The sequence below is a fragment of the Mytilus californianus genome, unplaced genomic scaffold, assembly GCF_021869535.1.
Source record: "Mytilus californianus isolate M0D057914Y unplaced genomic scaffold, xbMytCali1.0.p SCAF_19, whole genome shotgun sequence".
Taxonomy (NCBI): Eukaryota; Metazoa; Mollusca; class Bivalvia; order Mytilida; family Mytilidae; genus Mytilus; species Mytilus californianus.
Window position 1 is genome coordinate 7,271,886 of NW_026262667.1, and position 144,179 is coordinate 7,416,064.

The 144,179-nt window shown below is 32.0% G+C and overlaps 4 protein-coding genes, 1 long non-coding RNA gene and 1 pseudogene across 7 annotated transcripts; 4 read left to right on the forward strand and 2 right to left on the reverse strand.

Annotated features, from left to right (window-relative positions):
* The first annotated feature begins 33,310 nt into the window (after positions 1-33,310).
* LOC127727190 (F-box only protein 7-like) lies at positions 33,311-47,251 on the forward strand. Its single transcript, XM_052234637.1, has 10 exons — positions 33,311-33,458; positions 36,981-37,527; positions 39,258-39,423; positions 40,120-40,191; positions 41,491-41,580; positions 42,556-42,608; positions 43,297-43,420; positions 44,483-44,520; positions 45,173-45,359; positions 46,977-47,251. The coding sequence occupies exons 1-10, from the start codon at positions 33,340-33,342 to the stop codon at positions 47,156-47,158; spliced, it is 1,578 nt and encodes a 525-aa protein (XP_052090597.1). The 5' UTR covers positions 33,311-33,339; the 3' UTR covers positions 47,159-47,251.
* Positions 47,252-49,904: 2,653 nt separating this feature from the next.
* On the reverse strand, positions 49,905-59,825 carry LOC127727191 (pre-rRNA-processing protein TSR2 homolog). The gene is made up of 6 exons (XM_052234638.1): positions 59,726-59,825; positions 55,747-55,837; positions 55,216-55,307; positions 54,261-54,395; positions 51,057-51,171; positions 49,905-50,624 (listed from the first exon to the last, which is right to left on the reverse strand). The coding sequence occupies exons 1-6, from the start codon at positions 59,798-59,800 to the stop codon at positions 50,563-50,565; spliced, it is 570 nt and encodes a 189-aa protein (XP_052090598.1). The 5' UTR covers positions 59,801-59,825; the 3' UTR covers positions 49,905-50,562.
* A 27-nt stretch (positions 59,826-59,852) lies between these two features.
* LOC127727192 (kelch-like protein 28) lies at positions 59,853-82,188 on the forward strand. Of its 3 annotated transcripts, none has more exons than XM_052234639.1 (10): positions 59,853-59,912; positions 61,333-61,459; positions 62,070-62,253; positions 63,219-63,335; positions 63,756-63,917; positions 65,051-65,221; positions 70,150-70,258; positions 74,097-74,713; positions 80,252-80,413; positions 80,599-82,188. In XM_052234639.1, the coding sequence occupies exons 1-10, from the start codon at positions 59,896-59,898 to the stop codon at positions 80,736-80,738; spliced, it is 1,806 nt and encodes a 601-aa protein (XP_052090599.1). In that variant the 5' UTR covers positions 59,853-59,895; the 3' UTR covers positions 80,739-82,188. The 3 variants fall into 3 exon arrangements, with proteins under 3 accessions (XP_052090599.1, XP_052090601.1, XP_052090600.1); XM_052234641.1 differs by having other exon boundaries at positions 80,252-80,309; positions 80,599-80,735; XM_052234640.1 differs by lacking the exon at positions 59,853-59,912 and adding an exon at positions 59,939-60,072.
* Positions 82,189-87,789: 5,601 nt separating this feature from the next.
* LOC127727193 (eukaryotic translation initiation factor 4E type 3-like) lies at positions 87,790-113,421 on the reverse strand. The gene is made up of 7 exons (XM_052234642.1): positions 113,244-113,421; positions 105,969-106,041; positions 104,871-104,965; positions 102,586-102,646; positions 99,462-99,528; positions 89,658-89,813; positions 87,790-88,317 (listed from the first exon to the last, which is right to left on the reverse strand). The coding sequence occupies exons 1-7, from the start codon at positions 113,399-113,401 to the stop codon at positions 88,259-88,261; spliced, it is 669 nt and encodes a 222-aa protein (XP_052090602.1). The 5' UTR covers positions 113,402-113,421; the 3' UTR covers positions 87,790-88,258.
* A 7,749-nt stretch (positions 113,422-121,170) lies between these two features.
* On the forward strand, positions 121,171-123,725 carry LOC127727194 (uncharacterized). Its single transcript, XR_007993823.1, has 3 exons — positions 121,171-121,500; positions 122,492-122,599; positions 122,830-123,725. It is a non-coding gene; the product is annotated as an uncharacterized LOC127727194 (long non-coding RNA).
* A 10,425-nt stretch (positions 123,726-134,150) lies between these two features.
* LOC127726998 (neuroblast differentiation-associated protein AHNAK-like) lies at positions 134,151-141,669 on the forward strand (annotated as a pseudogene).
* The last annotated feature ends 2,510 nt before the right edge of the window (positions 141,670-144,179 follow it).

Here is a 144,179-nt window from a genome sequence, read left to right on the forward strand (position 1 = left end):
TTCAGGTTAACAGCTGTTAGAAAATTTCCCATTCTGATTTTCTAATTTTTTTTATTTCTAATTTTTGCGAATAGCAAGCGTTGTGTCCTCTTTGTTTGTTATATGTGGTTGTGAACTTTCAAGACAGTGTAAAGAAACACAAAATGCAGAGATATGCTGAATGAATGATAAAATGGTTGCGGAACATTCGTAGTATGTCTGGCCTCTTCTGATCGTAGTGATGTCCAAATACATTTTTTACAAATCTAAACTCATTGTTTAAATATTAAAAAAGGTCTAAGTTTATTTTCATTTTGTTTGGATTTTTTTCACAGCTAAAACATTTGGACAAATATTTATTTTGCGCTCGATAAAATAGCCGTTGATGTCATAACACCTTGAGTTTGAATCCCGCTGAGGAAACGATATGAATTTCATGTGAAAAATTCAGTTCTATCATTGTTAAGCTAAGTCAAAACACAATATGTATACATTCATTTATGCTATTAAAATTAGGTTAATTTCATGAATAGATAAATATGGTGTTATAACCTACCAGTTGTGTTGCATGAAATATTTTCTACTGGACGTTACACAAACAGCGATCACCATTATATGGCCATTTTACACATAATGTTTTTAAGAAAATTGGATATGAATCACGGTCTCATATACCCATGGCGATATTTTACAAAAAGTTACATTCTTGTGAAAGACATCAAGTAGCAAAAGATATGTCGTTCGTATCTGGATATTAATGAAAAGGTCTCATTCTTAGACTGCCAGTGTTTGCAACTTTGCTTTAAATGATTGAAGTTGAAGCCGTAAATCAAATATATAAAGACAAAATTAAAAATGATATATACTAATACACCTTATCGCTATTTGTCCGCCATTACTGGACATCACACAAGTTCCCGTAAAATTTTGACGTCATAATAGAAAATATCTGACGCCACAATGGAAAAGTGATTGTTGTATGACGTCAAAAGTTCGAGCGGGACTGATTCTCGGGTCAAGCGGGATTAGCGATAAGGTGTATAATCGACACACAAATGTCTTGCGTGTGAACATCTGAAGGATGTTCTTTGATAGATCTATTATAGTTTTCGAAATTCAGTTAGTATGAATTTTGGCCTTATCATGCGTTTTGCTTAGTCCGGGTTAACACAACATTAACTAAAAACATCAATTGTTTTTCGAGGTGAATATTTTTGTATAGAACGATTTTTGTTCTCGCGCAATCACTTTCAAGCCTTTTTTAAATTAAGCAATAGCCCAGCAAAAGAAAAAAAAATCTCTTGAAAATGCATCTTTAAAGGCTTAAAGTAAAAAGTATAAATGAGACAAAATTTTTCCACTTTACGGCTGGCAAATTTTTATTCCATGACAGCATGTGAACTTTGTTGGAAAAATCGCAACCCCCTTCACCTATACAAAGGGTGGTTCTAAAGGATATTTTCTGCCGCCACAATTTTAAGTTAGGACTTTCTGACATTTCATAAGACAAGAAAGGTTTGCGAAATAGCACTAAATCTTACAAGACACTAAATACGCGTTCAAAAGTCGTTAAGTGTAATTTTGTTGAAGAATTATTTAAAATATTTGACAATGAATGAATACTTCAGACAAATCGGCGCAAAACATTTTGAATCATTTTGGATTTAAAATACATTTTGTAAAAATACAAAAGAAATTACAACAAAATATGGTTAAAGTTGTGAGTTCAAACAGTAAAATGTCATTTCTAGTATTATTATCAAGAACAGACAATTTTATGCTCAATGGTAATAACGTATACGTATGAGATAAAGATATCGGTTACATCTCTCAAAGACGTATCAATTCAAAGGTTAAAGGTCATCAGAACACTTTTGTTATCGTTTCTGTGCCGTCATTTTACATACTTATCTGTAAATAAAACGTCAAGATATTTCAGTCTTTGTTTGAAGGGTGTCAAAATATGAAATTGCTGATATCGTTACTCAATGGTAAGGTTAAAGGTGATAATTTCCCGATCAGTGATAGGAAAACTCATATTTTAGACACTACGATTTACGACCACCCGTATAAAACGTGTCTTTCTTTATTAATCACGGTCCTTTTGTTTTCAGTTTTGGTAAAGGAGTAGTTTTTCAAGCGAGAATCCAGACACTTCTTAAACATGCATAACATACTATAATGTCACCTTGTTTTGAATTCAATTAAATATAAGCATGTGAATTAACAGAGAGGTTAATTAGGTTGAAGTCATTCCAATTCTTTATGTCTTTGTTTATTCATTATACGTCATAAATTTGATCGTAGTTGGTACTATTTAGAGTTATACACCGTTTTAACCTTTATGTTATATTAGGAAACATGCATTATTGGTTTTTCTGTACTTGTTTATAACCGCTTCTAAATATATGCAAGAACGTGAATATGTTTTGACAAACAATTCGTAAACATTGTTGTTACCGACAAAGGGAAACCTTATTTCTTTAAAGTGCAACTAAACAATATAGGAATGTAAATAAGAGAATGGCGAATTAAAAAGTCGAAAGTACATGTAACAACATAACATACAAAGCGGCACGTCAAGTTATTAAGACATGCACACACTTTAACAATTGAGAATATCACTTTATATATTTAGTTTGTCCGAATCACTTTTCTATATTTTCCCTCATCAGGAACGCTCAAATCAAAAAATAAAAGTCAAGGATGTATAAATATACTTAGATACTTGAGTAGCTATGTGACCAAAAGTGGAACCAAAAAGAATAGCTAAATACACCTTAGGTAAATTTTGCATGAGGAACCTTAGTTTCTTACTAATTATTCAATATCAACGGAGCATTTAAGAAAGGTATGTTGCAAATTATGACAGTAACGAAACTACTGAGCTGTTGAAACTCTCGGCGTCTATAGCAGTCCACCAGCAGCGATATCGACTGAGGCCTAAAAAATAAAAAATAATGTAAAAGATGTTAAAATCCTATTTATAGATTACAAATTTAGTAACAAACAAAAAGTGAGGGAATCGCATGAACTCCAAAGGAAGTCAGTCGGGGTGCAACGACAGGGTAGGGGTCTCCTATCGCATGAACTCCAAAGGAAGTCAGTCGGAGGGCAACGACAGGGTAGGGGTCTCCTATCGCATGAACTCCAAAGGAAGTTAGTCGGGGTGCAACGACAGGGTAGGGGTCTCCTATCGCATGAACTCCAAAGGAAGTCAGTCGGGGTGCAACGACAGGGTAGGGGTCTCCTACTATGAATGCACCATTCGCTATGTGAATCCACACTCAGTCTTCATATTACAATCAGGAATATGACACAATTGGTAGATAATAATGGAATACTTGAATAATGGCGACTATGAGAAATGGAATATAAAAATACTTCAAGAGGGAGTCAACACAAAACTGACAGCAACAAACAAACAACACTGTAATGATCCATCATGCAGCCATGCCTTGATTATAAAACATTTATTAAGATTTAAAATCTTGAAGCGTGGTATAGCTTTTGCTTATGTTGTCTGCCTGTAAATAAATCAATTCAAATCAAACAAACTGTAATACTATTTTAATTAACACCTACTGGTCAGTTAACTCGACATCAAATACACCTCGGTGCCAATGTTTGCAAATAATATGTGATCACAGAACTGACCAACACAAACTTTAATGTCAAACAGCGTGTTATTTATGAGAGGCATATTATCATTTCTGAGTTCATCAAATTTGTGAAACTTTCCAATGACTTTAGCCATGCTAATTGTGTGGTCCTGCAAGGCCCAATTTACTCATTACAAATGTAGAGAAAACGTATTTTTGTATTAGAATAACAATCAAGAACAAGGCCGAAAGCGCGAGACAAAGCGGCGGCATATGATTTCATAAAATAAATTATTGTGAAGCTATTGGGGAAAAAAACCGTATTCTATCACTGTTTTCTTAATGTTCATTAGAAAGGTAACAGTTAAACATATCAAATCACGAAAGTAAAGGTCATAGTTCAAAATCTTTATCTGAAGGAATCAGTGCCTACTGACAAAGCTATATCTGTGCCATTCGATGGGTGTAGTCATTTCGATTTTCCGAAACTTAATTTTTATTTTGGAAGTAGAAATACATTTACATTCTATGATGTTTGCATTGTGTAAACATAATCATATATGTATGGTATATATTGAATTTACTGACTACGTAAGTACTCTGTAACGGGTATATTAACGCAAGGTGTGTATCTTCATTAAAGTTTAATGGTTCCCATCAAGAGTATTATGACTATACAAAGGTGAACGACTTTAAGGTTAATGGAGACATGTTTTCCTAATAATTATCTCTGTTTCACAGATGACGACGGATATGTTCCAATTGTCGTAACCACAATCCCGTCCTCTTTTGCCTCCTTGGAACTGTCGAATTACATTCAATAACCAGGACACACAAATAACGAATACGACAAAACCAATATTACAGTAAAACAAAAAGGCTAAGAATGACAGACAACACAATCGCCAAAAGAAAAACTAGACTGTGAGAAGATATAACAAATGGATACCCCTCCCGCTCTCCACATGATACGGACAAAAATAAAATAGATATAGTACATGGCATTTATTTTTAAAGTTTCAATAAGGGGTTTAGCCGGAGAAGCCGATACAAATTTGAACCACAGTGTGTGGGTATGACAATGTCCATGTCCAAATTATGTGGGGCTGTTCAGCGGTTACAAAAATTGGACAAAAAGACGAACGAGTAAACCAAAACTCATCAAATATACTATCTTATTAGAAGCTCTTAATTCGATACGCTAGACTCACGTTTCGTCTACATAAGACTCATTCATGCCGCTCGAATCAAAACAGTTGAAAACCATTATTATATCCATGGCATCGACCCTTGGTTATGAAACTCATTAAAAAAAAAAAATACAAAGCGTATTATTTCGCTACCAGACGCGCATTTCGTATACATAAGACTCATCAGTGGCTCTCGAATTAAAACAGTTATATAATCCAATTCAAAATTAAACAGCATTTTTGAAAATACGGCTAATGATATAAATGTCTGGGGTAGAAAAACCTTAATGTTTTGAATAATTCAACATTAAATAAACAGTAAATTGTAAGAAGATAAACGTATTAATGATATGTCTATACAAAAGTGTTGACTATATTGGACTGTTGATACCCTCGGAGACGAAACATCAACCAGCAGTGGCATTGACCTTGTAGTTATAAACTCATAAAAAATACCATGCTTATAATTCGGTATGCCATACGTGCGTTTTGTCTGCATAAGACTCATCATTGGCGCTCGAATCTAACCAGTTATATTCCCAAATCAATTGAGAAGTTGAAGAGCTTGAAAACCAAAATTTCCGAAAATTTGTGCACAATTAGCCATACATGAGACTTCCCAGTGGCGCTCAATTCAAAACAGTTTTAGGGCAAAACCAATTACAAGTATGAAGAGCCTTCAAAAGTTGTGCCAAATACGGCCAAGACTATATAGGCCTAAGTTATGAAATATGAAAACCTTAATATTTCGAAGAGCACTAGTTTAACTATTGAATAAACAGTACATTTTCAGTATAAATGGGATAAATATAAAAGAAAACAAATTACATGGCTATAATTCCCCTATTGAAGCAAAAACTGTAATTACCGTTCCTATATGAACCAAAGTTCAAACCGGTTTTCATTGAAGTTGGTGTTACATTATGTATAATCTTTTGTAAATTATTGGTTTGCATTTTATGGTAATGAATGGCCTGTTTATTGCAATTTTTTTAATGCGTCTTTAGTGTATTTTTACTTTTCGGAATTTTCTTAAATATTCGACTGTAGTCAATTCAGATGAGTTCAGTCACTTGTTTTCGCTTATTTTAAAGCAAGGATTAATGACAATATTAAAACTTACATAAAAATGACCACAAGCATAGTATAATTTACCGCAGTGTAAATATAAATTTAAAAAAAGTTTTTTTCAGTTCAGAATTTATTATATATAGTGATGAAGCAATATTGTAATTTTATATAGTTATTCCTTAAAATTCTGGAAGCCCAAGAATATACTTTATACTACTATAGCATATGTTCCAAGTCACAAACTGTTTACTTTAAGCAGTTGTAGAAATGCTGATTTTGTTTAATGCATTCTCCATAAAATGTTTTGCTTGTAATGTTTCTTCTTTTTAAGGTTTAAACAAACAATACATTAGACATTGCTATAAAATAATATCAACAGTGGCTTTGATATTCAGTGGGAATCATTGCTTGGGATCATCAGTATAAAATATTAAGACATTTTATTGTTACAAATGGTGATTTGGATTCTTGTGATGTTTGATGGAAAAAGAAATTGTACAAAATTGCCAACAAATGTCGATTTACTTTATGACATAATTTAATTGTCTAAAACGACTGGAAATAAAAGCAAATTTCTATACTACAAAATCTGTTAAGATCTGGAAAACAAAACCCCCAAACCCATATCATGATTGCATTATACATCAGTTAATAGAGAAAGTGATCTAGTATTTTGCGGATAGGATGAGTTAAAAGATTACTGGCTTATCAGAAATCTATATCAAATATATTACTTTAATATGAATGGCTGAAATTGTGGGTTGGACAAATTATGTTCGATGAAATATTGTTTTCTTATTTTATGGGAGACACATCATGCAGTGGCTATAAGCATTTAGGGGATAGAAAACATTTGGATATCTTTGTAAAAATCTCAAATACGTTAATCGTCCAACGTCCTGCCAGAACTTATTATAGTGCGACGACGCAGACAAGATGGCCGCCCGAACGGCATGATGTACAAATATGGTGACTTTGATCTTACATTCAATATCATGAAACTTGTCTAATTAAATTTTCTCTCCCTCTCTCATAACTAAGTATCACGAAGTTGGGCAGTAAATGTGATCATTTGTAATTGAGTTAATGCAATAGCCTCCTTTGGGACTTCAAATTTGTTTGCTTTCTCTTTTGTATAAACTAGATACAGTTAAATGATGATCCTGGGAATCCCTATCAGGTCGGCTATTCATCTTAGTTGTCGCGCTTATGTACCATACAGTTTTATTGTTTTTAAACAAATATGGACTTATGTGCATTAGAAATCATGATAAAGTGATGGATGGAATAACTAAGTATAAAGCTACTGTTTTACGTCCTCCGTTGGGATACTGACAACAGCTTCTTATGAACTAAGCTCTGATAGCTCTCTGATAAATTTCTAACTCTTTGATCTTTTAAGTAAAGCTAATTACAGTCAGTCATAAATTTAAAACGAATAGATTGTGAAGCTATTTACTCGTTTTTGTTTTTTCTAAGGAAAGATAAATATTGGTGGCGACATAAAAATAAAAAAATATAGAAGTTAACAAGATTGTGTTTCTGTAAAAAAGCAATTGAAGTAAAGAGATCACGGGAGTATCTCGTTTAGAATATCGACGCCAACTAAATAATACACAGGGGCATTGTTTGATTTTATTAATATTTTCTAGAAATTTTATTACATATTTCTTAATGGAATAAAAGTGCCATTTTCTTAAAATCGTTTTTTTCAAAAGTGTAGAATATTTCTGCATTTGTCGCTTTTATGGTCCATACCAAAGTAGCCGTGACAAACAAACATATATCGATGCAATATCGATAGTCCTTTCACTCAGGGGACTGGGAACAATTATCGACATGCTTACCTGAGCTTATATTCCATATAAAAGTAACCGTGACATAAAACAAACATATATCGATGCAATATCGATAGTCCTTTCACCCAGGGGACTGGGAACAATTATCGACATGCTTACCTGCGCATTCCATGCAAAAGTAACCGCGACATAAAACAAACATATATCGATGCAATATCGATAGTCCTTTCACCCAGGGGACTGGGAACAATTATCGACATGCTAACCTGTGCTTATATTCCATACCAAAAGTAGCCGTGACATAAAACAAATATATATATATATAGATGAAATATTGATAGTCCTTTCACCCAGGGGACAAAGAACAATTATCGACATGCTTATCTTAAAACTTCTAAAGCAGATATGCAGCTATGAAGTAGAATTTTGGTTTTACCCTTTTCAGTTCTTATTTTGTGGCTATCATTATTTCAATTTTTGTCATGAACAAAAGAAAGAACATCTTGTAGTGCAATTTACATATACTTAGAAATGCAAGCTGTAACATGGACTTTAACAGTTGTTTCTATATTGTAGATCTTTTTTATGTTTAGCATAAATTTTTGTTATAAAACGTAAAATCAAAATCACAAAACACAATTTTGATACATTTTAAAATTATTATTTTTAATGATGTTTTTTTATCTCCAGAGCCAAAAGTGTTTCTTAGTTGGTTGTTAGCGTACTTTTTGGAGGTAATTTTATGTTAATTGCTCATAACATTTGATACTTATGTAATTAGGGATAACAATTTATCTCATGGATAAATATTTGCAATAGCATTCTATCCAAACTATACTTATTGAATTAATTGCGATCCCTTTGAAAACCCAGTATGAAAATTGCCATATTTTATAGTTAATAGGTTCATTCCATGATTATTTTTTCTGTTAATAAGTCAGTATTTACATGTCCTGCTTCAAATATATATTAACTAAGCCATAAACCATAGTCTTGTCCTTCCACACGCGAAATGCACATTTGTGAAATAAAGGACTAAAAGTTCCTATACTAATATAAGCTACATGTTAATGTGTCTGTCCAAAGCCAAGAGCCTCGTCAGTGATTTTCTTTAGTTATGTTTTAACCTATTGGTCTTCTTAAACATTTGGTGTTGATGACAGATTTTTATAGGCTCTGGTGAATTTATTCACAATCAATCTAGACTAACGACATTTTTTTATCAGTCTAACATTTTAAAATACACACCTAAATGTTGTAATTATATGACTGCTTCAACGACAATCGAACATTTCACAAAACTGATAAAAGATAACTATAAAAGAGACAGAGACAGTTATACAACTGCTGGTTGACTGTAAAACGCGAAATTACTATCCCCATATTATTATCTGTTTAAGTTTCGCGCAATTGTGTTATTCAAAAAAGTATAGTCTTGTGTTAAACTTCTGCTTATAAACCCTTTTGTATCAATAATGGTACCGATTTCACTGTACCAGATACGCATTTAGAACTATCCTGCAGCTTCTCATTATATATACATATAGATATCATACAACCCAACACTCGTATACATCAGCAGTTGTACTAGGGAGTAGATGTATACATCAGCAGTTGTACTAGGGAGTAGATGTATACATCAGCAGTTGTACTAGGGAGTAGATGTATACATCAGCAGGTGTACTATGGAGTAGATGTATACAGCAGCAGGTTTACTAGGGATTAGATGTATACATCAGCAGGTGTACTAGGGAGTAGATGTATACATCAGCAGGTGTACTAGGGAGTAGATGTATACATCAGCAGGTGTACTAGGGAGTAGATGTATACAGCAGCAGGTGTACTAGGGAGTAGATGTATACAGCAGCAGGTGTACTAGGGAGTAGATGTATACATCAGCAGGTGTACTAGGGAGTAGATGTATACATCAGCAGGTGTACTAGGGAGTAGATGTATACAGCAACAGGTGTACTAGGGAGTAGATGTATATGTACTCGGGAGTAGATGTATACATCAGCAGGTGTACTCGGGAGTAGATGTATACATCAGCAGGTGTACTAGGGAGTAGATGTATACAGCAGCAGGTGTACTCGGGAGTAGATGTATACATCAGCAGGTGTACTAGGGAGTAGATGTATATGTACTCGGGAGTAGATGTATACATCAGCAGGTGTACTAGGGAGTAGATGTATATGTACTCGGGAATAGATGTATACATCAGCAGGTGTACTAGGGAGTAGATGTATACATCAGCAGTTGTACTAGGGAGTAGATGTATACATCAGCAGGTGTACTCGGGAGTAGATGTATACATCAGCAGATGTATACATCAGCAGGTGTACTAGGGAGTAGATGTATACATCAGCAGGTGTACTAGGGAGTAGATGTATACATCAGCAGGTGTACTAGGGAGTAGATGTATACAGCAGCAGGTGTACTAGGGAGTAGATGTATACAGCAGCAGGTGTACTAGGGAGTAGATGTATACATCAGCAGGTGTACTCGGGAGTAGATGTATACAGCAGCAGGTGTACTCGGGAGTAGATGTATACAGCAGCAGGTGTACTCGGGAGTAGATGTATACAGCAGCAGGTGTACTAGGGAATAGATGTATACAGCAGCAGGTGTACTCGGGAGTAGATGTATACATCAGCAGGTGTACTCGGGAGTAGATATATACATCAGCAGGTGTACTAGGGAGTAGATGTATACATCAGCAGGTGTACTAGGGAGTAGATGTATACATCAGCAGGTGTACTAGGGAGTAGATGTATACAGCAGCAGGTGTACTAGGAAGTAGATGTATACATCAGCAGGTGTACTCGGGAGTAGATGACTACAGCAACAGGTGTACTAGGGAGTAGATGTATACATCAGCAGGTGTACTCGGGAGTAGATGTATACAACAGCAGGTGTACTCGGGAGTAGATGTATACAGCAGCAGGTGTACTCGGGAGTAGATGTATACAGCAGCAGGTGTACTAGGGAGTAGATGTATATGTAGCAACAGGTGTACTAGGGAGTAGATGTATATGTAGCAACAGGTGTACTAGGGAGTAGATGTATACATCAGCAGGTGTACTAGGGAGTAGATGTATACATCAGCAGGTGTACTAGGAAGTAGATGTATACATCAGCAGTTGTACTAGAGAGTAGATGTATACATCAGCAGTTGTACTAGGAAGTAGATGTATACATCAGCAGTTGTACTAGGAAGTAGATATATACATCAGCAGTTGTACTAGGGAGTAGATTTATACAGCAGCACCACTGATAATGCAAGAAAAAATATTATGCAATGCCTCAATTCGATGAGTCAGTTGTTAACGAAAAAATATATGTCTTGTTTCAAACTATAAATCAGCGAATTGAAATTAATCCAAAAACAAACTTGCAACATAAGTATATAGTTATAAGCTTTAGTTATAGGTTTATTAAATCTGGGAAAAAGACATTTCTTAAACTTGTTTCCTTTGTATATAATATTACCACTTTAGAGCTTTAGATATCATAGTAAGCCAATTAATACGTCTACAATAAAGAGAAGCTTTCTTTTGGTTTGATATTTATTTTTGATCTAAATATAGCAAACACTTTAAGAATATTGTCGCTTCAGTTAATTTGTAGTCTCTATTTTGTTATCTTGTGTTAATTTGTTGTTTAATCAGAAAGGATAAAGTAGATATTGCGTTAAAGAAAAATATAAAGGGTTACAAAATCCTTTGTTAGTTAATGTAGTGATTAATTTGGACCTACCACAGCAATAAATGCAACTTTCCTTTGCTGCATATTAAACACCCACTTCGTCTGAAAACTTATCTGATTTTAAATACCAATCCAAATTTAAGATTATGTACAATAGAATGCAATACTTTCCATTGTAAATTATTTAATCATACAGACGTTCCAAATATATTTGAAATTAAAGGCCGATTCTTCTAACTGAATAATTTGGTGCAGTCACGAACATTCTATATGAAAAGTATAATATTAAATATAAAAAGCCTGAGTAATTATGTATTATTTCTCAACAACTTAAGATAGATTGCCTTTTTGCATGCTTAACAGTGACAGAACTATCTTCTTATTAAAAGTCGTTGGATATTACTCGTACCTAATCACGATACTAGAAAACCTCGGTCGAATGCTTCCATTCGCTGATTAGATTTTATCACACAACTTGTACAAATTAGTTTGATCCCATATTTCTCCTTTTATCATTGGATTTTCATCCACTTAGCAACACCTTCGATCACCTTCATCAAAATAAGCGTAATTACAAACCCGTTTATTTACCCGGGGTAGATGAAATCACGCGAGATTTGCAGTTGCAACATGGCGAACAAAGCTATTGATGTCGTATGTGTAACAATTTGACATTGTAAATCTTTCAGATTTCTATCTCATTATTTCATTTGTTTGAACAACACACGTAATCAGATGATCGTCTCACCAGAACATCCGAGTAAATCTAGATAGTGAGCAAGTTAAATGTTTTCTTATATGATCATTTGTATAAAATTAGACTTGACAATTTAGATAATAATTTGATAAAATATCTTGAAATTCGATACATGTGGATGAAGAAGATCTGACATCTTTGTAGATGATTTTTATTATAATTGTGACCAATACGTCCTTTCGAGTCAAAGTAAAAGGCAAAATGTTTTCAACTGAAATCGTGCAAAAAGCATGATTTCCTCACCTGGCGTGAAATTTGAAATAGTCTGAAAGATGATTTTATATTAAATCGATAATACAAAAGTAAAGTCAGTTGTAAATGTTTAAATGCATGACAAGTCTGCCGATGTTTAAAAACGCCGGGTAGCAATCCATTTATGTGTATAACCATTGACATGACAAACTACTCAACGGGTGAAGTCAACGTTAGTGCAAACACGACATCCTTTCAATAATTATTTGGGGCCTTTTTTTCTTCTTTTGGCCTCGGTGCTTAATATTTTTGTGAGTTTTTTTTAATTATTTCTTGGTGTCGTCAAACAGTTTTGCTGCGTCTTTTTATCAAAACATAACATTTAGCATTTGATAATAAGTTTACTATATAATTTGACTGATGATAACCAATAATGGATTCCATTCTAACCCATCTGCGCATTCATATGTTTCCCAATGCTGCCCACGTCCGATTTCTGTGGCTTTAAAACGACAATATTTAGTAATTATTCATATATTATACAAATAAATATATTGAACTTCAGAAGACTAGAAATCTGTAAAATAGTTGTATAAATATAAATTTATATTTCCTGAACTAAGAATAACAATTATTTTCTTTGACAATTTATTTTAAACTGATGTGAAATAACTATTTCACTGCGATTCATAGTGCTTCCATTATTTCTTTATAGTTGGAAATTAACTGCTTAAAAAAGAATTATTTTTTGTGAAGTGTGGTCATTGTATAGAAAATGTAAGTGACATAATGACAAACTTGACCTCATACAAAATAAAACGTTTTATAAAGATATTTTAGCATGTAGCCGATTAAAAATGAATTCAGAATTTATCAAAATTATATGGGCGTATTAAGAAATAGTTAAAGCGTGAAATTTTATGGTAATCTATTTGCAACAACAAAACCGATTCCTTTATAGAATAGTAAAAATTTCCGCAAGTTGCAATACATATCGAATAAATTGTTATATGATTAAAGAAAATTGAGAGCGCTCTCATTGAAGTCCAATCGACTGGAAAAGCCAGGTTCTGTCCGAACCGTTACTTTTCTAGAAATACAGTATTGGTGACAAAACGTTGATGCCGATTTTCCGGATGGACACACTAACACTGATAAGTCATGATGGTGGATTTTCACCACTTTTGGAAAAGATTCCCGACAGGATTGTAGAACTATTATTTAGATTCCGGGTATTACAGTATTATAAACACCGATGCCTATCGATAATACCGCCATCTGTACACCCTCGGAACCTATTCAAATGGACATGTAAATCGCATAATTATACATTTTATATTCGATAATAATTGTTTTCGAAAATAAGATTTTTATCACAATAAATGTTCATCCTTGTGATTTATGGAAGCAGGGTAATTAAATACGCAAATAATTAGCACACGTAATGACCTTGAGTGGTGTGGGAAAAATATTCATTTCAAACTGAGACAAAAAGGTATTGTTTCGAAATTAAAGTTTAAAAATATAAAGAATCATTCTCTTTTGTTTAAAATGACTCCGCCTAATCAAATTTTAAACGTTTTGAAAAATATATTTTTTATCTTTAAGCAAATCTTTCAAAAGAAAATACGTGTATATTTGTTTAACTGTTTTACACTTTATCGCTATCTATTGAATGAAACAATACCAAAATATTTGCTTAACAAATATATCTTTTGATAAAAGCAAATGATACCAAAAGATAAGATCAGCTTCAAAATCTGACATTCATGCGGAAAACCTAAGCTTGTATTTTATTTCTGCTACAAGTTTCAAGTTCCACAAGGGATTTTAAAGGAGCTCACTAAAATACCTCTCATTGTTACTGAAACGCCACCCAAGTAATCAAATTGCAGTTTGGAAATGAGTTGTGTTATGATTACACATGATAAAATCGCTTTGATATTTATAAAAAGTTTTAAAAAATTAAAATGATTCTTTCTATGCAATGCAAAAAAATCGTTATGAATTTTTAATCGTAAAATCAAAGTCTGTCCGTCTCAAAATTTATATTAATTTACTCGTATTTAAAAACAAATATTACACTGTTTTATTCACAAGAAATAGTTTGCAAATCTGTATATTTTAAAAAAGAAAAGTAAAATTATGTCTTCATCGATTTGAAATGAACCCTTTAAACACCCCCTAGTGTGTATATGGTAATACAACAATGTGTACAATCTAATAAACAGATGGATGTACATACAATATTTCATTAGCTAAAAGCATCCATTTCAAATATGTTCTTACAACATTTACAGAGAGTGGAGAATCATCATCAATTTAATTTAATTTACAAATTATTACATTGATTACCGGGTCAACATCATTTATCTTTGGCGACACAGTATTCTGAACATTTTGTTACTTTGATTAGAGATAAAATTGGATCTTTTATAGAACAATGAAATGATGATAATCAAAGTCATTAGCTTCCATAAAGGTCACTATCACTACCCTGTCTCTGAATTAATTGTCGGCCGTGCAATGTACCCGTTATGAACAGTCTCATAGCCAACAAAAGGAGTATCAATTTTCTAGAAGAACATTAACACATCGTTATGCTAAGATTTAATTAACGTTGGCTGCAGGTGTAATAAAATCATTACTGTATAACATAATTATGAATTTCTGTGTTTTGTTATTTACATTTTTATATCGTTAAAGTCAATTTTAAACAAGACTGGCACCATATAATTTAGAAAATAATCATTGTTCCGTTCCGGACAAATAGTTAAAGTTTGAAAATACTATATGTAATGTTTGCATGGTTGAAAAGTGATTGTATTAATAATTAATCAATTAATGAAATGCAGATTAAAAAAAGTAAAGCTTTGTATTTTGAAAACGAACAAAATATAGCGTAAGAATCACTGCAATGAAGTCTGGTTATATAGTTTAGCAGTACTTCTTCTTGGTATATTAAAATTCCATTTTGTTTTAAATATAAGACAAAAATAATAATAGCAAAAAATTATTCAAAACTATTTAGAGCAGATTTATGTATTTATATGTATGCTAATAAAATGTGAAACAAGTTTAGTTTTTCGCATTAAAATAGCTGATTTTTATTTCTTGCTGTCAGAGAAACGTGTTAGGGGGATTTAATTGTCTGGTCTGTACGGTATAGGCGACGATTGCTCATTTATCAGTACAGACCCCAAAGGGAAGTCAGCTAATAACCATTTAACAGTGTTGTTTAACGTACCATTCTGGGCTTATTTTACCGATGTTATAATTATGATGCTGTTGTGTTGATGACAGAACGTGTAATTAACATTGACTATTACAGTGTAGGAGTCAACAGGAAGAATACGACGCCACACTGCTTCCATCCCGCCCCGACCATTAACTCGTTACACTTTTCTTTTATGTTCTGTTACGACTGACGACGTTAGGGGAGGACTGCTCTTTTACGGGAATGTCTTAACTAAAGTTTGCTGTAATAGTAACACGATACATTGAACAAGAAAAAAAGAAAGTGTGGTCCGTCACCTCTAGGTACAACAAACAGCCCCAAGACTTTAATATGTTGTAATTTTATCGAAGAGTCTGTTTGTTTTTCATTTTGTTACTTCACTGCGTTGTTAGCCCATATGTCACTGTTACGCACGAAGGAAATTATAATTTGCAAAACTGTTTTTTTTTTTTTTTTAATCAAAAATATTGTTTACTCATAGTATATACAATAGGGCAATCGGAGTGCAAAATTATAAAAGTTTTTCTATTTTCATGGATATTAAAAGTTAGAGGAGAAGAATTAGAATTTGACATGAAAGTCCTTTCCTCTGATAACCATGATAACGTAAGAATTATCGTCAATCTCGTCATGGCAGAGAAAGCATCATGGCTCTACGCTTAAGTTTGCATTTCCTTCATCCTTTTATCTTTTTCGTGATATTCAAAACGTAAAGCAATTTTATTATGGATATAGTGCATGTTTATGTAATAGTCCGACTATTAATCCTTTACGTCCACGTTTTTAATAAGACTAAATTGCATTGTACATACGTCGCTATAAAAATCTGTTTTGGTGATAGAATTTCTGTTAACACGCTTTGAAACCGTTAATTGGTGTAACAATAACGAGCTTAAAGTTGTCAGTTTTAAATTCATCCATGAAAACAGAAACCTATGGAGCAAGCTTTTATTTGGTCTGATGATGGCGCTATGGTTCTTGATCTCTGTCAATATTTCAACCTATAGTCCGTTTACACAGTCTGAAACTTGATGATAACGTCTTAATGTTCCCTCTAATATGCTTTAAATCGCCATCAGATTGTATAACCAGAAGCTATTCTATAAAATTACTTTACATAACGTACATTTACACGTAAATTCGTAATTTGTAGAAACATTAAGACACAAAAGACTTTACAATAGTGTAAAATCAGTTCATTGTTAACATTTGAAATCTGAGTAAAGATGTCTCATTAGAATCATTCCAATATTCGAATAAACATTCTTAAATCATACTTTTTACATTTTACAATTCCTAAAATATTTAAACCGTGAACATTATTTCATATAACAATTAAAAAGAAGTATATGACCTACATTTTCTAAATTAAAAACTATTTATAATTTTTTTAAGAAGGGTAGCATAAATAACAGAATCACATGCATGTACTTGTTTGTAAATATATTGGTTCATTTCCTTTAGATCAGGTGTATGGAACACCAGTCCGGAATAAACATGAACGTTATAATGTACAAAACCAGGAAAAGAAATGAAAAAAGAGTAAAAATCATAACGTCTTGGATTTTTCTCCAGGACATTTTCGCTTTTTTTCATACAGGACAATATGCGCTTTTTTTACAAGACTTTTTCGCTTTTTATACAGTACATTTTATTTTTTTTTTCTGTTTTTTATCACTCCTCCTCCATACGGAGTCCTACTGTGCATATTCAAACCACATCACATTTTTGCATTTCTATATACATTATGCTGCTAAAAAACTAAAAATCTAAAGACACATAGGACCAGTCTTCACAAGTCAGTTTTTGCTTGATACCTATAGACCAAGATAATGAACAAATTTTGCTCGCGTCATCGGTTCTAACAGTTCTTTATCCTAAATCTCAAATTAATATTCAAACTCCTCTCTTATAATTCTAGACTGAAGTGCCAGATTGTCGATATATATCTTTATTTGATGTATTTAACGCGGATTGCTGTTCAAGGACACTTTAAAAAAGACAGGACATTGCAGGTTAATATGAGCTGGTCATTATAGTGGATAAGATATGATTCTGGACCATTTGTTGTTCATTGTTTTTGTGGAAATCGAGAGTCAATAGTTATGTTATTTCTGTCAGATAATCTGTAAATTTGGAACAACTAAGTTCTTCTCTCAAATCCACTGTGACATATGCACTTTTTTCTCTACTTGACTCTTTAACTTTAAGATCCATACTTCATGACTATGTTAAAGTGAACTAACTCACAACAAAGGGTATTCAATTAGCTAATGAATACAGCTTCATACGACTGTTACTGGTAAAAAGAACAAACGTGTGGTCAATTTAGTACATGTGTATTTAAATCTAAAGCGCAAGTGTCCATCGTGTTTGGAGCGCAAAAGTCTTTTCGTGTTACATGTAAACAAGGGCAAACGTCCTCTGTCCCTAAGGAATACATTTATGGATTTTTTTCAATGCTGTTAAAATTCAAACGAAATGTGCAGAATTGTTAAGCCAGTGTACTATTTTCGGTTTTTCGGTAGACCTAATTGTCCAATACCTAGTCATCCTAATGAATGAAGTGCATCAGTATATCTTTCCATTCATGATTCAAGATAAAAAAAATTGATGACATAATAATGAAAAGACAAGATTCAGAAAAAAGAACGAAATATATACTTGCATACATATATAAATATATGAAGAATGCAATATCTATACTATAAGTCATAGTTTTCGTCGGTTTAAATTCATAAAACAGTATTTAATTTCTTTAAGAATATTAATATTTTCTAATATAACTTAACATTATATGTCATAGGTCAACAGAGATACATCATTTTCTTGATCTGATCTTCATTAGGGCGGTTTGTTTAACACATTCAGATGTACGTATTTTTCTGTAACATCTTTGACATGAAGTTTAAAAATCGTTACAATGTAAACCGCAATATTCATCCACAATCATTCTATGCTTACATACTTATTCACATTTCACATGTAATTTCGTGTGGCGTATCTATGTGTTGCTCTAATTTTTAAACCTTTTTTTAATGTTTAAAAGGATGGTATATTAGCACTGAACATTGTAGCATATATTTCTGAATGAATATGAAATTAGACATCACGTGTGTTGATTTAACACGATCTTACAGAATTCTCTTACCAAATGCAACGTAAATTATCAGGCATAACATGCAGACATGAAATTGGCATGACCAACTCTCCTACAAGTAATGATTTTATCTTGTTCATTTATTATCTGATTGCAGTATTGATATTTAATTTACTTTTAGCTCCAAATTCACAGAAGCACTAATACATATAAATTATATAAAATGTGTCAAAAATTACCCGAGAAAAGCCTTATTACATTTTGACAGCGCACATGGTATAATTTGAACATTACAAAGATTTATAGAGAAGCAACAGAACATTACGTAATTATAGCGTTCTGGTATACAAAAACGAACACTTGTTCAACAATCACAATTAATTTAACTTGATTAATTAATTTAATTATTTCAAGTTAATTGTGCATTATGACGGATTGTTTTGAACAATTTGTAAAGGACACTGAGTAATTTATTACCATCTCCTTGACTATTAATTTAAAGTTCAAAAATCAAATTCAGTTGTAATGCGAAATTGATTGGTTCCTAACAATTACAGAAAAATACGACTTTTAATAACCTCTTTTACAATGTTTCCATTATGAAAAATTATAAAGCAATTGAAATATGATTTTGTTGTATTGTTCTAATGGACAATATTTAATAGGGTAGAATGTTTACACTATGACTAACAAGGTGTGGTCTTTTGGCCTTACATGCGATGTGTACCAGGTACTTATGGTGTGTCTGCCTGATTCACTGTTGTTTTGATATAAGCTCTATGTATTGAGTAATCTTGCTTGTCTTTATTATAAAGTTTGTTTTGTATCTTTAAACGACCTTTCTTTTATAATTTCATATCTATAAGTGAACGGTATTATTCTTCAAATCTAAATATTATTTTTAGGTGCATATTTTTTAAAGAACGACACGGTACCACGGCCTTTTTTAAGAGCTGTCAATATGTATTTTTTCTAATAGTTTTTTTGCACTTCCTCACACGAGCCCGAGATCTCTGTACTAGGAAGGAAAAAAATAAACCTGTTGATACTCATTGTACATCTGCATTCATTGGTAGGTTGCAAGTCTACATTCGACAAAATTGTTAAATATGATTTCACTTTTGGCACGTATATGTTCTTGCTTTAATACAAAGAAAACAAAGTCTTTTTTTCATTGTCATTTATAAATTATTTATAGCATATTTAAATATTCCACTATTTGCATGAAGATAGTCAAAGGCAAAGTTAAACTTATATAACATTGAACTAAATTGTTTTTTTTTTATGATTAAGATTTTCAAACAAAATAAAACAGATCATTGTAAATCTCATTTGTTTTTTGTGATACCTATTGATCTAACAATGGACTAATGCATTTAGTATAAGTAATTGATAAACGTTTTCGAGGTTGGCATGTTCTATGCAGTATAACAGTATTCAGGAATATCGGGGGTGTACAATAATATATCAAAGTACATGTATATAAACAACCGACATAATAGCAAACCAAAGCACATAACAAACTACCAACATACTAGTATACATATATCTTTATCTTTATTCTCACAAACCAAATTACAAAGGTATAGAGATAATTATACATATTTCAATACAATTACATAAATAAATAATGTACGAAAGTAGATAGAGGCATTCACAATTCTTCACCCAGAAAAGTTCAATTTGTTATTAATCTCCTTAATAAGTTTACATAGTTCGTTCAGTTCTGTACATTTTTTAGAATTCATTAAGTCATAAAACTTCAATGTGTTTGGTCTATTTCTATAGTAAAATGCAATACATTGTTTTCTACAGTTATCAAAAGCTGAACAATTAAAAATGTAATGGTATTCATCACCAATGGCATCTGAATTACACAATACACATTTTCTGTTTTCTCTTTCTATGTTTTGCCATCTTCCAGTTTCTATTGGAAAGTACATAATAAACTACCGACATAATAGAACACCAAAGCACATTATAAACTACCAACATAATAGCACACCAGAACACATAATAAACTACCGACATAATAGAACACCAAAGCACATTATAAACTACCGACATAATAGAACACCAAAGCACATAATAAACTACCGACATAATAGAACACCAAAGCACATTATAAACTACCGACATAATAGAACACCAAAGCACATTATAAACTACCGACATAATAGAACACCAAAGCACATAATAAACTACCGACATAATAGAACACCAAAGCACATTATAAACTACCGACATAATAGAACACCAAAGCACATTATAAACTACCAACATAATAGCACACCAAAGCACATTATAAAGTACAAACATGCTTGCCCACCAAAGCACATTCAACTCCAACATACTAGCAAACCAAATCACATTATAAACTACCAACATACTAGCATACGAAAGTATATAATAAACTACCGACACAATTGCACACCAAAGCATATTATAAACTACTAACATACTAGCACACCACATCCCATTCAATTCTAACATACTAGCAACCCAAAGAACATTATAAACAGCCAACATAATAGCACACCAAAGTACACCATTATCAGCCAACATAATAGCACACTAAAGCACAATATAAACAGCCAACATAATAGCACATTAAAGTACACCATTATCAGCCAATATAAGAGCACACCAAAGTACACCATTATCAGCCAACATACTAGCACACTAAAGCACATTATAAACAGCCAACATAATAACACACCAAAGAAAACCATTAGCAGCCAACATAATAATACACCAAAGTACACCATTATCAGCCAACATAATAGCACACCAAAGTACACCATTATCAGCCAAAATAATAGCACACTAAAGCAAATTATAAACAACCATCATAATAACACACTAAGGTACACCATTATCAGCCAACATAATAGCACACTAAAGCACATTATAAACAGCCAACATAATAGCACACCACAGTACACCATTATCAGCCAACATAATAGCACACTAAAGTACACCATTATCAGCCAACATAATAGCACACTAAAGCACATTATAAACAGCCAACATAATAACACACTGAGGTACACCATTATCAGCCAATATAATAGCACACTAAAGCACATTATAAACAGCCAACATAATAGCACACCACAGTACACCATTATCAGCCAACATAATAGCACACTAAAGTACACCATTATCAGCCAACATAATAGCACGCCAAAGTACACCATTATCAGCCAAAATAATAGCACACTAAAGCAAATTATAAACAACCATCATAAAAGCACACTAAAGTACACCATTATCAGCCAACATAACAGCGCACTAAAGCACATTATAAACAGACAACATAATAGCACACTAAAGTACACCATTATCAGCCAACATTATAGCACACTAAAGCACATTATAAATAGCCAACATAATAGCACACTAAAGTACACCACTATCAGCCAACATAATAGCACACTAAAGTACACCATTATCAGCCAACATAATAGCACACTAAAGTACACCATTATCAGTCAACATAATAGCACACTAAAGCACATTATAAACAACCATCATAATAGCACACCAAAATTCACCATTATCAGCCCACTAAGCACATTATAAACAACCATCATAGTAGCACACTAAAGTACACCATTATCAGTCAACATAATAGCACACTAAAGTACACCACTATCAGCCAACATAATAGCACACTAAAGCACATATAAACAGCCAAAATAATAGCACACTACAGTACACCATTATCAGCCAACATAATAGCACACTAAAGCACATTATAAACAACCAAAATAATAGCACACTAAAGTACACCACTATCAGCCAACATAATAGCACACTTAATTACACCATTATCAGCCAACATAAAAGCACACTAAAGTACACCATTATCAGCCAACATAACAGCACACTAAAGCACATTATAAACAACCAAAATAATAGCACACTAAAGTACACCACTATCAGCCAACATAATAGCACACTTAAGTACACCATTATCAGCCAACATAATAACACACTAAAGTATACCATTATCAGCCAACATAATAGCACACTTAAGTACACCACTATCAGCCAACATAATAGCACACTAAAGTACACCCATAATAGCACCCTAAAGTACACCATCATCAGCCAACATAATAGCACCCTAAAGTACACCACTATCAGCCAACATAATAGCACACTAAAGTACACCACTATCAGCCAACATAATAGCACACTAAAGTACACCACTATCAGCCAACATTATAGCACACTAAAGTACACAACTATCAGCCAACATAATAACACACTAAAGTACACCATTATCAGCCAACATAATAGCACACTAAAGTACACCATTATCAGCCAACATAATAGCACACTAAAGTACACCATTATCAGCCAACATAATAACACACTAAAGTACACCATTATCAGCCAACATAATAGCACACTAAAGTACACCACTATCAGCCAACATAATAACACACTAAAGTACACCATTATCAGGCAACATAATATCACACCAAAGTATATTATAAACAACCAACATAATACCATACATAAGTAGATTATAAACTGCCAGCATCATCATAGCGCAGAAAAGTACATTATAATCCTCCTCCTCCTCCTCCTCCTCCTCCTCCTCCTCATCATCATCATCCTCATCATCATCATCATCATCATCATCATCATCATCATCATCATCATCATCATCATCATCATCATCATCATCATCATCATCATCATCATCATCATCATCATCATCATCATCATCATCAACGTCGTCGTCGTCGTTGTCGTCATCATCGTCATCATCGTCGTCTTCGTCGTCGTCATTGTTAAAGGTAGCAGCAGCAGTAGCAGAAGAGGAATAAGAAGAAGAGATGTAAAGGATATGCCAGAACACTTTTTCCTCATCTAAAGAAACTATATTGTATTATGAATTATAATCAATATTTGTTTCATTATTTTATTTGTTTGCAGATTTTTCAATATTTTATTTCTGACTTGTTATATTATTCAAACATAAATAGCAGTAAACGATTGTTTTAAAAGGGCGTTATTTGCACTGAACTTATGTCGTGTATGATTATCTAGTTCGCTAACTTGATTCTTGGAAGGAACTATAAAAGCATGCATTGACATGCTCGATTGTCGTGATAATGTGTTCTTGTGGTGATTAAATGCCAGGCAATATTCGATTTTCTTTTTGTTCACCGAATGAACCTCGGGTTACATTGCAAATTTCGATTTAGAATATCTTGTTCTTGAAGTTAATACTAGCGACATTGAAATTCATTAAGTTTCAAGCTTTAAAATGAAAAATATGATAACAAGAAAAACGGCAAATGTATATATTCTCAGGAACAAAGTTTGACCATTCCATATCCCGAAAGAAATGTTTTATGCAGCACAGAGTAATCGAATGCATAAGAGATTAAGTTCATTTCTTATCTGTAGTGTTGACATTTTGCATTCATGGTAGGAGCTATACATTCAAAGTAAAAGTTATAAATGTTACGTCCGAGTGAACTTTTAAAGATAACAAATGTACAGCTTATGTGTGAAAAGAAAGATAACTCTAATCACTTATTGTCTATCGCTATATGATAATAACCTTTAAACTATTCTTCAGAAATCCCAAATATGAATTAAAAATGCCTATTGTTTTTTTATTCTTGTTTATAGAGTAATATTATACATGCGCCATATAATTTAGTACTATTTCAAATTTCAAATGCTCTCATCATTTAATGCTAATCTGATAACCCAGAAAGTTTTACTTCAAACTTGATTCCAATGAAACTTGTCATATCAAGTTATAGTTCGAATTGCTTATTCTTTTCATGTGATTAATACGTAACTGGAAGTTAACTTTAACTATTACTTGTAAAAAATATAAAATTCACAAGAGTCAAACATAACTGTACCTTCTTTCATGTTTGGCAGCCTTGAGATTTAGTAATTTGTTCTTGTAAAAAAAAAATAAGAATGATAAGTTTTGGTTTGTAATGCTGTGTGTATTTGGTTGTTTGTTTGTTTCGTATAACTTTCTCATGTCTTGTTTCGTTGAATAGGTAGGTCACAACCCCGAATATTAGGTGTAGCCTGAAATAAAAATTTAAATTGTATTTTAAAGATTTTTTGAATGCTGATTTCAATATTTAAGCAATAACATTTGAAATCTTTATAAAAAGAATGCTTGAATCCTGCTTAACGTCCAATGACAATTATTTATTAAAGCAAAGAAACAATTAGATTGATAGTAGAACATTGTAGATAGCAAAACCTATCATTATTAAACAAAATTATGTGGACAAGTTCTTAAGAAATAGCAATTTATGTCGTATTTACGTACATTCTATACATTTTAGAGATCTCTTTCACAAATTGTTTTATTGATTTTATATCTGGGAGTAAAAATGATACATATGTATCATCCTTTCATATTCAGATGCAGGAAGTTCATCGAGTTCTAAATGCATATAACATTTCCCCAAAATCCGAAATACCGCCAAATTATATACACTTCACCTTAAAAATAACACTTTAACTACCATTTAAATAAGGGTAAGTACCTGATTACAACGTGTTTCGGTTGAGTTTAAAACGTGTCAAATAAAACTTCGCTTTTCAAAGTGTATTTTAAAAAAATTTGAATAGTCTATGACTAAACGCATGTAAATAAAAATATTTTTCTCAGGTATACAAGTCTTCGCTTTTAAAAACACTTTCTCTTTAAAAAGTAGCCGTTTTCATTATATTTTGATAACATGATGTTCTAATAATTTGAGAGTATACATGAAGGAAAGTGTGACCATTCATTAAGATGAAAAAATAAACTTGAGAACTTGATTTTTATCAAAGTTGAATTAAGAGATAATATCGAAAAAAGTGTTTGATATTTAAATTTAAAGGGTTAAATGACTTTGATCACTCCTAACCTCTAATCATTAACCGTTTGACTTTTTATTATGAAGAGATGATATCTGCACCAAATTATGCCAATCGTGTCCGAACATACCCTCAAGTATTTATAAACAAGTTTCGGTAAAAACAATATATAACCCACTATTGCATGAAAGTCCTTGCAATTGTTGTCTTAGACCTCAGGGTAGAATAACACTTTTTGTGTTTGAAATTGTGTATAAACAAGAATTTTAAAATTTTGACAATACATAATAAAATATTTTCGCATCTCTTTAAAGGTTATGCAATTGAACAACATATTATTCTGAAAACATTTGTAGTTATAAATGAAGACATCAGTTTTATGCAATAGTGACATCAATCAAAGTAGAAGAGACAGACATGAGCAATTTTAGGAATTTTGTTAAATAGAATTATGATTGTATAATGATTAAAGATCCTTGAAAGATATACAAAAAATCGAAACAATACAATACAAATAAGCACGCATGTTGTATTTATACTGAGTTTTGTCAAAACAATGACGAATTTATTTAACTTGCTCCTAGTATTTATGAAATAAAAATAGATAAAAGATAGTTCAAAAACAGTAGAAAATAAATGTGCATTATTATATTATTAAAGATTTCAATCAGAACTAGTTAACAGAATCTGCTTCAATGTCCTAGAACATGCAATTGTTGTAGGCCTCATACACAGTGGCTGAAATCTCAAGACTAACATGCAATTGTTGTAAGCCTTATACACAGTGGCTGAAATCTCAAGACTAATATGCAATTGTTGTAGGCCTCATACACAGTGGCTGAAATCTCAAGACTAACATGCAATTGTTGTAGGCCTCATACACAGTGGCTGAAATCTCAAGACTAACATGCAATTGTTGTAGGCCTCATACTCAGTGGCTGAAATCTCAAGACTAACATGCAATTGTTGTAGACCTCATACACAATGGCTGAAATCTCTAGACTAACATGCAATTGTTGTAGGCCTCATACACAATGGCTGAAATCTCAAGACTAACACAGAGATAACTCTTATAATAATTAAAATCGTCATGGCCAAATTGGACAACTGTAATATAAACATTGGATCAGAAGACAAGAAATTAAACACACACACACACACACCCTATGCAAGTCATTAAACGACTTTTAAAAATGATATAAGACCGTAAAAAGAGGTTCAAGATATCAAAGGGACATTAAAAATTATTGAGTCGAAGAGAAACTGACAACGCCATATTACGTGAAAACGGAAAACGACGAAAGGCAAAAAAAGTTCACAAGACACTAGACAGAAAACTGAAGACTTAGCAACACGAACTTCACAATAAATTGGGTGTGATCTCAGGTTGAAGATCCTGGAGGGTAGGCAGAACCTGATCCACTAGTTGCACCTGTCATGTTGCTCATGGTAAGTACATATCTGGTGATCAATCTCATTCGGTGATGGCATAATCGAGGAACAGATTACGGGATTGTGGTTATAAGGGATCCCAATAAACTAAACTGTGTAAAATCTAAAAAAAAGAAAAAAAAGAAAAAAAGAAAGACAAGTCATGACCAGACGTAAATCAATAACATATAAACCATCTCTAAATCCTGAATATAGTGGTGTGACATCAGAATAATGTAACAAACTGTACAAATCAATTGAAATGGACTTAAAAACTAACTAACTAAAAAACCCAAAATATAGTCCTCAATAAAAAAAAATGGAAAGAGTGACGTCGGATCATTAAAGAAGCTCTTACAACCTATTGAAAAAAATTGCATAAACGGGAGAGATCTGATAAAAAATGAATATTGAGGATATTCGTATATCTCATTTAAAAAATGTTTTAATAGATAATTAAAAGATATTAATAAAGGATGTTGTTAATAGAACCCGTAAAGTTAGATACTATCCACGTAAGCTTATTGGTCCTATGAAATTTTGTTTGAAAGGGTAATCAATTTAACACTATATTAATATTTTTTAATATTGTCTTTGTTGGTACTTAAATTGATATTGTTTTATATTAATTAAAACATAACTTACATTATTATGTATTGCAATATATTGACTGTCCTATACATACCGTTTCTACCTATATGTTGGCAACTATTTATGACATCTGTGTATCCGCTTAAGTACCTGTCTTTGTAAAAATCATACAGGTTCCTGTTGATTGACGATGCATGACCCCTCTTCAAATATCTTTATATTTTGTTTATGAAGAAGGTATGGTATGAAATTAAGTTTCATATATCTATTTTTTTCTATTGAACCTTGATTGCCATGGAAACCGTCCTAACAAAATTTTGCCTAAATACTTTTTTTCTTTTGAACCTTGATTGCCATGGAAACCGTCCTAACAAAATTTTGCCTAAATACGTGCAAAAGTAGCCTTTGAAAATTGAAAAATAAGGGATTTTAAAGTACCATTGCAATAAAGTTAATCAATACAAACAATAAACATTTTTACATTGTTGACAAACAAAACCCCAAACTATTCAAAAACGTTAAAATTTTGAATTTACCTAATAGTTTGTTTCCATAACAACCATTTAAAAATATGTTAAAATTCGATAATAAAAAATTTCAAAAATCGCCAAATTTTATTTCTATTTATCTCCCAAGACCAACAATACCATAACATGTCACTGACAAATTTTGAAAGACAACATATTATTTATTATACATTATACATATATTTATATTACGTATTATATATTCATGAAATAAAAAGAAAGCCGTGCGGTTTTTTTCTTTAAAAAAAATATTTTCATTCAAAAATTGTCAATTTTCACAAAAATCCAGATTTCCATACAGATAAACAATCAAAGATCTTGAACTTAATGAGCCAAACTCATCCATTTATATGTGTAATTCGGACACACATTTGTTAATTATAAATGAGAATATACAATTTATAAAAATATATTCGTACAGAATGAAAACTAATCACTCTGGGTATGGTGCCCCCCCTTTTTAAAAAAAAAATGTGGTATTTAATTGTGCTTTCTTGTGAACATTTTGAGCATTTAAGCATAACATTTCTTCTATGGTTGAGGGCAGTAAATGTACCCCTTCCTCCTAATATTAGATATAAGATTTCTCAGAAATATGAAAAAAATGTGAATGGTTACGCATAACCAAGTGTCTTGCCTGGGACTGATGTTGTCAGTGAAAAAGAATAATGTTGAACTCCAAAAACATTTAAGTCTATATATTAAAATATGAAGATGTGGTAAAATCGCCAATGGGACAACTTTCCACCAGAGACCAAGTGACAATGAAATTAACAACTACATGTCATCGTACGGCCTTCAACAATGAGCATAACATGTTTATCAGAAAAACAAAACATAATGAACATATAAAAAAAATTTTTTTGCTCAGGATACTATCACTTTAAAAATGGCTATATAGAAGTCACAGTAAAAGTTTCATGGAATTCTGTGTTGGTTTGAATCAGATTATTGATGCTTTAAAAACTTTTACCTTAGACTGTAAGATCTGCCTAACAAGAATGCACACCCTGAAATGTCTCGCCTGTCTTATTTATCATTGAATTGCTGTTGAAACTCTGTTAATGAACATTTTAAAACAAGTACCATATTAACTTAACATTATCAATGTTCTAAGAAAATGAGGTCACGGTCAGATGAACAATGGCAGACACACATGTACACCTTGCAATCATTCCATACACCAAATATAGTAGTCCTATCGCTTATAGTATCGATAAACTGACATAATTACGAAAACTAATCATTGACCAATGAACGATGAAAATAAGATCATGGACAGATGAAACCTGCCAGAAAGACATGTACACCTTATATTGTTCCATACACAAAACAGAATGGTCCCATTGCTTATAGTATCCGATAAATAGACCAAACCCGAAAAAAAAAACAAATATTGTTCATGAACAATGAAATTCAGGTCAAAGTCAGATGAAACCTGCCAGTCTGACATTCCATACACAAAATATAATTGACCTATTGCTTATAGTATCTGAGATACAGACTTGACCTCGTATCTTTAACCTTGATCACTGATCTACAGAATGTGGTCGAGGTCAGGTGAACCTTACCTGACGGAAACGTAGACGTTGCAAGGAACCCACATACCAAAATAATTGAGTATTGGGATTGTAATTTATTTTCAAGCAGTCACTAAACCATGAAAATGAGATCAAGGACAATGGACTTATAACAGACGGAATCTTCGTAACATAAGGTATCTGCACATGTAAGGGATGAAGCACCGAGGGGCGTGTTTTATTGGTCTCTTCTGTACATCTTCAGAATGTCTTTTTGGTGAAGAGTCAAACTAGACGATCTAAAGAGCCTGTGTCGCTCACCTTGGTCTATGTGCATATTTAACAAAGGATACTCTCCAACATTGTAGACGAGAATGGAATTCATGACAAAAATCTCTGTTTTGTTGATCTTGTATTACTGATTATAAGGTCTGTTTAGTTTCTCTCTATCTTCTTTAGTTTTTGCTCAAAACACAAGAGGGTTAAAAAAATCCTCATTTAAGGGTAATCACTCCTATAAAGAGTGACAGTCTACTAACTATATCAGCAACATTTGACTTGTTTGTAGATCCTGCCTTGCTGATCATTTTTGTGATTTAAAGTGTCTATTTATCTATTATATTTTAATCATATAAGGCAAAATGCAAAAACAATGGTAAAAAAAAAATCATCATTAAAGGGCAATAACTCCAATAAGGAGTCGTGGGATGATTTTCTCTCTTTGTCTTAATTATAGATTTTGTCTTCCTGATAATTTTTGCTTATTTAAGTTTCTATCTATCTATTATAGTTTTTAAAATACAAGGCCAAAATGCAAAAAAATGGTACAAATCGTCATCAGAGGGAAATAACTCTAATAAGGAGTCGCCTGACGATTTTGACAATGCATACTTATTTAACTTGCAATTTAAAGTTTCTCTCTATCTATCATAGTTTTCAAGATTATAGGCAAAAATGAAAAATAAATTAGTAAAATTTGTCATTTAAGGGCAATAACTCCTATAAGAAGTTTTGACGTATATGGACAATTGGTAGAGCTCAACATTCTGAACAGTTTTGCGCTAGATTTTCTCTATTTATAACATTTTTTAAAATAATAGACAAAACTTGCATTTTACCCCTTTGTTCTACTTTTAGCCATGTCAGCCATCTTGGTTGGCAGACCGGGTCATTGGACACATTTTTTAAACTAAATACCCCAATGATGATTGTGGCCAAGTTTTGTTAAATTTGGCCAAGTAGTTTCAGAGGAGAAGATTTTTGTAAAAGTTAATGACGGACGACGACAGACGACGACGGATGCCAAGTGATTAGAAAATCTCACTTGGCCCTCTAGGCCAGGTGAGCTAAACAAATGAATCTGGACCTCTTCTGGAAATATTCTTTAAAAGAAGCAATAAAAACAAAAATTCAATATGCTGTCGAATATAGCAGATTTAAAAAAAAATTGGATGACATAAAAGAAATTTACGATGATTTATTATAGAAAATAAGATATATCATCAGTTCCGTTTCGGTAAACACGACTGTAATAGTCTTGTTAAATCTTCATAAAATAACCTATAACTATTACAAACACAAAAAATTGCTCCACTGAAACAGCATAATAATTGTTAATTTGTAGATTCCTGTTTTTGTCAAGTTTGTTTTCTCTTTGGTTGAAGGTCATACAGTGACCTACATGTATAGTTGTTTACATCCTTGTCATTTGGTCTCTGGTGGATAGTAGTCTGGTGGATAGTAGTCTGGTGGATAGTAGTCTGGTGGAAAGTAGTCTGGAGGATAGTACTCTGGTGGATAGTAGTCTGGAGGATAGTAGTCTGGTAGATAGTAGTCTGGTGGATAGTAGTCTGGTGGATAGTAGTCTGGTAGATAGTAGTCTGGTGGATAGTAGTCTGGAGGATAGTAGTCTGGTGGATAGTAGTCTGGTGGAAAGTAGTCTGGAAGATAGTGCTCTGGTGGATAGTAGTCTGGTGGATAGTAGTCTGGTGGATAGTAGTCTGGTAGATAGTAATCTGGTGGATAGTAGTCTGGTGGATAGTAGTCTGGTGGATAGTAGTCTCCTTGGAAAGTATACCACATCTCCTTATTCTAACTCTGGTGGATAGTAGTCTCCATGGAAAGTATACCACATCTCCTTATTCTAACTCTGGTGGATAGTAGTCTCCTTGGAAAGTATACCACATCTCCTTATTCTAACTGTGGTGGATAGTAGTCTCATTGGAAAGTATACCACATTTCATTATTCTAACTCTGGTGGATAGTAGTCTCATTGGAAAGTATACCACATTTCATTATTCCAACTCTGGTGGATAATAGTCTCATTGGAAAGTATACCACATCTCCTTATTCCAACTCTGGTGGATAATAGTCTCATTGGAAAGTATACCACATCTCCTTATTCCAACTGTGGTGGATAGTAGTCTCATTGGAAAGTATACCACATTTCATTATTCTAACTCTGGTGGATAGTAGTCTCATTGGAAAGTTTACCACATCTCCTTATTCTAACTCTGGTGGATAGTAGTCTCATTGGAAAGTATACCACATCTCATTATTCTTACTCTGGTGGATAGTAGTCTCATTGGAAAGTATACCCCATTTCATTATTCTAACTCTGGTGGATAGTAGTCTCATTGGAAAGTATACCACATCTCCTTATTCTAACTCTGGTGTATAGTAGTCTCATTGGAAAGTATACCACATCCCCTTATTCTAACTCTGGTGGATAGTAGTCTCCTTGGAAAGTATACCACATCTCCTTATTCTAACTCTGGTGGATAGTAGTCTCCTTGGAAAGTATACCAAATCTAACTCTGGTGGATAGTAGTCTCATTGGAAAGTATACCACATCTCCTTATTCTAACTCTGGTGGATAGTAGTCTCCTTGGAAAGTATACCACATCTCCTTATTCTAACTCTGGTGGATAGTAGTCTCATTGGAAAGTATACCACATCTCCTTATTCCAACTGTGGTGGATAGTAGTCTCATTGGAAAGTATACCACATTTCATTATTCTAACTCTGGTGGATAGTAGTCTCATTGGAAAGTTTACCACATCTCCTTATTCTAACTCTGGTGGATAGTAGTCTCATTGGAAAGTATACCACATCTCATTATTCTTACTCTGGTGGATAGTAGTCTCATTGGAAAGTATACCCCATTTCATTATTCCAACTCTGGTGGATAGTAGTCTCATTGGAAAGTATACCACATCTCCTTATTCTAACTCTGGTGTATAGTAGTCTCATTGGAAAGTATACCACATCCCCTTATTCTAACTCTGGTGGATAGTAGTCTCCTTGGAAAGTATACCACATCTCCTTATTCTAACTCTGGTGGATAGTAGTCTCCTTGGAAAGTATACCAAATCTAACTCTGGTGGATAGTAGTCTGGTGGATAGTAGTCTGGTGGATAGTAGTCTCATTGGAAAGTATACCACATCTCCTTATTCTAACTCTGGTGGATAGTAGTCTCCTTGGAAAGTATACCACATCTCCTTATTCTAACTCTGGTGGATAGTAGTTTCATTGGAAAGTATACCACATCTTTATAAGCCTGTTTGTTTTGATCTATGTTTTCTAAAAATTTTACACCAGTGGTGTGTAAGACTCTGATAAATATGCTGATTTAAATGTAAGATAAAAAGTTTTCTGGCCAAAGGGGAATAATACAATTAAAAATTACAACCGATGTAGTACAAGGGGAGTAATTCAATCCTGAACTTAGCTCTCCAGTTTGAAAACAACGAAAGGTTCACAATCAACAACAATGATGAAAATTAGAATTCGAAACCGCAGAATCACGAAGTCTATTGACATAGATAATGAGTGTAAACTTAATGATCTACGTCAGTTTATTTTTGGATTGTTTGACGACACTTTTCCAAGGTTAATTTTTAATGTCATCCCTTAAATTAATCAGTTTTTGGCTCAGAGTTCTAACATAAAGATCCCACTGTCTAGTCCAAATAATTATGACGTCTTGAAAGGCTATTTTATTTTTTTGCTTTGACAAAAAATAAAATAGCCTTTCAAGACGTCATAATTATTTGGACTAACTACTGTCATGAATAGTTATATATACATTATATAACGGATGTATTAAAACTGTTTTATACCCTTAAAATTGAGAATGGAAATGGGGAATGTATCAAAGAGACAACAACCCGACCATATAGTCCGAGATTACTCTGACGTCCAACGGCTGTTTTGCCAGACAAACTGGGGCCGTGGGACGTCAGAGTAATCTCGGACTACCGACCATAGAGCAGACAACAGCCGAAGGCCACCAATGGGTCTTCAATGCAGCGAGAAACTCCCGCACCCGAAGGCGTCCTTCAGCTGGCCCCTAAATAAATATGTATACTAGTTCAGTGACTATGAGTGTCATACTAAACTCCAAATTATACACAGGAAACTAAAAGTAAAATGATACAAGACTAACAAAGGCCAGAGGCTCCTGACTTGGGACAGGCGCAAAAATGCGGCGGGGTTAAACATAAATCATCCACACTGTCAACGATTATAGTCATTTATATGTCCTGGAGAATATGGGAGCGTCTTTTTACCACAGAACACCACAGAAGGGATACCACAGAACAACATTTTTTTTACTATAAAGGTTATATCTTCATATAAAATATTCATTAATCTCGCAGATTTCTTAATCTAATGAAAAGATGTTAAAAGAAAAAGCGATATTAGCATATTAGCACTTCCTGTCTTTCAGATCAATATTTTTCGTATCGTAATATTCGCTGATAAAATCCGTCAGATCAACTTTTTTGGTAGAAAAACATGTTTTATTTATATAAAGTTTTTATTGTTAAACAACATATTTAATAAACTCGCAGATTTCCTAATTTCACAAAAAAATATTGTAAAACAAAAGAGATTTTAACACTTTTTATCGATCAGTTCAATATATTCAAAGCGTATATTGGATCATATTGATTGTGCGGTAAATTTTTTTTTGCTCAAAACCATTTTTTAAAATGTTTATTTTAGATTTTCATTATTATAATGCATTAGTTTAGTGTCTCAAAGGTCTCCAAATGTAAAAAAAATTGCCAAATAACCAAAAAGTTATATGATCATTTTTATCTCATCCAGTCAATCGTCATGTCATTGGTGTAACCCGAATTAAAGAAATAATGTAATTCTGAATTATTAGATTTGCATTTTATAAAGTAACTTTAATTTCTGTGGTATATTTCAGTAGTTTTATTGTAATGTGTGAGGTTCTGTGGTATATTTTGAGTGTTCTGTGGTGTTCTGTGATATTCTGTGGTGTTCTGTGGTAAAAAGACGCTCCGGGAGAATATGATTGTTATTAGAGAATCACATATTTGTCTGGACTCTGGGACCTGAACCCCGGATCTTTGTGTTTCAAGTCAGTGCTGTTCCCAACTGAGCTTAAGAAGTACTTCCCTAGCTCAACCATTTAAGGCTGGTTAAGCATCTTCTATGCAAGAGAAGCAATACTGTTGCAGTCCAATATGGAAAACATGTCTGCTACTGTAGTGCCGTAACATTTATTTGACAGGTTCTGTATATATATCTACAGTTTGAGCTTACAATAAAGATATATAGCTCAATTGAGCTACAAACATTTACCTCCTTAAAGATGAAACTTTTGAAAAATAAAATTTTATTTTCTGCATTATTACATGTAATTGGAAATGCAGTCAAAAAATGTATATGCTCCCAAAATAGAAACGTCGTTTTGGGTCATACATTTAAACTACTGATAGCATTTCATCAAAATGGCGGTCCATAAACCCTTTTCTGGTTTTCTTTCTTTTTGTAGGATATTTCGTAAAACATCATAATTGACCATATGATTCTCCACAAATTTGTATCAAAGTAGCATATGAATTCCTGCGTACAATGTATTTCTGATTACCTACATGACCTATAAATATACTGATTAAAAAAAACAAACATGCACAAATAATTATAACCTTTGGGAGCTCATCAGAATGCACCTGCTTCATATTATCAATGATGTTAAAGAAACAAAGCTGTATATTTCTGTGCAAATTTTTGAAAACTTTTACAGATGTACATGATTGTAAACATCATGCATGTAAACATGTTCCCAGCATTTCCTAACCAGATTACTAAAGACTTTGAGGCAGTGATAATGTTAACATTCTATTGGAACGTCTTATACATTTTACCTGTGTACTAAACAATCTGCGTAAAATGAAGTTCATAGAACAATCGGTGCTTACTGTAATATAATAGCATGAGCATTGTGACATTGACGGAAGGGTGAACGAATTTGAAAGTGATCTCTAGTGAGTTGTTTTAATAATTGACTCTGTTTGGCAAAAGTGAACGTCATATAGGTCAATACATCTGGAAGTTTTTTTACATCATAATTTTATTGTTTAAACTTATTTCACAGATTGCTGGCAAATCAAACATTTTTTTAGATCAGGTCCTGTCTGAATGTATTTTGCATAACAATAAAAAAATATGTTATTGTTACCTGCAATTTCTGTATGAAGTCGGGTCTCTTTTCAGAAATACATTTAGGCAATTAGCCTCAATAGTTATTTCTTATTGTTACTTTTTGCGGGTAATCGTAGCTTTGTTGTAAGGGGCAAAAATCTTATGAATAGTAAAATTAAACATCATTGGTTTCAAAAAAGGATTATTATGTGAAAAAAAAATCTGATTTTACTTTAGGCCTATCATGTTTATCAAGTCATAAATAAATTTTGTTGGTATTTTTTCCTGACTTTTGTTTACCTACCTTTGTACCCAGTAGAAACAAACATGTGATACAGTAGGAATCTGTTTGCAGGCTTCATATTCATATCACTTACCTCATTTTCATCCTAAAAATGTATTTAATTTGTCATTGGACGTTTAACAGCCATCCATTACCATCATTGTAATGAATCATTTCTATACTAACCATGCTAACCAGGAAGGGAAATGATTCATACTGTGTTATAGCTTTGAGACACTTTCATTCTTTGGGAAATATCTTTTTAGGTAAGTCTATAACTCAAGAAAAATGTGGGTTTAATTTTGTTGAGAGAAATCTGTTTTTTGAACACATATGAATTGGTGAAGAATTTGAGTGTTTAAAATCTTTTGTCATCTCACTTACATGAAGAAATTAACTGAACTTTATCATCAGTTCTCCAAAATATTAAATGTTCTTTTCCTCAAACTGTTATTGATCCTACTCACTCATTGTTTGTCTTGACCTCCATATTTAACAGTTACATTTTTCATTACTTCAGTGGATAAAGTATTGACAGATTGGGGATTAAAGAATGTGAAAATATTGCACCAGAAATTTTGGTTTTTTCAGAATGTTGCAATAGAGAGAACAATATGAAATTTTGAATTTTAATTTTTAAATATTTGAAACATTTTCTTATTTTTTAGGGAATATTTTTTTAGTTTGAATGGTAGAGATCCTATGACAGGAGCTGACACTTCTACAGAAGAAGACAGTCCCTGGAACAACGATGATTTAACACTTAAAGACTGCAATATAGTTGGTGGGGATTTAATCCACATTGTTTCTTTAGATGAGGAGGAGACTCCAAAACACTGCAATGAACAGGACAAAAATGTTGCCATGGAAACAGATCATTCAACTGGTTCTAGTTCTAAACATGACGATAACAAACCATCAACTAGTGGTTACTATGACAACAGTTCACAAATAGCAAACACTAAAAATCCTACATCAGTAGCATCTGGTTTCTCATATAGTGAATCAGATGTAGCTATGGAAGAGAAACCAGTAGATCATGCCATTGTAAACAAATGTTTATCAGAGCCACTGTTATGTAGAGACAGTGTACAGGGAACAGTTCCACCACTGCTGGTTAAATTTTATATAGAAAGTGATGTTACATCTACACATGAAGCTCTGGTTGTTGTATTACATATTCTAATGTTAGAATCAGGATACATACCTGTACAGGTAAGGGGTTGTAGACAGGTAGATTATTATTAGAATCAGGATACATACCTGAACAGGTAAGGGATTGTAGACAGGAAGATTAATGTTAGAATCAGGATACATACCTGTGCAGGTAAGGGATTGTAGACAGGTAGATTAATGTTAGAATCAGGATACATACCTGTACAGGTAAGGGATTGTAGACAGGTAGATTAATGTTAGAATCAGGATACATACCTGTATAGGTAAGGGATTGTAGACAGGTAGATTAATGTTAGAATCAGGATACATACCTGTACAGGTAAGGGATTGTAGACAGGTAGATTAATGTAAGAATCAGGATTCATACCTGTATAGGTAAGGGATTGTAGACAGGTAGATTAATGTTAGAATCAGGATACATACCTGTGCAGGTAAGGGATTGTAGACAGGTAGATTAATGTTAGAATCAGGATACATACCTGTACAGGTAAGGGATTGTAGACAGGAAGATTAATGTTAGAATCAGGATACATACCTGTGCAGGTAAGGGATTGTAGACAGGTAGATTAATGTTAGAATCAGGATACATACCTGTACAGGTAAGGGAGTGTAGACAGGTAGATTAATGTTAGAATCAGGATACATACCTGTGCAGGTAAGGGACTGTAAACAGGTAGATTAATGTTAGAATCAGGATACATACTTGTGCAGGTAAGGGATTGTAGACAGGTAGATTAATGTTAGAATCAGGATACATACCTGTGCAGGTAAGGGATTGTAGACAGGTAGATTAATGTTAGAATCAGGATACATACCTGTGCAGGTAAGGGGTTGTAGACAGGTAGATTAATGTTAGAATCAGGATACATACCTGTGCAGGTAAGGGATTGTAGACAGGTAGATTAATGTTAGAATCAGGATACATACCTGTGCAGGTAAGGGGTTGTAGACAGGTAGATTAATGTTAGAATCAGGAAACATACCTGTGCAGGTAAGGGACTGTAAACAGGTAGATCAATGTTAGAATCAGGATACATACCTGTGCAGGTAAGGGACTGTAAACAGGTAGATCAATGTTAGAATCAGGATACATACCTGTGCAGGTAAGGGATTGTAGACAGGTAGATTAATGTTAGAATCAGGATACATACCTGTACAGGTAGGGGGTTGTAAACTGGTAGATTAATGTTAGAATCAGGATACATACCTGCGCAGGTAAGGGACTGTAAACAGGTAGATCAATGTTAGAATCAGGATACTTACCTGTGCAGGTAAGTTGTAAAGAAAGCCGTTCCATTTCTGCATGTCAAGTTTTAACTATTATATTAAACCTACATGTAGGATAGTTGTTTTCATTTGTCCTTTGGTTTTTCTTCTTTCTTTCAAAAAATAATATAAGATGAACTTATTCATGAGTTTCCATTTGTACAATTTTCTTGCATTAGCAAGTTATGCTTTAGAAAAATAAGCCTGTAAAGTTAGGCATGAAAAAGATATTAAGTAGATTAAAGTAGAGAAAAGTTTGAAATATCAGAAATTAACTCTCTATTTTAGGTTGCCATGGCAATAGATTATCAGGCTATATGCTTCTTGATCACTGCTAACTACCATTACTGTGACCTTTATAAATATAAGGAGATGTGGTATGATTGCCAATGAGACAACTATCCACCCAAGTTCAAAGGTACTGCACATTCATCTTTACATGTATTAACTTTTGCTTATAATTTATGCTACCACCAAGTTCACTTTATTTCTTTCTTTTAAAGACATCAGATCAAAGCACAGCCTCTGGAAGATCAGATATGATGAATGAAGACTGGAAGAAAGGATCACCAGCAAGTTATACAATAAAGTACACACACAGCAGTTGTTCTGATCCAGATATTTTTACACTGGTCTGTTTAAAGATGGGCAAATTATTGATCATTCATGGTTAGTGTTCTGATACAGATATATTTACACTGGTGTGTTCAATGATGGGCTAATTATTGATCATTCATGGTTAGTGTTCTGATTCATGGTTAGTTTTTTTAAAAACTCAGATAAATAATGATGTGATGAGGAAAATAATCAGAAATGATGTTCAACTCCCACATATTTCTTCTAACTAAATTTGACCAAACTCTGTAATTTGTTCTCATTCTGATCATTCATGAATAATATCTGGATCAGGATTTTCACTGAAAATTTCCTTTATAAAGAACTGCATTGCCATAATGTTCTGGTCCAACTGGATTATATGCCTCCCATTATTCTAGAATTATACTAGGATAAATTGGTATGTGAAAATAATCAGACATAGTCTGTTGTCTCTAAGTGAATTTTTTGACTTATGAATAAAAGGAGATGTGAAGCATAATACCACACTGAATCAGTAACTCAAAAACACAACAATCAAAATACTTCCAAAAGACAACATACAGTTTCAAAAATAGACAGGTGTCTATACAATATGTCCAGCACTAAATACTTCTGAGTCTAAAAAAGATGTGAATAATTTGACAGAATCTATCAAAGAACTGCCAAATATCAAAATACAAAAAAAAATTAGTCTACTAAATGAAAATTGTTTTTTTCTTGAAATGTCTGGTAATTTATGGATTATTATTGATGGTTACTGTTTTACAGGTAGATCACCAGATAAAGAAGACATACCATTGAATATTACTTTTTCTGACTTTATACAATCCATTGATGGAGGTAAGTAAGAACAAATATACTAATGTAAATAAGATTAGTTTGTCCTGATATTGGATTTACATTTTGTTCTGAAGTATATACTCATTAATATTGCAGATCTATCCATTACAAGTATAAAATTAACTCTAGTTTATAAAACTTGGCTGCATATTCTATAAAAAAAATACAGATACTGTGGATGAATTATTTTTTTGTTGATTTCGTTGGTAAGGATGAGCCACAAATTTTTAAAAGTGTTCAATGAAGCGCAAAATTTCTATAGGCTTTTATATAGACTTTGTCAAAACCATGAAATTAAATGTCCAAGAAAATCAATTTCCTCTTTAATCCACTAAAATTGGTACCCACAAAGTAAATGAATCCAGTAGTGCTGTTTTTCATGTTTTTATAAGAACAGAGAAAGTATATAAAAAATTTTCAAGGAAAAACGTAATACTTTGAACTGTAGTTAAGGATGTTCGCTACTCAGTTTCAAAATAACAAGCTTTGCATAACACTGGTAAATATTAATAGGGAATTAATAAAGGAACTAAAAGAGAGCAAAAAAAAATTACAGGTCCGTGTACTTGTTTAAGAGATATAAACTATTGAAAATATGGCGGGAAATATATTCTCTCATGATTTTTCATAGCTTATAATTGACTAGTTTTATTTCTCAAAACATATTAGAAAATAATAAAGATTTTATAATTTTTTTACAAATGGCTTCTTATCTTATCTTGCATGTAAAAGATTTATGAAAAGACAAATGAGTATTAGCGGGGAAAATAGTTTATGGCATTTAAATAGATAAAACCAGAGGATTCCGAAAATCTGACAAAAAATCAAAAACATGACTAGCGAACATCCTTTTAAAATTAATGCAGATAAAATTATATGTTTAAGATAACCCTTATGTATTATTAAAAGGATCATCAAGTTTTTCATGTCTATGTACATCACTGTGAGAAGAAGCTTCTGCAAGATATAGGTCACAGAATATAATCTATTGTAATATGTAATAGATGTTTTAGATATTTGTGTATACTGTAAACCAACCAATTTTTGCGAGCATTTTATTTTCGCGACTTTGCGAGTAGAAAAATTGTGTGAATATTAATCGCTGTGAATATGAAAAATAGGATCTTTCCTTATTTAACTACATCAAGTAGTTTGAAAATCGTGAAATTAAGTCGTCGCTTAGTGGACTAGAATGGGCTAAATGTGAAATAAAGTATCCACAAAAATAAGTTGGTTTACAGTATTATGCAGGAAAAGTTCACTTATTGTAGAATTTGGTCTCATCTATTTATATTTCAGAAATAAATGAAGTTTATAAGAATTTACCAAAGTTGTCAATGATATTTAAAGATACTATATCATTACCACTGCTGCAGACATATAGACAAAGTAAGTACATGTATATTGATAGATTAACTAGGTAAGTTATAATAGTCATACACATACTTAAATAGATAGGTTACCAAGTCGTCTTATACTTAAAGTATGTACTGAAACCCGTTATATTCTTTTTTTGTGATTTGAAAAGAATGCTACTGCAAACCAACTTTTAGTAAATCACTATACAATGGAATCCCTTGGGTTGGTGTGGCCTAAGATATTTACCTGATTTGTCATATCCGCAATGTAACATAAAAAGAATTCTTTTTGTAAATGTTTTACTCTTCCAACAGAAAATGTTGAAATTGATAAGTTCAAGCATAAATTTATAATTGCAATCCCATGTTTATCCCTTTTCCATTAAGACTATGACATCTCCAGATAAAATTGTTTCATTTTAAGGTAAATTTTATCAAAATGAAATTACTTGTGCACTGCATCCTTATCAGTCTGCTTTATTTAAGCTAAACTGTATTTTGTAGTATAAAATCTCTTCTTTATTCAAAATTTATTAAGAAGGTATGAACGAAATCGCTGGACATCTGAAGAGCTCCAAACAGGGGTTTCCCTAATTTTGGACACACATTACATAAAATCTTAAGGTGAAATCATACTTAAAGATGATTTTATGAAATAAAAGAATGTCATGAATTTGTTCACAAAATATTATCTGATTATTGTTTTTATGAGTTTACCAAAATGTAGCAAGAAGTCTTAGGTGCGCGGATACACTGTACTGCTCCGTAATTCTATATTTACGCAAAATTATTTTTTCAAGAACTGAAATTGACTTGTAATTGTAAATTACTATAACATTATTTATTTTCAAGGCTATCAATTTTGATGGTGTAACTTAGTTTTGTGGTAATAATAATACTATGCTGCCTATAATAAATACAGATAGTATAGAGCATGTAGAGAGAGGTACTTTTCATTTTTTATAAGAACAGAGAAGGTATATAGAATTTGTTTATTTACTTTCAGATCATGGATTTCCTGTATTGAGTGGTATTATGTCATTAAGTCATGAAATTAAAGTAAGTTCTCTTTTGATTGCCTCAATAAAGTTAATATTTTGGGATTAATTTTCAATGCACCTTGCTAGAAATATTAATGTAGAAGGGAAAATAGCTAAAATTATGTAATTTTCAAAAAATAATTGGCAAATTTCAGTCAAAGGCAAACTGAAATTGTTCTATTATGGTCATCTAGCAGCTCAACTAATCAATGGCTTTATTTACTAAAAATAGAATTAAAAAGATGTATTCAACAAAAACAGTAACAAAATACCTATGAGTAAGATTCATAGAAATGTTGGGGAAAAGATGCATGTTCAATGCTCGTTAGGATGATCTTTTATCTGTTGACACAAGTTTCATCATGTTCTATCTGCATTTTATGTAAGAATAGTTGAATTAGTATTGTGAAAAGGTCCATATTTAAAACAACTATTTCTCGTTTCTCGTTTTTTATATAGATTAGACCGTTGGTTTTCCTGTTTGAATGGTTTTACACTAGTAATTTTTGGGGCCCTTTATAGCTTACTGTTCAGTGTGAGCCAAGGCTCAGTGTTGAAGACCGTACTTTGACCTATAATGGTTTACTTTTATAAATTTTGACTTGGATGGAGAGTTGTCTCATTGGCACTCATACCACATCTTCTTATATCTATTTGATTTCCATTAGTTTGAACAAAATCACACTTTTTATTGTTTTTTTTAATAGTTGACAGTTTTTAGTTTCCTTGATGTGCCAAGCACTGTAAGAATGATGGATACATGTAAAGATTTCCGACAGATTTGTAAAGACAGATATTTATGGCGTAGACTTTATCTCAAAGATTTTGGAAGTATGTATGTAGAGAACTTTGTGGTAATCTGTGTATGGTTACCAGAATTTATTATCCTGTAAAAATAAAAACAATAACCTCTCCTCAAATATAATGTATATTGCTCATGTTTCACAGACTTGTACACACAATGCCTTTAAATGAACATTGAAATGTTTGCATAAAATTGAGAATGGAAACGAGGAATGTGTCAAAGAGACAACATCTCGACCAAAGAGCAGAAAACAGCTCAAGGCCATCAATGGGTCTTCAACACAGCGAGAAAATCCTGCACCCGGAGGCGGGCTTTAGCTGGCCCCTAAACAAAAATGTATACTGGTTCACTGAAAATGGACGTCACACTTAAAATTCTGAAACATATAACTGAACCAAAATTAAAAAAAAACATACAAGATTAACAAAGGCCAGAGGTTCCTGACTTGGGACAGGTGCAAATATTCTACAAGGTTAAACGTGTTTTGTGAGATCTCAACCCCCCCCCCCCCCCCCCCTATACCTCTTGCCTATGTAGAAGAAACAAACACACAGCAATATGAACAGTAAAACTCGGTTTAAAAGCAGTCCGAGTCCGATGTTAGAATAGGTAACAGAAGAAACTAAGTAAAATGACAATGATCAACATAAATTAACAAAGGAATACTAGCAGTTACTGACATGCCTGCTCCAGACCTAAATTAAACTGATTGAAAGATTATGTCTTCATCAAGCACAATCCCTCCTGTTAGGGGTTTAGTATCATACCATCATAAAATATTTGAGAAGAACATAACCTGTACAGATAATTTCACTGTAAAAAGCCTTCCACAAATATAGCGAATATTACACACACACAAATTCCTGTATATGATACTTTTATTCCAGGGAAAAAATTCCATGTTTTGTTAGAAGATCATTGGTACATCGATGTACAAATTCATTGTTTCAGACATAGAGCAGGAAAAATAAAATGAAAATCTGCACTTCATTATAATCATCCACAAAATTAACTTAAATACACACCTCATGAATAAGAGTAGGTTTGAGATAAGGAAAGAAGTAAAATTTACATTATATATGTTGTAGATAGACAGAATAATGATTTATCACAAGACTGGTATACTGTAAGTACAAATAATTATTTATGGCTACTATCGGTCAAAAGTTCCTCATTAGGGCAAGGATCATTATTACATACAATGTTCTAAGGTTGTAAGGGGGCTTAAATATTTGGCTGCTCATGCAATTGGTTTGCATAAAGTTTCATATATACAAATACGTTTATATTTTGATCTTCCAAAGAATTAAAAAAAATATAAAAATTAAAGTTAAAAGGGGAGATAACTTCAATAATTTCTTTTTAATACATTTTACAGTAAATTTACCTGTTTTGGTTCTTATACATCCTTGGCTTTCAAATATTTGATTTTTAGCATTCCTGATGAAGATAAATCCAGAAAAGTGCTTTGGATGCATTAAATGTATAAACTGTTATTTTAATATTTTTTTTGGCATGAACATTGAAACAAAAAGAGAAATGTTTATTTTCATTACCGGTAAATAATCTTTGAGAATTTGGTAAAGTAAAAAAATATCTAAAGTTAACTTGATCTAAAATAATAATAGAATGTATTTGCTGAGCACATGAGTTATGTAAATTATGTAAATATTTGGCATATAAATAACAGTTATTTATATGATGCAAAATATTTACATTTACATTACTAACTAGAATATGAAATCTATACCTGTTTACATATATGTTTCTCATTATAGATCTATAAGTCGGAATATCAATTAAGGAAACAAAGAGAAAAAGATCGACGTAGATTTCTAAGTCAGATGACCTGTATTGTACCCCCTGTATTTAGACCAGATCATGATCCAGGTTTTCCTAACCCACTACCGTCGTATCCACCAGGAATGATTGGAGGAGATTTTGATCTTTTCCCACAGTTCCAAGGTAATAATAATACACATAATGTCATATCAAAAACCAACTTTTCCAATGGGAAATTGCTCCTAATTAGACCCAATTTGTTTAAAAATACTGTAAATTCAAAAATTTTTGCAGTGTTTTTATTATTGCAAAAATTGCGAAAGGACAGGTTTCACAAAAATAAAACCTCTCATTTAAAATTTAATAGCTTTATTTGTATACAGCTTTTTCTAAAATTGTAATAATTTATCTGGAATTTTAGTCCATTCCTTCACAATCACAATAATAAACGAACAAGAAAATTTGTGAATTTACAGGAGATAATTGGTGGCTAGCCAAGGTAACAACATCTTAATAAAGATGTTTGGTCAGTTAACTATTTATAGATTTAAATACCGGTAGATAGTAATCATTTTCAATACTTAATGGATAAACAGATTGTTTTATCTTTTACATTGTAAAATAAGATCATTAACCAGTATAATTTCTTTTGCTCCTTTATTACTTAAGGAACCAGTATTTGATAAGAAAATTTATTCAAACGTACCTTTTAAATATCTTGAATTTTCATCCTATATTTATTCTTTTCACTGCGGATGAAAGTGAGTTGAAAACACAAGAAGTATATGTTTACTTCATTGTATTACTTGTCTTTTCTCATGAATTCAAATTATATAAGTTGTGGTCAATATAACAGCTGATATTTTGTGTTTGTTTTCAAAGGAGGATTTAGGGTTGGGTGGGTGCCCAAGGGGTCCTGGCCTCCTTAGGGAGCTATATGTATGCTTAATGCATAGAAATTTAAAAAGACTTAACTCCTAAGGTTGTCTTGCTGGTAAAGATAAATAGAGAATATCATATGGCTTTTTCAATATACACCCATATCGACCAGAGACACCAATAGACACAACCTTTTACAGGTTAGGGGTTTGATAAAGCCTTTGTAACTGTGACTGACATCATTTACAATATGTCATATAGAATAGGGGTTTTATGAAGCCTTTGCAACCCTGACCGATTTTATCACGGATGGCTGATACAGCACAATTGTCATGGACTGTATTACACAAAGACATACAATTAATTTGTATTTACTACTCAATATATGATAAACTATAACTAAATTCTTGTATGATTTGCATAATTAGTAATCCTTTAATATTATCAGATACAAGTACTTTTGGTAGTGATTTTTTTGGCAGCTTATTTTTTGACTATTTGTTGTGTCCAACATGTCCAATGTTAACAACATGACAGCTTGATATTCTAATAACACAAACAAAACATGTGTTATTTACAATCCAGAAATTTGTTGAATACATGAAATTAAGTCGGAATTAGAAGGATTAACACATCTTGTCCTGAGTTTATTTATGTTTGATTTTGACTTATTCACTCACAAACTTAACATAAAGGACTTTTATTCGTTTGTGAGTGTATTCAATACTGTATTTGTAGGGAAAAATGAGTTTAATCCTATAATAATTTTTATTGCCCTAAATAATGATCTATTTCTATGTGTGTTACTCTGATATAAAAGGTTTGAAAAACTGAAAATATAAAGAACTATGGAATTTCTAAGATCATACATGTGATACCATTTTAAATAGTGTGAACAAGAAGTTCTATTTTCCGTTTTAGGTCCTGGTGGTGTTGGTGGTTTTGGTGGTCGGAGAAGTGGACAAAATCCATTACAACCATTACAGCCAAGATTTGATCCTTTAGGACCTTTACCGGGTCATAATTTTCGGCCTGGAAGGGGTGGCGGATTAAGAGACAATAGAGGAATGTTTGGAAGAATGGGAGGACCTAGATTTTTTTAGACTTTAATCAAAAGTTGAAAAAAAAAATCAATAACTATTTTGATTTGTGGAATAATCTGTTAAAATTATACATCTATTAAATATTAAGTGCTTTGTTATTTTCTAGGTAACAATAAAAAGAACAGAAATTACAAAAATATTGGACATAACAACAGATACAAATACACCAACCAGCAAAACCACTTGTTTGGAAAAAAAAAGACAAGAAGTAACAGAGGTCCAGATAGTTGGACTTAGTACAGGCACATAATGTGGTGGGGTTTAATCAGTTTTTCATTCACACATCTCCTCTCTTTACCTATCTAGATCAAATTTTGAATAAGTATAACCCTGCACAGTACAGCCACCAACAAGATGACCAGTATAAACTTGAACAAGGCATATAATTTGGAAAGCTGTTTAATGTGTTAAGATGTGCTCACCTCTACAGGAAGGTAGCCACAGCTGGTGGTTTAGTTCTTCTACCCAAAAATGCAGTCATCGGAAATATTACTTCTATACACGACAGGTCAACAATACTTATGCGAGTTGATATTTCTGTATGACATATTGCCTTTACTTCAATTTCTTAGTCCATCGTTAGGTTAAGTTCAGTTACTCAGTAACTAAACAAGACATTTTTAATACCTTTTGGTACTTGTATTGGTTGGGAGGAGTATGTCTGTATGATATATGTAATGTTGGTTGATCCCTCGTACATGCTCTGTTGGTCAATTTATTTGTTGTCATTGTTTACCGTCTGCCATAAATGTTTCTTCTTTTCATGTTATTTCCTTAAATCAGGCCATTAGTTGTCATTTTTTAATTGTTTCAATTTTTACTGCTTGCAATACAGTGGTATTGGTTTTGCTCATAACTGAAGGCCATATAATGACCTGCACTTGTTTACATCCTCAATATTTGTTCTTTGGTGGGCAGTTGTTTCATTGGTATTGTGTCACATACTTCATAAGTGTATACCATCAAACTCCAAAGCAACTTTCAACGTGAAGTACAAGTGATAAAGATATATAAAAACATAATGACAAGATGAACACCAAGAGATGGCAATAGGTCACATGGACTCCACTATACTATAATAGTTCCCAAGAAAATTGGTGAATGACCATGTTTACGATTTATTTCGTCTTCAAGCCATTGTTCCACCACTAAACCGTCTATTCTACTTACTTACTAGTACACTTGGTACAATCAAAAATCTGGTAATAAATTTTTCAAATAAGGCCCATGAAATTAGTGGAATTAATTACTTTTGGAGTGTCAAAAATTTGTTGGGATACTTGAATAAATTTCATGCTCATATTGGTGCTTTCGAATATGTTCAGTTTTGATTTTTCTACCCTATATACCACTTTGCCTCATAATCTCATAAGAAAACATTCACATACCTAATTAAATGGGCATTTAAAAAATCAGAATGCAAATATATATGTTCAAACTCTTTTAGGTCATTTTTAGTAACAACAAACAAAAGAACTATGTCAATTGGAACTGCTTTGATATGATAACTGCACTTGAAAATTACTAGATAACTTTTTTGTTCGCTATGGAGATACTGTACATTGCCAAGTCATTGGAACCCAATGGGGACTAACTGTGCACCACTTATTGTGGACCTGTTTCTGTATTGTTACAAATTACAATTTATGAATATTAAAAATCAGCAAAGACCCATTGAAACAACATTTGATACAAAAATTAAATAACACTTTTAGATATTTGGATGATATATTGGCTCTCAATAATGAGGACTTCTAAGTTAAAAGGGGCATAACTCCTAGAAAAAAAAAGCCTTATAATTTCCTGTTGATGTGCACATCTACATAGTATGTTCTGATTATCTACAAAGTTTCATGAAATTCTGTTGTGTGGTTTCAGAGGAGTTGCAATGACAAGAACAGGACAGACGAATAGACCGGTAAAAATTATTATACCCTACGGAACTTTGTGGCTGCTGTCTGATCGGGTTGTTGTCTCTTTGACATATTCCCCATTTAAATTCTCAATTCTATTCTTACCTTAAATATACATACTACTTACCAGGTATTTCAAAGTTATTGAAAAAATTGTTGACATTGGAATTTTCTTAAACTGAACAATTTGGTTATGAAAATAAAGTCGAGACCTAGGACATATGTGGGTCAACATGTGCTTAATACAATTAATCCACATACCAAACATAATCCATTAAAATGTCAATATAGAAACAGTGATGTGGTATGATTCTTAATGAAACAACAAATGATAAGGGTGTAAACAACTACAGGTCACCCTACAGTCTTCAACAATGAGCAAAACCCTTCAAATAACCTGTGACAGTGGTTTAATATCACAACATGAGAAGAAACTGTAAAAAGCTAGATTGAATGGACTGATAAGATGGGTACTATATATCCACAAAAACAAGACACCATTCTAGAAAAAAAATATATGGGAAAGGGGGGGGGGGTGTGGGTTGGAAGGCACTTGAATTATTTTTGTATGGGTGGTGGCAGGTCACAAAGTACAAATTGTGTGGTTATGTATGCAAAGTAAAATGCAATTGTATGGTGATGGCCATAAAAAAAGTGCCTCCCAACCCCAACCCCAACCCCCCATTTTCGTTTTTCTTTTTTTTGGAATAGCCCTTAATGAAAGCTAGTTCAAAGCCACTTTCAACTAACAAGACCATATTTGGTTGACCTTCATGAAAGAAGGGATAAAACCTAAAGGTATTTACAAAGAAATGATGAGGAGAATACAATTGTTTTAAAATGTTTACTTCTTCCTATTGCATTTGATAGCTTTCAATAAAACTTCTCAACAGTATCAAACATAAACATTAACAAACAGTAAAACAGTTCAAAACATTCTCAATATTTCTTCAAGTTCAAACATACAGGAGTAAGCCTAATTCACAACATCAAAACAAATCAGTTGATTCCTAAATACTTTAATTCAAATTACTCAGTTTTCTGTTTTTGTTTGCATTTGATCTTGTTCTAATCAGTTGGATAAATCTTTACTATAAATTGTCATTTATGATTTCATGCCAAATGTATTCAGAATAATATACTCAGTTGTCTTTCATTAAATCATTGGAGTAATAAAATCTAACAGGTTCAACACACCATAAATTGTGATATCTATCCACTACACCGACTGGAATACTCAATGCCCCAATACTATGGTATGCAGAGCATAAAAAGCATATTTCAATTGCATCAATATCAGCCAACAATGATATACGAGTTTCCCTCAAGATGTATCGATCACACTTCCAGCATTAAATAAATCTACAGTACATTTACTAAAATACAATCCAATTTTTTTATAATATAAGGCAGTAAATATTGTATTTATAAATAGTATACAATCATTTCAAATAAATAGTAACACAATTAAAATGTCTCATAAAATAAAATTTATTTTCTTTTTCCTCTGTGAACAGTTGTCCATCCATCGTCTTCCATTTCTGATTCATTTGCTGAAAGAAATTGAATGATGTATAATCTGAATCATATTTCATAACAATTTATTAACAATTAATTATTTTGTTCTCTATTTTTGTTCAGATTTATTTTGGTGTACTATAAATTTACTTAATATAATAGAATGAACTACAATGCACTTATTTTACTTTTTAAATGTTCTGCTTTTGAAATCTAGAAGAAGTTGTTTTAAGATGTAAACTAAGACATTTCCAGAAAAGCACATTTAATCATTAGCAGCTTATTCTAAATCAATCAACATATTTAAATTCTATCCTGTTATATGAGTAATTATATGAGTTATAGATTAATAATATTCTGTTAAAAACCTATGTATCCATGTCAGATTTCAATTTCAAACTGACTTTGGCAGCATGGGTCTAGATAATCTATATATTGTACCAGAAAACTTAAGCAACATTACTTACATGTAGTTCCATTGGTTATAGATTCTGAGGAAGCACCATCTGACTGTGATGGTTGTGTCTGGTGATGTGTTGAGTTCTGGAGTTGTGTAGGGCCAGTATCCATATCATCTTCATCCTGTAAATATAGGCTATAACAAGAATGTGTCCATAGTACACAGATGCCCTACTCGCACTATCATTCTATGTTCAGTGGACTGTGAAATTAGGGTCAAAACTCTAATTTGGCATTAAAATTAGAAAGATAATATCATAGGGAACATGTGTACTAAGTTTCAAGTTGATTGGACTTCAACTTCATCAATAAAATGCTTCGCCGAGCGCAGCCTGATACGACCGCAGATGTCGAACCCTGAACAGTTGGGGCAGGTTTGGACACAATATTCTGAATTTGTATTGTGATCAAATTTTTGACATAATATACATGATATAGGTTTCTGACACAAAATAAATGTGGTCAAAGATCTTAAAAATTTGAAATGAGACATTTAATTTACCTAGTATGGTCTGAAATCCAAAATTTTTTTAAAAATTTGAAATTTCAAAAATTTTGAAGAAAAAAACTATGAACCTCCATAAAAAAAAAACATTTGAAATAATCACCCCCCACAATTTTTTTTTACATTTTGAAGATAATTTTATTTTCAGGAAAAATGTACAATTTCAGGGAGTTCCATAAACTTTAACACAAGTTATTGTCTGGAAACTAGAAAAATGCTTGTTTTTGGCCACTTTTTTTACCCTAATTCCTGAACGCTTGGGGTAATTACCCCCAAACTCAATCCCTGAATTTCTATATGTTTAGGGCAATTAAACTCAATCCCAGCCTTCCCTTTGTGGTATGGAACCTTGTAGTACAATTTCAGAGAGATCCATACACTTAAACACAAGTTATTGTCTGGAAACTAGAAAAATGCTTGTTTTTGGCCCCTTTTTTGCCCCTAATTCCTGAACGTTTGGGGAAATTACCCCCAAACTCAGTCCCAGCTTTTCCTTTGTGATAGTCGGGCCTCGGTGGCCGAGTGGTCTTAGTGGTTACTACTGTAATCACTAGCCAGTCAACACTGAGGTTGTGAGTTCAAACCCCGCTCGTGCGACAGCATTATACGAACGCAAATTTTTTGCGGTCGTATAAAAACTACCTTGACCAAAAACTTAAACCTTAAGTGGGACAGACTGACGGATGAAGGAACGTATGAACCAACGGAAGCACAGACCAATAAACATAATGCCCCTAGGTGGGGCATAAAAATAAGAAGATGTGGTATGATTGCCAATGAGACAACTCTCCACAAGAGACCAAATGATACAGAAATTAACAACTATATGTCACTGTACGGCCTTCAACAATGAGTAAAACCCATACCCCATAGTCAGCTATAAAAGGCCCCAGAATGACAAATGTAAAACAATTCCAATGAGAAAACTAACAGCCTAATTTATCTACAAAATAATGAACGAAAAACAAATAAGTTACACAGCAACAAACGACAACCACTGAATTACAGGCTCCTGACTTGGGACAGTACTTTATTTAACTTATAACTATACACAGAATTATCTTTGTCCTTAAAAACCACAAACCAGTTTTGAGAGAACCAGTGAACAGAGACATAACACCCATTCATGTTTATGTTAAAACATGCTTATAAGTTGTTAAAAATAGTGAAATGCAAAATTTTCCAGATAAATGGACTACGATACTTATTAAAACATTTCTAGTAACATCCAACACTTTGCTATCAATTGCAGCTTCCATAATGCCTGCATGTCTCATGATATCCTGAATTATTAAAAATATTCAGTAAAATTGCCATATTAAAAGACATAACAAGCTGTTTATATGTTCATCATTCTGACAGGAGTTGCCTGATAGAGTAGGCAGAAAGACTGGTTGTTATGCATCTTTTTACCATGTTTATAGACCTGACACAAATTTTGATTTGCTATTTACTTATGATTTAATCTCCTTGTTCAATGTATCAATAAATCTTCTTCCATTTTTTTCTAGAAAATTTTTACTGCCTTTCACTGATTTTTGTTCTAATATCCTAATATACTTTTGAATTACCTCTGCATGTGATGTATGAATAAAAACTTAAAAACACAATAACTGCTTATCTGATTTCTGATGGTCAAAGGAATATAGCCATCTATAAATTCTTGTTTGCTAATTAATTTACTATCAAATATATTTGTCACAAAGGAAATAATGCAAAAACAGTGTCATAAAAGGTTAATCAATATACTCTACTTCCATGTGAGTTGGAATCCTGCACATGCTCTCAACTTCAATCTTAATTGACAAGGATTGTCAGTTTTCCTACCAAAGGTTGTGGTTCTCTCGGGCACTCCGAATTCCTCCACCAATAATAAACTGTTAACACAGAGATATGTCTCGCCTATTTGTTATTTTGATAATGCAAATGTTGAATTTAAAATAGCAATACTTTAACATGTAAGTTATGCAAATATTCAAAGTCAATGAACCATGACTGAAGTTACAGGGCTAAACCATCTCCATAGAAATGAGATGTGCCAATGCTAATACAACTGCATACCAAATACCATTGACTTTTCATAAGTTGTTCCCTTTAAACAAAGCTAATCACAAACATTAACTTGTAAACTATGTAAAAGTCGATGAACCATAATGAGAAGGTGGGGTTACCCCAGTATATTATTTCCATGGAAATGAAACTTGCAAATTCCAATACATTTGCATAACAAATATCATTGACCTACCACTAGTGGTTCCCCATAAACTGACCTAATCATAAACTAATACATGTAAACTAAGCAAAGTTTCAAAGTCAATAGAGTATGACTGAGGGGGCGGGGCCAAATAATCTCCATGGTAATGAGATGTGCCAATGCTAATACAACTGCATACCAAATATCATTGACCAATCACTAGTGGTTCACCATAAACTAGACCTAATCACAAACTAATACATTGTTGACGCCGCTTTCGCCGCCGACACCGGAAACAGCATACATATGTCTCGCTTTCTGACTCCGTCAAGGCGAGACAAAAACTGACTGCCATGATATATCAGAATAGTGCTGAAAAAAGCTTTAAACACCAATCAATCAATCAGTTGACTTCCATGACTTCCTTGAAAGTTAAAACTTTCTGTTTTATAATAAGACATGACTGTACATTTGTACTACCTTATAAGTTAAACTAATATTTGTTACACATACATTGTCCTCCTCATCACTAGGAGCTCTGGCACACTGTTTTAGTGATGGTTTTTGTAGGTGCTGTAATCTCTGCCGTACAGCAGGTTCGTCACCATTACTACATAGTCTGTGTACACCACAAATCATTGAAGCAATCTGAAAGGTCAAACATTTCTACCATGTCTACTGTAAGCTTTGTTCAGCTCATTTTTATACAATACAAAATTTCAATAACGTGAATACCTAAAAAATGTGTATGAGTAGGCATGAAAATTTAGGGTAAGTGGTGAGGCAGGAAACAAGAGTTATATTTTTTTGCCTCATCAGAGTTCCATAGAACTCAAGTTTGGTACAGTGCTCATTGTTTTTTCCCAAGAAATGAGGAGGGATACATTTAAGTACAATATTGTTAATTTAACCATGAAACCACAATTTTTTCTTATCACACATATCTCAAGTACTTTTTAAAGGAATGACTTTAAATTTGGTTGGCAGATTGGCAGTGGTGAGTTGTAACATGTTAGCCCTTTGAATTACGAGTGTGTGTATGGTTGGTATGTAATTCTTGTTTTTTCTATATTTTGTTTTAACTTACTGAACTATTGTTACTTAAAAGTATAATTACTATGCTTAACCAGAAGGCTTTGTCCTTAGGATTGAAGTTTCATAGCCAAGTCAAACCTTTTTAAACCAGTGCCTTATATTATAGTAGGTGATTATTTTATTTCAAAACCATAGCACAGACAATAAATTACTTGATTTGGATGGTAAGCATTTTTTTATTCATTGCACTCTCTCCATACACGTCATACTAACAACCTTTCACTGAAGCAATGAGTTAAAATGTTCAAACAGTTCATCACTTTGTAGAGGTAAATTCAAACTGCAATTGGGTAAAAATATTTTTATCAATTGGTATTGTAAAAGGACAAAGCCTTCTGATTAAGCACAGTAAGAGAATGTGAACTTGATTTACCTGGGATAAACTTCCATCGTCTGCAATTGTATCAAACTCTGCATTAAGAATATCAGCTAGAAATTCTTCTACTTCAAAAGTCTCTAAGTTTTCTACAAAAAACAACTGGACACATTGTAAAGCATTATCTCTATAAAAAATAAAAGTAAATTAGTTTCCTTAAAAGTATGACTGTTTGCTTATATATATGAAACTTTTGTCAATAACATGTGAATCCCACATAAAATACTATAGTATTTGGTAAAGACTGCTCTCTTGTTCCTTAAATCCATATAATATATCATCAATGTTTTGGAATAAGACCTCTGTGATTTTTTTATTCGCACTATTTCACTTTAAATGGAAATAGATAATCTAAAATTGGTTGAAATTAGTAGATTAGTGTTAATTCATCCAAACAATACTTAATTTTGTGTAGGATGATTGAACTTAAAATTGAGAATGGAAATGGGGAATATGTCAAAGAGACAACAACCCTACCAAAGTGCAGAAAACAGCCGAAGTCTGTAACTCTGCTTCTTAATAACTTACTATTTTCTTTGAACCACTGATCTATTGCAAATACCATCCAGTCAGCTTTTTCTCTGCTTTCACCTCCACCAAACCCATGCTCCACTGCTAACTATATATATATATATATATGGAAATATATATATAAACAAATGCTGGTTTAACATGTTAAAGTATATAAAATCAACATTAATAAATATTAAAAGAGAGAAAACGCATTTAGTTACAATAACTTTGTCTGTATGTGTTATCATCCCAGAGGCCCTCATATACAAATAAAACCAAAAACAAATATTTACATTTACAACAATGACATATTCAATGTGCAATACATGTTAAAATAAACAGTTAAAGAGGTACCCGGTACATGAGATAAAAATTATACGGTTATGAATATTTTCATATTTACCCAAAATTGATCAAAACCTTAAAAAAATTTAGAGGTCAAAATATGATCATTATAACGAGGAAAGACATACACAGAAATAGCTGTGTTATACCTTGAACTTTTATATACACCATTTTGTAGATAATATAATGTAGAGTTATGACATTACATGTACAGGTCTCAGTTGGATAGAGGACCACTGAATCGAAATATATTGGAACTACGTGACTGAATGACATTTCTAAACAAGAATGCACACGCTGAAATGTCTCGCCTACTATACTGACCATTGATTTCATGTTGATAGTCCTACATATAAAGTTTTACTACAAGTATCACATCAACATTTATGTTCCAAGAAAATGAAGTCAAGGTCAGATAAACCAAGCTGGAAATAAATGTACACCTTTAATACAATCATTCCATACACAGAATATAGATGACCTATTGCTTATAGTATAAAAGAAACAGACCAAACCATGGAAATTTTATACTGACCGATGAACCATGAAAATGAAGTCAAGGTCAGATGAACCCTGCCAGACAGACATGTACACCTTAAAATCATTACATGCATCAAATATAGTTGACCTTTTGCTTAAAGTATCTAAGAAACAAAGTTAACCAGGAAAACTGAACATTGACCAATCAACCATGAAAATGAGGTGAAGGTCAGATGATACCTGCCAGACAGACATATACACCTTACAATCATTCCATACACCAAAAATAGTTGACCTATTGGTTAAAGTTTAAGAAAAACAGACCAAAACACAAGAACTTAACATAAGCAATGAACCATGAAAATGAGGTCAAGGTCAAATAAAACCTGCCAGACTAACATGTACATCGTAAAAAACTATTTCCATACACCAAATAAAGTTGACCTACTGCTTACAGTATAAGAAAAACAGACCAAAACACAAAAACTTAACATTGAGCAATGAACCGTGAAAATGAGGTCAAGGTCAAATAAAATTCGTAAGGGTTCCGCGGAACCCAGTGTCTCGCCTACATGTACTTTTGCTGTTAATCGCAGGCTCAACAAAAATGAGGAAAAAAATTAATAAAAATATTCCTCTCGATACTATCTTTTAATTGTAAGAAGCTTCTGTCCAAGTTTGGTAAAAATCCAGGATAGTTTAAGTTATTAAAATTTTAAAAACTTTAACCACAGCGTGAATGTAATGTTTCCTGACAGAAAAACTAAGTCCATTTATAAGTAAAATACAGAAAAAAAATTAATTCTTTTTACTAAATTTACATCTGGATACTATCTTATGATCATAAACAAGCTTCTGTCCAAGTTTGGTAGAAATCCAGGATAGTTTAAGAAAGTTATTAAAATTTCAAAAACTTTAACCACAGACATGACAGAGTGAATGTAATGTTTCCTGGCAGAAAAACTAAGTCCATTTATAAGTAAAATTCGGAAAACCAGAATTTTTTTTTTCAAAATTAACTTCTGGATACTATCTTATGATCATAAACAAGCTTCTGTCCAAGTTTGGTAGAAATCCAGGTTAGTTTAAGAAATTTATTAAAATTTCAAAAACTTTAACCACAGAGTGAATATTTGTGGACGCCGCCGACGCCGACGGAATGTAGGATCGCTATGTCTCGCTTTTTCGACAAAAGTCGAAGGCTCGACAAAAACCTGCCAGACAGACATGTACATCTTAAAATATTTCCATACACCAAATATACTTGACCTACTGCATACAGTATTAGAAAAACATACCAAAACACAAAAACTTAACATTGAGCAATGAACCGTGAAAATGAGGTCAAGGTCAAATAAAACCTGCCAGACTGACATGTACATCGTAAAATATTTCCATACATCAAATATAGTTGACCTATTGCATACAGTATTAGAAAAACAGACCAAAACACAAAAAACTAAACTATGACCACTGAACCATGAAAATGAGGTCAAGGTCAGAAAACACCTGCCAGTTGAACATGTACACCTTACAATCATTATATACACCAAATATAGTAGACCTATTGCTTATAGTATCTGAGAAATGGACTCGACCACGAAAACTTAATCTTGTTCAGTGATCCATGAAATGAGGTCAAGGTCAAGTGAAAACTGTCTGACAGGCATGAGGACCTTGCAAGGTACGCACATACCAAATATAGTTATCCTATTACTCATATTAAGAGAGAAATTAACATTACAAAAAATCTGAACTTTTTTTTCAAGTAGTTGATAGAGTACCTTGTGTTATATTAAAGTATATAAAGTTAGGTAGTTTTTTCCCATAGACAACTGCCTGTGTTAATGATTACAATGTATGTACCCTTTTGCTTTTGATGTTTCAAAGCTAAAAGTATGCAAGTTTTAAAAAAAATCCACAGCCTTTCCCCATGTACTCTTATATTTGACAATTATGTACTAAATAGAAAGGGGACTCATGCATGCAGTGCTAGCAATAATTTCCCTAAAACAAGTTTTTAAAGATATTAGTTAAAACAAGAACAAATATGGATTAATTCGAGTACACCTTCTAGGGTGTCTTTGACTTAAATGACTCAGCCAGAGGTGTTTGGATTGTAAAGGTTGTTTAGGACTTTTTGTAAACAATAAACGTTAGCACATTATGGATAAACTAGAGATTAATCTAGGTTTTAAATATCATAACGAAAGTCTCTATAATAAAGTCGGAAATTTTTGGTAATACACAGTGCTACAGAAAGGATCCTATTAACCTTAAAATCTGCTGGACATGTACACCTTACAATCATTCCATACACCAAATATACTAGACCTATTGCTTATAGTATCCGAGATATGGACTTGACCACCAAAACTTAACCTGTTCACTGATCCATGAAATGAGGTCGAGGTCAAGTGAAAACTGTCTGACGGGCATGAGGACCTTGCAAGGTACCCACATACCAAATATAGTTATCCTATTACTCATAATATAAGAGAAATTAACATTACAAAAAATCTTAACTTTTTTTTCAAGTAGTCACTGAACCATGAAAATGAGGTCTAGTACAATAGACATGTGACAGACGGAAACTTCGTAACATAAGGCATCTATATACAAAGTATGAAGCATCCAGGTCTTCCACCTTCTAAAATATAAAGCTTTTAAGAAGTTAGTTAACGCAGCCGCCGGATCACTATATCCCTACATGTATGTCGAGCTTTCTGCATCAAAAGTCGCAGGCTCGACAAAAACTATCTAACTATCAAGTGATGTTTTGTTTGGTCTTTATAGAGTGACAATAAACTGAGGGATTCATATCAGTAGAGAAAATCCCGAAATGAATCTGCAATATGAGGGGCACAGTTAGTTCCCATCAGAATACCAATCACTATACCTCACAAGCGAACATAAATATGACAACACAAAAATACATGGTCATAATCATCTCTTTGTCTATTCGCATATCCAATCAGTGTTGATTTAATTCTTAGTTACAGGGAACTGTAACGACTATTGTTTTTTTGTTTGATTTTGTTTACTAATGCAATGTATGGTAACTGTTGAATTGGTAATATTATCTGAACCTATTACCGCCATGAATTGCTAAGCCAGATGAGTAATTGCATGGAAAACAGAACAGTTTTTATTTTTAAGCATTGTGTACCTCAAGCACAGTCCAGCTGTCCAAAATTTGACTTAGTGAAGTTTGAAACAACGTGGTGTTTGTGGAGGTTGCCATTCCCTTTATTTTGGAACCTCTCTAGGATTTTAAATAAAAGAAATCATCCGAAGAATGTCAACATCCGGATTTCAAATCGGTTGAAAATTGTGAAAATGACTGGAAAAAAGAGGTTTTTATGGAGTTTTCGATAATGCATATTCATCAGTTGTTGTAATACAAGTATACCTGACATTTTCCCCACTCTAGACAAATTGACAATACAAAAATTTAAGTAAAAATCGATGGAGCATCTAAATACCTACATATTATCTATAAACAGCAACTATACAGTATGAGCCCATAATTTGATATTGAAATGTTGTTAGTTTGATGCAAATTTAGCGTAATAAAAATGTCTTTCCCTTAATTTCAGTGATTGACTTTCTGTTTCACGAGAAGGTTGCTACATATTGATAGATACATATTGAACACCTATTATTTTTAAGAACACGTTTGATAAAATGATAAAAGTTTGACTTAAACATGAAAACAATCAAATTTCAATCAAAGTGATATTTTAAAAATAATTTAGTTCTAAGTATTGTTTATCAGAGGAATAATTTATTTTTTTGTTCTCTAACAGAACCTTATTGTGTATTTATCATGTTTATAATTTGAATATTTTTTCTATAATCATGATAATTAATGATACAAGATACAAGATATTTTATTGTGCCAATCACTGCGCCCATTACTGAGCAGAATGATCATTGTAATTACAAAACTAAGTATACAAAACAACATAATATAATAATTAACAAAATAAGATAACAAAATAATTGGTTATTAATGATTAGTATGACTGTTATAAAATAAGGTTTAGTACAAATTGAATGTAGTAAAATATAATAATGTAATGATAAAATTGTCAAAATTTTGTAAGTAACACACTGCAACCTAGACCAAATTAGTCATGAATCCATGTGTTCTGAATATTATTATTAATAATAATTACTGAAGTTCTGATATCAAAGGGAGATAATTTTACAAGTAATATTAAGCAGTCAGGGGCATTACTTCAACAACAGTTTTACAACTTATGATTTTTACTTATCTCATTAGGTAATTTGATGTACAAATATAAGACAAATACTCAAAGAATTAATTAATTTACAATAGCAGCATGGGCTATATGTAGTTTTTACCAAATGTTGCTTTATTTTCTTACATATAGGTACATGTAAGTATTCCAAGTATTATACAACAAATGATTGATCAGTGCATGCAGAATCAATCCTCAAAAATTTGAAATTCATCCAAATCAGGATAAAAAAGTATTAACCAGCCCGCCGCCGCGTCACTGTCCGACTGGGTTTTCCCAGGCATGGCAAAGTAACTATAAATGGGTAAATTACTCTGCTATATAATTTTTAAACTTACTTTCATACTAAACTGTTGAGACATATTATTATATTTTCATAGTCTTATTGCTAGAAATATACATGTACATTTAAACAGAGAAGCATTAAGAGTAATTTTCAGAGGATAAAAAAAAATATATTAAAGCACCTTTTATATGTGTCTAAGAACTGTTTATGTTGTATTTCCAGAGAAAGTCTGGTTGTAAAAGCTACTGATAATGGGATAAAAATTAACAATAAGAATGTTGGTGGACTTGTTCTGGATGGATTCTACAATCTATGGAAGGACAAGTTATTGTGTGATGTTAAACTTACGGTAAAACTGCTTGCCTTATAATGGTGGAACATAGGTCTTTTATATGTTAAAATGTATAATATATCTTTCATAGAGGGGCGTAAAGGGGGGGGTATCTGCACGGAAGAACGCGAAATAAAATGCCATTTCACGATGAACGAACAACTAAAAATTTCTTGCACGTTGATCTTTTTACCGATTTCACGGAACACAGTGAATAACGAACCTTTTTCACAGCTGCACGTGAAATAAAAATGGCAAAACACGTTGCACGAAAATAACCCTTTACCACCCTCTTCATAATGAAATCCCCTCATGTCCATGTCCAGATTCATATCTAATAAGAATGTAACAGATAGGATAATCTTATGTTTTTATTCATGTGTCTGATATGGAAGTTGCCAGAAGCATGTACATGTATGTACATGTATTGGTGCACCTATTTTTAAGCAAATTCAAAGTTCTTGTTCAGGAAAGTTAACATCAGAGTTAGCATATCGTAGGTGCTACAAGCTGAAACATCAAATAAATTCAACTGCAATGTGCTCCACTTTAGTAATAGTCTTAACAAACAAAAGAGAATGCTTCATGTAAGAAACGATTGTAATCAATTCTTTATTTTCCATTCCAGTGTCACAATGAAGAAATATATGCTCATCGTTCAATGCTGTTGATCTACAGTGACTACTTTAAAGCCATGTTTACTATAGGTTTATCAGAATCGTCACAAACTATGCCACAGATTCAGTTAGATGAAGCCTCACCTGAAGCTTTGAAATCTCTATTACTATACATGTATACAGGATCTTTGTCTGGTAATTAGTAATGTTGTATTGTCTGGTAATTAGTCATGTTAGTATAAAATGTTAGTATATAGAATGAGAAAACCTTTATTAAATATTCATCATGTATCATCTGGAAATTTCTGATTTATCTTAATAGTAACATAGTAGTAGGTGCATGTAAGGCCCTTATTGGCCCCTAATAAATGTATTAAGTCCATTATTTCAAGATGAACAGTGTTTCAAGCTGATTCAAGTACATGTACATGTGAGAAAATAAAACAGGACAATCTTTGTCAAGTTTTCCATATAAAACTTATCCAGTTTCACCACAATTAGATTGGAAATGGAGATTTTAATTAAAAAAAAAAGGTATTACAATTCTTCTGGATTTTAACCACAATCAGGCGTAGGAACATAGATCACAGGTTTCGAAAAACTAAATATTCAAGATTGATATTTCATTTGTTATAACAAACATTATGATAAAAAAAAGATTTTTGTTGATGCATACACTATATGTTTCCAATCCCACAAAAATATTTCCTACCTAGTCATTGTTAAAACTATGATACAATGGATAATGGCCATTAAATACTAAATTGAAAATTAAGCTAGAAATAGGGGGATATTTAGGCTTAGTCGAACATAATTCTTTATTGAGTTCAATGCACTAAACTGGCTACTTATCACAGCTAAGATTTTATGTCAGAATGCATATATAACAGATTTTTAAATGCACAATATCAAACATTTAATTCATGTAACTTTGTCCTGTTCAAGCTTTAGAGTTATCTGCCCTTAGTTTTAATTTACACTGTATAAATTATAAACATACATCGAAGTTTTTGGTGGTATTTGTGAATAGCATTTTATTATAAACTGAGGTAGTAAACCTTTCAAACTAAAGTCTTCTGTTTATGATAAACAATACTTTTTTCATTATTTTTTCAACCCAATGGGTGTTACTTATGTGCCTTCCACTATATATTTTGCAGTTACTAATGACACAGTTCAAGATTTGATCGTGTTAACTGATTTATTACAAATGAGAGATATTAAAGAACAGTGTTTCCAGTACATGGAGAAAAGTTTGGATGTCACCAATTGTTTAGGTTTCTGTTTTATGTGTTTTCTTAAATGTAGTACATGGTTGTAGCTCTAAAATTATACATTAGTTATAAATATATATGTCACATAATATCAAAAACCAAGTTCTTAATTAATAAAAAAGAAATAATGCATGCATATTCGGATAGTAAATGAAATTTTAGTCAACAGATAAGTATCAAAATGAAAATAGAATCACATTGTTGAAGGCTGTACAGTGACCTATAATTGTTAACTTCTACATCATTTGGTCTCTGGTAGAGAGTTGCCTCATAGGCAATCATACCACATCTTATTTTAATATATACAATACGTTTTACATATAATTTAAAGATTTAAAGTTTGGACATTGAAGAAACTGTGAGCCCACTTTCAAGGATGAACGTACATTTCCTAATATTCAACATTGATTATATTTGTAATAGGTATGTGGAACTTTGCAGAGACATATGGAAGTACAACATTGTTAGTGAAAGCTATTTCCTTAGTGAAAAGGAGATTTCCTGTTATAGTCCAGACTGAAGAATTCTTAAATATTACATCATCAAGGCTTGAAAAAATTCTCAAGTTTGAAGATTTATCATTGGGTATGTATAACTATAAGGAATAAGAATCATACCTAGAAGTAATAAATATAAAAAAATAAACAGGTTTGCAGGAAGTCACATTATAAATTTGTGTACAAGCCTCAAGAAAAAACAACTATTAGACATCCAGTATAGACCATGCCTTTATACATTGCAATTTGGAGCATGTCCAGTGTAAAGCATGTTTAATAATTATAGATTTCATAATGAGTGAGGATTGGTTATCAACTCGAGTTATTTAATTTCTATATAATAACACATGAGCCTTTGACGTGTTTATTATTACTATTTAAATCAAATAACGAGAGTTGATATCAAGCTATATACAATTTTCAAGAGTTGTTAAACCTATTTCTCTTCTGGCAAACATTCTCTTAATGCTAATTATAAAATTACGGGAATCTTTGATCTAATCTTTTGCACATACCATTATGAGGTCATATGTTCTAGCATCAAACTTTAATGCCAAACATTTTATATACTTTTTGTAAGCTTCAAAATGTAATAAAATTTGACAAAAAGAAGATTTTCAAGTAAAAAGTGTAAGTATTTTGTATATTATTGAAGAAATCTCCATTGCCATGGACGAAATGTAAATTGTCTTAACCTTTGAAAGTCATCAATGACCTACTGAGTAGCCAATCAGAATGTCGCAATCTCGTCTCATGATGCTGGATAAGCCAATCAAATTAAAGCATTTAAGGTATCATTTTTTTCTATCAAACTCTGTGCAATGTGATATGAGAAATATCTCTTCTTGCAAAAAATAGATAACAGGCTACAACCTTTAGAATGTATAGCATTATGATGCTTCCAAATTTACTACATGAAAGGCCCCCTTTTGATTCAGTTTGATGCTGTAGACCAGATTGATTTTGTACACTAGAATACTCATAACAATATTTTATTTTTAGTTATATTGCAAGTGTAATAGTTTATGAAAGGTTAAACATCTGTCAAATTTGTCTAACTTATGCATGGAGGGGGGAGGGGGGATAAAAAGTGCCAAATGCCTTCTGTCACCCTATTCCCCCCCATACATTTATTTCTAGAACAGTTTTTAAAAGACCTAAATTAAGTTGTGGACTATAATTTTTTTTTTAGTATTAATGAGACATTTTGTCTACCCATAGGTAACAATGGAGAAGATGATGTGTTTAAAGGTGTTGTTAGATGGTTGGAACATGATGTAACTGAAAGAATAAATTATTTCAAAGATATGTTGAAGTTGGTCAAACTAATTCATGTCTCCTCACCAGTTATCAATGAATTAAAACAAATGATGTTTATGCAAGAAAATCTGGGTAAGTTGTTATATTATTTCAGTTTTGTTTTTGTTTATTTGTTTTAACTGGAACAGTTTGTTATTGTTGAAATCTGATGATATCATTATCATAAGAATAAAAAGTTTGAATTGATATGGCAAGTTCACATTCAGATGTCAGTGTAGTTTGTTATCTCCCTTATGATTAATCAGTTTGAGTGTAATCTCCTTTATGATTGATAAGTTTGAGTGTTATCTCCCTTATGATTGATCAGTTTGAGTGTTATCTCCCTTATGATTGATCAGTTTAAGTGTTATCTCCCTTATGATTGACCAATTTGAGTGTTACCCCCCTTTATGATTGATCAATTTGATTGTTATCTCCCTTATGATTGACCAGTTTGAGTGTTATCTCCCTTATGATTGACCAGTTTGAGTGTTATCTCCCTTATGATTGACCAATTTGAGTGTTACTCCCTTTATGATTGATCAATTTGATTGTTATCTCCCTTATGATTAATCAGTTTGAGTGTAATCTCCCTTATGATTAATCATTTTGAGTGTTATCTCCTGTATGATTAATCATTTTGAGTGTTATCTCCTTTATGTTTAATCAGATTAAGTGTTATCTCCCTTATGATTGATCAGTTTGTGTGTTATCTCTCTTATGATTGATCAATTTGAGTGTTATCTCTCTTATGATTAATCAGTTTGAGTGTTATCTCCCTTATGATTAATCAATTTGAGTGCTATCTCCCTTATGATTAATCAGTTTGAGTGTTATCTCCTTTATGATTAATCAGTTTGAGTGTTATCTCCCTTATGATTGATCAGTTTGAGTGTTATCTCCCTTATGATTGATCAGTTTGAGTGTTATCTCCTTTAGGATTAATCAGTTTGAGTGTTATCTCCCTTATGATTGACCAATTTGATTGTTATCTCCCTTAGGATTGACCAGTATGAGTTTTATCTCCCTTATGATTGATCAGTTTGAGTGTTATATCCCTTATGATTGACCAGTTTGAGTGTTATCTCCTTCATGATTGACCAGTTTGAGTATTATCTCCCTTATGATTGATCAATTTGATTGTTATCTCCCTTATGATTGACCAGTTTGAGTGTTATCTCCCTTATGATTGATCAGTTTGGTTATCTCCCTTATGATTGATCAGTTTAAGTGTTTTCTCCCTTATGATTAATCAGTTTGAGTGTTATCTCCTTTATGATTAATCAGTTTGAGTGTTATCTCCCTTATGATTAATCAGTTTCAGTGTTATCTCCTTTATGATTAATCAGTTTGAGTGTTATCTCCCTTATGATTGATCAGTTTAAGTGTTATCTCCTTTATGATTGATCAATTTGAGTGTTATCTCCCTTATGATTGATCAGTTTGGTTATCTCCCTTATGATAGATCAGTTTAAGTGTTTTCTCCCTTATTATTGACCAGTTTGAGTGTCATCTCACTTATGATTGACCAGTTAGAATGTTATATCCCTAATGATAGATCAATTTGAATAACATTTGTACTTTGAAAAAAAAGGGCATTTGTCTTCCTGCTAACTGCGTTCTGATGTTCTAGCACCCTAAAGTACTGCAACTACAGTAGGCTAGCACAAAGCAGTCAAAGTTGTACATACTGCCTTTGGTTTTCTTTTCTTTTTTTATTATTATTCAATTTATTGTCTAATTTTTTTTATGTACATGAAAGACTTTCTCCTAGTATTATTCCTAAATTCACAAACACATATTTTGGCCTATTTGGTTTATACATTACATTTTGCAACTAAATTTGCATATAGAATTATGGCAACTCAAAACTTTCCACTCTTTACTAGGCTGCTGGTTTACTACAACAAATTTGCTGCTGCTCTTTGTCGTCTGTTTGGCCTTTCCCCCTGTTCCGGCTTTTGGTGGCACATACTTTTATTTTCTTTTTTCTTTTTAAATTTTTCATATTTTTGACTATTTTTATATATATTTAGTTTTTTTTAATCTATCAATTATCATATATGAATTTATTTATTGATTTATTTTTGATCAAATTTTTTTATTTTTACATAATTGTGTTATAGTTTTGTCTATCAAAAGATATAAAATACCATAAATTAAACTAAATTTTTTAAATGCCCAAAATGGTGTAAGCCAGGGCCGAATGTGTGAATGCTTTTTAGCCAGTCAAGGTTGTTAAAAACACCTATCGTCATCATCTTTGAAACTAAATTTTAAGAATAGCATGATTTCTAATATTTATGGACATGATTTGGGAACGAGCTGCAAGAACATAAAAAGATCAAATTAGATTGAACTGAAAACACTTAATATTTTCTTATCAATAACACACCACAACTTTCTCAGAAGAAGTAAGAGTGTACTAATAATAACTGAATATCCAGCTACTTACTGTCACTTCAAACAAATTATAAAAAACAGCATTTAGTTCTTATATTTAGAACTTTAAAATTACATGAATTAAATGAATATAATATTTTGAATCTGAAAGTAAAATTTTAATTTTTAAGCATAAAACTTCTGCAGAAATTATGTAGTGATGTTAAAGCAGAATATCAACCCATGTAAAACAATTATACAGTATATAGGTATACATTTAATTTCTAAAGGCTTATATAATTTAAAATATAGATTGAGGCATCCATTTTTTTACAGTGCTTCCTTGCTATATTACCCCTCATTAAACCACTTAAACTTCTCTAGACCAATTATAACCACAATCATGTATTTTGTAGTGTGTCTTTCTATGTTGTGATGTTACACTATTGTTTCAGATAAGGGTGATGGTTTGGTACCATTAAAACGTTTAAACCCGCTGCAATTGTTTGCACCTGTCCAAAGTCAGGAATCTGATGTTCAGTAGTTGTCGTTTGTTGATGTGGTTCATAAGTGTTTCTCGTTTCTCGTTTTTTATGTAGATTAAAACCGTTGGTTTTCCGGTTTGAATGGTTTTACACTAGTCATTTTTGGGGCCCTTTATAGCTTGCTGTTCGATGTGAGCCAAGGCTCCGAGTTGAAGACTGTACTTTGACCTATCAGACATGGGGTACTTGAAATATGTAATTGTAATTAGCTGTAATCAATTACAATTTCTCAAGTAATTGAATGTAATGTGTAATTGAACATTTTTTCAATTACAAGTAATTGAAAGTAATGAATTACAAAGCCAAAATTGTCTGTAATTGACAATTACTTTTCAATTACAACTCAATTACATTTGAAATTTGGGATCAGAAAGATTGAATCTTGTGTTTTCTCAAAAAATTATGAAATGCCATGACCTTAGAAAATGTAGTTAGCTGACAAATCAAAGCCTACACAGTATACTTTCTGTAATTACACAACCATGGAAGATTCTTTATTTTGTAATGAATGAACAAAAAATTAAAAAGAAAACAAAATATTGTAGAAACATGCCATAATTTGTGTTTAAAAGAAACTATTAGTTAGTCACTGTCTTATACCTTAATTAGCTTGTTACCTACATGTATATTCAGATGGATATTGTTAGACATTGATTTAACATAATCAATTTGAAAGGTCATAAGTCAATCAATAAATATAACCTCTGTCTATTTGTTTTATCATAAACTATATAATGACTGTTTTTACAACAGTTATGTTTGCATGTTAAACAGGCGTTAAGCCAATTAGAGAGAGATAAATATACCCCTAGGTACATGATTTTTTTTAAATTAATTAATTGTGATTAAAACTACATTATATTTCTTAAAAAGTCAGACTTTCTAAATCATTTCTTTAGGAAAAATAATTTTAATAAGTTGTGATCAAAATAAAAATAATAAAATTTTATCTATAGGGCTCTCTTCTTGTATCATTTTCAATGAAATACATTAAAACATAAAATTTCAATAGGTAATTAAACAAAATTTAATATTTTCCAAATATTGAATAAGGCTTTTTATCATTTTGCGCATTAAATTAAACCAGACATCTAGTCTTAACGATTCCTGATAGACAAAGTATTATGTGCACTTCAGATTTATGTTTGTTTTTTCTTTATTCCCATAACACACCAGATATTTAACTTTTACTCTTCTTTGATACTGGCCGAATTTGAAAATAGTCACTGTAGATCTCATTTGTTATTACTATAAAGCAATGTATGATAATTATGTACATATGATGGAATAAATGCATGTTCTAAATTTTCCTTTCAAAAGTAATTGAAGTAATTAATTACATTTGCCAAGTAATTGGAAAGTAATTAATTACATTGTCAAAAAAAGTCAAATGTAATGTGTAATTTAATTGAAGATTTTGTAATTGTAATTGAATGTAATTAATTACTTTCAAAAGTAATTGACCCCATGTCTGTGACCTATATTGGTTTACTTTTATAAATTTTGACTTGGATGGAGAGTTGTCTCATTGGCATTCATACCACATCTTCTTCTAACTATGTATAGGGTATGAAGTTTCAAGATATATTGGATTTTCTATTGTTGAACACTGCAGTTGTTATTGTATATATTTAAACATATCTGTAAAACATGCAAAATTGTAATTAATAAAGGTAGTAAAAATTACATGAAAACTTTGTTTTAGATACTGTAACTTGACTGTTAGTGTATCTGTCCTGAGGCCAACAAGTTCTAACAAATTGTTTTACAGTCATCCGGGGGATTAAGCAGTTGTCAATAAGATATAAACTGTCTGTTGAATATGTGTTTATACAAAATAATTATTTAAAACAAAGCTTCTCCTTTGAAACTTCATATCAGGTCAAAACTAGCTAGACCTGAATGTACTGATTAATTATCACAAAAGAAATTTAGGCTCATTTGGACCTCTAGATTGATGTTTTTCTAGATGGTGTATTAAGTGTGATGAATTTTGACATGTTCATCATATAGTGCCAAATAAACCCAAATAAGAACACAGTTCAGACATCCATAAATATAGTAAAGAGTAACTTTATAATGATTTTATTTCAGAAATAATGACGTCAATTAATTTCCAGAGAAGTACTGATACAGACTGTCCACCGAGGCATCCAATACAATGTATTTATGTTGTTGGGGGTTACCTTCAGTCTAGAACAGGGTAAGTTAACTGAGTCATCTTTGAAAATTTGGTTGTGTCATCAAATGCACAATGAGACAGCAACCCGATGACACAAATAACAAAAACACATCTAGAAATCTACATACAGTTTTCAACAATAGACAGGTGTCTATACAATATGTTAAGCTGTTTATCATCCTGAGCAACAAAAAAAAAGAGAAAAAATAGAAACCATCAAGCATTAAATATTTGTCGCTGGACGACTAGCAACAATCATAAATATTTGATGCTGGATGACTAGCAACAATCTTAAATATTTGATGCTGGATGACTAGCAACAATCATAAATATTTGATGCTGGATGACTAGCAACAATCATAAATATTTGATGCTGGATGACTAGCAACAATCAATGAAAGATCAACTATTAACACCAAATTATACAAATATCAAAAATGACAACCACTGACGAAGCTGCTGACTTTTAATATTGACATCACATGAGTATGTGACAAAGTTAAACAATTTTAAGATCTAACCCTCCCTATTTAAATTTGATCAGTTAAGTAACAAAATTTACATAAAAATTAAAATAGGAAAATCCATTTACTCTTAAATAACAATGAAAGAGATAACAAAAAACACATCTCAGCCAAATAATTATATTGCATAAAGAAATGCTCACAGCTGCTCTTAGCAAGACTAAAGTACTTACCCCACTGATACTTATCCAAATGGGAAATAATAAAACAATAGGGAACAAAATATAACAAAGGGAAAAAATGTAGACTACATGGATGAAGGTTTTATATAACCTCATCTTAAACTGAAGCTTAGGGCAGTACACACCATTAGAGACTCCACTCACTCCAGGTAATCCCAAAAGATACAACACCTGTAAACATATGAAAGTCCACAACCTGTATAAGACTAATTTCATGATACATCCAGCACTTTTTACAAGCAGGTGACTATTGTTGTCTGTTTGATAACTATGAAAAAGTCAGCAATGTATAGGTAAGGCATAGGTTCATGTTTTATGTCTGACTTGGATATGGTAGGGACTAGAGATAGTGACAGTATGACCATAATTGCTGTGAGTCTTCTGCAGGGAATGAGGTAGGGAGCTTGTACAGTGGTTCATAATTGAAACTTGTGTTCAATGTTTTAAAGAAAAATCCCTCTATTGTTTATGCGCACATAGAAGTGCAGCAGTATTATGCTGTCAATGTTTTGTGACGTCACAGTTTCCACGAACTGGAAACGTTTATGAGAGTGATTCCTCTTTGATCTGATGAAGGAGAATGACAATCGTTTAACAAGGTTGATTTGCCGAAAAGAAAAGAAATTGTCCTCAGATTATGGACGAGTTCCTAAATTGAAAAAAAAAATGTTTTGTTTGTTTTCGTTATTCTGGAAGAACAAAACAATTAAGGAAACATAAAAATATGCATATTTAAAAGAAGTATACAAAGTATACAAAGAAAAAAGAATGAAATTACGAAAAAGCAAACAAACAAATGTCTCAAGAGGAGCTGGTTATGTTCTATGTTGAAGGAATAAGCCTTCCTTTTTATACGAATAAATGGAGACGAGTGGTATACGTCAACTATACAGCCAATCCAACAAACAAACAAACAGACTGTCAAGAGATAAAATCGAAACTATAAATTTGTCAGCAAGATGGGTCACTCAATTTTAAAGATAACAATGATTTTCTTTACTTCATTCTTGTATTCACTAATCTATTCTTAAGTGTCAATAGTTATAGCATGCGTTTAATTTTTTCTTCTTCTAAAATTATTAAGAAAGTAAATCATCAATCCTGTGATTTAAATTCAAGGTATCTATAGCAGTCATATGTATGATATTGAAAATTGCACTGAGGTATTTTGAATGTGTATGGCGTTTGCATTTCTATAATTATAATAAATTTCGAATTAACGCCAACAATACAGTAACCCAACGACGCATACATGTAACATAAAGTACATCTATATAGTAAACATTATGGCCCTATAACACTGTGGTTTTCTTTTTTTTTATTTAACCATTTTGTTCCAATTTGTTCAGTTTCAACGCTTGTGAACTGGCACATCAACATTTTCAGGTACCAGTTATACAATATACTGTACACAACATAAACCACTACGCGTCTTTGTTCAGTATAGAAGTTGTCGGAAAGAAGAATTATAGAGGAATCCATATGAATAAAAATCATTGCACAAGAGCTTATATGAAAGAAAAGAGGTCGGACCAGGTTCCCATGAAATTTATTTCACGCAAGAGTCAAATAAACAAAATCACAGAATAACAGCTGAATATGTGTGTACTAGCTTAGACTGAGAATCTGGCAACATTGTAGCATATTTCTAAACAATGTTATAAAATTATAAATGCCTACAGATGACCTAAAATAGAAATTATGTCAAAATTCGGTTAATTTTAAGTAATTATTGTCAAAATGAAAAGGATGGACATTCTAAACCAAAATTGAAAATATATCAAAAGCAAAGCTCTGCCGTCTTGTCTTTCAGATATACTTTAACAGAATTATATTCCTTTGATGCAAAATTCTACGAAAAACATGTTAAATTTGCAATATTGAACACACTGATAACATATTTTGAAGAATCCTATTCCAATAGACTAGTAGTCACTGTAGTGTATTTGTAATTTTCCTGACATATTTTAAAGATAAAGCTGGCACATTTGTTCTGCAGAGGTTTTATAAATAAATATACCGATTCACGATACAACGTATGCATATTCACTGGAGCTCATCCCTGTAGTTCAACATAAAACAAAGTCTAAGAGATTCCTGATCTCCTTTCACTATCTTTATACTGGTAGTCAATATTCATAAAATTTGTACTTTTACATGGCTTCTCCCATAATTACATAAAAAAATCTTTGTTGCTTAAAAAAATGTTTTTTCAAAACATCAACATTCTTATTAACTAAATCAAGTTTTCATTCTAGATATTCGTACGATGCATTGTTTTTGACTTACCACTTTTAAATTACTTGTCTACGCTAAAAAATTAACTACCATCATGTGTATATGAATGTTCATTTAGTGTAACGGAAAACAAACAACCAACAAAACAGCAAATATGTTTTGTAAATAGGAATTGAATTGTCCATAACCTGTGAAAACATCGCCAATTTGGCCTAACGTCTTTCGACGTTTCAGAATTGGCACAATGTATTCCCCGCCAATTCAAATGTTTAACGTCTATTTAAAAGATATCATGTTTCCAGTACAGTGACCCTACGTTTTTATTTCCTTAATTTGTTTAAAAACAAACAATGCATATTCTATGGAAATTTTATCTAGGAAACATTGGTCAATTGTTTTAAAATTTTGATTTTTTTATAGATATTTCACCACAAAAAAGGCGGGAAAATTATTATAGCAACTCTTTGTTATCATTTGTCCTCAAGAAGATGACAAGATCAATAACATAATTTCTACAAACAACAAGGTTAACAAAATAAACAATTTTTATGTGATACAGACTTTTTATAAAATGTTACACTGCTAATAACTACAAATCCCGATTTCCAAATTCCACGAAAAACATGGCGTTTTGAATCTAAAACGAGGTCAGTGACCCCATTTTTTTATTGGCTTATTTTAAAGCTTTTACCTCGCCAAACCTGAAAATAAAATTTAAAAAAGATATTATTGGTAGATCTGAATAGAAGGATTTGTCTTTAAGTCATCAGAACCTCTTAAAATATCCTAAGTGAACTTTGAGCTTTGAAAATTGTCTTTGTATTTTATCTTTCGTTATCATTTCCATGACTATAGTATAGAGTGGTAAATGGCAAACAAAATTCAATCAATTAACTATTTTTATATTACTTTTAGTCCAATGTGTCCAAGATTAAAAACAGTAGAAAGATATGACTTCAAAGACAATGTATGGAAAAATTCAGAGACTTTACCAGTGTTAGCATCAGGTGTTCAAGTTTTTAATATTCATGGAAAATTGTTCACTACTTCATTTGAAATGAGTCATGGAGATAGTCTCATGCCTGATGTATCATCTACCCCAGGTTTTTATGAATATGACAATATACAAAACATATGGAAAGATGCAAATGATTGTTTTGCTCCAAGTGCTGCTAAAGTTATACACAACTGTTTACAAAAGAGTGGATCTTTAGCTGTGTGTCCAAGGACCAATAAAATTTACATTTTGTCAGATATAGATATATACTGTATCGATAGCTCAGTTAATGATGGAGAAGTCAGCTTCAGTGAAGCGGAACAGTTACCAAGTCTACAAGAGTTTGAGTCCTACTCAAATCATGCAACTGTGATACATAAAGATAATTTGTATGTCTTAGGAGGGGACAGAAGAATATCAGCATCGGAAATATTTCCTGTGGCATCTGTTTTTATGTTTGATTGCTCTGAAAATAAATGGATAACCAAAACTAGTATGCAAGAACCAAGAGCTAGATTTTCTGCTGTTCTCATGGGTCAGTGAATAATAGTTATTTTATTGGTAAAATTGCAATTTTGATATTGTCTGTTGCAGAAGGGGGAACACAGTTGTTACTTTTCTTGTTTCAATATTGTTGTAAAACATAAATGTGAAGTATTCTGATTTGTTCCTTTTCAGAGTTATATTTTCTCTACTGTTGCATTCATATTAAAAGATCTCAAGTTTAAACTTGTTTTAAGTCAGGATAAAGTATTGGTTTTTTCTGAGTTGTTCTTCTGTAGACTATATGGCTAAACAATCATTTTCATTTACCAATTAAATTTGAGCTCACCTGGCCAAAAGGTATATTTAAGCAGATTAAATCATGAACAACACATATTATGAATGATTTGTGCTTTAAAAGTAGTTAAAAAACAATGTTGTCACTGTCCATATATAGGACACCATGCCCGCTCATGCTGTCACATTTCTATGTTTAGTGAACCGTGAAATCTGGGTCAAAACCCTAATTTGGCATATATTATTAAAATTTTCCTTTATAATGAACATAATAAGTTTCAAGTTGATGGCATGGTGACCACAACGTCATGATATACCACCTCAAACAAAATCTCAAATCTGATACAAGGCGTACAGATGAACACACTTACTAGAAAACTTAGTTCCCTCCTACTATTGTAGGCGAGACATAAAAATCATGTGGCATAACATATTAACAATAAAAGCATAATATATCAAAATCAAGCATGACTATATGATGCTCATCTTTTTAAGCACATTTGACCAATATTGACCATGTTAGCTTAGTTCTCCCCAGATATTTCATATAGCATCTTGGTAAACAGGGTAATTTGAAATACTATCTTGTTTCTAAAATTTATAGCATCACATCCATAACACAGTCTATAAGAAAATAATTTCATATATAGATCTGTCATTAACATGATTAACTTTTGGAAAAAAATCTGAAAATCTGAAAGTGCTAATAATGACAACTAAATATTGCATCATTGATTCTAAGAGTATATTAGCTTCTCCTCCTGAACACATAATCCAAATTCAATGAAACTTTTTCATTACCTTCACCATATTGCACCTATTGTTTTTTAATTTGAGTTATTATTGGGGTTTCCCTATCAAATCCTGGACTAATTTGAACATATGTATAGCAGATCTTGACATTTAAAAAAGTAGGATTTTCTAGTAATCATTATTTCCCTTGGAACAGTTTTACACTTGGCTGTTTTCACCTTGTAACTGCCAATAATGTTTTGTTGCTTGTACATAAAAAATGATTTTAATTGGTATCAAGTACAAAAATGAAAATATATGCAGTCAAGATACACAAGACATGAAAGACAACATCCCAAACATGCCCTGGTATCAATTTTCAAGTGCAAACAAGCTATCAACTGAAGGTCATAACATCATCTTTAGTATATATTTATGTGAAACTTTTAAAAGCTTAAGTACTGTGTATTTCTTTTTATTATCAGTACTGTAGTTTGGGGATAGTATAATGTCAGATAAAAGATCTTAGATATTAACCTATATTACAATAGTTTTATTTTCCACATTAAGCTGATTTGAATCAATAAGCCTCTGCACGATAACTTTCTACTTTTTTTCTCAAAGGAATGAAGTTAATAATACAAAATATAGTTTGATTTTCCCATTTATTTTAAAGCACTGATTATAGCTTAATATTTGACTGCAGTAATAAAAAAACAAAATTTTAATCCACAGTTTTAACTTTAAGATGACAAGATGTGAGATTAAGGCTAACCATTAATTCAAATTCTTAATCTCTACTTCTTTATGGCATTGTTGATTTTTTTTGTTCATATAAAAAAGAAGATGTGGTATGATTGCCAATGAGACAACTCTCCACAAGAGACCAAATGACACAGAAATTAACAACTATAGGTCATCATACGGCCTTCAACAATAAGCAAAGCCCATACCGCACAGTCAGCTATAAAAGGCCCCGAAATGGCAATGTAAAACAATTCAAAACGAGAAAACTAACGGCCTAATTTATGTATGTTTACTTGCTAGCAGAAAGAGATTAACAGTGTTTTCCATTTCCAATATCTTGAATATAAACTGCAGTTACTGAGAAAAAATATTTGCAGAAATAAAAGCCACCTTGGAAAACAAGAAGGTGATTGTTTTTGTCTTTTTTGTATAATGGTACATTGAAGTCAAAACAACCATGAAAACAAGTGAAAGATTATTAAAACACTGTATCTTGAATTTTTTAATGTGTCTGAAGATACAGAGATATGGAGTAAATCATAATAAGAATTCAAAGTATAATAAATTGCTTCGCCGAGTGCAGCTAGATACGACCGCAGAGGTCCAACCCTGAACAGTTTGGGCAAAAATGGACACAATATTCGTGCTTGATACAGGTCTGAATTTGGATTGTAATTAAATATTTGACACATAATAGGTTTCTGACACAGAATAACTGTAGTCAAAGAACTTAGAATTGGTTATATGATTTGAATTGATATTCAATTTTTTTGCTTTTGTTCAATACACTATGCTGTTGCGAATTATACCCTTCCCCCCCCCAAAAAAAAAATTAAAAAAATTTGTACCCCCCTTTTTATTGCTTTTGTGCAATACACTATGCTGTTGCGAATTGACCCCCCCCCCCCCCTTTTTTTTGCCAAGAAATTTCCAATGGAGTTTGCAACCATAATTACCCATTTAAATACATCATATACCGGTAAGTCTTAAAATAGAAAATGACATACATAATCATGTCTAAAATTAATATTCCTTAATCAGCATTTTTAATAGTAACTTCTAAAAATAAATTGACAGCTAATCACCTCAAGACAATACAACATTTCTTTATACATAATTTAAAAGCAGTGTAAGGGAGGTAATCCAAACACAAAACATTGTACTTGAAAGAAATTGTCCATTAACAAGGAAACCCTTGTTTTTCACCCTTTTTTGCCCCTAATTCCTAAACAGTTTGAGCCATTACCCTCCAAAGCCAATCCTAACCATCCCTTTGTGGTATGGAAACTTGTGGTATAATTTCAGAGAGATCCATACACCGTTCCACAAGTTATTGTCTGGAAACTAGAAAAGTGCCTATTTAGGCCCCTTTTTGGCCCCTAATTCCTAAACTGTTAGGACTATAACCCCCAAAATCAATCACAACCTTCCTTTTGTGGTTATAAACCTTGTGTTTAAATTTCATAGATTTCTATTTACTTATACTCAAGTTATTGTCCGGAAACCAAATGTCTTTGGACGATGCTGACGACGAAAAGTGATACCAATATACGACCGCAAAATTTTTTGCGGTAGTATAAAAACATGAATTTGCCTAATCCTGCTCCAAAAATATGTCATAAATTTTACTTTATATGGGAAGATGTTATGGATGTAAATTCTAATTTATTGTATTGTCATGGTTAAAAAAAAGCTTTTCAGAATCATTTTATTTGGTTATTTTTGTCATTGGGTTGCTGTTTCATTGACCTATATTCCCCACATCTCCTTTTTAGCTCGTGAACCTAACCCAAAGGGTCAAGTTAGCTATTTCATCACTTTATGTCCGTCTTCATTGTCTGTCACTGTTACTTTTACAAAAATCTTCTCCTCTGAAACTACTTGGCCAAATGGAAACGAATTTGGCCACAATCATCATTGGAGTATCTAGTTTTAAAAATTGTGTCTGTTGAAGCTGCTTGCCAACCAATATTGCTGACATGGGTAGTAAACAGCTGCGCCATGAGCGCATGATATGCCCGTAATGTTTTCTAAGAATAAAGTTCAATAACTTCTCAATGTCATATCAGAAATTTATGAAAAACTAAAGGGAGGTTATCTTAATAGATATAAACCAGGCACCAATGTTTAATGAAAACTGCACAAAGCACTTTTAAGGTATTGTCCGAAAACTGGAAAATCCCCCTTTTTTTAATGAATAAAACCCAATAACTCGGAAACGTAAAATCTAAAATTTCTAAAAATCAAAAGGGAGCTTACATCAATAGATATAAACAATTCACCAAAGTTTCATGAGAACTGCTGAAAGCATTTTTGAGTTATTGTCGGAAAACTGGAAAATCCCCCTTTTTTTAATGAATAAAACCCCATAACTCTGAAACGCTATATCTAAAATTTAAAAAAATCGAAAGGGAGCTCATGTCAATAGATAAAAACAATTGACCAAAGTTTCTTGCAAATTAGAGAAAGTATTTTTGAGTTATTGTCCGAAAACTGGAAAACCCCCCTTTTTTTAATGAATAAAACCCCATTTCTCAAAAAATGTAAAATCTAAAATTGATGAAAAACGAAAGGGAGCTCACGTCAATAGATATATACAATTCACCAAAGTTTTATGCAAATTGGGTAAAGCGTTTTTGAGTTAGTGTCCGACATGTTGACGAAGGACAGACAGACGGACGGATGGACAAAGGTATACCATAATACGTCCCGTAAATGGGCGTATAAAAATAGAACATAGGGTAAAATGCATTTTTTGTCTATTATTTTGACAACTGCTATAGAAAATCTGACAGGGAAAAGAATGCATGCCATTTACATCAAAACTGTTACAGACAACTAATAGGAGTTATTGCCCTTGAATATCAAATTTTACCATCTTTTTATCATTATTGCCAATTGCTTGAAAACTAAAATAGATAAAGAAACTTTTAACAGCAAGCTTGATCAGCAAGACAAGATATACAAATAACTTCTCATGGCAAAAACAGTCAGACAACTCCTTATGGGAGTTGATGTCCCTAAAAATAGGATTTTTACAAAAAAAAAATATTTTTGTATCTTATTATATTGAAAAAAGGTCAGTAATACAACTACTACAAATAAGTCAACATGGTTGAAACTGTCAAGACGACTTATTGTAGCATGATTTTATAAATAGTTTATGTTGTTGCCTATTATCTTTTAAACTATAATAAATTGAGAGAAATTTAGAATAGCAAAATTGATCAGCAAGATAAGATTTTCAAATAGGTCAAATTTCCGAAATCTTCAGTCAACTCCTTATTTGAGTTATTGCCCTTTTTTGACAATTATACAAATTGTATGTGTTTTGCCTATTATCTTGAAAAGTTAAATAGAATGTGAGAAACTTTAAATAGCAAAAATCAACAACTAGGTCAACAAAGCCTATATTGTCAGTCCACTTCTTATAAGAGTGACTGCCCTTCAATGATGATGTTAACCAATTTTGTATTTTGGCCAAAATTATAACAAATATGGAGAAATTAATTAAAAACAAATGGTTAGCAATGATGAAAAAAAAGAGATCTTAGTCATGAATTACGGTATATTATAGTGTACAATGTTGAACGGTGGCCTTGTTGAAGATCAAGGTGAGCGACATATTCTGGTACTCTTTAGAGCCTCTAGTTTCATATCTTGCTTGTTGATTTGACAAAATGAATTGACTGTGTAAATTCTATGGGGAAAACAGTGTTTCTTTAATATTGCAAAGTATAATAGTTAAGTGCCAGTAGCCTTTATTTGCAGTAGGCTCATAACTGAATTGATTTATGCTTTTCTTTTTTTTCAGATGATTATATCTATGCAGTAGGTGGGTTTAATTCAAGACGTTTACGTTCAGTTGAAAGGTACGACCCAGTTACAGACACTTGGAGATATATTGAGAGTATGAATAAAGAAAGATCCCATTTTAAATGTGTTGTTCACCTAAACAATATTTATGCTATGGGAGGTGAGTTGAAAATGTTAAATACAAGATTATTTATTCTGGATTTATATATTTCTGTGTTTAGTTGTCTGTTCAACTGTTATTCAAGGGTTTTTTTGTTTTTTTTTAACCAAATTTTTATTGTTTTTCTGTTTAAAGTTCATCTGTTTTCTCTTTCTAGATATAAGTGATTATAATTTTCTTTACAGGTAAATCCTACTCTAGGTATGAAGGTGGAGCAAGGAAAGTGTTGAGTAGTTGTGAAGTTTATGATCCTGAAACAGACATGTGGATATATATAGCACCAATGAACCAGGCCAGGTGTCTTTTTGGTGCTGAATTGTTTTAAATCTACAATTTGAACTATTTGATACTGTGCTGGCACAAAATCTTTTGCATAAAGGGGAGATAAACATTTATCAAGTAATGATACATTTATAGTTTACTGCATATATTTTTTCTGCTGTCACCTTGACCTGACATAAGTTCAACAGTTTATTTGTTTTTATGATATTAAATGATACTGTTACTTTTTTTTTTATTTTTGTCTAAAAAGTTGTGAAAGACAGAAACATGTATTTTTTTCCCAATTTTATTGTTGAAAAACAACAAATATGTAATAAAACTTAGAAAAGTACATGTACAGTGCAAGAGATTTCAATGATTTCATTAGCTTTAATATGGAAAGAATGTTATATTGGATGGGTTCTACAATCCATTTGAATACTAGACTGCCTAGCTTGTTTTATGGTTTTGAGCTTATCTAGAAAACTTATATTCACCAATGAAAGAGGGTCTGGATGGGGTTCCTTAATTTCTGTATTCTCTAAAGCTTTAGGACATTTTTCTATATCTTTAAAGATAATGCTTATTTTGTAAAATTGTCATGAAAATGATTTTTACAATTAACTTTTTCTGTAATTAGATGATTACTTTATTCTGTACATCTTTCATTCCTGTAATCAGTATTTTATTAACTATTATTTTATTTTCCACAGTTATTCTTTACTCTTTTGCACCTAAGTATTCTCTATTCTTTATATTAATTATTTTTTTTGCCACTATTCTCCATTCTTTAAACCCCATCCAGACCCTCATAAAACATGAAAAGATGTACAGTTCAGATTGAAATGTACAACTTACAAACATTCTCTTCATCTTAAATAGTTGACCTGTAATTTGTAGTATCTGAGAAACTAACCTAATCATGAAAATTTAACATAATAAACCATGAAATGAGGTAAAGTTGATGTGTACTCTTTCTCATGACCTTGTATGTACACCTTGCAATGATTCTATGTACCAAATATAGTTTACCTATAACTCATAATTGGAAAATCGTGTGATTAAAAAACAATAGTTTTTATGCTGTCTTTGAACCATGAAAATTAGGTCAAGGACAACAGATATATTCCAGATAGAAAGTTAAGACCATAAAGAATCAATTAACAAGATATTGATTATCAAGCTCTTTTTACCATGTCAAATATAAAGCTTTATAGAAAAGTATACTCCAGCAGCCATTAGATGAACATCCCTATGTCACACATCGTTGCAGGTCAGACAATGAAAATTATCATTTCTTTGATGTTTGTTTTAATGTAGTTATGTGTACCACTCTTCCAAATACTGTATTTATATGTCAGATAGAGTTGCTATTACATGTACAACCACTCGGAAATAAAAGCAATCATTTGTCATCAAAACTCAAGAATTCATGTAATATATAAAATAATGTAATATGACAATTGAAATTTTATTTTGCCTGATGATATACAAATAAAAAAAACCACAAACAACATAATAAAAATATAAAAATAAAACAAGTTTTGTTTAAAACAAGCACCTTATTCAATCACCACTTAAAAACTACAGTCATAAAACATTTGCATCTGTGATGGACATTTATTCAATATATATTTCATTTAAACCTTTTTACAAATTATTATACATTCATATTGAGTTGGATTTTATAGTTGGCTAAAGTAAAATAAAAAAAATAAAAAATTCTTCTTTTTTTTTAAATATTTCTATGGTCTTTGATGGTTTTAATTTTTTTATGTTTTTTTAAAGCATAGTTGAAGACTACCTTCCTTTCTTGGTTTTTTCAGTTGAGCAAGTCTCATTGATATATGCTCCAAATCTTCTTTATTTATATTGAAAGCTTATATTAAATATTCAGTGAATAAATGTAAAATCACAAAAAACTGCATCCACAGACTGCCATCTTACTACATTTGTACTAAAGCTGAACACAAATGAAAAAAATCTGTATATAGCCAAAGTTTCTCATTTGATAATTCCCCAATTTATTTTGTATCAAACCCTTCTTTTTTAGAAATTTGTTTTTTAAAGTTTTTTGTAATCCTTTTTTTAATAAGAAATTTCACCACTTAAAGCAGAATTTGTTTAGTCTTCTTCTAGTTCAAAATTCTTCATCGAGAACAGCAATTAAAGCACTGTTCCTGTGTATTAAGTTATTCATGTTTTCACAATATTTCATGACACATGAAGCAGTTTCCAATGAATATTTGTGAACCCCTATACCCCTCTATTCACTAATAGGTGCCTTCACTCTTTAAGTTATTAGCATTGTATCTTCTAGAAACTTCAAGATGACGAGCAGCAATATAAGTGCTTTTCTTTTGATAATTGGTTTTGCCAGTAATGCATGAGAATTTGTCATGTAAATCCAACCTGTACACCTGTATATCAAATGTGAAACTTTTGTTACAATTTACTATCAATATATAATAAAGGATATACAAAAACTAAACTTTAAAGAAACTATTACTGGAAACTGCAAACAAATATGTTTTTAAATGTCAAAACTTCATGAAAATCAGGAAGGGAATGACTTCAAGATGATTTCTTATGATTTAAATAAGGAAATAATCAAATGTTATAAAGCTTTAGCCACATACTGCACTTTCTACTGATATAAACACCGACACTTTTATGAATGTGGTATATGTTTCTTGTATTATAGAAGTCATATATAATCATGTTTTCTTAGTGACAGAATAGATATGCAAATTTCATTCCAAAATGTTTAATTCTTTTGAATAATAAATTGAAGTATCAAAGTTCACAAAATTATGTACTCAAATGCATTGAGTGAAATTAGGATTTCAATTAAAAACTACTAACTTTTAATAAAAAAAAGAAGAGCATATCAAGCAAGGGAAATAACTCACGATTCCAAATACTGCAAAATCATGATTACAAGTATGCAGATTTGAAAAGAACTTACTATTTTGCTAAGTGCTACAATAAGATTGCATTCTTACAATAGGATTTTGTTGAATATTGCTTGTATTACAAAAGGTTGACAAAAACATACTGATACTTGTACTAACATGTATAATAGACATGTAACATGAACATACTAATAAGTTTGTAGAAAATACTAATAAATAATACCTGAGAAACATTTTTGGGTAGTTGAAGTTGCCTTTATGGCTAACTAAGCACGCATGAAGTAATTTTTGAAATTGCCCAGTCATGGAATGAGAATGTCTACCTTTTGATAAATATTTCAGTGATATATATTTGGATTTATCACATTTTCATTTAAGTACCACACAATGGCATCTCCTCATATATGCTAAATAAAGACACACATACACATTACACACATAGATAAAGATTTTACTATACAGAACATTGTTTACTTTAATGATTTATAAAACATCTTTTTGATTCTAATAAATACTGAAAAAACCCAACAGAAGTAAATCTATTTATACTCTAGATCTCCTTAATGTTTATCAAATGTTTTTAAAGGTAAACCACTATCTGAATTGCAAATATCCATCTTTACCTGTTGGCTGCATCAATGAAATATTTTTTTCTATTCAAACACATGTAAATATTTTAGCATTGTACCCCGTTTAGACAGAATATTTATGTATTTATATATGGACCTTTTGAATCTGAAGTAAGATTATCTTATCTTATCTTATACTTTCTTCATGTAAACTTTAATTTTTTTTCACTATATATGGTTAGGCCAAAAAAAATATATGTCTGTTTAAGGTTACATACTTTAAAAAAATAGGGTAGGTAGGTCGGTATTTCCATTTTATTTTATTTTTTGTGAAATGATTTTGAGTCATGCCGTTTCGACTTGTCGTGGTCCGAGTTGATCATTGCCCGAGTTTACCTGTATTTTTGATGATTGGATTATTTCCCTTGGAAAAAAAATGGCTGCAAAGTGTTTATTTCATCACACGAGTTGCGAATTTCCTTAAAACAGTTGTCATATTCACGATTGTGAACATTGGGATGTATCAGGCAATTGATTTATATCATTTGCAACACTTAACTTCGCTTTTGACACGAGTTCAGTTTATTTTTCACTTTACGACGGAAATAAAATGACTTAGGGTCGGCGCTCAAAAGTAGGGTAGGTCTGGTAACCGTAAACAGACATATATTTTATTTTGGTCTTAAATACAATTTTGAAGGAATGTTATCTTGGCTTACTCACTGAGTCCACAGACTTTGTAATATCTTTGTCAATGGAAAGCCAAGTTCGCACATTGATAAATTCATATCTATTTCTTATAATTCCTTTGAAGAAAAAGGCAAAAATGCTCATACAGTAAATGAAATTTTCAAAATTTTACTTCTTTAAAAGACATTTTTTATTTTTTTTCACTATGTTCAGAAACTGAAAAAGTTTAAATGAAAATCAATGCAGGTATTTGCAAAACAAAGAAGCTAACAATTTCTTAGGGTCTGAATGAAAAAAAATATTGAGAGGCATTTAGAAAATCCAAGGCTAAAAAAAACACCTAAATAGCTGAAAAGTTACTGGTACTTCCAATAATTAATGCAAATCTCTTATCCTGTAGTGTTCTTATTATTTAAATTTCTCTATTAAAATGGTGATGATTATAGGTTTTTTTTTCCCTTCTAGATGCAGAAAATTATAGAAACAATCTTTACCATTTTATACTAAAAAAAATGTTAATAGTTATGCCTCTGAAGCACTTTTCTGGATGGGGAAAAAGTTCATGTTTCTTGTATAAAGAACCATTTTAAGCCTTCTATATAAAATCAAATGACAAAGAAATTTGCGTATTGCTATTTCTGATACTATAACATTTTAATAAATAATGAAAACAACTATACCAGTATATAAATTGAATAAAAATGATAGAAAACAAAACAAAACAGAATCTTCTGCCTCTTTGAAGCAGGGGTAAAGCTTTAGCACACATTACTTTAAAAAACACAAGATTATGAAATCTAAAAATCATAGTGGCATTAAACAAAGTTTGGAATGAAAATGTTAAATATAATGGAAATTCAATGATCTTATAAAAATATTAAATAAATCAAATAACTTTATTCACTAGAGAAAAATCAGTGCTGCAATACAGCCAATCTGAGGCAAAAAAAAATGTGTTTATGGTTCCCTATAATTGAATGCCTCAAAATAACTACACTGAAGGTACTTTTGGTAGTGAATTGTGACAAACAATATTTGCAGGTCTGCCAATATGCTCAAGGTAAAAAAATTAAGAAAAAAAAAGCCCAAACTAATCTAAACTTTTTTTTCTTTCAGAGAAAACACTAAACACACTCTTTTTTTTTTGGCATCTGACTTGAACAGTCATACATGTAAAGTTTAATCTATTTGTAGATGTTTTATTCTAAGTCATTGTTGTAAGCTCTTTTAAGTATGCAACTTGTTCAAAATGTCTCTTAATAGATATTATTCTAGCAGAATTTCGTTATTTAAATAAAGCTTGATCAATTGCTAAATAAACTTTTGTTGATAGCTGTCAAATACATCTCCTTGTTATTATATGGTATACATAAATGACAACTGTTTTTAATAGGGAAATTATTAATCAATATTAAGAAAAAAAGCCTGTTTAAAATTGGTTATAAAGACCCTCCACATCAAAGTTACAGAATTTACTATCCACAATACCTATTTCTAGTACCAATCTTTATTTAATGGCTAAAAACAACAAGTACGGCAAAAGTATTATACAATAACCACTGTCTGTAAATAGTTGACATTAATACCATACCAATTTTCAACCATTTAAAGTTTCAAAAATCAAAAAATATTAACACTAACAACAATTTTACTATTGACAATTAACCTACTGTCTGTTCCAAAATCTTCTCTTTAAAGGAAAAGAAATATTTGACTGTAGGTTACATTAATACATGCCAATATTAGGATTAACATTGCCAGTGGTTTCCTTTTAGAATATTCATTGAAAAACTCTTTTTTTTTTAAAGTGAATAGAATAATTGAGAAGAACATATTGCATTAGTGACAAAATATTGCTACTAAATCCAGACATGGCTAAACAGTTCAACCGTAACAGAACAATTAGAGAAAACTTAACAAGTGCAATTGTATAACTGGCAAAATCATATGATAAAGTGGAATATGCAAAAAAACATGTATTCTGAAAATGTGTAAGCTTGTACTTTACATTTTATCCTCCATATGGTCAACATATCATTAAATAAAACAACAGATAACATACCAAAAGTCTATCAAAAATGCAGTTATTCCAGAAAAACTCACATTAACTGTTTCTATCATTCTATAAATGAAAGACATAGTTTATAAAATTACATTTCAGTTCATTGTAATACAGTAAAAGGTATGGTTAACGTACAACAAAACTGATGAATGATTTAAAACTGCTATTTGCAGGATGAACAGGAAATAACATGTGTTCTAAACAGATCTGGGAAGGGGGACTCCAGAGACGAGAATCCCACTTATTGTCCAAAATCTCTTATAATCACGTATAAAGGGCAAAAATGAAGTTGAAATAGCCAGCAGGAATATTTCTTTCAATTTGGATCTACCCTGTCAAAAATGGAACTGAGCATGCCACATTATTATAACAATAATGTCCAAATTTCGGTTTTTGTTTTTCATGTCAAAAGATAGTTTGTCAATTTTTTTTTATACAAATAGAAACTGTTCTTTAAATTGTCAATTTTTTTTATACAAATAGAAACTGTTCTTTAAATTGACCTAACAGGTTTATGCGGAGCAGGATCTGCCTACCCTTCCAGAGCACCCCAAGTTTTTGGTGGGTTTCATGTTGCTCAGTCTTTAGTTTTCTATGTTGTGTTTTGTGTACTGTTGTTTGTCTGTATTTCTTTTTCACTTAGTCAGTTTATTTTCAACTTATGAGTTTGAATGTCCCTTTGGTATCTTTCGTCTCTTTTTTATAAATTGAGAATATGTGTGTTTCATAATGTTTTATATATGGCTATTCAGTAAACAGAAAATATAAAAAGATATTTTGCTCTAGTCTCAAATTCTTCATTTTTTTTAGTTTCTTTGAAATGCGGTGCCACAGACAAGCCTTAAAAATAACATTCACTCTGTATTTCATCAAAATCTAAACATAATCTTTTTTTTAATGATAAACATTTCCGCTGGATATTTACAATAACTGTAAAACAAATATGTTGTGATACTAACATGAATATAGCATCTGAGACAGCTACATTTACAGCAGTTTAAATCTTTAAAAAGATATCTACAATGATACCCAGGATTTCTGTAAAAAGTTTAATATAATAGTACGTTGCTTTTTTCCTTTTTCATCTTATCTTGATTTTATAAATCTGGCATAACACAGAGAGCTCTACAGATGATATAGGAGGATTGTTATTTCCTGAAGATTTTTATCAAGTTCATGCTTAACTTTTGAGAAACATGTATTCTTCATCATTCATACTTAATTAATGATTCCTAGTTTTCTCACAATAATGAGGTCATTCAATCTTCACGAGTACCACATGTTGACTGATTATGTCATAATATGTGAATGCTTGGGAAATAACTTTGACATTCTTTGGTTTTTTCTTTCATCCTTTCCAACTTGACTTGTGTTTATCACCCTCAAATGCTGAATGTGTCTGGAAAGCTGAAACAGAAGAACTTTTATAACATCAAATTTAAAAATATTCTTTTCAAACTTTCACAATAAAGCATACTTTGAAGATGGATATGATTTGTAAATAAATTAATACTTAAATTAAGAAATCACAAGTAAAAGGTCCTGAATACTCTTGAAAAAAGAATTTTCCTTGGGTTAAAATTTCAAAGGATTGATCTTAAAATAAATTTCATTGAGATTAATTAATGAGGTTTCTGTATGTAAAGTATTGTTTTTTTTATATTTGTAAAATTTTAGTTGGGGATTTAATTTACCCTCTTACATCAAATCACCAAAATACTATTATAATACTACTGTAAATTCAGAAATTATTGCGATGTTTTTATTATTGCGCAAAATGCGACAGGGTTATAATCGCAATAATTAAAACTCGCATTTTGAAATTTTTTGTATGAATTAAACAGGATTTTTCTCAATATCGCAAAAATTAAAATCGCATTTTAGTCTAAAATGACAAAATCGCAATAATAAATGCACGCAATAATTTCTGAATTTACAGTAATTGGATTTCATTGTGTACCTGGGTTGCTGTCTTACTGTCATTTACCTGATTCTTCTTTTTTGATTTTTTTTCTTCTAATTACATGTAAGCATTAAATTAATTGTTCAAATTTCATGTAAGCAGTAAATTAATAAAAGAACAGAGTTCCAATGTCCCCCACATTGCACATATTTTATCTATCCAAGGTACAAGGGAAATAACTTAAAGAAAAAAAAGTCGAAAACTGTTATAATTAATATTTCAAAGGGGCATAAGTCGTTAAAAAAATTATTTGACTAGCACTTATTTTCAAAATTGTCCGAGACATTGATGATATAAACCTATGATATAAGTTTCATAAAATTCTGGCAAGAATTGTACACATGAGAGCGCTAACAATGCAATTTTCCATAAAATCAATGTTTCCAAGGGGCATAACTCTTTTTGAAATTATTGATCATCACTGATTTTTTAACTCGTCAAAGACATTGCTGATATAAACCTATGATAAAAGTTTCATAAAAATCTGGCAAGAATTGAATACATGAGAGTGCTAACGATAAAATTTTCCATATAATTAAAGTTTCCAAGGGGCATAACTATTTTAAAAATAATTGATTGGCACTGATTTTCAAATTGTCCAAGACATTGCTAATATAAACCTATGATATAAGTTTCATAAAAATTTGGCGAGAATTGTACACGTGAGAGCGCTAACAAGACCGGACGGACGGATGCCCAGTGTTTCTATGTCCCCCGCAACGCATTGCGCGGGGGACAATAAGCAGTAAATTACTTTCATATATACTTAATAGTTCCTACTTACCTTTATAAAATATGGCAGGAAAATGAACATCAGGTAGTAATTCTTTGACTTTATCTATAACTGTTGCTTGTTCGTGTAATAAAGCTTGAGTGTTCCAGATTTGTAATATATCATCTCTTTCTCGTACACTAATACTCATTCCACTTATTTCATCACCTGTAAAACAATTATAATTTTAATAGAACATCCAGTGTGCAAGCTAATTTCTAAGAATAGAGGGCACATTAAAAGAAGCTGTCGGATTATGAACAAAATTGGCCAAAACAGTATATCAACAAACCTGGCTTCTACATCATTTGGTCTCTGGTGTAGAGTTGTCTCATTGGCAATCATACAACATCTTATTTTTATATGACCATATGGTCAATTTATTTATCTTTAGTGATCAACCATAATTATAACAGGGGATTACACATAAGTATATCATTCAAACAAAATCTGCACTATTAGGTCCTTCACAAAATGTTTTACTTATATGTTTATTGATTTTTTTGGAAAATAAATTTTCTTTTCTAGCAACAGAGGGGCATCATATAAGGGCACTTAAGGTCATCAAACATTGTTCTTTAAGGTGATCATAAATTATAAACTTATCTTCTACTGTAAATTTGGTAGCAATTGGCCTTTATTACATGTACATTATAAAGATTTGTTTCCACATTTTTTGCTCTATTTTCTTTAAGTAATAAACAAAGGCATTTCTTCAAAATATTATAAAGTACAGTGGCCATGTTTGTTGATTAGCAGAATATCTGATATAATTTAGAAACTACACATCCTAGAGATGATTGTAAAACACTGTAGTTTTGTTTTAAATGAACATGTGGATTCCATGTAAACAGATGATAACAGCTGATACTAGGCCTTTGGGTCATGTGAGCTCAAAACCTTTTTGGCTGTGTGTTCATTACATACTTCTAGGAATGAAATACAAGACAGTTTAGATCCTCCCCATCTATAGATACATATATGGCCAAAGACCACAATTAATGATCCCGCTTTTCGTTGTCCACGAATATAGTTCCTTTTAATTAGAGTGTATTTTTTCTTAATTTTTTTTCTTTCCCTTCCTCACTCATTTCTTAGATTTTTTTGGATGGAAATGAAAGAAGAGAGGTGAAATAAACTTTTGGATGTTGTATTTTAACTGATTTTGATATGGAAAGAGTAATTAGGCCAGGTGCAAAAAGGTGATATTTACAGTTTTCGGAACATCTCTTGACTTGTCCATAGGGGTATGGATGTGTATTGGCTAAATTTGTAAGATGCTTGGGAGCGATATTTCTGAATGTTTGATATATGTTTGGACTAGTACTGTACTTTACACACACAAAATATTTGACAAAAAGAACCGGAGCATTTTTTTTAATGAAACAAAACGTTATAAAGAACTAATAGAGAATTTAATTGTGGTCTGTGGCCTAAGAGGTGAAATTCAGGAAATATTGAATTTGTACTTTGACAACTTCCCTGAATGATCTATTGGTATTAATTTGTCAAACTACATGAGAATAAATGATTTCCACTTTTATTTGATAGAAATTTTGTAAAAAAGTGACATTTCAGCCTACATGCCCAAAATTGAACTTTTTCAGTTGTTTCAATATTTTTACAAAAGTAGCATGCTTACTTTCTCTCTCACAGGTTTTTCTGATTTTCTACTTGTGTTTGTGGTATCTAATGTAGATGTTTAACTCATTTTTGAACACTAAACATACAAAATAAAATGCTTCGCTGGGGCGCAGCTTGATACGACCGCAGAGGTCGAACCCTGAACAGTTGGGGCAAGTATGGACACAACATTCAAGCTTGATACAGCACTGAATTTGGATTGTAATTAAATATTTGACACAGCATAGGTTTCTGACACAGAATGAATGTGGTCTAAGAACTTAAAAATTTTTAATTTATCTATTCAAACCATATCATTATTATTTGCTTTTATATATAAATCAGAAATAACCAATTTAAAATGGAAAATTTCAAAGAAAAAAAAGGGAAAAAAATCCCCCTCCCCCCAAAATTTTTTGAACCCCCTTATGATTCATCACCCTCAAACACAATCCCAGCCTTCCCTTTGTGGTATGGTACCTTGCAGTACATATGATGGACTGTGAAACTAAGATCAGGAGTTTGGGAAATTTTGGTCAGGAGATTAGGACTCAGATCAGGAGGTTTTTAATCGACATAAATTCTGTCATAAATGTAACCGTGTGCTGTAGAAATTGTCTGTTAAAGTGTGCTTTCTTCAACTTTCCATCCGAATGTATTATGTTTATAGTACCCTTGTACTTATAAATTTTCTCTATCTTTTTAAACTTTCAACTTGTTCAATCTAACATTCTTCTTTTTAAGTATGTTCTTTAAATTTTTTAGGTCATAACTTTTTTTCCATTATTCATTGCAATCATAATATTTGCTTATCTATCTGCAAGTAGATCTTTTATTTTAATCTTTATGCAAGTAGATTTTTAATGCATGATAAGTAACACATTCGAACTGTATTCATGGGTCATAGTTAATATATAAATTTCAATTTAAGCCTTGAAAGGAAGTATAGAACCCTCAAATAATTTTCAAATTATTATTTTTTTATTTGTCCTAAGACATTTAAAATCATTTAATTACCATCCTTTTTTGATTATTTGTTCAATTTATATTTTATTTATATTCTTTTAAAAATTTACATTATTTAAGGGAAAGTAACTTAAAACAGGATAAATCAAGGGAAGTAACCCAACATTCATTTATAAATATACAAAGTTTTATTACACAACGGCAGTTAGCCTGATGTAAAAATCGTTGATTACCAGTATGTTTGACACCCAAGGTGACAAGTGAAGCCATATAATTATCATGTTAATTGATTAACAGGTAAAATATAACTTCAGGTAATGTCAGTTACACCAGATATGTTGGGCTGAAATTTTTCATTCATGAAATATTTCATACACAGGATTTTTTTGTCTTCAACGGGAGGTCGGGAGGAGACCCCTGAAAACGGGATTATTGTATTCCCTTCGGGAGGTTCACATGTATGATTACTGTACAATTTCAGGGAGATCAATACACTTGAACAAAAGTTATTGTCTGGAAACTAGAAAAATGCTTATTTTTTGGCCCCTTTTTGGCCCAAAATTCCTAAACATTTACGGCAATTACCCCCAAACTCAAACCCAGCTTTCCCTTTGTGATATGGAACCTTGCAGTACAATTTCATAAAGATCCATACACTTGCACACAAGTTATTGTCCTGAAACTAGAAAAATGCTTGTTTTTTGCCCCTTTATGGCCCCTAATTCCTCAAATTTCTAGGGATTTAACCCCAAAATCAATCCCAGCCTTTCCTTTGTGGTATGGTACCTTGCAGTACAATTTCAGAGAGATCCATACACTTGAACAAGTTATTGTCTGGAAACTAGAAAAATGCTTATTGTTGGCCCCTTTTTGGCCCCTTATTCCTGAACGTTGTGGGAAATTACCCCCAAAATCAATTCCAGCTTTCCCTTTGTGATATGGAACCTTGTAGTACAATTTCATAAAGATCCATACACTTACACACAAGTTATTGTCATGAAACTAGAAAAATGCTTGTTTTTTGCCCCTTTTTGGCCCCTAATTCCTAAAATTTGGAGGCAATTACCCCCGAAATCAATCCCAGCATTCCCTTTGTGATATGGAACCTTGTGGAACAATGTCAGAGAGATCCATACACTTACACACAAGTTATTGTCATGAAACTAGAAAAATGCTTGTTTTTTGCCCCTTTTTGGCCCCTAATTCCTAAAATTTGGAGGCAAACGGCAGATTCCATATAAGAAATTGAAATGTCTGTCAAAATGAATAAATAAATAAAAATAATAATTACTGTTATTTTAAAGATAATCTGTGAATGTTTTGAGGAATAATGATGTTAGAAGAAATTATAAAAATAATTTTTGGATATGATTGTTTCCGTTTAAAGTAGAAATGATTAAAACAAGTTGAAAAAATGCAAAAATTTTGACAGAATTAACTCCCATTTTTTTACACAATGTTTATGTGTTGCAATGCTTTATTTTGACACTTGTATACTGGTATTTACTAGTGTAGTCTGGTTATTCAAACATCCCTATTCCCAAATTTGTTACTTTTTTTAGTCAAAAACATCTATGATATATATTTTTTTTCACTTTCAAATATCTTGCTTTATAGCTCAGTGTCTGTCAATAAATCTTATGTCAGGAACATCGCTGTAAAAACTTTCAAAATCATTGTAGGTTCCAATATATGCCAGTTGAAACTGTAAGTCATGCTGTGCATAAGAAAAAACACATGTTGATTCTTTCATTTAACTTTATTCAAGCAATAGTTTTAACTTATATGTTTCCTACATAAGATCTGTCAAACTTGTTTTCTTATGTCTGAAACATTTGAATGTGCTAACAGTTAAAGTTCTTTGACCTGTAGTGAAATCTTGTTAGATGTCAGGCTGCAGTATTTTCCAGGAGTTTTAAAAATGACTTTCAACTAGGATTTGATTTCCAATGTCAGAAAAAAAAACCAAATATATATTGTCTGTCAAAATATCTTATGTATGAAAAATCTTATGTCAGAATCAAGTCTGTCAAAATCTTATGTCAGAAACTCAATTTGTCTGTCAAATCTTATGTCAGAAATAATAAAGTCTGTCAAATCTTATGTCAGAAAAAATAAAGTCTGTCAAATCTTATGTCAGAAATAATAAAGTCTGTCAAATCTTATGTCAGAAAAAAAAAAGTCTGTCAAATCTTATGTCAGAAACAATAAAGTCTGTCAAATCTTATGTCAGAAACAATAAAGTCTGTCAAATCTTATGTCAGAAACATAATATTTAAGGCTTCGTTTATGTAAAAAGGATGATGCTAATAATTTTTTTTTGGGTCAAATTGTCTTTATCTTTATTAGTAAAGCATGTATTCAAAAACAGAAGTTCATTGCTTATGATTTTTGCCTAACGTGCTTATGGGAGTTGTTTCACTTTCTTATATGGAATCTGCCATTTACCCCCAAAATCTATCCCAGCATTCCCTTTGTGATATGGAACCTTGTGGTACAATGTCAGAGAGATCCATACACTAACACACAAGTTATGTCTGGAAGTTACAAAAATGCTTATTTTTGGCCCCTTTTTGGCCCCTTTTGGCCCCTAATTCCTTAACTGTTGGTACCATAACCCCCAAAATCAATCCCCACCTTCCTTTTGAGGTATTGAACCTTATGGTAAAATTTCATAGAGAACCTTTCACTTAAACTAAAGTTAGAGTGCGAAAACCAATGTGTATTCGGACGACGACGCCGGACGACGACGACGACGACGACGACGCCAACGTCATACCAATATACGACCACAAAATTTTTTTGCGGTCGTATAAAAAGTAGATAAAATCAGAATAAGAGTGCAAAATGTGCTGCTTTAATGGTCCTAGTCTAACGGTCAGTATGAAGCAAGTGAAAAATGAGGTTCTATGCACATACAAGTTGAATTCCTTTTAGCAGATTTCACTGAAACTGTATCAAAAGCACTTATTACTGGTTGTTTGACCTTGTCTGTTTCACAGACTACCTTTATTTTCTTTTGTTTGATAGCTAGTGGTTAAAATATTGGCCTTTTGATGCTGAAATTTCATGCCGGTTTTAAAAAGTAAAGTAAATAACTTTGCATTAGATCATACTGTCTACATATATAGTTGAAAGTGACAGTCTTGTTACATCCAGGCTCCATGTTTTATCATATCTGAGCAAAGATTTGAGCAAAAAGAAGCATATCTTCATCTCCCATATCATTTATATGCTTTTTAATATGCAAATGTGGGGAACGACCTAAATTGACAACCTGTTTTTTTAAGCTTGACATTGCTGAAGACCATTTTATTCACATGTGTTATGCTATTTGAAACTTATATTTCCATTAAAAGTACATTTATAACATGTAAAAGGTTTTTTTATAACTTAGCAACTTCAGAAAATTGTGGTAAGTGAAAAATATTACATTGCATATAAGGCCTCACTTCATTTGAAAACCTCTATTTTTTGGCACAGGCCCATATGAAATTTACTTCTGGCCATTTTTTATAAGTCTGAAACATGAAGTATGCTATCTGTTGCTTTTAATAGGTGATAACTTATACATAGAGACATTAAAAAGTGTAAGTTTTGGTATATTTTGGTTTTTAGAAGCCCAAATTTGATAGTTGAAATTATTCTAATTCAACGCCACAATTCAGCACCCAAAGTTCAGATATAAAAAATGCCACAATTTTTATAATTGGTATCATATGGCTTTGAAACTTTGTAAACTGTTTCATAATACACTAAGCTTAAATCATACCCAGTTTTATTAGAATTGGTCAAGGTTTAGACCCCTAATAGGCCAAAGACCACAATTAATGATCCCGCTTTTCGTTGTCCACGAATATAGTTCCTTTTAATTAGAGTGTATTTTTTCTTAATTTTTTTTCTTTCCCTTCCTCACTCATTTCTTAGATTTTTTTGGATGGAAATGAAAGAAGAGAGGTGAAATAAACTTTTGGATGTTGTATTTTAACTGATTTTGATATGGAAAGAGTAATTAGGCCAGGTGCAAAAAGGTGATATTTACAGTTTTCGGAACATCTCTTGACTTGTCCATAGGGGTATGGATGTGTATTGGCTAAATTTGTAAGATGCTTGGGAGCGATATTTCTGAATGTTTGATATATGTTTGGACTAGTACTGTACTTTACACACACAAAATATTTGACAAAAAGAACCGGAGCATTTTTTTTAATGAAACAAAACGTTATAAAGAACTAATAGAGAATTTAATTGTGGTCTGTGGCCATATCCCTCAGAAATTTTAAAGCAGTTGAAAATCTAAATCATTTAAGTTTTTACTATTACATAGTTTTAAATGAAAACAGTGCACAAAAATGATTTTGAACAATATGTTAATTGGAAAAGGGTACTGAATTAGTATCAAAAAGTAAGAAAACGTAATAAAAAAAGATTACAAAGCAAAAGAATGAATTTGTGAAAATAGAAAAAAGTAAAAATGCTCCGCTGGTGCACAGCTTGATACGACCTCAGAGGTCAAACCCTTAACAGTTGGGGCAAGTATGGACACTACATTGAAGCTTGATACAGCTCTGATTTTGGATTGTGATTAAATATTTGACACAGCATAGGTTTCTGAGACAGCGGGGCATAACTCTTTTAAAAATAATAAATCGGCACTGATTTTAGAACTAGTCCAAGACATTGCTGATATAACCTATGATATAAGTTTCATAAAAATCTTGAAAGAACTGAACACACGAGAGCGCTAACGATGCAGTTTACCATATAATTAATGTTTCCAAGGGGCACAACTCTTTTAAAAATAATTGAACAGCACTGATTTTCAAACTTGTCCCAAGATATTGCTGATATAAACCTATGATGTAAGTTTCATAAAAATCTGGCAAGGATTGTACACATGAGTGTGCAAACAAGACTGAATTGACAGACGGATATATGGACAGATGGACACCCGGTATCTCTATGTCCCCTGCTATGGGTTGCACGGGGGACAAAAATAAGAAGATGTGGTATGATTGCCAATGAGACAACTCTCCACAAGAGACCAAATGACACAGAAATTAACAATTACAGGTCACAAATTACATAATTTCTAAAATTAGAATTTGAGTTACATCTGTTTTTAACTATGAATCTACTAACAATTTCTATTAATTGTGCAATTCAGCTCTGAATTTGGATTGTGATTAAATATTTGACATAGCATAGGTTTCTGACACAGAATGAAAGTGGTCTAAGAACTTAAAAAATTGAAATTGGACTTTTACCTATTATGGCCCAATATCCAATATCTAAATACATGATAAGATTCAGCATGTATAAAAGAACCCCAAGAATTCAATTCTTGTTGAAATCAAACAGAGTTTAATTTGGATCTTTTGGACCTCAATGTGGACCAATTTAATAACGGGGCCCAAAATCTAAAATCTAAATACATGGTTAGATTAACTTTATCAAAGAACCCCATATATTGAATTCAAATTTTAGCTCACCGGGCCCCGAAGGGCCCCATGTGAGCTTATGCCATCAATTGGCGTCCGTCGTCGTCCGTCGTCGTAAACTATTTCAAACATCTTCTCTGAATCTACTGAGCCAAATACCTTCAAACTTTAACTAAATGTTCCTTAGGGTTTCTAGTATATAAATTGTATCCGAAGTTTTGATCCATCGACAAACATGGCCGCCATGGCTAAAAATAGAACATAGGGGTCAAATGCAGTTTTTGGCTTATATCTCAAAAACTAAAGCTTTTAGAGCAAATCTGACATTGGCAAAAATTGTTCAATTGGTCAAGATCTATCAGCTCTGAAATTTTCCGACATATCGAACAACCCATTGTTTGGTTGCTGCCACCGAATTGGTAGTTTTAACAAAATTTTGCATTTTTTTTTTATTATTTTGAATATTATTATAGATATATATATAAACTGTAAGCAGCAATAATGTTCAGCAAAGTAAGATCTACAAAAAAGTTAATATGACCATAAATGTCAACTGACCCCTTAAGGAGTTATTGCCCTTTAAAGACAATTTTACACAATTTGTTCATCAAGTTTGCTAACATTTAAAAATCTTCTCCTATGAAATACAGGTGAGCGATTCAGGCTCTTGAGAGCCTCTTGTTGTTGATATCAAGCAAAGTTTAATTTTGGACCCCAATTTGGACAAACTTAAAAACTGGACCCAAAATCAAAAATACATGTTTAGATTCAAGCATATCAAAGAACCCCTTGAATTCATTTTTGTTAAAATCAAACTAAGTTTAATTTTGGACCTTTATGTGGACCAATTGAAAAGGGCCCAAATTCAAAAATCTAAATACACGGGTAGATTCAGCATATCAAAGAACCTCAAGAATTCAAATTTTGTTGAAATCAAACAAAGTTTAATTTTGGACCCTTTGGACTTCAACATGTTTCAATTTAAAAATGAGGCCCAAAATCCGAAATCTTAATACACTGTTAGATTCAGCATATTAAAAAAACCCAAGAATTCAAATTTTGTTGAAATCAAACAAAGTTTAATTTTGGACCGTTTAATTTGGACCTCAATGTGGATAAATTTAAAAACGTTGCCCAAAATCCAAAACTGTATACATGGTTAGATTCAGCATATCAAAGAACCCTAAGAATTCAAGAATTTTGAATTAAACCTCATTGAAATTGGTCAAGAAATAAGCAATTTATACAAAGTATTAGAAAAGTATTGTTTTTGGACCCTTTTTCCTAACAGGTTAAGGCCATAACCCCCAAAATCAATCACAACCTTCCTTTTATGGTATGGAACCTTGTGGTATAATTTCATAGAGATCCATAATCTTATGCTCAAGTTATTGTCTGGAAACCAGAAAATCCTAGTTTTTTTGCCCTTTATGCCTTAACTACATGTATTTAGGCTATAACCCCCAAAATCAATCCCAACTTTCCTTTTGAGGTATGGAACCTTGTGGTACAATTTCATAGAGATCCATACACTCATACACAAGTTATTGTCCTGAAACAAGAAAAATGCTTGTTTTTGGCCCCCTAATTCCTTAACAGTTAAGACAACCCCCAAAATGAGTCCAACCTTCATTTTGTGGTACGGAACCTTGTGGTACAATTTCATATAGAGATCCATACACTTATACTCAAGTTATTGTCTGGAAACCAAATGTCTTCGGACGACGACGACAACGACAACGACATAAAAACGAAAACATTCTAATGCTTGGCACGTATTCATTACCTTCAGCTAAACAATCAGAAAACTGTTCTCCAATTGCTGCTAACAGAAGTTCTTTCCATACTCTTACCTATAAAATAAAATATGGAAACACTGTGTATATGATATTTTTACACATACAATTAACAATAATAAAATAGTGTGTAATGTAAAGCTGCATTGAGGATGTTACCCTATTATAAAATTCTATAAGTCGGCAATATGAAATACAATATAGTTATTCTTTAAATAAACTGTTGACACAGAGATATGCCTCGCCTGATTGCAGAAAATTTGAAAAAAAAGACAATCTCATGGACAGCAACATTGCTAATCAATTCAAAGTCGCTGGACCATGATCTAGGGAGCAGGGCCTCGAAATAGTCGCTAATAGATATGTACTGATAGTTTTGCAACTTCATAGAAAATATCATTTATCTATCACAAGTAGTTCCTATCAAACTATCTTGAGCATAAAACTTCCATTGAAAACTGCTTATTAATTGAAAGTAGCTGGACCTTGACCTAGGGGCAGGGCCTAGAAATCAAACTGATATGTAATGCAACTTTATACAAAATATCACTGATCTATTCCAAGTAGTGCTATCAATCTGACTTAAGCAGAAAACTTAACAATTGTTGACGAATCCTCTTCGGTCACCCCCAAAGCAATACCTACGTCTGGCTTTCCGCGACTTTAATCGCAGGCGAGACATAATGTACATCAGCATTATATCCATAGGATTGCTAAGACTATAATCTTCATAAATTTTAGTCCCAAAGCTGTTATTAGGTCAACCATAACAAAACTCAGATATGTAACTTCCCATTATACAATAACAGTTTTATGGAAGAAGTATTTGTCACCTACAATTTTTTGCTATATATATTTCATACAAGAGTGCACACGCTGAAATGTCTCGCCTTCTTTACTAATCATTGATATTATGTTGATAGTCCTAAAAATAAAGCTTTATTACAACTGTCAAATAAACTTAATATTAACCAAGAAAACTAAACTTTGACGAATGAACCATGAAAATGAGGTCAAGGTCAGATGAACCATGCCAAGCAGGCATGTACAGCTAACAATTCTTTCATACAACAAATATAGTTGACCTATTGCTTATAGTTTAAGAAAAACAGACCAAAACACAAAAACTTAACACTGAGCAATGAACTGTGAAAATGAGGTCAAGGTCAAATAAAACCTGCGCGACTGACATATAGATCATAAAATATTTCCATGCACCAAATATAGTTGACCTATTGCATATAGTATTAGAAAAAAAGACCAAAACTCAAAATCTTAACTTTGACCACTGAACCATGAAAATGAGGTCAAGGTCAAATGACACTTGCCAGCTAGACATGTACACCTTACAATCATTCCATACACCAAATATAGTAGACCTAGTGCATACAGTATAAGAAAAACAGACCAAAACACAAAAACTTAACTATAACCACTGAACCATGAAAATGAGGTCAAGGTCACATGACACCTGCCAGTTGGACATGTACACCTTACAGTCCTTCCATACACTGAATATACTTGACCTATTGCTTATAATATCTGAGATATGGACTTGATCATCAAAACTTAACCTTGTTCACTGATCCATGAAATGAGGTCGAGGTCAAGTGAAAACTGTCTGACAGGCATGAGGACCTTGCAAGGTACGCACATACCAAATATAGTTATCCTACTACTTATAATAAGAGAGAATTTAACATTACAAAAAATGTTAACTTTTTTTTCAAGTAGTCACTGAACCATGAAAATGAGGTCAAGGACATTGGACATGTAACTGACGGAAACTTCGTAACATGAGGCATCCATATACAAAGTATGAAGCATCTTGGTCTTCCACCTTCTAAAATATAAAGCTTTTAAGAAATTAGCTAACGCCGCCGCCGGATCACTATCCCTTTGTCGAGCTTTTTGCGACAAAACTATTCATTTCAAATATATATTGTGATGTCATTTCTGGTTAAATTTGGAGCAACTTGATTCCAATAGAAGCAGAATTTTTACAGGTTTATTAATCTTTTCGGTTATGTTTTTGACCTGAACTGGTCTCATTTTCTGATGATGTAAACACAAGTATTATTTTTTATCCAGTAATTTACTTAATATTTCAACCAAACTAAATTGTAAATAAAAGAACAGAGTTCCAATGTCCCCCATGTTGCACATATTTTATATTTCCAATGGGCATAACTCTTTTAAAAAAGTCCATCGTCCACCAATATAGAACTTGTCCGAGATATTGCTGATTTTAACCTATAGTATAAGTTTTATAAAAATCTGGCAAGAATTTTACATGTGAGAGCGCTAACAAGACCGGACGGACGCCTGGTATTTCCATTTCCCCCGCAACGCAACTTATGACCTATTGCACAAATATACTTCGGACAATTCCATATCTTTCAACATAAGGTCGGTTAATATCCAACCATAAATGCCTTCAAATTATTTTTTTGAAAAAATGTGTTATTATATGAAATATAAAGCAAAAAAATGTAGGTGAAAAAATTCTTATTGCATAATGCTGTGTAAACAAAATAAACAATGTATCACCTAATTATCTTCCAGAAGATCTGAATAAGGATACAAAACTATTATTTTCATCTATTTCTTACGGCCATAATTGGGTTAACAGTATGCCAACAAAACAGCGACTCTTATGTGATATGAAACTAACTGTTATACATTCATAATCCTAATACATGTATAAGGTAATATTTGCAAGGATGAAAATGGAGAAGTAAACTGTCACTTTTATGAAAATTTCCAAAACCAATGGCAATATTCAGGAAAAAAGAAGTTCAACCAGAACACAACTCATATCTTCATCTTTTACTATCATTATAAAACTATAAATCAAATATCAGCTCAATATCTGCTGGAAAATGGCTGAAAATGGAATGAAAACTGTTATTTCAATACATTTTTCGAAGTAAAAGGGAAGTAATAGTTCAAAAGAATGGCAATTGGAACAAAATTCAGTATTTCTGAAACTATGTATACTGTTACACAGCTGTAAATGTATAAATGTTTAGTAACCATATTATTCTATCATGGCCTACAGCAATACAGATTTCTGAAAGCCATTCTAAGCATATAGCATCAACTGGTACTTACAGATTCAAATTTGTGACATTTTATTCTCCAGTTCCCACCATTACAATTAAATTCATCTTCCCTGAAAAAAATATACATTTAAGAGATGAATAAAAGACAGTAAATAAAAGACCAAAGCCTAAAAATCAGGGATCAAGATTTTTATTTTCATCTCGCGACAAAATACAGCTGGTGGCAATTTTCAGTTACTGCCAGTTCAAGAAAACCATATCAAAAGTATGAAGTAACCATTTCCATGTGCTGTGAAAAGATTTATTGCCATTGACTCTCCAAGGTTACCTTGATTGGTTTAGCTTAATGCCTTTAGTTACAGAGGATATAGAGATTCAAATCTGCATTAAAAAAGTCTGCCTGCCTAATATCCTTTTTTGAAAGCCCTAAGAACACTGATGATCTGTAACACTTTACATGAAAGTATTACAAAATATAATGCATGACTGAAAAGAAGAGAACACATTCTTTATGTGCCTTCCAAGGTCAGGAGTCTGTAGTTCAGTGGTTGTTGTTGGTTCATGTCTGTCATATTTGTTTTTCGTTAATTGTTTTGTTATAAATAATAGGCTGTTAGTTTTCTCAATTGAATTGTTTCATATTTTTCATGTCAGGGCCATTTATAGCCAACTACTGTAAATGCAGAAATTTTCGTTGGGAATTTAATTTCGTTTATTTCGTGGATAAGAATTATCCACGAAATTAAAACCCCAACGAAAATTTAACTGTAGATTTACCAAATCTGAATTCAAAATACGTAAATATTTACATTATTTAATCAGACAAAATCATATTGACATTAAATAAATGATGATCATAAATGCATTCAATGAAAATAATAGGTTAATTGATTACACAATAAAAATATTAAAACGTTTTCTTTCAGTCAGATGATAATCCTAACTAATCTTTTGTTTGTACAGTAATAAATCATGATCAAGAACTGTCAATCAATATCATTTAACAGTCTAATGTGTCTGTAATGCCCGCAAGCCGAAATCCATTTATTACACAATCATTGTCCTTGGATAAAACATCAAAGGCGTGTAAAAGCCAGTTAGCGTGTGCAGGTTTGATTGCCCTAATTCTTCAGGCGAATATGATCCATATTCTCCCTGTTTCCTTTTACCCGGTCTAGAAGGTGAAGCTTTTGGGGAATCACTTAAACTTCCGATCGCTTCATTTGCTGCCGTGATTGCTGTTGCATCATCCTCGGAAGTTGCACGGCTCGGTGAAGGCAATCCTGGGAAGGCTGGTTCACGTATTTTAGAACTTTTAATCCACTTCTTGTTACAATGAACGAATGATAAAACGTAAGTTTACAAAACTTAATTAGTGCTCACTGTCACTATTAAACGCATTATTGATTTTTCCCAACGTCAAAAGTTAAGATCAGTTTTATTGAGTATTGTCAATTATAAAGTGACATTTACATAATTTTTTTCTCAACTTAAAAACCACAAAAAATTAATCCCCACGAACTTACTTTTGGATACAAAACCACGAAATTTTAACCCCATGAAAATTAATGTTTATACAGTATAGAGGGGCCTGATGGGTTATTTTCGTTATTCGTGATCGGTGCATTCTCGCTATCGTGATCCGTTTTTCTACAGATTTTTTTTTTTTTATATTTTCGTGATCCGTGATCATGGAAATTTATTTTCTGTGAATCGTGATTGACAAAAAAATCAACTCGTGAATCGTGATGAGACCCCCCCATCAGGCCCCTCAGTATATGGTAAGGGTTTTTCTCATTGTTGAAGGCCGTACAGTTATTGCTTACATCCACTTTATTTGAACTTTGGTGGATAGTTGTCTCAATGCCAATCATACCTATCTCCTTATTTTTATACATTTAACTTTGCTCACATATTTTGATAATTCCTGAAAACTTTTTTGAGAGCAGCAGAGTCAATGAATATGCAAGTATACCAAAAAAACTGTCAACGTTATAATATCTGTGGCATTCAATTTACATGGTGGAGGATGTCACAATAATAAAATCTCTCATTTAAATTCTTGCTAATTATGTTCTATTACAAAGATACAGAAACTGCCTTCATCAATCTTACATTTATTTTCCAGTATTGAAGAATTGCAATTGTTATGGCGCAATCCTTTTAACTTATCTGTATAATTATCAATTGGTTATAAGTGCTGAATTGGATAATTATGTTACATGCTTGTGAAGCACGTGGACAGAGATAAAACACATTTAAAATAATAAATCTTGATATTTTAAGGATAATAAAACTTAAGTGTATGTATGTAAAACAAATCATAATACAAACCAAACAGGTCTTCTTTCTTCCCTCATTAAATGATAAGTGTATCTGACGTTCAGCTTGTCAACATCTGGTATGTTGTTATAAACACTCCAGAAACCCTTCAAATAATAATCTAAACATATTGCAAAAATAAAGAAAACTGCACTGTTCTAAAAATTCATTTTGCAATTAAAATGATGATGCATATTATATCTTCAAATTGATTTTTTCGCAATTTTTCCAGAATAGATACAAATGAATGATAGGAATTGACTAGGTAGCTGGAAGTTGCTTATTAAATTAACGTGAACACAACTGCTTGGAAATTTCTCTTTCGATTAACATGGACACAATAAAAAAATATTTTTCAATCTCAGAATTGTTTGTGTGCAATGTCATAAGCCAAGAAATTACCTATCAACATTGGTGAAAAAAAATAAAATCATAGCCTGTACAGATAACGATGATGGATTGGTGTTTTATGTACAGATGCAAATATTTCAAGTATATCAGGACGAAAACGTGCTATGATATGAATATGACCCTTACTTTGTACTAGACAGACTGTGATTTTATTTTAGCGTGTGAGTTCACAAGGTACCAATATGCAGGAAGACATATTACTCTACGAGGACACATTAGTTGGACTTTGGGTTGTCCAGGCTTTGCTCTTACTCTTAAATGTTATGTACATGTTTGACAGAGAAGCAGCCAAAAACCAATTTTCTAGTGTTTAGTTTGACCCAGCTGTAATTGGAACCTATGACCTCCACTACTCAAAACAAGCAAGCTACGAGACCACAGACACAGCTTCCTTAGCGTACAAACCTGTCCTTTTCTAGCTAAATTTAACTTCTACAGTGTTATATTGGCACCAGAACTTATATACGGTATTAGTATTCAAACCTGTACTGTACTGACTGTATATAACTTCTACAGTGTAATATTGGCACCAGGGCTCTCGGTCATAAAACTTTACTCAGTACTCGGAGTACAAAATTTGTGCTCGAAACACCAAATCCAGGATTTTGATTGGTTAAATTCTGAGTCTGAGTTTTAAATCGTGCTCGAAATTTTTATGACCACAAGGCCTGAACTTATATACGGTATTAGTATACAAACCTGTACTGTACTGACTGTATATAACTTCCTCATTGTTGCCTCATATTGTGCTACAGTTGTACCAGGAATTGATCTGAAGAAAAAAAGATTCATAATTTTATGACCAAATTAATTTTCAGTTCTATCAGTCTGTGAATTGATAGATACAGTGAACGTAAATCCAAAGAGCAATTTTCCAACCATAAAAGGCCTTATTTTCAACAATTGGGTAAATATTTATGGATATTGAATATTGAAGACAAAACCGTTTCATGTACATGATGTATGCTTTCAAATTTTAAACAAACTAACTATGTACATGAAAGAATAAGAAACAAAGATATTCCTTATAAATGTGAATGACTTTACTTTCGGGTACCCTGTACTGTAGGGTTAGATTGAGGCTTAGGGTTATTCAAAGTTCGGTTTTGGTTAAGTTAAGAGTAAATGTTATTTAGTATAGCTCTACATGTATATGGGCTGGGTGAGGCTAGGGACAGTTTAAGATAAGGGTCCCTTTTTATAGCTAGTTTTAGGTAAGGGTAAGGTTTAGAGTAAAGGCTAGTTTAGTATAGCCCTATATGGACTTGATCCTCTTCTGGTCTAGTAGCAATTATTGTCATAAATTCAGTTTTTCTAATACTCAATTTTGAATTATCGTTGTAGTATATGAAGGATTACCAAAAATTAGGTGAAGCATCATAGACTCAGACTTTTACTCTTATTATTAGCATTGAAAAGCAAGTTACTTGTGTGGTGATTTTTGCATGATATTTTACAGGTTCGAGGACAAGTAACTGTCACTAATGAAACAGCCTCTAAATGAGAGAATTAACACCTGCTTAATGTGAACATTAATTTCATATTTTTGCTATAGTGTAGGGAGGAAAGAAGAAGGTATGTCATGTATGTTAAATGGACCAAACATATCATCATTCCAGCCATCAATTCAGAAGGTCTTCTTTCTTCTCTAAATCTGAACTTAAGAGAGATTTATGTCACTTGAAATCAACAATTTACATTATTGAAGAGGAGCATAATTGTCCCCAGTACCAGTTAGTCAGAAATTCACAATTTTCTCAAATATTTTTTAACACGAACTCCCTTGAAATTTTTTTAGAAAAATATAATGGGTTATCAAAAGTTAGATTTAGAAACACAGACTGACTTTAAATCCTCTTTTAACTAATGTAAAGTGAGGTACTGGAGTGGTGATTAATGCGTGAAATTGCAAGAGTATGAGGAGACAATTACCATCAATTCAGAATCTAGCCACTAAATAATAGAAATTTTTGCTTAATCTGAACATAAATTTTATATTTTGATGTGGTAAGAAGAGAAGGTGGAATGTGAAATTAACGAAACATATTTCCCTTCCTTCCAACATGTCCAAATTCTGAAGCTCTTCTTCCTCTCCCTAAATCTGGGCTGATCATGAATTTGTGTCACTTGAAATCAACAAATTACACAATATTCAATAGGAGCAATGAAATTTATTTTCAAACTAATAAACCTTTCATAATTCTTATAAAAGAAATTTTTGTCTTGCTCACACACATGTATCTTCCCACAAAGAAAAAAACCCCAGAAAACTCTGCATTTCCCAGTCTTATTCTTAATCAAATCAACCAAAACAGATTTTTCTAAAGATAACAGCTGAGCAGTACTGTAAGATGCATTTAATTTTACACAAATGCTTCTTTTCAGGCACGATATGACAGTTGATGGTAACTGACAGTAACTGACCCTTGACCATTAAAGTAAATATTGGCATCATCATTTATAAACGAGATCCTTATTTCAATTTTTTGAATGAACAGCCCCAGTTGACCTGGGGTCATTTTTGGGGGAAATGCATCATATGACACTGTGACCAGGGGCGGATCCAGACATTTTCAAAAGTGGGGGTTCCCAACCCAGGATAGAGGGGGGGGGGGGGTTCCAACCATATGTCCCCATTCAAAAGCACTGATTGTCCAAAAAAAGGGGGGGTTCCATCCCCTGGACCCCACCCCCCCTATCTCATTAGAATTGTTTTACATTTGTCATTTCAGGGCCTTTTATAGCTTGCTATGTGGTATGGGTTTTGTTCATTGTTGAAGGTTAGTTGCTGACTTTTACCTCATTTTGTCTCTGTTTGAGATTGTCTCATTGATTGGCAATCATACCACATCTTCTGATTTTTATATCATACTAATCAGTGTTCTCCCCAGGATTTTTGGATAGCACCAGGGTAACGCGTGTCAAAATGATTTGTACAATATGCTGTGTCGCGTTGCATTGCTTTTTTTTTTCTTGTCAGTTTTTGTGTCATTACCTTTTTGTCTTTGTTTTGTTTACTGTGTTATGTAGACTTTGGGTCAAAAAATTACTGGTAAAAAAAGAAGTAAATCAATAAACAGTTTGTATACTTTAATTTCTTTTAAGAATAAATAAAAGAAAGCACTATTAGTCTTTAAACTTAAGTCACTTTTTATATTTTGATCAAGCCAATTTGTCCTGATACTTGTAGTTACACTACACTTTCCCCATTTTTGTTAGATTACACCATAACAATTAAATTTAAACAAGATTAAATTTTAATGCAGAACCTCTAGTAAATTAAAAACTATTTTCCATAGCTTTAAACATGATTCTTTTAAACAACAATACAATTATTATTAGAATCATTATTGTGTTACTTGGTAGATAGACATGTAAAGTAAATTTATATCATCTATATGTACACCCACATATCATATCAAGCTGAGTTCCAATCAGTTTATTTTTATCTTTATTAAAATGAGTTCCAATCAGTGTTTAAAGACTAGGAAGAAATCAATTACCAATTAGAAAATACTACCTATTTATTATAATATGTCTGTGCATTAATAAAAGTATGATTATCAAAAATAATTTGCAATATATTTTTGTTGGTATGTTCAAAGAAAGTTTTTATCCTTAAGGTAACATTCTTATATAATTTTGCATTCAATTTGTACTTTATTTCTATTTTCAATGATAGATGATATTTTAGGAGCACTTATTTGTAATAAGCTAATTCAAGGGAAGTAACTCCAACACGTTTAAAATACGCAAGTTATTTATAACCAAAGGCTGGAGTAATAGAGTTAATTAACAAATGTCTGCTCGTCCCTCACAAGTCTGATCATTAATTATGATCTCTTAATTAATTAAAACACAAAAGAATCATGTACATCAATTAAATCCAATCATCAAGGTTAACCTCAAAAGGTAAATCGATCACGTGGTGTAAACAATCAAGTTGTTTGAACTGGTTTGAACTGGTCAATTTTCATCTGAAATTTTATACCCCACGGAAAAGGTTTATCAAGTCGTTTAAAACTTTACCGATTTACGATTTTTTTACCGAAAATTTTAGCACCACGGAGAAAAATTATACATCGCGGCAAGAACGATACCACCACGGTAGAAAATTATACATCGCGGGCCCGCGGTCCTTTAAGGGCCTGGGGAGAACACTGTACTAATGATTTGAATGGTACTTAAATCCTGAAACATAAGGTTCTTATAATATCTTGTGTCAAAACATAAGCATGATAAGATAAGATAATCTTTATTTTAGACTCAAAAGGTCCATATAAATATATATGAAACAAAATATTCTGTTTAAACAGAATTCAATTTTAAAATATTTACATTATTATCTATAATTAAAAATTTAGATATAACTCATTGTACCATTTACTCTTAATGTTGAAGAATACAATTAATCACTTCTGAGAATTGTATTAACCAACTGATTTTCAGATAATTTCAAGCGCAATTTGACAAACTGAACATTGACTTTCCCATACTGTAAATTCAGAAATTATTGCGAAAAATTTGTAAGGGTTCCGCGGAACCCAGTGTCTCGCCTACTTTTGCTGTAAATCGCAGGCTCAACAAAAATAAGATGAGGAAAATATTTAATAAAAATATTCCTCTCGATAAAATTTTTTATTACATTGGTTGCAATGAATTACATTGATTTCCCAGTGAAATAAAAACCGATAATTTCACATGTGAAATAAACGTGGTTATTTCACTCCTCTGACATCATACAACAATAGGCCTGTCAAGACGTCGATAACGTCGGATCAAAACAAATTGTGAATGCGTAGAAAACGATATAGTTCCTTACATTTTCTACTTTAATTTCACAAAAAAGCCATTTTCCAATGTAATAAAAAGAATAACTAATCAAAGAATTCAAATATCGAAAAATATTCAACTCGTGACCGAACAACACTGATAATTAACTCATGCGCTACGCGCATTCGTGAATTAATGTGTTGTTCGGTCACTCGTTGAATATTTTTCTCTATTTGAATTCTTCGATTAGTTATTCTATAATTATTGTAAGAAGCTTCTGTCCAAGTTTGGTAAAAATCCAGGATAGTTTATGAATCTAATAAATGTTTTAAAAAATTTAACTGCAGACTGTATGTAATGTTAACACGAAGAAAAAGTAAGTCCATTTGTAAGTTAAATATGGATAAACAAGTACAAAATTTTAATAAAAATTTCCTTCTAAATACTAGCTTTTGATCCTTAACAAACTTCTGTCCATGTTTGGTACAAATCCAGGATAGTTTAAGAAAGTTATTAAAATTTTAAAAACTTTAACAACAGAGTGATTGTAATGTTTCCTGGTAGAAAAACTGAGTCCATTTATAAGTAAAATACGGAAAAACAGGATTTTTATTTTTTTAAATTTACTTCTGGATACTATCTAATGATCATAAACAAGCTTCTGTTCAAGTTTGGTAGAAATCCAGGATAGTTTGAGAAAGTTATTAAAATTTTAAAAACTTTAACCACAGAGTGAATGTAATGTTTCCTGGCAGAAAAACTAAGTCCATTTATCATGTTTATAAGTAAAATACGGAAAAACAGGAATTTTTTTTTTTTAATTTACCTCTGGATACTATCTTATGATCATAAAAAAGCTTCTGTCCAAGTTTGGTAGAAATCCAGGATAGTTTGAGAAAGTTATTAAAATTTTAAAAACTTTAATCACAGAGTGAATGTAATGATTCCTGGTAGAAAAACTAAGTCCATTTATAAGTAAAATACGGAAAAACAGGAATTTTTTTTTTACAAAATTTACTTCTGGATACTATCTTATGATCATAAACAAGCTCCTGTCCAAGTTTGGTAGAAATCCAGGACAGTTTAAGAAAGTTATTAAAATTTCAAAAACTTTAACCACAGAGTGAATATTTGTGGATGCCGCCGACGCCGACGGAATGTAGGATCGCTATGTCTCTCTTTTTCGACAAAAGTCGAAGGCTCGACAAAAATGTGACAGGGTTATAATCTCAATAATTTAAACTTGCATTTTGAATTTTTTTATATGAATTAAACAGAATTTTTCTCAATATCGCAAAAATTGAAATCGCATTTTAGTCTAAAATGACAAAATCGAAATAATAAATGCACGCAATAATTTCTGAATTTACAGTAACATAGTTTATTTAATTTGCTATTTTTGTAAATATCTTATTACAGTTGGTGGCCCATATTCGCTGAGGACACTTTTTCACTGTTATGCAATTTTCTAAGGATGCATGAAAAGATGGGAAGTATGTATGCGTTATTTGTTTGGTTGAACAGTGTCCATATCGACGATTTATCATTTGTTTATAGAGGTATATAACAGTTAACTTGCAAAAATAAATGTAATTATGCTAAAAACAATGACGTTTACATGAAATGATGAACCTCTTCCCCTAATCAAATGGTAGCTACTGTCAAAATGTACATTGAATATGACCCAGAAATTTTGTTTCCTTGTATATGAAAAGCTTTTTAGGTTTTTTCACAAATAATCAGAATCAACGTTTAATTGCAAATTCTTTTCACGCTTTCCACTGCTCATTTTTCTTGCGTGCATGCACTTTGTGTCTACATTGTACAATACACCATATGGATTTTTTATCAGGTAATCTAGGCCCTCCTGGCTCCTGGATAGTTTTCTTCATTTCAAATATGAGCAGGCATTTCTTTTTAAAACAAAATGCAGCTCAGTGCAATTATATAATTTGTTTAAAAGACATAATAATAGTATCTTGAAAACTATGCATGCACAGTCATGACAGTTAGTACCGGGAAGCAAATATTTTAGGTCAGTTTTCAATCTCTATAGTGTGTTTTTTGCTTCAAGCAAATTTCACACATTAACATACTGTTTAATATAACAATGTTAATGAATCTTTTTGAGTCATAGATTACGGTGAAAATGTGTCCCCCTGATATGCGGTATTCTTGATTTCTACTAAAGTTTGTGTTAATCTGTAGACCTAAAAACCTTGAAGATCCTCCTTCATCCGACATGTTAGTTTTATAATAATTTTGGAAAATTGAATAAAAAGTTTTCGAAATTTGAATGTAGATCAGCCATAGGTGAAAATACACCTAATCGCTATTTATTCCATTCCAGATAAGTTCTAAAATTACACAACTTTTTCATCCAGTTGAAGCTATCTGGGACCCTGTTTAAACAATACACCATGCATAATACTTTTTAATGAGACCTGTTTAAAACATCGTAAATACTTCAAACAAAATATTTTTTTGACGATAATTTGAGTTTGGAAAAGGTGGATCATAATCTATCAAAGTTTCCTATTGATCGCTTTCTAAATTTTTCCCTCCCTCAGCTCGTTACTGATGACCTTTGTTTGCTGCCTGTTGACCCAAACAGGAAGTTGTCTAAATGACTGTTTTTTCCGGATTGGACTAAATAGCGATAAGGTGTAATATGGAAGGTTTATGTGGCAAAAATGAGCACCCCACTCTATATATATTTATCTGTTAAATACCACAGACTTCTAGTCCGAATAATTATGATGTCTTGAATGGCTATTTCAATTTTTTGCTTCTTGCCAATCTTGGGCGTCACTAGTCCAAATAATTATGACGTCTTGAAAGGCTATTATATTTTTTTTCTTTGACGCCTTACGTCGATGTAAGGCGTCAAAGAAAAAAAATATAATAGCCTTTCAAGACGTCATAATTATTTGGACTAGGGTGTCACAGCAAAAAATTAAAAGAACCTTTCAAGGCTCATAATTATTTGGACTAACACTAGTAACAGACTCCAAATTTGAAATAAATATGTTTGTATGTTTGGCAACAATGTTGTCAAATCGACACTTTTCTATGATGTTTTGCTTAAATCGTTAAACTAAATAAATAGTGAATTGTGTGTGCAAACTGAAAGTAATGGTAATTTTCGTCATGTAAAAATATTAGCTTTTTATCCAAAGAGGAATATTATTATGTTTTTACTTGTCAAGCCAGAATGTCCATCGTGTATTTAATGGTATACCACATTCCTCTTGTGAATGTATTTCACTGAGGGTTGAACGAGGTAGATTTGGACTTCCCACTGGCATTGTTTTGATGGATTTTAAACCATCCAAACTGTTGATGCTCGAGACCGCCATGACAGCATTGGCGAAGTCCAATCACGTGATCAAAATATTTACGTCTTGAACTTAGGTGTCTTCTTTTCTCCGTATAGGAGCTTCCTCTATTTAGGAACACCCCTCTTTTGAGGGTAAAAGCTAAACTTCTTGAAACTGAGTCAACTATGTACGCACACTATTTACAATTAGTTCCCATCGTACATTTTAAGTATGCCTTCAATTTGTTACAAAACTAGAGAATAAAAAATGATTTTAGTGCTAAAATAGATTTAGGTGAATCTAGGAAGTCAGGCCGCTTGTATTACGCTACACTGAACAAAGTGTAATATTAGTCAGCCGAGAACCAGTATGTCCCAGGGTGAATAGATAAGGAAAATATCAAAAACAAGTCCCTGTGAGAACATTTAATTTATAAATTCTTGGCATCATTCACAAAAAAATAAAGAATAGCTAAGTACTGCAGATAAAAATTACATATAAAATCTGAGACTACTATAACGAGAGACCGTAAAATACATGTCTATATATCTGGGAACAGTATATCTAACTGTCAATCGATATATGTTCCTGTATATATATAAGTCTCTGCTATATCACAGAAGTCCTAGATAAAATTAAAGAAAACGGAAATGAAGACCCCCCTCAAATCAGGGTTGGCAAAGTATTACCCGCCCGGGAAAACCCAGGTGGGAAAACCCGGGTTTTCCCGGGCTGGGCAAAACTCCCAGAAACGGGTAATACTGGGCAATATGGTTTTTTAAGCTTATTTCAACACAAAATAGTAAAGACTTGTTGTAGTTTCATAGTATTATAGCTAAATATATACATTTTATACAGATAACCATTGAGAGTCGTTTCTAGAAGATTGAAAATTCAATTTCATTCTCTTTTCCACTAATTCTATGTAGGCAGAATACAAGATTTGCACATTTTAGGATACCTTCCAAGCATTATTTCAATAATCCAAAGTTGCATTTTATTGCAGTGTTTTTAAGTAAATAAATTTGAATTGCTATGCAATCATATAGCTAAATAAACACCCTACAGGGTCATGTCATTCTTCCTAGATAGAAATGAAAAGGCTGATTATTGTTATATAAACATTTGTGTTCTTATCTGAATAATTACTTATTAATTAGTGATGTACATATACATTATGTAAAAGTAAATTTTCTTACATGTATATTTGAATTGTTAATTCTTAATATTAGTTACACGACGGGTGCCACATGTGGAGCAGGATCTGCTTACCCTTCCGGAGCACCTGAGATCACCCCCAGTTTTTGGTGGGGTTCGTGTTGCTTAGTCTTTAGTTTTCTATGTTGTGTCATCTGTACTATTATTTGTCTGTTTGTCTTTTTATTTTTGGCCATGGCGTTGTCAGTTTGTTTCGATCTATGAGTTTGACTGTCCCTCTGGTATCTTTCGTCCCTCTTTTATATATATTTGAAAACAACAATGAATTCTTTGGCTTTATGTTTACAGTTTGACCAATCTAGACAGAAGGGTGATTCAATAGATTTTTAGGAGAATTATTGAGAAAGGCTTTTTCCATTAATATTTGTCTAATGTGTTTTTATGTACACATGTCTCAGAGTTGCTAGAATAATACTTTCTCAAATGTATACACTTGTATTATAAGACTCTCAAACAAGAAAACTTATTTATAAATCAAAATATGTTTATAAATATCTTAAATGTATTGCATTTGTGTTTGATCACTGGACCCTCTTTAAAATTCAGGCCAGTATTTTATATTACCCAGTATTGCCCAGAATTACCCGGTAAAACCCAGTAAAACCCGGTTTTCCCAGTATTTCCCACTGTGCTGGGCAATACTCATAAAACCCGGGTTTTTGCCAACCCTGTCTCAAATGAACCATCTTAACTCTCAAGCTTTACCAAATTTCAAATTCTCTATAATTTCTAGCTCAAGGGCCATGGCATGGTGTGAGGTTTTCCCATGACTTGGCTTATTGTCCGTCGTCTGTCGTAGTCCGTTAACTTTTACAAAAAGCTACACTTTGAACAAGTCAACTGGGCCCCAATCATCATTGGGGTATCTAGTTTTATTGCAGTATCGAGGCCATCATGGGGGTGTCCAAGTAATTACATAATCACAATTTTTTTGCCAATATAATCACATAATCATTAATAATTTTTTAAACAAGATAATCAAATAATCAAAAATACAGTCCTAGATTATCAAATAATCAAATAATCATGAAATATTTGGTCTGGTAATCAAATAATCACTATAAAAACGGCTAAGTAATCACAAAATCAAAAACCCCATGAAGAGGCTCAGTATCATGGCAGACATGGCAGTAGTGTTATAATGATGATAAGAAAACAGTAGAGCCGTAGAGCAGGGTAGAGCACTAGGTCTTTGGTATTTGGCCAAGGTCAGTTAGTACGAGGGAGAGTTGGTTGGTGATAAGGGTATGTTTGAGTGTGGTGCCCATGTAGTCTCCACGTCACAAACTACAGAAACTATTTAGTTATACAATGTAAACAAAACGCCACATCATCATGTTTCCAACGTGAAGCAGAGAATGTTTCATCAAATCCATATAGCACTTTAAAAGAGATATGCATGCATACAAGGACTTAGGTAACTGAAAAAAAAAAACATTTATTCCACATCTCAGTATCTTCAATAAAAAAAAACTACCTGGTTGCTGACAAGGATATGCAGATTGCAATTAACATGATTAAATAGTATTTAAGTGTTGAAATTCACCAAGTTCTTGTAGAGATGAAAAATGGCTGGTGTCTTGGCTATATAGGTATTTGACTGAAGTCAGTTAGTACGAGATAGGGTTGGTTGGTGACAAGGGTATGCATGAAATTCATCAGTAGATAGAGCAGTCATTTTATTTGTTAATACGTTGTCTCATGCACATTTATTCCACATCCAAGTAGTTTCCATTAATACCCTCCACATAACTTCTCTTTATCATTAAAGGATGACTATATTCCAAGCTTCTAGTCGTTCTCTGTATGAGATTTTGTATTTTCTTGTTTTGTTGAAAATCGTTGTCTCATTGACAATTATTCCACCTCTCAGTATTTTCCATATAATAAAAACCAGAAATAACATATATAAACTTATTATACATTTTCAGCACCACCATGTCAGTAAAGTAACAGAATATCAACCAGTAATATAGTATATATAAAACTGATATCAGAACACTACAAAAAGTCCACCTCAACATGAAAAACCAAATATTTTTGAAATCTTATAACTTGAGTTTAACACAGTATTGCATTTTTGAGCACAAACAAAGCACCAAATTTTACAAAATTAAGTTTAGCAGTAATATAATATGTCACTTTGTTCCAAAACACAATTAAAAGTAAAACAACAAAAATACCGAACTCCAAGGAAAATTCAAAACGGAAAGTCCATCAAATAGCAAAATCAAAAGCTCAAACACATCAAACGAATGGAAAACAACTGTTAAATTCCTGACTTGGTACAGGCATTTTCTTATGTAGAAAATGGTGGATTAAAATATGTCACTAAACTTTTACAACCAATATCAATACATATATATTTCTCCTGAGTACCATAACAGTATAAAAGTTGGCAAATGTGAATGGATTTCCTTAAATATTGGAATGTTAAAGAAGGATTTGATTGAATTATTGAATAGACAAAAACAATCACCTATAATGGTTTACTTTTATAAATTTTGACTTGGATGGAGAGTTGTCTCATTGGCACTCATACCACATCTTCTTATATCTATAAAAGTGCACTGCAATAAAAGACATTTCTTCTGTATAAAGTATCAAAATACTGATACAGTAAAATAGCACCCGAGTATTAAGATAATTTCTCGAAAAGTATCATGGCACAGCCTAGTAAACCTAGGTTTATGGCACCATTAAAATGATGAGATGCTGTGAATTTCTCAACATGAAAGCAGATGTACTGTACAAATCATTATAATGGATTTAAAATAGATGTTATTAAAAGTTCAAATTCTAGAGCACATGAGATGGAATATTGTTAATTAATACAAGCAAATAAAACAAGAAGAATAAGTTCTTAATATTAACAGTTACAACAAAAAATATTTTCAAAATAAGAGTGATTTTAACAACCATTAAAATATTTGACCAGTAAATCTCATAATTAAGAGCGTGAATATAAAGGTTTGTTATAATCTCAATTGATAGCAAGAGAGAAATCCTCTAGAAGAGTTATTCTAAACACATTTTCGTCTATTAATCTTTAGAAAAACAACTACCTGTACATGTATAAACTACATACATTATGAATATTTTATGATACTTTAAACTTCATTCAATTATTTCTCACTGTAAGAACCAATTAAATAACTAACATGAATCATAACAGATATATACATTCATTTAAACTCATCCTTAACGGACAAGATCTCTGCATATTAGCCCCTTTCTAACACTAGCATCCAACATATGGTCAAGTCCACACGACTTATGTTTGTATTCATAAATAAACAAAGTCTGAGTCATTGGAATTGCAATTAAGGTTCTTAACTTAATCAAAATTTGATGTAAAATCAGTATGATAGTAAAACGAAAGAGACAAATACAAACTATATGCATAATCTACACAAGTTTTATAATTTGATGTCCTCACTGATCGCCTGTGTATCTTAGATACGTTTTACAATATTTATCATAGATTAATGTTTATATCAAATACATGTCAACTGGAAAATGTAACCCCTTATACCTGTTATATCTTAACCTAGTTTCAACACAAGTTAAATAAACTTCAAAACCACAGAGTAATGCTTTCATGCAATTCAAATAATTCCAGCTTTATTTTTTTTTACCACCGATAAGATTTAGCTTACGATTTATACTTGTGCTAATTAATCTCATTTCGACATGCAAATGATATATTCCAATCATTACTTTCATCAAGTTCTCATATCACACCTCGCAAGACTTTAAATACCATTTCTAATATTTAGTACTAGTATATGTCATACATATCACTGTATAGTGGTATAGTAATGTAATACAATGTATCATGTTAATCAAAACTAATAAATCTCATCAAACTCCATTATTTCACATGGTTTTGAATTATTATTTCCTCAACGTTTACCATTGTTTTATATTTCTTTAGGTAATGACTACAAGTTATTGATATACCCTGAGGCCAACGGCCGAGGTGAATATCAGTTTTTCAAAAGTCAATTAAACCTCATATTTCCCGAAACAAAAGACACTGTAATTGTTTTATTCCATATAAACATTTGTGGTGTTACATCTTACAAAGTCAATCCAAATTATTTTTGCAAAGAATTCCGCTCAATCCGGTGCTACGGGCCGTCTTAAAATTGCAGTGAGGTGAGAGTTTTATGCTCCGTGTTGAGGGCCTCACTGTGATTTTGAGATGAAGAATAGCAATAAAAGCGCTGTTCCTTTTCTTTTTGTGTGTTTTTTGCTGTGCATGTACTGATTTTGTGTCATGGATAGATACCCAATGTCCTTTGTTTTTTCTATAGTTATACATTTTATAATATACATATATCAGCATGCCCTTCATAGACTTATAAAGTCTTATTGAACGAGGAGCGCGAGGTAATATGTGAGGAAATAGTGTATATGCTGACATAATGTATGTAATAATATATTAGGACTGAGGAGTAAAACAAGGTACATGAAGAAAACCGAACTGCTACGGAAATCAAGGGACAGCATTAGTAACTCGCACATTTCAAATTGGTTATAGTGTTCAGTGTTGATTTGTCAGTTTTTGTCATTGTGTGTTTTTCTTGACCACAGCCTTGTCTTTGTCCTTTAATTTTCTTATGACTTCATTTTTCTATTTTGTCCCTATACTTCTTCCTTATTATCATATATTTCACTCTTACTTCCAAAACAAGGGATCTACGCTTCATCTTCTCACTTCTCATCCCAAACTAAAGCACTTCCTTCTCATAATACCTCATCACACAGGATTATTGAATCCTCCTCATACGCAGAATCGCATTCCTCTTTCAATAAGGAACAATTTCAACGAGTAACGAGATTTAACAGTACGAGTATAACATAAATCAAGAGACAAGAGGACAAAATTGAAAAGAAAAACAAAACTTTATTTGTATAGTGCGTATTTATATTATTACATCATAGTTAAAAAAAATCATATCAAACATTAGGACACACTAATATTTCTGTATACGTGTGTAGTGAATATTTTAGTTGCTCACCGGTATTACAACAGTACCAGTATTCCCACAGGTTACAAGTACAATTGTCAAAATAAAAAAAAAATCATTGAGCTATTCGCCAATAACTGCTCGCCAAGTTATCAGTTATGATATATCTTATATCCTGATTAAGTTTTTTTCTGACGTCTGTGTCGAATCACAGTACCGTTTTCAAACATCTTATAAGTTGAAAATACCGCACCTGTAATGTTGTAGACTACCATTTTTCCGTTTTGAATTTTCCTTGGAGTTCGGTATTTTTGTTACTACTTTGTATTGTGTTTTGGAACAAAGTGACATATTATATTTCTACTAAACTTAATTTTGTAAAATTTGGTGCTTTGTTTGTGCTCAAAAATGCAATACTGTGTTAAACTCAAGATATAAGATTTCAAAAATATTTGGTGTTTCATGTTTAGGTGGACTCAGTTTTGTAGTCTGATATCAGTTTTATATATACTATATTACTGGTTGATACTCTGTAACTTTACTGACATGATGGGGCTGAAAATGTATAGTAAAGTTTATATATGTTATTTCTAGTTTTTATTATATGGAAAATACTGAGAGGTGGAATAATTGTCAATGAGACAACGATTTTCAACAAAACAAGAAAATACAAAATCTCATACAGAGAACGACTAGAAGCTTGGAATATAGTCATCCTTTAATGATAAAGAGAAGTTATGTGGAGGGTATTAATGGAAAACACTGGGATGTGGAATAAATGTGCACGAGACAACGTATTAACAAATAAAATGACTGCTCTATCTACTGATAAATTTCATGCATACCCTTGTCACCAACCAATCCTATCTCGTACTAACTGACTTCAGTCAAATACCTATATAGTCAAGACACAAGCCATTTTTCATCTCTACAAGAACTCGGTGAATTTCAACATTTAATTACTATTTTATTGCAATCTGCATATCCTTAACAGCAACCAGGTAGTGATGAAAATGAAAAACATAAATTTTTCATCAATGTTTTTTTCTGTTGTTTTTTTTTATTGAAAATACTGAGATGTGGAATAAATATGCATTTTTTTTTCATTTACCTAAGTCCTTGTATGCATATCTTTTTTAAAGTGCTATATGGATTTGATGAAACATTCTCTGCTTCACGGTGGAAACATGATGATGTGGCGTTTTGTTTACATTGTATAACTAAATAGTTTCTGTAGTTTGTGACGAGGAGACTACATGCACTGTAAATATACCTGACGCCTGACGCGTCCGGACGCGTTCAAAATTTGTACACCGAATGTTCAATATTTTAACGTCATAGTTCATGCTTAGAGACGTGTTCAAAGTTTTAACGTTTGTGTTAAAAATATTAGCATGTGTGTTCAGACGCAGTGAACACCGGTGTTCAAATTCTGATCTAAAAAAGAAGATAGTCGTTTGTCTGATTTTATATCCTTCCAATTGGCAAATTCAAAAAGAAATTCTTTAAAAAATATGAATGTATACGCAGGATGATGATCTTGTGAATTTTTGGCTAATATTTTAGTAATTGTGAAATATTAAACTTCCAAGCTGGCATATATGTAGAGTTTATGAATTTATTTTATTATTTATTTATATATACTAGTTTTACTTATAAGTGACATAATTATGCATATCAATGAGGCCTGTTATGATAATATCGTAATAAAAATATGTCGATGTTTATCTTATTTCATGATCCGTTCATTTTATTAACATTACATGTTCAATCAGTGTTCAAATCGCTCGAAATTTTGAACACCTCGTGTTAAAAAAAATATACCAGGATACCAAATACCGGAAACAGATATCGGCTGGCGATTTAGGCGGTTAAACGAAGAATGGATACACATAAGAAAGAGAACTGGAGAAGGGACTTCTATCCCATATGAACACGAAAGAAGTAAGTAACAAGTTAGAATAATCTCCATAGGTAGTTCGATGGCTTCCTTGTTATTTTCTCATGCCAGATATATATTTGTCAAATATTCATAACTGTTATATCCAAATTTTCAATATTCAACATAAAAGACGAATTAAAAAACGGGCTTTAGATATAAACGCAAATAACTGGTCCGAGTACACAGTTATTTCGTAGTGCATTTCTTTTAGACAATAAATGAAAATTAAAAAAATCTCACCTGCGCTTTCTCAATAATATTTTTACAGTGTGTTGTACTACTTTTGGGACAAATTATATCAAAATTATAGAAAACTTCATCGGCTCTAACTCAAAATATGGACAATTTTATGTTAAGGGGGTCTTCAAATCTTTTGACAGCTTCCGAAGTGCTAATTTTTAACATTTTTCAGCTGGACCAAATCACTACTTTACTTTGAAATTCATGACCCAAATTTTTTTACAGTGTCATTTCACCCCCCTACTTGCTATTTGAGTCATAAAACATAGAGAAATAAATTTGGAAGGCGTATAAAATAAATTAGCAAGTAACACACTGTCCACACTAGGGACTATATTCGATGATTTCCTAAACTGATGAATAAACAGTCTGTCTGTTATACAGAATAAATGATGATTTTCGACATCCACATACATTAGCTGAACACTAAGTGTTAAGAACTCTAACATCAAGTGTTAAAAAATGAAACACAAAGGCATTAAAAACTGAACACCACACATTCAATTGATGAACACTAAGTGTTAAGAACTCTAACATCAAGTGTTAAAAAATGAAACACAAAGGCATTAAAAACTGAACACCACACATTCAATTGATGAACACTAAGTGTTAAGAACTCTAACATCAAGTGTTAAAAAATGAAACACAAAGGCATTAAAAACTGAACACCACACATTCAATTGATGAACACTAGTGCAAACATTTGGAACACCATTTTTGACTTAGAAAATGCATTTGTTTTTTTATTTGCAGGAATCGTTAGATTAAAATGTTTGAATTAGGAACCGGTAGCCAATAATCCCAAAAAGGTCATTTCTGCATGCTATAAAGTGGTGGAAAAAAGAAAGATGTCGAAAAAAGGTATGATAATATATGTATATTAATAGCTTATGTGGGTGTATCATTTCTATCTGTTCACCTTAGATCAAAAAATCGACTTTTGTAATTTATAATGTCAAAACTTGCATTTCATTGCTATAGAATATCAATTTGTACACTAGTATATATCGACATCAAAGCATAACAAGCATTGCATAATTTGATGCTTTATGAAAAACTCTCTTCTATTAATTTTTAATTTTATTTTGCAGGATATATAGGCTCATAGACATTCCTTGTTGTGGAGGATTTTGACATTGGAAGTTGATAACAACACATAGAATGCCACCCAGTTGATAGCTTTAAGTGAAGATGCACTGAAAAGTGGAGCGTACATTGTATGTGATCGTACAAGAACTGTTGGAATTTGCAAACTTTTAAACTTTCATTGTGACAAATACCTATATCATAAACTATCTAATTATCACATTTACATGCTTTTTTGGTTAGGATACACATGATGTTGCAACTATCTAGTCATGTAGGGGAAAATCATTATTTGTGATATATATTAAGTCAGTTTAAAAACATTATGTATGTGATTTCACTGACTGTTACTTGTGGTATCATAAGGTATCTGGTGTACTTTTCTTACATATAATATGCTCATTTGATTACATAAAGAATTACTTGTTAAAATATGTTTTATTGTTATATTTTGCCTGATTGAATATAGTTTTTATAACAGTTTATTTAAGTTGAGTACTTATGGAAAATTATGTACGCTTGAAAATAGAACATGTTCCACATTTGAACACCATCACTTTGAACACTTATGTCAACTGTTCTGAAAGTTAACGTCTGGTGTTCTGAATCTTAACACTTTGGCTTTAAACATGTTCTATGTGTTCAAAAAGTGTTACATGGCTGTTGAACGCGTCGACGTATTAAGATTTTGAACATTCGGACACGTTAAATCGTTGAACACTAAGTGTTAAGAACTCTAACATCAAGTGTTCAAAAATGAAACACAAAGGCATTAAAAACTGAACACCACACATTCAATTGATGAACACTAGTGTAAACATTTGGAACACCATTACACGTTCAAAAAGTGTTACAAAAAAGCGTTCAAGCAGTGTTCTATTTATTAACACTTAGATTTACAGTGTGGGCACCAACCTGAAACATACCCTTATCACCAACCAACTGTCTCTCGTATTAACTGACCATGAACAAATACCAAAAACCTAGTGCTCAACCGTGCTCTACGGCTCTACTGTTTTCTTATCATCATTATAAAACTACTCATGGCTAACATAGAACATAGGCGTAAAATGCAAGCTTTGTCTATTACCATGAATACCTCTATATATAGCGAAATTCTTATAGTGGCAGAAACTTTAAGAATGTTTGGAGATCTGCCTACTCTCTATTTACACCAAAACGGTCTACAAATAAGTAAATACTAATCGTTTGTCGACTTTTTATAGATGTTATTGCCCTTAAATGACCTTTTTTACCATTACCTTGAAAACTATAATAGATCATAGATAGAAATTTAAAAAGCTAAAATGATCAGCAAGACAAGGTATAAGAAAAACTGTAAACAGCAAAACATGGTCATCATAACCAGAATTGTAAACATTAAAAATGTTCAGCAGAACACGATCAACCAAAAAGGGATTTTAGAAACAGGTCTTTAGAGCCTCTAGTTTAGTTTAGACCGGCGGGCAAATCATTGACTACTGTGCATAATATCTGGGATTAATACATTGTCCCAGGTATAACTGCGTTTCATGTCTAACTGTAGTAAAAATGTCAAGATCTTGAAATTTACGTTAATTCAATTTATAAATTATTTAAAACAGCAGCTGTCGGGATCGACATTAGTCCCCGTACCAACTGTGCCCGAACCATCAAATGTTCTTATCCACAAATAATGCAATATAGTGCTAAAGTCTTTGCAGATTTTAAAAGGTAAGTTTAGCTCTCAGCTTGCAGGTACGTTGAAATCCACCACAAATTTACTGGATGACCATTAGCTGAGTCGTTGGACTTGTTGATGAATATGCAAAAGGAACAAACAAAACCTTATAGACTTAATTTATTAGAGACTTTAGTTATCAATGACAATTTATCCAGTTAGTTCCAGAAGAACATAACCCCCGTCACATTCTTTATGTGCCTGTCCCAAGTCAGGAGCCTGTAATTCAGTGGTTGTCGTTGGTTCATGTCTGTCATATTTTTTTTTCGTAAATTGTTTTGTTTTAAATAAGGCCGTTAGTTTTCTCAATTGAATTGTTTCATATTTTTCAAGTCGGGGCCTTTTATAGCCGACCATACGGTATGGGCTTTTCTCATTGTTGAAGGCCGTACGTTTGCCTATAATTGCTTACATCCACTTCATTTGAACTTTGGTGGATAGTTCAGTGTCTCATTGGCAATCATACCACATCTCCTTATTTTTATATAAGTGATAATCGGTTTGTCTGACCATGGCATTGTTTATACTGAGTCAAACAAAAATACACTGTGGGAAAGTCACAACTGTAGGTCTATATTAAAAGACTTTAATCGTTTCAGAATCTACAGGAAAATACGTAATTTAATTGTTCGTACCCCAATAACGACGTTTTGGTGTACACTTTTGAATATTACATAGAAAGCAATAGATTCAAAAAAGAGCGGATGATATTTCGTAATATACCATCATACGACAAAAATGCCTCTGTAAATTACCTGTAAAACTTATTTGCAATATCACTAGGGGATAGCACCAATATGATCATTCCAAGACTGCTCGGATGGATTTACGTATAATACAACAGATATAAAAAGAGTAAATTGCCAAAAGAACGGACAGGGCATAAAAAAGAAGAAATCTACATATAAAAATGATATAGCTTTATATAAAGATCTAAAAAGCAAAACCCATAGATAAAAGAGAAAGAGATATAATATAATATAAGCAATTATCTGTCATCGTACGGCCTTTAACAATGAGAAAAAAAAAATCATACCAGCTATATAATAACCCGACACGAAAAATGAAGACTAATTCAAACGAGAAAACTACCGGTCTAATTCATATCATACCAATTTATGAAAAACAAATGGGACATATATTAACCAACAAAAATCACTGAATTACAGTGATCAGTGTCATCTTACGACTAAAGTTGATCGTAAGTCATGAACAATGCAGTTTACTTACGATCAACTTAAGTCGTAAAATTTTTTTGTGAAACTGTTCACTGTGAACAAATTCCTGACTTGGGACAGGCACATAAAGAATGTGGCGGAGTTAAATATGTTTGTGAGCACTCAGCACTCCCATAACCCGGGATAGTAGTATAATATAGAGTGTATTATTATACCTCAGTTATCATTTTCTATATAAAATAAGTACACAATATTTTCACTATTTTTTTCAAATTGCAAGCGTTGACTGACTATTTGAACGGTCAATAGTTTCCAACTTTTGGACCTCGCTGAAACTATTTGACCGCAAGCGTCACTATATTTCGCGGAATTTCAAATGCAGCTTCGGGATTGGATAATGTTGCGAATCCCGCGGGAGTTACGACGTCGCGTTTTACCTATTGTATCTAGGGTTGACGTCAATGCGGGACGTAGCCTTAGCATTCAGAATATATACGAAGTAAACGTGAAACAGTATGGTTGTCTTTCTGCTTTTTATATTAGTATACTATAGTTGATTTAGCCCCGATATTTATATTGTCTGTTGTCTCTTCCGGTATAATAAAACACTTACTGACTGGATATTCGTGGAATAGTAAGTTTATTGTCCCCTCGGATACAACTATTGCCCTCGGCTACGCCTCAGGGCAATAGTTGCACCTCGGGGACAATAAACTTACTATTTCACTCATACCCAGTCAATAAGTATAAATTATAGATGGGAGTAATACACTAATGTTCATGTACTACTAAATATATTAGCACAAAATAAGTAAAAATCAATTGGGAATGGCTTATACATGGGTGTCGTTCGGTATATCGAGAAAAATGATCGTGAAAAAATTACTAATGGTGGTCAAGCATTGCGATCGGATCGTAAAAGATCTTGTATAGGATCGTGAATGCAATTAAGCGTAATTCTACTTCAAAATCTGTGTAAAATCTGCTATATTTTCAAAAGATGACACAAATCATAGAAAAGATTCAACTTCCTTAAAAATACTGCGCACAAGTTAAAGAAAAAATGCAGTACTTTTTACGAAAACACAATCCTATTAGAAACATTAAGAAAAAAAATCACGTTTTGTATCTACAATGGACGCATTCCAATATATCATGATATATTTGATACTTAATTTATAGTGTGTCAGATAGTCCAGTAAAATAAAAGTATGTTATTACTTGACAAAGTTCATACAATTTTTGAAAAAAAGTATAATTTTATTGATTTTTAACCAAAATTGATCATGAAAGATCAGGCAACGCATTATTTTGATCTAATAAGACAAGGCGTGACCAGCCTTAACGATCAGAAAACAACATTTCTTTTACTTATTGAAATACTTGTAATTGGTTAAAGCGTGTAATTACTTACTAAGAACATAACTATGTTTTCATTTTTTTTTTGGTGATATATTACATATAGATCCATATTTAGACCTATTTTCATTTAAGAGTATATGCTACTTGTAATTAGGCATCCAAGATAATTAAACCTCCGGGGGCGTAAATGGTCGAACAGTAAATATATTTGTATATATCTAATGCTAAATGCATCCACGAATGAGCGAAGCGAGAGGGGGTCAGATGGTCTTTAATTTCCCTGGAAATATCTTAATGTGAACGTTTTTGTTTTCGTAAGGGTTACATCAAAGAAGCTACATCTTTCTTCAATTTTTCATACAGGTGTATTGAAGAGATTCTTTTCATTAACAATACAAACTTTTCTGATTGGGTTCATTTAATAGTACTGAACTAGAAACTCTTTGTAGACATATACCCCGAATTTGACTTTAGCGGTCATCTCAATACCATGCAGAGTCTATGGCAAACGAGATGATTTCAATTTTGAAATTATAAATTTTCCTCACCTTAGCAGCAATTTACCAACTTCATCCACTTCATCCGCATACGAAGTATACATTTCTCAACTCGTACGATTTTCAGGAGCTTGCAGCTGCTACTCAGAGTTTGAGCAAAAAAGTTAATGAGGTAAGGTTTTGTGAAAGAACGTCTCGTCCTTTTTTCTCAAAAAGTTCATTGGAAAGTACCAAGACCTAATTGAAAAATATTCATTATCTACTGAACAAATATTACAGGTTGGTCTCTGTAGAATTTTATTTACTTTATAATTTTACCTTTATTTGTCTTTGTACTATTAATGTGTTCTATTTGGTCGCATGACTCTCGACGTGGTTCGATGTATGTGCCTTCCGCTTTCAGGTTTTTGGCTTTTGACGTTCCGTATGCGGGTGGGTCTAGAGATGCGATTTGGACACACGAGGTTTTAATGGTGTTGTTTTCAATTGCATACTTTTGCATTTTTATTTTAGTTAATTTGTATTTTATCGGGAAAGTGTATATGTCATTCATCTTTCAAATTACTAAACTGACTGTATTATCAACGACAAAATCTTTTTTGTTGGTGTCTTTGTTTGATTTAATTGTAAGTGTGTTTAAACGTTTAATTCAATGTTGTATGTCTGTGATGTATGTTTACACAGTTTTGGCTGCCTAGTTATGGCCATGTTAACCAATTATGTCTGTTTGGGTTGCTCACCCAATTTGGCAATATTACGGAACATTAAACAACTGTCATACAATTGGGCGTTTTAGCTAGCTAGAAAACCAGGTTTAATCCACCATTTTCTTACAAAAATGTCTGTGCCAAGTCAACAATATGACAGTTGTTTTCCTGTGTTTTTTAAACAATGCTTTTTTTCCAATTTAAAAAAAAAATCAACAAGGATCTTCGTTTTATAGATATGACTGTGCATACAAATTAATGGAAATCAGATGAGACAATCTTAACTTTTCAAACGACATAAAACTTATGCAGGACGGACAGTCAGACTTATATTGTTATAGCTCACCTGGCCGAAAGGCTAAGTGAGCTTTTCTAATCACTTGGCGTCCATCGTCCGTCGTCGTCGTTAGTTAACTTTTACAATAATTTTCTCTGAAACTACTGGGCAAAATTTAACCAAACTTGGCCACAATCATTATAAGGGTATCTAGTTCAAAAATGTGTCCGATGACCCTGCTTGTCAACCAGGATGGCCGACATGGCTAAAAGTAGAACATAGGGGTATAATGCAAGTTTTGCCTATTATTTCAAAATCGCTATAAATAGAGAAAATCAGAAAGGGGCAAAAATGTTCAGAATGTTGAGCTCTACCTATTGGCTATTAAGTGAAAACTGTTAGACGACTTCTTATAAGAATTATTGCCCTTAAATGACGAATTTTACCATTTTGAAAAATTTTCGCCTATTATTTCAAATATTATAATAAATAGATAAAAACTTTAGACAGACAAGATCTACAAATAAGTCAAGATAATCAACATCGTCAAACAACTCCTTATAAGAGTTATTGCCCTTTAATGACGATTTTTATCATTTTTTTTTGCGTTATTGCCTAATATTTTAAAAACTATAATAGATAGATAGAATCTTTATAAATCAAAAATTATCAGCACCACAGGATCTACAAATAAGTCAACATAGCAGAAATCTTCAGTTGACTCCTTATTGTCACGCCCCACATTTCAGTCGAAAATGGGAAATATTAAGAAACTGATTTAATATGCAGTATTTGGCTTAAAATTACCAGTTATATTGTATATGGATTTTTTCTTGCATCTGCTACCTTTTTTGCTTTTCGCCACCAAAATGCACATTCATTTATTTCCTAATTTTCAAAGAAAGGAGACTTTAGACGGCGATGTTCCTTTGGCTCCATCATACGGTGTTTATATACATCCCAACTCGTTCGTTATGCCCGTGTGTGTAGTGGTGTCATAGATTTTAACGAACGTAATCAATGCATCACTGGTAAATTATTAAGTCAGGGATTTCGTTACCATAAATTACATAAAACATTTACTAAATTCTTTCATAGATAAAAAGATTTGATTAGTAAATTTGGCTGTACCTGTAGAAAACTTATTAAAAACGGTATTTCACATCATAAATATTACGGTAATATTGTACTGAAAGCGCGGAAATCACTATGTGATCCGTGTAAACCCATCGAACCTTTAAACAAACTTATTAGTAAAGGTTATCTTATTAATGTTGTAATAAGATCTTTGAATAATGTTTACATTGGCACTAACATCGATTTTGTCATCAACAAATTAAAACTCGGACTTCTCTTGAACTGAATTTTAATGTGCGTATTGTTATGCGTTTACTTTTCTACATTGGCTAGAGGTATAGGGGGAGGATTGAGATCTCATAAACATGTTTAACCCCGCCGCATTTTTGCGCCTGTCCCAAGTCAGGAGCCTCTAGCCTTTGTCAGTCTTGTATTATTTTTAATTTTAGTTTCTTGTGTACAATTTGGAGTTTAGTATGGCGTTCATTATCACTGAACTAGTATATATATTTGTTTAGGGGCCAGCTGAAGGACGCCTCCGGGTGCGGGAATTTCTCGCTGCATTGAAGACCTGTTGGTGACCTTCTGCTGTTGTCTGTTCTATGGTCGGGTTGTTGTCTCTTTGACACATTCCCCATTTCCATTCTCAATTTTATAACTAAATTTGTATTCTTTTCGAATGGTTTTGAGATGTATAAATACAAATCCACGTTTATTTTCTATTCAGAGATTGTTTTATCTATATATAACATGATACATGTCTATTATAAGGTTAAATCCTAACGATCCTACTGCCTGTCGATACTTTTATTTTGACATTGCACTGTCCATGGTGTTAAAACACTAAATTCCTGGGATGTGTTTTCATTGGTTTTAGTCTCTGATGCATGATTTTTTTTATTGTTAATTGTTTTTGGCTTTTAACTAGCTTTTAGTAACTGCGAGTACTCTAAAATCGTACTTTCGTGTTAATTTGACCTATTGACACAATTTGTAGTTCAATGTTTACTTATTTTGTGTTATATCTCGTCTCACTATTTTTAACATGTACCACTTTTGAGAAGTATTTAGTATAACGATAAACTTTCAGTTCTGTACTCGTACTCTGAACAACAAATTTATTTATTTTGTTAAAAATGTTTACTTCCGTACTCCTAACAACAAAATTATTGTTTTTAATTTTACCTGTGTACGTTGTTTTATTTAACGCCATTTTGTCCCAGGTTAGAGTTGTCTGTTTGATACTACTCCTACATCTTTTTTATTACTACCTGTAACATCTATGTTATATAACACCTACGTTTTAATATTGTATTTATATTGTATCATAGTTCAAACTTATTCGTTCAGTGTATGTTTACTTGTTTTTGTTTAAATGTCTTTTTGATCGAGTTAAGCCATTTCAATTGATATTTTATAATGTGTCTTTTTATGTTGTAATGTTACACTACTGTCTCAGGTTAAGGTGAAGGTTGGCGTCTGTTAAAACGTTTAAACCCGCTGCATTTTTATACACCTGTCCTAAGTCAGGAGCCTGTTGTTCTGTGGTTGTCATTTATTGGTGTGGTTCATAGGTGTTTCTCGTTTTTTATATAGATTAGACCGTTGATTTTCCTGTTTGAATTGTTTTACACTGGTCATTTTGGGGCCCTTTATAGTTTGTTGTTCGGTGTGAGCCAAGGCTCCGTATTGAAGGCCGTACTTTGACCTATAATTGTTAACTTTTTATACATTGTGACTTGGATGGAGAGTTGTCTCATTGGCATTCATACCACATCTTCTTATTTATATTTATGTCATAATTTTATCTAAAAAATACCGACTAAAACTGAACATTTCAAACAATTACAAAATGATGATGATGCTCAATAGTGAATAAACTAAAAACTTAACGAGGTTATATGATTTGAAAGCAGAACCTATAAATATACGACACAACCTCCCTCCAGAAAATAGAAATTAGGCACCGACCATTTATTTTTTGGGGGTATGGTGTTTTTTTCTCTCGGGACGAACAATTAAAAACCCGACTATATTTACCAGTAGTAAAAAGGATCAATTGTTTCACATTTTTGATGTCGTGGCCTTTTATAGCCAACTATAAGGTTTGTGGGTTTTCTCAGTGTTGAAGGCCGTACAGTTGCCTCTAATACCTTACATCCACTTCATTTGAACTCTGGTGGATAGCTGTCTTATTGGCAATCATAGAACCTCTCTTTATTTTTATAAGAATTTTTTCTTGAAACTCAATATTGCATTTTTTTCTCTATTTTTCAATGATAGCAAACAATATTTTTACTTTCACTCTGAAACATTTTTTCAAGAGATTTAGAATCAAATAATGAGAATTTAGTGTTACATACCACGCAGAAAAAAGAAAAAAAATATTGACGCACATTACGGAAATGAGAGTAGTCTAACACTAATGTCTTGATCAGTTGTCAAAACGTTTATGATAACAGATAACAAAACTCGTTTAATTCGTTAAATAAGGCGTCGTTGCCGATGAGGACAGACATCTTTAAACTGTAAATTGTGAAACAATATCAAAATCATTCCTAGTTGCTTTCGGGTCTTATTTTAAGATGCCCTTCTTAAATGTAATAAATAGAACATTCTGTATTTTTCATTTGGAGGAAAGTCTCGAATTATAACTAAATCTGCTATAAATTGCCTATATCTGTAAACGTAAAATATTTACTTAAGGCACATTCATGTCTATATAGATCACATGAAAGTTATGTTTTATTTTTCGCTATATCTAGTCACTTTGTCTGTAAATTTCTCGTTCTTCATATTGTATAAGTATGATTAAACTTAAATTGAACTAAGGTTAAGCTTACATGAGAAGTTGTTGGCTTTTCTATTCAGGCAATTTTACTCCATCAGACTAAGCTGACATAAGAAGGTGTTGGCTGTTCTATTTAGTCCATTTTACTTCCTCAGACTAAGCTTACATGAGAAGTTGTTGGATGTTCTATTCAGGCAATTTTACTCCATCAGACTAAGCTGACATAAGAAGGTGTTGGCTGTTCTATTTAGTCCATTTTACTCCATCAGACTAAGCTGACATAAGAAGATGTTGGATGTTCTATTCAGGCAATTTTACTCCATAGACTAAGCTGACATAAGAAGGTGTTGGCTGTTCTATTCAGGCAATTTTACTCCATCAGACTAAGCTTACATAAGAAGGTGTTGGCTGTTCTATTTAGTCCATTTTACTTCCTCAGACTAAGCTGACATAAGAAGATGTTGGATGTTCTATTCAGGCAATTTTACTCCATCAGACTAAGCTGACATAAGAAGGTGTTGGCTGTTCTATTCAGGCAACTTTACTCCATCAGACTAAGCTGACATAAGAAGGTGTTGGCTGTTCTATTTAGTCCATTTTACTTCCTCAGACTAAGCTGACATAAGAAGATGTTGGATGTTCTATTCAGGGAATTTTACTCCATCAGACTAAGCTGACATAAGAAGGTGTTGGCTCTTCTATTTAGTCCATTTTACTCCATCAGACTAAGCTGACACAAGAAGGTGTTGGCTGTTATATTTAGTCCATTTTACTCCATCAGACTAAGCTGACATAAGAAGGTGTTGGCTGTTCTATTTAGTCCATTTTACTCCATCAGACTAAGCTGACATAAGAAAGTGTTGGCTGTTCTATTTAGTCCATTTTACTCCATCAGACCAAGCTGACACAAGAAGGTGATTGCTGTTCTATTCAGGCCATTTTACTCCCGCAGGCTGAGCTGACAAGAGAAGGTGTTGATTGTTCTTTTCATGCCATTTTATTTCCCCGGACTTAGCTGACATAAAGAGATGTTGGCTGGTCTATTCCGACCATTTTACTTCCTCAGACTAAGCTGACATGATAATGTATTGGGTATTCTATTCATGCCATTTTATTCCCTCAGACTAAGTTGACATGATCATATTTTTGCTGTTCTTTTCATTTCATTTCATTTTATTTCTTCGGGTTAATCTGACATTAGAATGTGTTGGCTGTTCTATCCAGGTAATTTTGCTCCCTCAGGCTAAGCTGACATGACAATGGTTAGGCTATTCTAATCAGTCCATTTCATATTTCTCATAGTCTCGATCTAAATAAATTTCCTATTGGCACTTCAAATTAGATAAAAAGTTAAATATTTTTTTTATACTTGAATGGCTAAGTTTTACTATAAAGCACGTGTACATGAACTTTTTTTTAAAAGAAAATCCTGTTTGATCGAAAAAAAAATTTTTTTTTTGGCATAAAATCTCCAAAAAGCGCCTGAATCCGCTACTGCTTGGTTAAATAATTTCCATAACAATATAATTTCCAGATACTCGTATCATATGACTTAAAGCAATCAGGTCTTTACATCTCTAGAGATCATTATGTGTCCAGTTTTAAGAAACGATTTGCTATTTCGAAAATTTTGAAAGTTACAGGTTAAATAAGGTCTATTGATATTTACGTTGAAATAAGGTCTATTGATATTGACGATATAATAAGGTCTGTTAATATGGACGTTAAAATAAGGGCTGTTGATATGGACGTTGAAATAAGGTCTATTGATATTGGTGTTGGAAAAGGGTCTATTGGTATTGACGATAAAATAAGGTCTGTTGATATGGACGTTAAAATAAGGGCTGTTGATATGGACGTTGAAATAAGGTCTAATGATATTGGTGTTGGAAAAGGGTCTATTGATATGGACGATAAAATAAGGTCTGTTGATATTGACGTTAAAATAAGGTCTATTGATATGGACGTTGAAATAAGGTCTTTTGTTATTGACGTTGAAATAAGGTCTATCAATATGGAAGTTAAAATAAGATCTTTTGATATTGACGTTGAAATTAGGTCTGTTGATATGGACGTTGAAATTAGGTCTGTTGATATGGACGTTGAAATTAGGTCTGTTGATATGGACGTTGAAATAAGGTCTATTGATGTTGACGTTGAAATGGGTCTATTGATATTGACGTTTAAATAAGGTCTAATGATATTGGTGTTGGAAAAGGGTCTATTGATATGGACGATAAAATAAGGTCTGTTGATATTGACGTTAAAATAAGGTCTATTGATATGGACGTTGAAATAAGGTCTTTTGTTATTGACGTTGAAATAAGGTCTATCAATATGGAAGTTAAAATAAGATCTTTTGATATTGACGTTGAAATTAGGTCTGTTGATATGGACGTTGAAATTAGGTCTGTTGATATGGACGTTGAAATAAGGTCTATTGATGTTGACGTTGAAATGGGTCTATTGATATTGACGTTTAAATAAGGTTTCTCTTATGGTTGTGGCCTTTATCTATTTCTTGTAGGAAGAGATATTTCTCGTATCACACTGCACGGAGTGCGATACGAAAAAGTGATACTAAAAGTGCGTCAATTTGATTGGCTTATCCAGCATCATGAGACGATATAACGCCATTTCTATTGGCTATTCGTTAGGTCATTGCTGACCTTCAAAGGTTAAGACGATGTACATTTCGTCCATGGCAACGGACATGTATGATTTCTTCAATAATACACAAAACACTTTTTCACCTGAAAATCTTCATTTTGTCAAATTTCATTACATTTTGAAGCGTACAAAAAGTTTTTAAATGTCTGATGTTAAAGTTTGACGCAGGAACAGGACATATGACGTCATGCTGGTAAGTGTAAAAGACTCGATCAACGATTGGCGGAATTTTTTATTTAACACAATTAAGGTAGATAGGGTGTCTTCCTCCATCTTGGATTTTGTAATACCTGAAAACAATCGGTCTAGATCTTTAATAGAATGTGCAAATTTTGAGAGTAGTAGGTAATTCATGTGTAAGAATTTTCATTTCAATATAGAAAATGACATATTTTATCATATTTATGGTTGTATTTTACAAAAAACAGAAAACTTTTGTTTGATTCAATTTTTTCCAACTTTGCCACATAAGGGGAGGCAACTCAAATGTAAGGGCAGATAATTCAGATAAAGGTACTTTTACAATAGAATGTGTTAGGAATTTACCTATTTTATTATGTAGCAAGAAAACGAGTCCGGTGACCCCATTTTTTCTTTTTCTTATCTGAAAGCATAATATTAAAGCTATCTTCTCATATTTTATCTCAAAATTCTATGGTGTAGTTTTCGTTTTATGGCAGAAAATTGGGTTTTCCATGCATAATCTATACAAAATCTGTTAATTTTGAACAACCTGTAGTGTAAGTGTAAAAATAAGCCCCGTGACCCATTCTTTTTATCATTTTTTTTTAAAAAGCTTGATATAAACTACATTTTGGCAAATTAATAAAAAAATCTATGGATTATAATTTAGACACCCCATCTGCCTTAAGGTGGCTCGGGAGTCTTCCTCCATTTTGGATTTTGAAATAGCAGATAACATTGGTCTAGATCTTTGATGAAATGTGCAAATGTTGAGAATAGTATGTAATTTATGTGTAAGACTTTTGATGTAAATATAGAAAATTGTGGGTTTTATCATAATTACGGCTGTGATTTCTTAAAAAAACACCTTATTTGTGTTTGATTAATTTTTTTAAAACTTTGCCAAATAAGGGGAGATAACTCAGATAAAGTAATTTTTATAATAGAAAGTGTTGTGAATTTACCTATTTTATTCTGTAGCAAGAAAACAAGTTCGATGACCCCATTTTTTCTTTTTCTTATCTGAAAGCATGTTATAAGAGCTATCTTCTCACATTTTATCTTAAAGTTCTATCAAGTAGTTTTCTTCTTATCAAACAAAATTTGATTTTCCATGCATATTCTATACAAAATCTGACAATTTTGCACAACCTCTAGCGTGAAAAAAAGTTCGGTGACCCATACTTTTTATTATATTTTTGAAAAAAGCATGATAAAAACTTCATTTTGACAAATTATCAAAAAATTCTATCAATTTTATTTAAGACGCCCCAGCCACCTTAAAGTGTTAACCATAAGAGAAATAAGTTTAACAACTCGTGATAATTGGATATTGCTTGATATCAACTCTCGTTATTTAATTCAAATAGTAAAAATGAACTCGCCGAAGGCTCGTTTATTATTGTATTAAAATTAAATAACTCGAGCTGATATCAAGCGATATCCAATTCTCACTCGGTATGAAACCTATTACCATTGATATTGACGTTGAAATAAGGTCTATTAGTAGCAATATACCAACTTCATCTGCATATGGGATATATATTTCCTCAACTCATTCGGTATTCAAGAGCTTGCAGCTGCTACTCAGACTTTATAAAACGTCACCAGTGTCTGAGCAGAAAGTTGAGAACCAGGGTTATGTCAAAGAACGTCTCGTCCTTTTTCTAAAAAAGTTCATCGGAAGATACCAAGACCTTGTTGATAAATATTCCGTATCAACTTCACAAATAATACATGATGGTCTTGAAGTATAGATTCTAGATACTGACGTTGTTTATCATCTTTATAACTTGCTATAGTGTTCTTTTATTTGTCCATGTAAATTATTACCTTTACTGTTTAGTCCATTTTTAGTAATATCATTTGGCGTGGCTCGGTACTTATACATTCCGTCATTGTGTTATTGTGCTATGCCTATGGTCAATAATTGTATTCTTGTATTTCATTTTTACTTATGTGCTTTGTGTATATGCTATTTTGTGTTTCTTTGTTGACATATTTGTTTGTTTTTATAGTGATTAAGATTTAAACACAATGTTGACTGCTGTACCCCTATTTTTGACATTTTTACCTATTATGTTTGTTTGTTTTGTTCAAACATTGTTGTCTATATAATGGAATTTTATGTGACTGTCATACAAGTGAGAGGATTAGCTATCTATAAAACCAATATTTTCTACATAAGGTAATGCCTGTATCAAGTCAGGAATATGAAAGTTGTTTTCCATTCGTTTGATGTGTTTGGGCTTTTACTTTTGCCATTTGATAAGGGACTTTCAGTTTTGAATTTCCCTTGGAGTTGATATTGACGATAAATAAGGTCTATTGATATAGACGTTGAAATAAGGTCTGTTGATATTGACGATAAAATAAGGTCTATTGATATGGACGTTGAAATAAGATCTATTGATATTGACGATGAAATAATGTCTATTGATATTGACGTTGAAATAAGATCTGTTGATATTAACGTTGAAATGAGGTCTGTTGAGATGGATGTTGAAATAAGGTCTATTGATATTGACGATGAAATAAGGTCTGTTGATATTGACGATGAAATAAGGTCTGTTGGTATTGACGATATTTTAAGGTCTATTGATATGGACGTTGAAATATAAGGTGTATTGATATCTATACTATTAGACGAGAAGACCTCATTTTGTGTGTCGCTTTTCTTCCTTCTCCAATAAATAAATCATCATGCCTCTGTGTCCTATAGGTACCATGCATAGTCGCATTTGTCATCCATTCTTATGATTATTCAGTTTGGGTTATTTTGGGAGAAAAACGAAGAAAAAGGCGTCCGGATATTGTTTCCGTCATCAGACCGACTTTTAAGTCATACCCAAGACTTCCGATTTAAACTTTAAAAGAGGGGGTAAAGGGTTATTTTCGTGCAACGTGTTTTGCCACTTTTTATTTCACGTGCAGCCGAGAAAAAGGTTCGTTATTCACCGTGTTTCTTGAAATCGATAAAAAGATCAATGTGCAAGAAATTTTTAATTGCTCGCTCATTGTGAAATGGCAATTTTATTTCGCGTTCTTCCGTGCCCTTTACTCCCCTCTTTAAGCATTAAGCATAATTTTCATAATTTCGCGTTATTCTGCATGTATACTATGTTTATAATCCTAAAAATTATATAGAGACTCTCGATCTATATAATATAGCAGTGATCGCCGTGGAGAAGAAACTTGGAAATGACAGTTAAAAGCAAAAACACTCAAGTTATTTATATTATATGTATGTTCATAGTATACAGAAACGCGAAAATCATGGAATTTAACACAGAGCAAAAAAATAACGGACTTTGGAAAAAAGGGATAGGGCTTAAAATAATTGTCCTGTCTCCAAGTGCCTATGACTCAGTTTGCTACCTTTTCTGAAATTCTCCAGACTCGGGCATAAAATCTTTTACAAAAATTCATCCTACAACAGTTTACATACTTTCAACCAAACTCTAAATACCCACGAAATTACTCGCGATTTCGCGGGTGTGTTCTAGTTGACGTTGCAATAAGGTCTATTAATATTGACGTTGAAATAAGGTCTGTTGATATGGACGTTGAAATAAGGTCTATTGATATGGACGTTGAAATAAGGTCTGTTGATATTGACGTTGAAATATTGTTAATTGATACGGACGTTGAAAAAAGGTCCGTTGATATGGACGTTGAAATAAGGTCTATTGATATGGACGTTGAAATAAGGTCTGTTGATATTGACGTTGAAATATTGTTAATTGATATGGAGGTTGAAATAAGGTCTGTTGATATGGTAGTTGAAATAATTTCTATTGATATGGACGTTGAAATAAGGTCTTTTGATATTGACGTTGAAATATTGTTTATTGATATGGACATTGAAATAAGGTCTGTTGATATTGACGATGAAATAAGGTCTATTGGCGTTTAAATCAGGTCTATTAATATTAACTTTGAAAAGGTACTATTGATATTGACGATGAAATAAGTTCTGTTAATATGGACGTTGAAATAAGGTCTATTGATATTGACGTTGAAATAAGTCTGTTGATATTGACGTTGAAATATTGTTTATTGATATAAATGTTGAAATAAGGTCTATTGATATTTACGTTGAAATGAGGTCTGTTGATTACCTTAGCTGTATTTGGCAAAACATTTAGGAATTTTTGGTCCTCAATGCTCTTCAACTTCGTACTTTATTTGGCCTTTTTAACTTTTTTTTTATTCGAGCGTCACTGATGAGTCTTTTGTAGACGAAATGCGCGTCTTGCGCAAATACAAAATTTCAATCCTGGTATCTATGATGAGTTTATTGATGTGGACGTTGAAATAAGGTCTACAGCTTGAAATATGTGATAAATAGATCATTACATGGCATTTGCCATATTGGCCCTGGTATCAGCCCTTGGGCTATGACCACTGGTTGATATGGGAGTCTCAGGCTGATACCAGGGCCAATATGGAAAATAACATGCAATAATCGATAATTATTATTGACTTTGAAAAACAGTTTGTTAATATTGACGTTAAAATGTCATAGAATTTCCTGTCTTAGCTTCCATTAAATATAGGATACCAAAGTGTTCTTTGTTCTTCAGCTGTTCTTAAACTATGGATTGGAAAAATACAGAATGTCCTCATATATTTTAAATGATGTTTTCCGCAGCATTTACAAAAGTAAGACATCCTTCAATTTTAACAAATACGATCTTTGATTCTTCAGGAAAAATACAAAAAGTAACAACGGTGAGAATAAATCATGAAGTAAACATTAAATTCCTCGACTGTCATTGATGCATTTAGTAATGTTTAACTTCCTTATGCAATCCCCCGAAGAGATCTTCTTTGTTAAATTACATAAACAATGTTTCTAAGATAACCATATTGCAAAACAATGTATTTGTGTGTGGGCTATATAATCATTCATTTTTAGTGCATGCAGGTCGTAAAATTCAAAGTACTTAGAGTTTCATAATGGATCAAAACTAAAACTATCATCTGTTATATACTATGTTCATATGCAGCTTGTTATAATGTAGACATAAATAAATGATAAATTTAATACATGTATGTTAATATTTTATAAATCGACTTTCCATTACTAGACTAAAAGTAAAGAAACTGTTTGGATTTGTTAGTAGCTTATCAGGAAGAATGAAAAGAAACTGAGTAAATAAGGGATCAACTTCCTCGATAAGATAATGTTTCCTCACTAAATAAGTTTAGTGACTATGGTAAACGCATCTATCGAACCAAACTGGGAATAAAGGCTACCACGGATAAATAAATAATAAATAAATAAATAAATAAATAATCTTCATTTAAAGAGGATAATCCCATTTGTTAAAACTAATCTTCCTGAGAGTCCTCAAAATAATAATAACATAATCATAAAGTACTACAATATAATATGTTGTTTTCATTTTAGACTTGTCAATATAATATGATATGTAATATACAATATACAATTTTATTTAGATATTAATGAAAAAGCATACTAATTTGCCCTCTTCATGAAAAAATTGTAACATTTTGTTTTAAAAGATACAATAGTTTTACTCATCTTTATTTCATTTGGTAAACTGTTCCATATTTGAGAACCAGAATATATAAAAGTTTTTTTTTCAAAAACTTAGTTTTTTTTATTCGGAAGTAGTAATAGTTTTTCATCAGCTGAACGTAAATTATAATATTGATCATCAGTAAAATGAAAGTTTTCTCGTAAATAGTTAGGAACCATTTCCTTTAATGATTCAAATACAAATAGTGCCTTTTGATATCGAATTCGTTTTTTTTCCACATTCAACTGATTTAAACTATTAAACAATAAAGTGAAGGATGTCATTATGTCAGCTTCTACTATAACCCTAGCAGATTTCTTTAATAACTTTCATTACAACTACCCCATATATTGCAACAATAATCAAACAATGGCAGAATATAAGCATTAAAATAAATAATACGTATATGCATAGGTAAATACTTTCGTTTTCTATGTAGTGTTTTGTGGACTTGTTCGTCTTTTCGTCGCTTTCGCCTTTTTTGCCATGGCGATGTTAGTTTTTGCCATGGCGATGTTAGTTTTTCTTCGACTCATGCTCTTTGAATGCCCCTCGATATTTTTCATCTCTTTTGAAATTGATATCTGATAATTATAAGTTTCATAACGAGTTAGAATTGGATATCGCTTGATATATAACTTTGTGACACCACTGTCCCATGCTAAGAGGAGGGTTGGGCGCCCCCAAATATTAACCCCCCAACCCCCGTAATTATTTTTGAAATATGATGAACTGAAAAATAGCTGTTTTCATAACGCGCCACAAATACAGATTTATATTCTATTATATGACTACTTTACAGATATAGCCTATGATAAAGCCTTAGTTCATTAGTATTGACGACCTTTTCATCCTAATGCGAAAGCTGCAGCTATCAAAGTTTATCACGAATTTTGTCTTTCACTAAACGGAAACGGTTGATTTCTGTAACTATAATTACCAGTGACATTTTGCTTCTGAATGGGCGTCATCAACTTCTAACACTGTGAAGTTTCGAATCAAACGACAGGAAAACTAATGAAATTTTAAGATGGACAAACATTGACAAATAATAGTTCAATAAATAAAGGTCATATTAATCAAGTCAGCAAAATAATACATTTGATAACAAGGATATGAGACGGATGATTGTACAATAAACATCCTGATGATACATTATAAAATAGTCATATTTTAAAGGGAAAACGTTATATTGCTGCTTTTCCTGTGTAAAGCTTTAGAAAGGCTTTCGTCGACGATGGACTCACACTTAACAGTAACTTCAGGACCACTCACGGTTATAATGGCGGATCGGTCACGTGAGAGGTTAATGGATGCGCCCATGTTTTCTAGGTCAATTACAAATAAACCCGTCTATAGCGTCAGATTTAAGCAAGGTCTTTGTTAATCACTACCAAAGACTGCAATTGATTTAAAAATACACACGGGAGTAAGCAATACATTACATATGTAACTGGTCAGGTCTTTCTACAAATATTGCCATTTGTTGTCCGTCATGTATTATATAAATGTAACTGGTCAGGTCTTCCTACAAATATTGACATTTGTTGTCCGTCAATGCAATAGTGTCTAAACAACAATACGATAGGAAATAAAGTGATGTGAAGTTGGTCTGTTCTATGTGTGTATGTATACAATACGATAGGAAATCAAGTGGTGTCAAGTTGATCTGTTCTATGTGTGTATTTATAATATATGACATACATCGTCACGGTTTTTCCTCGCTCTTGCGCTATTGCGATTATCGAAGTACTAACGACATGTCTCGTGGTTAAAGTCACTGCATACGGAAAAGCTATTGGCGAATTAGAGTACGCGTACGGAAAAACAATAATTCAATAACAGTACATTTCTGAAGATATTGATAAGATAACACATTTTCTTTTAAAAAAAATTTCATGTATACGTGTTTATAGTAAAACGCCATTCAAGTATGTAAAACATGGTCAACTTTTAAAAAAAAAATTGATGTATCATATGACTTTAAACTTCAACAACGAGCTCGAATAACTTTTGTTTTATCATTTCACTAAACACACACACACATATATATATATATATATATATATATATATATATATTGTTTTCTGTTTGGTATTAAATTTATAGTTAAGATCCATTTATTACACCTTGTGATCCGTTTATTTGGCAATCGCCAATGGCAGTCAGCAGGATTTAAGAACATTTGTTGTTCGACCTGTTAGTCAAATGCGTTTTGTTAAAATATACCTTTTCACTTTTTTGGTCTTTTGGAAAATGTTGTTTGTGCTGTATTTAGACCCCTCTAACAAGAAATTTGTTTTGCATGCACACGTATAAAAATTGCGGTTTTTATCCAACGCAATCATAGGTTTGAACGTTGTTTTCAATTTAGACTTGTTTATATTTTTTCGTTTGGGCTTGTATTATATTTGCCTTCGGGTTTATATGATCCGTTCATCCTATTTTGACTCCTCAAAATTCAAGAGTCTATCCTAAATTGAGGTAAATTATGTGGCCTTCCAATAACCGTTTCGATTCCTAACATCACTGAAGAGACATTAATTGTCGAAATCCGGATATGATGTACAAAAAATCTTTGCACCTTTGTTTGCGGTATTCCATCTTTGCCGCAAGTTTATTGTTTTCTGTTTGGTATTAAATTTATAGTTAAGATCTATTTATTACACCTTGTGATCCGTTTATATGGCAATCGCCAATGGCAGTCAGCAGGATTTAAGAACATTTGTTGTTCGACCTGTTAGTCAAATGCGTTTTGTTAAAATATACCTTTTCACTTTTTTGGTCTTTTGGAAAATGTTGTTTGTGCTGTATTTAGACCCCTCTAACAAGAAATTTGTTTTGCATGCACACGTATAAAAATTGCGGTTTTTATCCAACGCAATCATAGGTTTGAACGTTGTTTTCAATTTAGACTTGTATATATATATATATATATATAAGTCTAGAGATTTGCACAACGATACTAATATAAGATGGTATTATACGAAGATGTTGTTATTAAATCGTGTTGACAAATATTTCGGCTTAACAAATAGCCTTCTTCAGTGTCAGTGATTTTAACAATACTCGATATAATATAAACAAGTCTAAATTGAAAACAACGTTCAAACCTATGATTGCGTTGGATAAAAACCGCAATTTTTATACGTGTGCATGCAAAACAAATTTCTTATATATATATATATATATATATATTTGATTTTTTTGCTCACTGCAGACATGGCAACTAGATACTCTCAATTCTTTCGTGTAGCATGTTAACGTTAAACTATTTTCACATAGGAACTTTATATTTTTACACATATTAAACTATACTTGCGCAGGACGAACAAGCGACATTG

What these genes read in the sequence shown, in the direction of transcription:
- LOC127727190 (XM_052234637.1), top strand. Translation starts at nt 33,340, where the DNA reads ATGATGAAAATTAGAATTCGAAACCGCAGAATCACGAAGTCTATTGAC. An exon ending in TATACAATCCATTGATGGAG is followed by an intron (nt 40,192 to 41,490) that starts GTAAGTAAGAAC and finishes TTTATATTTCAG; the next exon opens with AAATAAATGAAGTTTATAAG. An exon ending in GCTGCAGACATATAGACAAA is followed by an intron (nt 41,581 to 42,555) that starts GTAAGTACATGT and finishes ATTTACTTTCAG; the next exon opens with ATCATGGATTTCCTGTATTG.
- LOC127727191 (XM_052234638.1), bottom strand. Translation starts at nt 59,800, where the DNA reads ATGGCAACCTCCACAAACACCACGTTGTTTCAAACTTCACTAAGTCAA. An exon ending in TCAGTGGTTCAAAGAAAATA is followed by an intron (nt 55,308 to 55,746) that starts GTAAGTTATTAA and finishes TGTTTTTTGTAG; the next exon opens with AAAACTTAGAGACTTTTGAA. An exon ending in TATAACCAATGGAACTACAT is followed by an intron (nt 50,625 to 51,056) that starts GTAAGTAATGTT and finishes AATTTCTTTCAG; the next exon opens with CAAATGAATCAGAAATGGAA.
- LOC127727192 (XM_052234639.1), top strand. An exon ending in GTATACAGGATCTTTGTCTG is followed by an intron (nt 62,254 to 63,218) that starts GTAATTAGTAAT and finishes TATATTTTGCAG; the next exon opens with TTACTAATGACACAGTTCAA. An exon ending in GTTTATGCAAGAAAATCTGG is followed by an intron (nt 65,222 to 70,149) that starts GTAAGTTGTTAT and finishes ATTTTATTTCAG; the next exon opens with AAATAATGACGTCAATTAAT.
- LOC127727193 (XM_052234642.1), bottom strand. Translation starts at nt 113,401, where the DNA reads ATGGCGGTCTCGAGCATCAACAGTTTGGATGGTTTAAAATCCATCAAA. An exon ending in ATACAGTCAGTACAGTACAG is followed by an intron (nt 104,966 to 105,968) that starts GTTTGTATACTA and finishes TATTATTTGAAG; the next exon opens with GGTTTCTGGAGTGTTTATAA. An exon ending in TTCTGATTGTTTAGCTGAAG is followed by an intron (nt 89,814 to 99,461) that starts GTAATGAATACG and finishes ATTGTTTTACAG; the next exon opens with GTGATGAAATAAGTGGAATG.